This window comes from Sebastes fasciatus, chromosome 1, assembly GCF_043250625.1.
Source record: "Sebastes fasciatus isolate fSebFas1 chromosome 1, fSebFas1.pri, whole genome shotgun sequence".
In the NCBI taxonomy this organism is placed as follows: Eukaryota; Metazoa; Chordata; class Actinopteri; order Perciformes; family Sebastidae; genus Sebastes; species Sebastes fasciatus.
Genome location: NC_133795.1, coordinates 4,771,189 through 4,915,367, shown reverse-complemented (window position 1 = coordinate 4,915,367; position 144,179 = coordinate 4,771,189). Strand labels below are relative to the sequence as shown.

The 144,179-nt window shown below is 41.2% G+C and overlaps 1 protein-coding gene across 1 annotated transcript; it reads right to left on the bottom strand.

Moving 5' to 3' along the window:
- Window positions 1-28,735: 28,735 nt before the first annotated feature.
- On the bottom strand, window positions 28,736-92,661 carry cntn3b (contactin 3b). Its single transcript, XM_074647059.1, has 23 exons — window positions 92,182-92,661; window positions 83,429-83,559; window positions 80,387-80,522; window positions 67,458-67,633; window positions 62,895-62,993; window positions 59,417-59,620; window positions 56,516-56,618; window positions 55,971-56,155; window positions 55,428-55,564; window positions 52,974-53,103; window positions 52,168-52,318; window positions 48,007-48,134; window positions 45,586-45,761; window positions 41,769-41,886; window positions 40,743-40,901; window positions 40,466-40,615; window positions 38,576-38,646; window positions 37,942-38,176; window positions 37,409-37,518; window positions 35,935-36,121; window positions 34,122-34,234; window positions 33,851-34,016; window positions 28,736-33,310 (listed from the first exon to the last, which is right to left on the bottom strand). Exons 2-23 carry the CDS (start codon window positions 83,481-83,483, stop codon window positions 33,219-33,221), a joined length of 3,081 nt encoding a protein of 1,026 aa, XP_074503160.1. The 5' UTR covers window positions 83,484-83,559; window positions 92,182-92,661; the 3' UTR covers window positions 28,736-33,218.
- Between the last annotated feature and the right edge of the window lie 51,518 nt (window positions 92,662-144,179).

The window sequence follows — 144,179 nt, the reverse complement described above, 5'->3', positions numbered from 1 at the left end:
TGAGGCGACGGTGCTCCGAGATCGGGCATGTTCAGGGTGCCGATGAAAGTTCATCTGAGCCTGACAAGCTGAGTCTGAGTTGTGCTAACACGGACACTGTTAAAGGGTATAAGAGTATATCCAATCAGTATTAATGGTAAATATAGCACATACTGAGGAATTTATTGCTTCAATCGACTACGTTTACCATCAACACTGATTGGACGTTCATATAAAAGATGGAAAATGTTCCCTTTAAGCATATATCCCCTTTTGATTGGACCACCTTTAGAGAAATATAGAGTGAAATTGTCTCTTCATTTCTTTTTCACCCCTTCAACAGTTCCCTTTCTTCAGGAGTGTAATGAGCTTTATAGGCTAAGAGAGCAACAGCGTGGATATATAGACTGACAATATTATAATTAATATCATATCCTTTTACATATGAACAGTAACCTGTGTTTAATGAACTGTGTTGTACTGTTCTGCATTGCATCAGATTAAAAAAAATCCACTAATGTTGAACAACAAAAAGCAACAACTCATTTTGATTATAATAATTAATTTGGACGACAGATTTCAGTAAAATGATGATCATATCCTCACAATAAGAAAAATAATAATAAGCAATTAAACATAATTATATGCAACACGGTGTAATAATTGTGGATGCTAATTACAAAATAAAATGAAAAATATTTATAGATGGAATGAAATTTTAGATTTTCTGAACAGTTTCACCTACTGTATGATCTCCCAAACTCTACTAATTAAAAGTTTTGAGACATTCATTAAGATATTTCCTCAGTTTGGCCACAATGCGTTAATTAAGAACACATCCATCTAGCAAATGTAGGTGTAGATGGAGCTTGGATAAGGTGGTTGTTGTGCCAAGATAGAATTACTGATAGTTCAGAACTAAGGCTGTCAATCGATTAAAATATTTAATCGTGATTAATCACAAATTAATGGCACATTGTTTATCTGTTCAAAATGTACCTTAAAGGGAGATTTGTCAAGTATTTAATACTCGTATCAACATGGGAGTAGACAAATATGCTGCTTTATGTAAATGTATGTATATATTTATTATTGGAAATCAATTAACAACACAAAACAATGACAAATATTGTCCAGAAACCCTCACAGGTACTGCATTTAGCATAAAAAACATGCTCAAATCATAACATGGCAAACTGCAGCCCAACAGGCAACAACAGCTGTCAGTGTGTCAGTGTGCTGACTTGACTATGACTTGCCCCAAACTGCATGTGATTATCATAAAGTGGGCATGTCTGTAAAGGGGAGGCTCGTGGGTACCCATAGAACCCATTTACATTCACATATCTGGAGGTCAGAGGTCAAGGGACCCCTTTGAAAATGGCCATGACAGTATTTTCTTGCCAAAATGTAGCGTAAATTTTGATTATTTAGCCTCCTTCAAGACAAGCTAGTATCACATGGTTGGTACCAATGGATTCCTTAGGTTTTCTAGTTTTATATGATACCAGTATTGTCACTTCACCAGCTTTAAAACTGAGCCCGCTACAACCTAAAAATTGCAAGTTATGTGTTAAAAAAATTAGCGGCGTTATTTTGCTACATATTTGCTTCATTATCGCGTTAACTTTGACGGCCCTATTCAGAACCAAACAAATCCACACAGAGGACTGTAGAGAGCTCTAAAATTTAGAAGATTAAGAAACTTAACCAATTTAGTGGCATGTGGTATTTAAAAAGGTAAAACAAAGAATTGCTTTCCCTTTCTCTCTGCTCTTTTACAGGGTTGTCAGGCTCCATTACAGCAAGGAGACAACCTTCCAACCTCACCTCCCGGAGCACTTGTGCAGCTTTTGCAGCACACCAGTCACCAGCCATGCCTCTGCTATCTAATGCATAATTTGGTGCCTAATTTGACAGTCTTCGCTTCAGCCTGTTTTGCCTGTAGGTTCTCAGTCAGCAGAACAAGCTCTGCATGTATTGCATGCTATTTTTATCTGAGTGCACATCTCTTGTTGATATTGAAACCCTCCTTCTCATCACCATCAGAGTCTGGGAGCCTCGCATTCTAACCTATTTCTTTTCACTGAGGAGAGGATTTTTTTTTTAGTCCAATAATGATGTGGTGAAATAAAATAAGGTCGCAACAATGCTTTTATTTACTGTATCATTTTTTTTTAGTTTGAATGCGGTGGAGAATTCAGGAGATGGAGAAAATTGAAAACACATAGAAACGGGGCATCAAGCGTTCACCCCCTCATACTACTGTATTTCTGCATCTCATTTGGGAAGCCAGTCCAATTACTAAACGTGTGCCCTTCACAGAGAACCGCTGCAGAAGTCATGCGATTATCCTTTTATAGTCGTGAACCAAAATCCTCCCCAATCCTATTTGCTGATAACCCCTGCCTGTGCTGGCTTAAGAAACATGAAATGAAACCTGGGAAATAGTATCCGGTAAAGTTGCCATTCACTCCAATAAACACAATGCCATTATGGCGGAGTCTGTAATGAAATCGACCGGCATAGGCTACTCCGTCTCATCTGCAGTCATTGCTGGCACTCTGGAGATGGACTCCCTGTACGCATCCACTGTGCTGAGTGTTTTATCAGCAAACAATGATTCAATGTTTTGTGGTCTACCACAAGCTGTGCTTCTCACACATCAAGTGGAGTGCTATTAGAGAATACTTGGGGGTGAGGAAGGGTGTAGGGGAGGAAGAAGGGGGGGGGTTGGCGCCTCGGGACCGAGTCTCTTTGCACTGCAGGAATTGTGCTGACTGAGCCGGTCTGATAGACAGGCCATGTCTGTATTCAGAGCTCAGCGAGGTTCAGGAGCCCTGTGTGACAGCAGCAGTGTTTGCCATGGGGGGAAAGGCCAGAGCAAAACAAACACGCTGCTTTAGTCCGGTGGAAAAAGTCTGAAAGCTGCTCCTGTTTGCCAAAGTCCTCAGCTCTTTTCTAAAGCAGGAGAGATGAGAGGTGAAATGACATTTTTTTAGGAAAAAGCCACATTGAATAGCTGTATAGCACACATTTCATCTCACTTAGTTTATAATCTGAAATGTCTGCAAGCTCCGAGTTTGACTTCTGACATGCATTTTGGGCATGATCTATGAAATAAATGTGAGTGCAAACAAGTCTTTTGAAGTCACACTCAGACAGCCATACAATACTGTACACAGCAGACTTTTGTGTCTGCAGCTGCGACTTTATTTGACCTCGGGAACTGTTTTGTGAAAGAGACAATTGATCAGATTGATCCGTTTAGTTCCGTTTAGTTTAGACCCACAGGTCAAATGTTTACTTTTTCACCCAAAACGTTCCCACATAATATTCCAATTTTGAATAGTTAAAAAAAAGATAGCACACGCAAGAAAGAAAGTTTCCTCCAGCGTTGTGTCTGCAGTCTGTGAGGTTTATCAACCAGCAGTTAAAAAAAAGGTACGTTTCTCATCCAGCATGAATATTATACACATTACAATATATTCACATTTCCTGTTGAGTTAAGAATAGAAAGTCAGTTTTAGCTCTGCTGCACATAACATTTTACATCATAATGTATGTCGAGGGGGAACGCATCCAATGTAGCAACACAGTCTCACGGTAGTTTGTGAAATAGTCACGAAATTTAATCTATTTGATTACATAGACACGAAATTCCCTTTTTTTTTTTCGAGACGCTCAGCACAACTTTGTTTTTCGTGTGTTTTCCTACAAATGTTCAGCAACACGTGACACACTTTGCTCCAGTCTTTTCAAAATAAAACTACTTAGGTTTAAGTTACGTGACAAATAAATCAACTTTGACTTGTGGTTTCACATGGGACACGAACAGCGGTCTCCTGGGCGAAAGTCCTCTCGTCGCTCTTTATACTTCAAAGTTCACAATTATGTGGATTACATACAAATTGATTTTGTGCTGACCATCACAAAACAAAAATGAGAAATTTATACATACATTAAATTTTGTGACTATTTCACAAACTACTGTGCGACTGAGCTGCATGTAGACAATGAGAAAGTAGCCACAAGTCTGTACCAAAAACAAGTAGAGCAGATTCAAGTCTTTGTTCAAACAAACCATCTCAACCCCAGCATGCAGCTAAAATCAGTTTGACGCACTTACAGGAGAGAAATTGCATGAGACGGTGATGTTTTTCCAGATATTTTGGATGGTTGTTAGGTACGTAGGTATTCACTGCAAGCTTTGCATCACCTCTGTGTATATTATTAATGCTGTTTGACTAGATTTGCCTTCTAGGTGAAAGTGCTCTCACAAAACTATAAAACTAACTCAGAAGGGCAGAAACTGATGTGAGTAAAGGTTTCTTAGGTCAACAACCATCCTCTGCTTTCTGTCAAAACCTGCCACGAACATATTCACACTTTTTAAACCGTAACTCGCTCCTGGCAATTTTTTTAGTTTTTCAACCTTTCTCTTAAAAAGTGAGCTGAACCTTCTTTTTTTAAATTATTCGTTTTATATATAATACTTGACAAATTATAATTTGGTGGATAATTAATGAATAATAATTCGGTCATAATTAAACATTATGAAATACAACTTTAAAACAAGATAACGTCACCAAAAGAAGATAAAATGAATACCTTTTGAAACCCCTATATAGCATTTATATGGATGTGAAATATGTATTATTTATTTATTATTGTTTATTCATTGTATTTACTAATTAAGTATTTATTCTAATTAGATTTATTTATTTATAAGCACTTCTTCCCTCTCAGGACAACTGAGTAACTCCATCTGTTGATGAAGGCAACTACCTGCGACTGAAAGTGCATGTTAATAAACCCTTAAAATGTGCGTACATGTGCTTACAACTGCATTAAAGTGTGTAATATTAAGTGTTTATATTAGGGATGTCAGGGCATGTAAGTTAACATGATAATAACACCGTAACACAAATTTGTTTTAACGCCATAATTGCTGGAATCCTAATCATGGCATCATATGAAACTAAAAAAACAACCATGTCATACTAGCTTGTCGCAAACTGCTATGGCCATTTTCAAAGGGGTCCCTTGACCTCTGACCTCAATATATGTGAATGAAAATGGGTTCTATGGGTACCAACGAGTCTCCCCTTTACAGACATGCCCACTTTATGATAATCACATGCAGTTTGGGGCAAGTCATAGTCAAGTCAGCACACTGACACACTGACAGCTGCTGTTGCCTGTTGGGCTGCAGTTTGCCATGTTATGATTTGAGCATATATTTTATGCTAAATGCAGTACCTGTGAGGGTTCCTGGACAATATGTGTCATTGTTTTGTGTTGTTAATTGATTTCCAGTAGTAAATATATACATACATTTGCATAAAGCAGCATATTTTGCCCACTCCCATGTTGATAGGATTATTAAATTCTTGATAAATCTCCCTTTAAGGTACATTTAGCAATTAATCATGATTAACTATGGACAATCATGTGAATAATCACGATTCAACATTTGAATTGATTGACAGCCCTAGTTAACTACTACTCATAAATGCTAAATAGGGAAGTTTTTAGTGAAGAGTTACCTCTATTCCACTGTCAAACCAGAGCAGCTCACTAGCCAGATGTGTTGTGACTGCATGTCCTTTGTACCTCCTCCCCCCACCTCGGCTACAGTGTCAATAATTCATCGGAGCTATGTTTAAGGCCGGTGGCATCTATGTGACCACTACTGAGCAGATCAGATACAGCCCTGGGCAAGAGAATCCACTGTCAGTGCACCCGGAGCTGCAGCTGGAAGAGAGCTGCTTCATCCCCTACACCGAAACCAACCGGAGACTACCAGGAGCTCTCCCCTTGAATCCGTGACCTGCCTGTGATGGCAGGAAATTTATGAGGCAGCAGACAGATTGACAGCAATCGAATAATCCCCAGTATTTATGAGAGCATCGGAGCATCCTCCGAAGTAGTGGCGTATAATGAAAGATGATGCTGATGTTGTGTGAAAACACTGAGTGGAAGAAATGTGACTGTTATCAAAGTAATCTGATTTTGTGGAAACAAAAATGCATATATGTGCTGTGCAAAGGGAGGAGAAGGAGGAGGAGGAGGATGAGGAGGAGGAGGTTTGGCTCCGTCAATTCAATATGTGTCCTTCCTGGTGCAGAATTGTATTCAATTCAGCAGAGGTTAAAACCCGATGATATGACTAGACGATTCTCCCGCAAAGATCTTATTGCTCCTGACAGTCAGGAAAGACGGCCTCTAACTGACATACAACAAAACAATGAAGGGGAATAAATGCCTACTGCTTTGTCGACTGAGTAGAGATATTCAAAATGTGTTGTATAGCCAGTTTGAATTGAAGGTAAAGACAAGGTATTAGCTTCTCCTTGAACTGTTAAATTACAATCTAAAGAGTCTGCACAAGAGAAAACATATTAATGGAATTCATTTCATTTCATGATGCGATGCACGTCATATACATTCCAGTCAGATAAGGAATTGTGAACACAAATGCATGCATTAGTGCAACAATATACATTTTGATGCTGGAACATCCCGATCCGACGTCTAGGAAAACACTGCATGCCCGGAATGTAAAATCAATCGCAACCTTCATTAGAGTCGAGCAAAGATCTCTATCGACACATACAAATGTACTGAAAGTGAAATGGATATATTCAACAACAACACATTCTGTGTGTGTGTGTGAGAGTGTGTGTGTGTGAGTGAGTGAGGGGGTGTGTTAACCCAAGACAACATGCCAACAGTGGAGACTGCTCTTTCTAAGTAATGAGATTAGCTGACAGCACATGTGCAACAGGATAGTCTCTGTTGCAGTGCACTCTTCACCAACTCTGGTCAGATTTACCGTTGCAAGGTGCCAACGGCTTCCCAGTACTGTAATGTAGTATCCATTAGCTTTGAATACAATGGATTAATTTCACATGAGATAAGAACAAAACTCGATCTCATTGAATCTCAGAATTGATGATCGCTCACCACCTCATTTCAACCGTCTCTAAGTGCAAAATGCTTCATATAAAGTTAGCTTGTTTTATATATATTCTTACCGAAGCCTTCCGGCATATAAATCTGTCATGGTGGTTTGCGGTGGCGGATGGGTTGTGAGGGCCGGGGGCGGGGGGAGGGAGGGATGCAGTTGGCACTAGTGTGTGTGTGAGTGTGTGTGTGTGTGTGTGGGCATGTGAACTTGGCAGAGACATGAGATGAGAAAATACACTCACCAATTCTATTGTCTTGTGGAGATTGTACATCACGGTTCAGCCTGGGTGGTGTGTTTTCTAAGCTCTGCAATGCATTTACCGCTACCCAAAGGGAGGATTAGCGAGGAACACGCAACAGGATTTGTCTTTTTCTCTGGAATGGCTCAGTTTTCATATCTCCTTCAACAGAGGCTCAAGTTTTAGGGTTCAACGAATGTTCGCAATCGCGAGATTTGTTATATCAATGGATTCCTTCCATAAATGAGAACAGAAATGAAATGACGGATGTGATTAAATAATTCAGCTACAGTAGATGGCATCGATTTCTGATGTTAGCTGACAAAACAGTCACTCACTCAGTCCTGGACATTGTGAATTATTAATTTGGAACCGTGAGCTTGCATTTATACCGAGCATCAGTGATTTGTAGGTGGTAACATGGTGCTTTAAAACTAATAAAATTCAAAAGTTATGTAAGTGTTCATTTTAAAATAAAAAAATAACTGTGAAAAAAAATAATCACAGTAACACATTGTGTACATTTAGTTTCATTATCAGTATTTAATTGTAAAAATATTTATTTCATAATGGCATTTTTATTTCAGATATTTTATTATTTTATTATAGATTAAATACAAGTTGTCACAAGCCACGCCCTCTCAGATTTGAGCCAATTACATTTCGCCAGCCTCTCTTAAGCTAGCAAGCAATGCTAACAAATTTAGCATGTTAGCAACAGTTCGCAGACGCAGAAACATCTTATTTTATTTAACTTAAGGGACTGTTTGTAAGATTCAGAATTGTTTGTTAACAGCGACACCTGTGGCCGTTAAGTCAACGAAAGTCAGCGTCCTGTTGCTCGCGCTTGTGCTCGCTCTAAATAGACATGAATGAGCATCGCTTAAAACAGTGAGGAGACACACGTCAGCTAAAACCACAATATCACTCTATATTTCAGCTGCTTGGCAGTAATGTTAGCTGACAAGACAAAGGTCTCTCCATGAATCAATGCTGATCCTAGAGTTGGCTTTTCCTGCTTCAGCCTCCCGACCGCGGCCGGAGGGAGACACCGGCACCCGGTCGGAGACGATAACGTTTCTCGCTGCGGATATGAGATGGTAGCAGTTGTTGAGATTACTTGCGGGGGGGCATGTGATTGACTGACAACTCCACAGTCATGAAGATTGACATAATAAAAAATAGAAAAATGCAGAGGTGGTCTCGGCCACATATGACCACATTCTTTTAGCAGTGTGTACGCGAATGCCTTCCTGGGCCACATTAAGGACCGCCTACTTATCTGATGTCCAGCTGGGATCCGCGGGATCACCGCGCCCCTCAGGTGAATAAACAGGCAGACACGGGCGCTTGTCAGCATGGAAACGGCCTCTGTGCTTTACTGGATCCTGTCGGTACAACTGTATTTCATTATTATCATACTGTCTGTGTTTTTGTTCCGCTGCTTTGCGTGGAGCTGACACCCGACCGACCGTCCTCCCGCCTGTTCTCTGTCCTCCCCGCTCTCTGGAGCGCTGTACCCCGCTGTTGTCTGGCAAAAGCAGTGATGCCGGTGGAGCCGGTACAATAACCTTTTATTTTGATATTAATACAATGTACCAGAATTCATGAATATGTAGGATATTACTACTGACATTCATGTAATATTACGTCACAACGGCTGCTGTATTAGCCGTGTGTTTACTACGTGTTTATATGCATATGGGGCGGGGAAGTGAGATTGGATCACAAGTGGCCACTGAAGACGCATGTGGAGATGCATTCTAATGCCAGGTGTGAACAGATGTACTTAAAGCTGTCCACTTGTGATCCGATCGCTGAGGACGCATGTTAAAACCAGGTCAGGACAGGGCCATCGACTTGGTTAGGTTAAGTACGGAAGTTACGTGACAAATCAACGTTGAATTCTGGTTTCACACAGGACACGAACAGCGGTCTCCTGCGTGAATGTCTGGTGTTTTTTCACCCACCCATCCAACCCGACCTGCTTCTTTGTATGGATATGATTATTTATTTCACAAGGTCTTCTCATATTTTGTCAATATTGAACTCTTAAAGGCTCCACAAAAGGGTTCTTTATAAAAGGGTTCTTTATAAAGTGTACAGAAGCATAAAGAACCATTAAAGTCCTTGACCTGTACACAAAAAAGTCAATTCAATCTCAATCCCAAAGAAAAGATGAATTATGTTTATATGCGAGAGAAACTTAAGATGCTGAAACACAAGTTAACAGAGCACTTGGGTCCATTGACTCCATCATGTTTCAGCCAGTGCTTGAAGTGCGTGCAACCCGCACCGAGGTACGTCGGGGGTCTCTGCGGCGGAACCTTTGAGGGAAGGATTAATAGGAGTGGGGGTCTGCTGATGCATGCTCTTGCTCCTTCGGGTCTCCATAATTCACATTGTCAGCTGAAGAGCCGGTGCCGAGCGCCAACCCGGAGCTGTCTCTCATCATCATACACAGTCAAGAGCCTGTCAGAACAGATGAAGCCACCGGCTCAGCACTGTCGAGGAACATTGAGCCGTAATTCACATTCTCCTGCCCCGACAGGCCTCACTAAATCCAGGTCCTGCCATGAAACGCTGGAGTCTGATCATGGAAGCCCAGTGTCGAAACCACACGAGAGCCACGGTGCTATGAACTAGATTAGTAATGATCGACTCGCCCTGACTCCCCATCGCATGGCATTGGCACCAACACTTCGTATGTTGCCTTCCGCAGCAGTTCAGCATGTGTCCGTGCAAGAATTCTCAAAAAGAAAATTAAGACGTATCTTTTCAGCTCATGGACGATTCAGAATGCAGCAGATGTGTGTGACACATAATAACGTTTTTCTTGTGCAAATTGTATTTCAGCGATATCAGAATTTAACTCCGGGGGGTTGTTGGGGATTAAATTAGTGTAATGATACGCAACATCACGCTGCAGTGTCCTTTTGCCACATCCGAGAGAGGCGTGTGAGATCATCCGACCCAGTGTAGCCGGATCTCACAACAATTATCAGCAGCAGCAGCTTGATATTTGTGCTGATATACACATCTCGGCAGATGCATACAAAAGCTGCAAAGCCCCCATGTTCCTCTTACAGCGGAATAAATCCGGTGAGTATATTTAACTGAGAATTTCAACACCATCAGCATACAGAATCCACATCTGTGTTTGAGTGGCTTAATTAAGCTGTAATTATGAAATGGGGGCGCTACACCCAGCTCAGGGATTTCTGGTGCCCAGTGTCAGACCTCATTTATACCACTATACGCTGCATGATTGGCACCTCAGTCTTCAGGAAACCTCAGGGCAACATGAACACCATGGAACAGACTGGAGAAATGATGTTTCGCGGGACGACAAGCTACAAGCAAGACTGAAGAGCACAAACTGAGAAATTTCAGGAAAGAGATCCGGTTTCTAAAAAACAAGAATAATGCTGTTAATTCTCCCTGGTTAGATATTCATCACTGGACACAGACGATTGTTGAAGAACATATGAATGAAATTACACACACGTTGATTTAACATAACAGTCAGGCAGTTTAGGAATGTTAATCACCACACCATCCGTTGCTTTAGCGTGCCCGCTGATAGAAATGTATAATTCAAATAATTCAAATACATATTTAATTTGCTCCAGGCTTGTGTGCAAGAGAACAAATTACAGAGCAGAAAAAAGAACTGACATATTAACATATGTCATCTGCCAGGCCCTGGTTTTATGCTAGCTGCTCAATTAAATGCCTGTTTAAATGCCCTGTGCACGTCTCTTAAAGCTGTCTCACTGCTACCAGGCTGTGTAAATGGCCTGCTATGATGCATGCAGCTCACAAGGTTATGCTGTATGACTGCATGCATGCACACTGGCTGTGTTGACTAATAATTCATTTTTCAGCCTGTTTACCAAGTTGATCCAGCGCTAGTATAATATGTACATGTGTAGATAACTCTTTAGGAAAAGGTGTATGAATTCTGTATTCTAGGCATTAGGGGGTGTCATTAAAACCTACTTCTGCATTAAGGGTTTATGGATTAGCATTAGAGTCTACATGGAGCTGCTGTAATCCATGCCATAGCTGATGTGCACCTTCTAAAAAATTTAACTGTACATCGGGGCTTACGGATATTCCATGTGCAGATCGTTAAGCTTTGACCTCTTCAGTTTTTGATGCCAGTGAAGAATCTGCCAGTTAGGACAAAATGAAGCAAGTTGAAGAAATGAATTTTTCTCCTTGTCAATGTTATTCAGTAGCTAGCCACCGTTCCATCGTTTCTCTATCTCACAAAATGAGTGAAGGAATATTAAAGCTGCACTAACAATGGGTCAAATATGTAGTGACGAAAAAAAATCGGAAAATTATCACCCAACTTCACAGCTTCTCTCAGCTCTACACGGAGCGTTTTAGCATCTGTCCAGCAGCAAACATCAGACAGATGCAGTTAGTGACAAGCTGGTGAACATAGTGGAACATTTAGCAGCTAAAGAGGCAGATATTTTTTCCCAGGAGTTGGTGGAGAGACCAAAGAAAAAGCTGAACAGAGACTAAATATTGGATTTATATTCACCATCGTTGCTAGTTTCATGCCCAGCGCCCACGTTGTGTAAGTTCTTGCGCCCATCAATACGCCCATGGTTGGTCTTAAAATGAGGTGTGGGCAGGTATTTAAAGGGCGCATTATTCAGATAGTACAGTAAGCGCCTATACACACCTGTTCACAATGGACATTTTCAAACACTTCATTTCCTGCAATTATTATGCACCAATTTATGGTGGATATATTTCCATTTATGTTAAGGAAAACACAAAATCCTGTCACACACGCAGAGGCTTGCCCTCCCCCCCCCCCGCCCACTACACATTTTTGCTAACAAAATGTGTCATGATGAATCCACGAGTGCTGTTTTTACACATCATGTGGACGGTGCACACACGCCTCTATCTGCGCTCAGCGTCTCCTCTCCTCATTCCTCTGTGTGTGTGATTGTAGACGTAGGCTCCCTCAAAGTTTGCGGGCCCTTTCCCCCTAAATGGCGGCGTTTTGAGAATGATAACTGCACATTACACACTGCCTCTAGGGTAGAGCCCGGTCGCAAGCCCGTGCATAATGCAAACGGTAGTGATGCGCGGGTCAGGTTTTTTTTTATAATCAACCCGTTATGAGAGCCAAGCCGCAAAAATATGCGTTAATATAACCATCCAAACCTGACCCGCAAATCGCCAACTTTATGCATTACAGTAGCACACTTGTCATGACTGAGGTCTGAGACAAGGACAGAGACAAGCGGACTCGAGCGCTGTTCCTGTAAATTATTAATAACTTACTCGGAACGCTGCTTTGTCAATTTGTCATCCGCCCGCCCGAACCTGCAATATTTTCTAGTAAGCTCACCTGAACCCGCAGGACCACCATTTAAATATAATGCAGGAGAACCTGGCTTTTAAAGGAAATGGGAGATGAGACTCTGGTTTCATTACTGTTATTCCTAAAACACACCTTTGATTAAATAAGAGACTAAATACAACCCGGTTGCCCTTTGTGCCCAGATTATGAGCCATTTAACTTGCAAAAGTGGAGTTGGACACGCCCTAAATGCACTTGCGCCATGCACTTTAGACCATGCACTATAGATCATTTAAATGGGGCCCTATATAGATACAGCCTGATAATATGTGACATCCTTCTAATGTCTAGTTTTGGTGATGTCAATGGATGAAATCCAACGTTGAACAACAGATCAATTCCTACGCTGGGTGGAACTGTAGCACGCCATGGCACACATAATTCCATTTTAAGTGTTAGCGTCATTATTACTTGAAATTAAAATCAGCTAAATCTGAGGTTGGTTTGTTGCTTGGTTGGTTGGTTGGAGGATGGTATTCTTCAAAACTGTTCAAATTAAAAACACCAGTAATCCCATTAGAACACGTTAAGAAAGTGTGATGGTGTTTATAACTATTACTGCATGTGTTACTAACTTGTGCTCAAATTTGTTCTATTTTATTATTTGTAAAAAGAACCCCTTAAATTCTCACATATTCCACTATGGTTGGCAGAATCCTAAGTAATAGTTACTGGTGAATTAGGAAAAGGAAGGACAACTTAAAACTGGTAAAAATAATGTCACTGACATAAAAATGTGTGATTATTATGTTCAATTAAAGTTGAACATAAGAAGCTGTTTTACATTTGAGAAACGGTGAAACTACCTCTGTAGCCTACTAATGAACTTTTATAAGAAAACAGAGTGGTTGCAAACTTAAAACTCTCCTCTTATCACTAAGAAGTATGCTGAAAAAAAACTATAAAGTGTCTGGTGTGGATCAAGTCTATCTATAATTCAGTTACAGCACCTTATTGCTCGGATCCAGGGGGGAGATTTATCATTAAGGTTTATTATTTGAAACTTCTTCATGGTATAGGAAAAATTATAAAGCATGAAGAGGATCATCTATCACTGTCTCGATCACCAAGGTGCATGTACTGGTATAATCCGCTGCCATGCACTGCTCTGCAATAAAACTGGCCATGGAGATATTAAAGGTCACATATTATACTCCATTTAAACTAGTTATTATAGGTCTCAGACACCTCCAAACCATGTCTCTGAAGTTTTTTTTTCAAAAAAACAATCAGATCATGCATTCCAGCATGTCTCTATAACCTCTGTTTCAGCCCATTTCCAAAAGTGCTGATTTCTGTGTCTGTAGCCTCTGTCTCCTCCCACTCTGCTCTGATTGGTCAGCGTTTTCTGTCAATCAAACGTCCTCAACAACACAGCGTCACCCTCCCCGCCCCCCTCGCGGCCTGAGAGCAGGGAGAGAGAGGAGCTAGAATAGAGCTTATAAACCACTTTAAAGTTTATAAACCAGAAACTTCACCCAGCGCACGTTACCGGAGGAATCTGATCAGAAATCGGCGACACATGATGAACATCTGCGGTCCAGATTCCAGGTTTTCCTGACGGTTTCTCTCAGGTAAATAATACTATTTATATCTCTGTTAGTTAGCTCAGTGTTTACCTCATGCATCAACTCTGTAAACCGTAAACATACACTCTGTTTTACGTCTGTCTTTACAGATCCATCTGTGAGAAATGACCGACAGAGAGCTGAGAGCAGACAGCTGAGAGCAGATGGCTCTGTTTACATGGAGATACAGAGCTAACCCGTTAGCATGTAGCTACATGCTAACGGGTTAGCTCTGTTTACATGGAGATACAGAGCTAACCCGGTAGCATGTAGCTACATGCTAACGGGTTAGCTCTGTTTACATGGAGATACAGAGCTAACCCGGTAGCATGTAGCTAACCCGTTAGCATGTAGCTACATGCTAACGGGTTAGCTACATGCTACCGCTATGACACGGTGTGTAAACACAGCGACCATCAGGGTGGAAAATAGAAGATGTGAAACAGTAGTCAGTTCATTATTTCTGCTAAAAGATAAATGTATGGAAGATCAGAGTAATGGTATATTATTTACAGTAGTAGCTGTCTCTGTGTTACCATGACTACAGACCACCGGAGCTTAGCTTACCATAGTTTACCAGAGCTGAAGACTTTCTCCTGTACCATGTTAACATAACTAACTAACAGGTGAGATGATTACAAATGCTGTGAATAATTAATATTGTCATCTGTCAACTCAAATAAAGTTTGACTGTGAAACAGAAATGTGTTGTGTTGCTTACAAGTCACTATTTACTACCTGTACTCTGCTACATGCATGACATCAAATATATATAATATATAAATATCATCTGTTTAAACAGTGTAATTACATAAAGCCTTTGTGAAAGAACATGTTATATTTAGATGATGGGAGTACATGAAGCCTGTTCTGCTGGTTCTTGCAGACTAACAGTAGGAGCTACTTTGCTCAAGTTCGGTTGAGGAGGAGAGACAGTGACGCGCTGTGGGGCGGGGTCAGCTACTGAAGGTTCTCTCTGGTTCGACCAGGAAACCCTCACGTGGCTTGCATTCTCTAATGACGTCAGAATACAAGGAAAAAAGCGAATTTTTTTTCTGCACCCATTTCCGGACAAACGGAGGAGGAGAAAAAGAGAGAGGATGGTCTTTTATGATACTATGGTGGCCTGTAGACACACTGGGGACAGATATTGATGTTTAAAAGACATGGAAAAGTGCATTTTGCATAATAGGTGACCTTTAATAAAAAAAGATTCACAAAAATGTAATTAGACAGGTTCTGAAAAAAACGACCACGGGGTACATATGTTATAAATATCAGCTGCTTTTTTTTTCTACCTTTGCTCTTTTCAAAAAGGAACATCTAGTGTTACACTCTGACATTACGATCAGATGGTGAATAGGTCTCAAATGGAAATAACATCCAGTCAAACTGGGCGGCTCTCAGTGACATATAATCTACAAGAATCCAAACGGACACCTGTTTGTTTCATATTAGCTACCGTGTTGGATTAAACTATTGGAACAATTGTAAATGACAGCTGCTTCTGTTCATCCGCTGTAGAGTGTCACAAACCCAGACTCAGAGGATTAACACTCACAGTGACTACGGCTGGAGAAACTGAATAATTAATTCAACAAAAACATTTTTCTCAAGTAGATCCTGATGAAAAGTACACTTCCAGAGTGATCAAACTCAACGCTATTTGTTCAACCAGGAAATATATATTGATGTGAGCTTGACAGAGTTGAAGGTTAATTCTGTTTAGAACAACCCGGGTCTTATTTTTGTTGTTAATTTCTATTGGTAATAAGAGTACAATGAGACTGTTCTCACCAGAACATACAGTCGAGTCCTGACAATTGTATTCATATATCCCGAAATCACAAATTGCCTCAAAAGGCTTTACAATCTGTACAACATACTGTATGACACTCTCTGTCCTTAGACTCTTAGCCCTCTGAGACACACATAGACCTGTTTATTGTCTTTTTTAGGGGGGTACAGGAGGTCTTTAGGGTGAAACAGCAGGTCAACAGATGCCACATAGAAGTGGTGTACATCATCTGAAAGCTGGGAACCTGAAGATTAACTCGAGATGCGGCTCAGCATAAAAAATGATCAATAATCCCTCAAGAATACCACATTAAGACACAAAAACCTCGAGGAACAACATAGAAAAAGCTGTGCTTTGATTTGGGATCAAAAACGTTCCACATTTGGAGATTTCTGTAAGAATTGCATTTTTCGGTGTTGGATGGGGAGCACTTCTGTTGTGTAAACTGCTCAGACACCCCCTTATCATCAGTCTACTCAGGAAAGCCATCCATCCTCTGAATGCTCTAGGTCTCTAGTTTGTGGCTGTAAAGTTTCATGAGGCTGTGATTATCCTAAAGGTCACCAAAGGTCATTTTATACAGTGAGGTCAAGTTTAAAAAAAATAGGACTCACTAAAATGAAATGGCAACTATGAGGACTAATATCATCACACATGAATACAGTTGAACTCGTTGGATCCACAAGAGTCTCAGCTTTACTGTGATACTCAATGTGTGCAATTTCAAGACTGTTTAGGGACCCCGGTATGCAGACATTTTTGAACACATAATTTTTCGAATAGGCAAAAAAAGAAAACTACATTTTTTTTTTTGCCTCAAACTGTCCGTTCAAAATATACCTTAAAGTGAGATTTGTCTAATTTTTGGCAATTAATTTTCAATATGCTTTCCAAAACTACCGACAGATTCTTAGAACCATCAGCTTGTCTTGCTTTGTTTGGGGTGGTACCACAAAATTTTACGTTAAACAACAATAAACTAAACCTTCTATCTTTTGCTACGCTGGTGGCCAGACGACAAATTTTGATTAGATGGAAGGATTGCAACCCTCCAACATTTGCACAATGGCTCAGAGACATGTTATATTTTATTAAGTTGGAGAAAATTAGGTATACTATTAAAGGGTCAGCCGAGAAGTTTTCATTGATCTGGCAACCTTTTCTTAGACACGTTGACTCTTTAGACTCAGATAACTTTGTGGCTGATTAAAGTTTGATGTATGTGTGTGTATGTATGTGTATATGTATGTACGTATATGTATGTACATATATGTATGTGTATGTATATGTATGTGTATGTATATGTATATGGATATTTGACCAGGAACATTTCAAAGGAAAAGTGCCCTAAATGACAGGGTGTAACGCCCTAGACCTCTATCAATTTATCATGATTTATGTTTATTTATTATTATTATTATTATTTATTTATTTATTTATTTTTATTTATTTATCTATGTATTTATATTCATTCTTGTACACTTTATATATATATATATATATATTTATTTTATTTTTTTCTGAGTGCCCTCCGGGTATTGTCATGGGTGAGGGGTGGGGGGGTTATATACCAGTCCAAACATGTTTGTGCAATGGATTGTAAGAGTTGTATTAGCAAAATGTATAAATAAACTCTGTTTAAAAAAAAAAAAAGTGAGATTTGTCAAGTATTTAATACTCTTATCAACATGGGAGTGGGCAAATATGCTTGCTTTATGCAAATGTATGTATGTGGATGTAGTGTCTGAGGACAATCATTCCTGCACACACAAGCATTTCAAAATCAACGGCTTCTTCTCATTTCATCCTCTAGGTGGGACATCCAGACATTTTTTTGGAGTAAATACTTCTACAGGCAAGTATTGTTTTATGCTATTTGAGACAGGTACAGCCCAGTTGCCAGGAAAGTGGGTCTATTACACGCTTCGGCTTGATATCGGGCTGATATATAGCAACGTCGTCATGCAGAAACCTACGTCGGGTCAAGTGGGAAAGTCTCTTTAGAAAGGATTGGGAATTGGCGCCAAAACATACGTATTTTGACCAAAATTTGAATACATAAGGTACACCACTAGGAAGCTACAAAATGATATAAAAACCTCAAAAAAAGAATTGACCCACCCGTTAAGCAGAATTTAGGTGTAGGCTTTACAGACGTCTGGTAAACTCACTTCTTTCTAACACTAACTTTTTTTATTTTCAAACAACCAAAGTTGCCTCAAATTATGCCCCAAAAAGCTTTATGTAACTTTTTCACATATGCAGTAGTGCCCCCCAACACCTGTAAACGGATTTTGATGTGTAAAATTGGCACAGTTCCCCTTTAATGTAGTCGTTCTGACTAAACTGTTGGATTTTTTCAATTTCTGATGATTACCGATGACTTCAGAGCCGCTACTGAGTGGATCGCGTGGTGAGTTGTTTTGTAAGCCTCTGTTTTCTTGTCAGGAATAACCTTTCAATCTGAAGAAACTATTAACTTTTAATTAAGCGGAAGCTATCCTCTAAAGTGAAAATTGAGGTCAAATGTTAGTGTCGCCGTCTGATTTTGAATTTTCTTGAAGATGTCTGTAATTCATCGAAGAAGATTACAGAGACTTTCTTTTTAATCCCTTTATGTCCTTGTGTGGCCACATTCTGAGCTCGAAAAACCCAATTTATCTGATCTAGGTCACCCTTTGAAAATAAAAAAAAAGCTGTTAGCATTCAGAGGCACACGCTAACCTTGTTTTTCTAATTTGTTCTCCCTTATCTATGTAGAGATGGTAGATGCCATGCATCCCACTCACTCAGTCACATTTACAGCGAGGCGCTGCCCAGCACAGTCCTCTGCTGTTGGCCACAGAGCAGCGCCACAAGGGCAAATGGGGGTTAAGTGCCTGTAACAAGGGCAGTTTGATGGTAGTTGTTGAGGGACGAAAAAAACAAAAACAGTCTTCATTCACTTTCACTGCTTAGATTTCCCCGCTGGTCCTGGGATTTTAAGTACAAACCTTCTAGTTAGAAACCTGCCCGTCTAGTCTGACCCTCACTGATAGAAAAAGCAGAGACAGACTAGTCTTGAGTATCTTTTTCTGCTGCACTTTAATCAATCTCTAAACCAAATGAAATGTTAAAAGATTTGTTGATTAGTTTTACGGTCAACCCCTTCCCACATCAGTACTGTACAACGTCCAACAGTCGTCTGAAAGCACTGGTTTTTAGGACAATAAGCAATGTCCTGCTTCGCCGAGGTGGCCCCGTCGCCCTGAGGGGACTCGCCAGTGGTTATGAAGTCACCCGCAGAAACCGCCAGCACACAGCCACTGTCTCCTGGCCCTCCACGCCTGACCAGCTGCCTCCGCTGGAAGGAGCCCTGCATTTATCCTCCAAAGCTCAGCGAGATCCGGGAGCCGGTTGAGGTGGTTTGGCCGGAGCCCTCAGTGAGTCACAGCTCCCGTGTGAGGTTCCTTTGACCTCGCTGGAGTGGAAGAGAAGACCTTGTCCCAGTCTGTCCCTCTCATGTCATCATCTCTTTTTATATTTAAGACTTTTTCCACTCATGGTTACGTTCAATTTTGACTCATGAGCCACTTCTCAAATGTAAACTGAATCCCAAATTTGACAGTTTTTACCATATTTATTGAAGATATTTCCAGAGTACTCTCCTCTCTGGTGCAGAAAATATTCAGTAAAGTCGATTTTTCACATGGTGCAACTCCATTCCCTCAACCAAACAAACCACAGCTGACATATCTCCTCGCTCGCCTTGTGCAATGCATCACCACAACTAACACTTTTCCTTTCTTTCATGTAGATTGATTTAATTTTCTATTTTCTTCATATAGTATAAAAACATGTCCATATTTTCCTTGCATTGCACAACACTTTGCTTTAGGCTTTTGTTTTCTGTAAAGCTGATTATTGGCCTACATACAAAAAGATAATGGCAGTTGTTCAACAAAAGCTGTGTTAATTGTCTTTGTCTGGTTTGTCCACTGCTTTGGTTCGGACTTCACAAATATTAGATTCTTATGAAATTTTGTATAGATATTAACTCTTCAGATCGCCATCTAGTGCCACCAGCAGAACTAACTTGCTGCAGCTAAACTAATTTGGTGAACATGATAAATATGATCACAAGCACAGTACCCGTTCAAAGCGCGTGCCCGTTTGGAAAGGGCTGATTGCCTAGCTCCCGGCATTGCGGCCATGGATGTATAAAGAGAAGTAGATACAGCGTTGCAGGCGCACTCCCGAGAGTTGCTCAGTGGCGCATGAAGCAAAAGTGGCTCGACTGCCGAATGGTAGAGAACCCGGATCTTCCGCCGATCTTCTGCATCCATTGGGCCCATAAAGCAGGCGCAGTAGCGTTTCCTTTAACTCCGCCTCCCAGCCCTCACCCTTGGTCTGGGGCTCATTCACATGAATGGAGGAAGGAAAATAACTCTGGATTCAGCTATTAGTGCATTTTACAACTTTTAGGACCTAATGATTTAAATAAGGGCTATAAGTGCTCATACTGGGAAGTTGATTTAGCTCAAAAAACATTATCCACCGAGTTACAGATGTCTCTGTCCCAATGTAAGTCAATGGGAAAGAGTATTTTTGGGGTCAATGGCATCCCGTAATGGACACAGACGTTTTAATTCCACTGTTTGGACACTATGAAAATTTGCTTCAAAACCCAGCGTACTTCCTGGGGGGTGGGTTGCTAGTAGCGTTGTTGGGGGGCGTGCGCCTGTTCGGGATGTGTGCCCATTCGGAGTTGGGCAATTGCTTCGCCCCGGGAAGTGCTCCTTGCAGCTTTGTCGAAAACCGCTCCTTGCTCATGGACTCCAGGGACGTGAAGAAGAGTCTGGTTTTAACGTTAGTATACCCTGCATGCAGCAGCAAAAGTGAACTGCAGTCAATGCCTGTAAAGGCCCGCTGCAGAGGACATGCTCGACTCCGCAAAGTCCTGATTAGCATGCTGATGTTAGCATTTAGCTCAAAGCACAGCTGTGTCATAAGTAGGCCTACAGGCTCACATAGCTGCACAGCTGCAGACTCTTAGTGTAAGAGCCATGTTGTATTATTTACAGGTTTTTTTCTATTTGATTCTCATTGCAAACGTACATTGTGTTATGCCATTGAAAATGTTTAATATGCATTAGAATTAAGATAACTAGTCATGTTGTAGAATGGGCATTGATGCATTTTGACTCTTTGATGTGTTTGACCTACTGTATTAAGACTTGCGCTCCTCTAGTCTGTCCTGCTGTTGGACAATTTAGGTGTCTCTCTTTAAGTGTGACTTCAGGTATTTTCAGCAGAATTGGTCAGTTTTTAATATTATACATCATCGCATACGGATATATTTTGGATTATTTAGATTTCAATAAACTACTTTTCACCCACAATATGAGCCTTGCCATTGGATAGCTGACCAAGGAGAGTGAGTGTCTGCAGAAGGCAAGTGGAAGTTGGATATGGTAGTCTACATGAGTCAGAACCCTTTACATCCTGCAGTAAGGGGCGAGGAAGGTTTATAACAAGCTGCCACTACACTTGGCCTTGTTATAATAGTAAGACTTTCCTACTGAATCTTAAAGCATAACTGAGCTGTGCAATATAACAGAAATACCATATGTGAGTTCTATTTCTACCATCGTCAGGTGTGCTGAATATTAGCTCACACACCGAGCCTGGATTTTTTTTATGTAGTTGCTCAGACCCTTGCTGATCTGTCTGCACACCACATTACATGTAATTCAACCTAATGATTTTGTAGTGATGCAACAGACAGGAGACGCCGGAGTCAACCAGAGTTAATCAAAGATGAATTATTTGGGAAAGATTCTGAAGACTGAACGCTCAGTGGGGGTGGAAATAACACCGGGAGGCTCACAGGATGATATTCAGGAGCTCTTTGAAGAGAAATCCATCCAGGTCCATTCAAACTGGATGTGTACAGTAGATTTGATTTTTAACGATAGCAAATATTTGATCTAAATAATCATATGCTATTTGAGATGATGATTTATGTGTCTTCTCGTGCGCCGGCATTAAAGATTTCCTCTAAAAGCTTTGCTCAGCTGATGTCTCCGCGCAGTTTCCAGAGTGATGGATGGAGCTCGCGTCGGACCGCTCCTTCTCATATTGTTCTCCGGCCACACAGGGCAGATACCCCCTCATTAATAAAACCTCAGTGATTAATCTCCAAACCTCCCTCTTGTGTCCCCTCGCTTGTCGTCTGTAAAAAAAAAAAAGAAGAAAAAAGGCGCCCTCCTAATTAGTGAACACTGATGGAGCGGCTATAATGCCCAGGGACAAAGCTAAGGAGCAGTGTGCTGCTGTTGAAAAGAAACCTATGAATAGCCAACTCACTGAGGCAGAATCCTTCATCTGTACCGCGAGTCTAATGGATGACGCCTGAAGGTATACGTATCATTTATTTTACATTTTAATGACCTTTTGGCTCAACAGTCACCGATTATGAGACACCTTCAAGATGACGTAATGCATTAAAAATATACTTGTCCATATATATTATATATATTCTAATTATATGTTGGAGTGGTTCACACCAACAATGTTGACATTTCCTGCTTTAATTAGCGAAATCGTCATTCACCTCCTTAATGATGCAACATTTGGTGCAGGCATAGCCAATTAGCATAGCAGCTTCCCTGTATGTGAAAATATCACCAACACACCGCTAGCTCTTAATCATTGTTCACATTTTTATGATATATCCTCATTGCTAAATATAGCTGCGAACGTAATTCCTGCGGAGAATTGCAGTATTGGTTCGGTGTCAGCCGACTACTGCAACGACCTTCACGCTGAGCTTATATATTTTCTTCATGCTTGTACTTTATTTGAAATATTATTATGATGATTTTAGATATTAAATTGTGACTTAATGCAGTAGTGGGTAGAATTGGAGTAAATATGATTAAAAATCTGAAATCTGAAAAAAAATCATGTGTCTTCTGTGTCCTCCGGTGCTCCTAACAGCATCTGCAAGATTTCACAGACCGGAGGAAAACAACCAATCAGAGCCGAGCTGGAGCCTGTCGTCTCGGTGCAGCTGTCAATCACTCGCAAACTCTGACCAAACGGTCAAACTAGGCAGCGCTGATCAAATATGAATCAATATTCTGTTACTGTAATGCCTATTTCTCGCCTCAAATGTTTTCAGAAACATCTTGTCGTGTACTGTTTAGCCTTAAGATGAGAACGTTTGTGACCCGGCCGTCATGTCGTGATCAGTTGAGGAAATACCAGGCACCGCCCACCAGCCGGAGCACAGCCAATTTCATTTGAAGTAAACCCACAGGGAGGGATTAGTAGGGTGTTTGTTGTGGTGTGGCACGCAGGACACAGACTAAAGGTTGCAACCTCTAGTTAGTGAAGGGTAAGGAGGTTTATTGCAGTTCAACAGGGAATGGTGGGCAAGTGGAGAGGAGGAGATGGCTGGCTGAGGCTCAGGGCAGAGGGGCGATGGTGAATGGCAGACCGAGCTGGACGAGGGGGGGGGGGCAACACACAGAGAGACAGGGGAGAGCTGGAAACACAGGGAAGGAGACACACTAGGAGATAAGACACAACTGTGACAGTATTAAAGGAATAGTAGGAGATTTTGAGACATTAAGATGCTTATTCACCTTAGAATTAGAAGAGAAGATTGATGCCACTCCACGCTTAGATGGTTCACTGGGAGTCAGTTTCTGTGTCACGTGGGTTTTGCCACGGCCCCGCCCCTTTAGGAGACTAGCAGCATGTCCTGAGTCTATTAACTCCAATGGGGGAAGTGAACATGAACACAGATTATAACTGATTCTTTCACCCCATAGTCACCAAAACAAATATCGGACACATTTTTTCACAAGCCACATATCTTCTGAACATTCTGCCACTAAAATGTCATTTTTCAGACAGAAAAATCAGGAGAAAATTAACTTTAGTCGAGACCTTTCTCTGTCTCAGCAACAAACTCTCGCGAGATCTGGCAACTAACGTTCACTAACGCCCTTGCTAACAAATTTTTGTGATGCAAAATTTTGGCTGTTTGCAAAAGACAATATAAATACATTATGCAAATATAATCCAATCTGCTTTCATCCATCCACACAAAGTTCCCACTTAGGAGACAGGAAGTGTATACAATTTCAAACCATTGGTGGAGCTTATATGCGTTATCTTTGTTATAGAGCATCTTTGGCTTAGCCTAGCATAAAGCCTTTTATTCAACAGGGCGAATAAATGTACTTCCCAAAATATTAATATCATTTTTGAATTAAATGTAACTTTGCTACTCAACTTCTAGCAAATTAGAGGGAGGGTGACAGCTCGTGTCAAAACATGATTGCTTTGATATTCTTCCATTTCATCAGTCTTTCTAATTCTTTTAAATAAAGCAGCGATTGCATGGGAGGAAGGATGAACTCTTGATCTTTATGAAAATGTTACATTTTTTGGGGGAAATAAACTGTTGAAATAACATACAAATTGAAATACCTGTCTTTTTTCTCACTTAAATGCACATTTCTATTGAATGTTGGAATCCCTTTGCAGATCACATCAGAGGTTCTGTGTGAAAATACCAGAAGAGTTCATTTCTAAAACCCCGATGATATCTGTATTGGGAATAAATAAGAAAGCATGAAGTGACCTCAAGATATTCATAAACATCTCAGCTAATGTAGGCTACTCTTCAAACAACTTACAATCTGCTTACACTGCTGCAGAGCAATTACTGCCGCTACATTTTGTAAGAAAAACGTTAAGTGAACTTTCATTTCGAAATCCCTTTATGTGAATATTTTGCGGAACTTCTGAAACAGCCCCCCTGTTGTGCTTGCCACCATATTTTAAAATCAATTTCGCCACACTGAAGGAAATATCACTTTTCAAAACAAGAACAGACCACGAGGGCATGAACAGCGGTGCTCTAAAGAAAGGCTTTCATATATCTCTCATCACAACAGGACATTCAGCGGATCATTTGCATGCATTATAGATTGCATCTCTTCAAAGATACTGTAAAAAAACGAACAAGGAGGCCAACAAGGGGTGAAAGCAAATGAGCAACCTTTTCATACATATAAAACAAGTTCGAATCACATGGCTTGTGTATTACTTAGTGACGACCTCTGGTCAGAAATAAAGAAACATCCATTCTTCACACATACTGTGCCTATGTGGGGCTAATGATGGGTAAAATGCACAGCGGAGAAAGCAATGCAAAGCTGTCCTTTGATGAATCGGGTGATTATATTCTGAAACACTCCTTTGCTCTACAAACTGCTGTGGCATAAAGTAATCCTGATCTCACTGACTAAAAAGGCCTGCTCACCATTGATGTGCGAATCCCACAAGCAGAGGCTTGCTGCCGTTCCTGCCTCAGATTATGGAAGTTGGCACCTTTACTTCAATCAAGCATCGCTACTGTATGATGTCATCGTTAATGTTAAAGTTAATACATCTCATTTACACTCACTTGATGTCTCTAAAACGCTGGCAATTAATTGTTATGAATTATTCAACAGCGGAGTCTATAGATCTGTCGGCCTTTTAATGCACTACGAGCTACTTTAAAATGTAGCAGTGCTTAAAAATGGGTCAATTTATTGATATTAGATGTAATTTATACCCAGAACCACAAACACTGTGTGGCTTTTAGACCTATAGAAACACCTGTATACTGTCATGCTTAAGTTTGTATGCCGGGGCCCACTGGTAGGCCTCAGAGCACCATCTAGTGGGCCGCTGCCAAATGGTTAGATTAAAGGTGCTAAATGCGAGATTGGGAGTATTTCTATTGCCTCCGCACGGCTCTCAACATTGCGACGGCTGAGTCGGCAGCTTGTAGCTCACGGGGCTAACAGCGCTAACGGTGAAAACAACATCAACACTGCTGACAGAGATAACAGTGTTTACCTAAGGGGGAACCGGAGGGTGGGGCTATGCTTCAGCAATAGCGGTCGGGATGGTGTTATCTGCTGTAACCGCCATAATATGAGAGCAGTGAAGAGCGGCGGCTGTGAGCTAGCCAATGGGGCACGCTCACACACAAACATGCACTAAAAGCATGGCAACGGCCGGCCCGGCTATGTAAACAAAGCACAGAGGAGCTCTGATTACAACACACACAGAGGGAGGGAGACTTCATTCTCTGCTCAGGTAAAATGTTTCTATTTTTTGTATCTAAATATGCTCAAGAATTAACATGAAAAAGGCAAATTGCATAATTTCAATGATTCAGTTATGTTTTACATCCCCCGATTGGCTCATTGGAAGTCCATCCTGGCCGCACGGATTTCATATAGTTAATATTAAACATGTTCAATATTTACAATCGGAAATCCTGTTGTGTATGGGGAACAACACAAGTGTTTATTTAACATGTCTCCATGACTTCATCCATTATTTTTCTTTTTTCTTTGTGAATTTTCAGTACAAAGTAGTGCAAAAACTAACATCGCTAATTCTACCTGTCCGTTGTCCGCCATGTTTGTTTACGCTAAAGTCACGTTTGATCGCGAGAGATTTTGCGAGTTTTCTTTAGTGGTGACTCTTATTGTTCATGAAGGGAATCTGTTAGTGTGTAGTTTGCTGTTTTGGCCAAATCGTTGCTCTCCACACACTATAGGAGCAAAACTGATCAATTTAACATAACAAGTTGTTATGTGTGGGGTCTCTCACATTTTGAACATCTGTTAAGGTTTGAAAAGTTCCCTCGGATGTATAGCAGTGACACAAAATACTGTAGATCGGTTTATGAAAGGAAGAAGTGATGGGTGAGTCAACCCTGCGCCAGTAAAAGCCCCAAAGTGTGTGGTGAGGAAAAATGACCCTGAATACATTCAATTTGGGTTCATAATTTATTTTGGTCCTAAAGCTGACGTAACATATTTACAGCCCAGTTTGTTTTATTTTTTTATCCTTTTTTTTATATATATTTGGGACAGTGGTCCTTGGAAATGTTTTAACAATCAGAAGTGGGCCTTAACTTACAAAAGGTTGAGAACATCCGGTGTAGAGGATCCTGAATCAGGGCAAAAAACACACAAGAAGAGACGCACAGAAACTAGAATCATTTGCAGCAGCCTGAAACGTATTAACTATCACTGTAGCTGATGGAACGATCTGGGGATGAGTGGATGAAAGACCAGGCTTGATGTTCTGCAGAGTGATGAGCCTGATGGAAGGCAGGTGTGGGTAATCAGTGGTAACTGGAGGCCAGGAGGGGAGCGCCACGCCCACGGCACAAAGACACAGACACAGACAGGGATACACAGGGGAAGGGGAAAAAACACAGGGAAACACACGGCCGTGACTGTGACAGCTGAAGGGCGCAGATATCCTGCAAATAGATCAATGTTTCCCTTAGTCATTGTTACATTTAATAAGATATGTAATTTAGTCTTGAGTTGGTCTCAGTCTTGATACCCCTAGGACCTGGTCTGGTTTCCAGCTGCATTGGCTCAATCTTGAGGAATGACTTGGACTTTACTTGATTTCAGATTATGGCTGGATGATGCTCAGTATTATCTTTTAGTAATACAATGGTGTTATTATCTTTTGCTAAAATTATCTTATGATTTCATTGTATTACAAATCTCTGTTTGCAAACAGTATGTACGCTGTTGCCTATAAATACAGTGTACAAAGCAAACTGTTATCATTTTCCCAGAGATCCAGAAACTAACCAACCATTCATCCTGATCTCTCTCCCAGGGTGTCAAGGTGTTCGGGTCAAACAAGCACCGGACTCTCACTCATGTCTGTGTCCCTTGTGAAACCAAAAGTTACATCCGTAGCTTAGGTTGTGTAAGAGAAGTAGTTATTTTAACTCAAACCGTGATTTTTTTTCTAACTCTAACCAAATAGTTTTGTTGACTAAACCTAACTGCGTCTGTTTCACATTAACGTGTTACGTTAACCATGCGAAAAACCTTCTGCGTCAAGATACTACGCAAACAACCCTGTCTCACGGGAAGCTGTATAAATACCACAACATTACACGGACATTCCGCGTGTGATGACTACGCATTTTAGACTTTTTGCGTGTCATTTGTACGTCGCTTTTTATGTGTCATTTGCACGCTACGCAACTAAACTATGGTAACGTTTGCAGTAGGTTAAGGAAAAACGTCATGGTCGGGCTAAAAATTTGTAAACTAAGTAAAATATGTACAGGAGCAATGTACCACAACTACGGAAAACACATCACAAACGTCACTAAAAAAACATGACAATCGTCATGTGACAAACAAGCGGCAAAATATGACGAGTAGGGATGGGATCACATTGAGCCCTCCTAGCTGGAATAATACTACTGGCCCACTTGTTTTCTGGGTGTCCGTCAGTTTGTGGCAATTTTGAGAAAACTCAACTTAATTTAGGAATATGCATATATGTGGGAACAATATAAATAAAAATAATAAAACTCAAAACTAGATTTTGACACAGGGTAGTCCGTAGTAGGAATCAGGGTTGCAAACTTTATCACTCCTTTCAACCTTTACAAAGGCAGCGCAGAACAGATCCACTCCTTTCATTATTACCTTTCACAATAAAAGCCCATAGATATATAATATTCACAGGTGAGTATTTCACATTTTTGTGTTGTTTATTTGTCACGCCCCCGGTATGTAAAGGCCTTTAGGTGCAAATTCTGTAACACATTTGCATTAATCACATATCCAAAAACCAACTGAACTTGGGTCTTGGGAGGTCCATGGGGCTTTGGATCTGGAAGAAAGCTGTCTGTGTGTCTATGAGTTAGGCAAACGCAGTCGAACATCCCACTGGCTGGAATAAACATTTTTATTAAGTTATAGTTTTAGAAAAAAATCCAACACAAATTCACAAACAATGATTAACATGCACAATTTTAGTATACAAGACAAAACAGTTACTTTTCAATATGAAAATGCCATTCTACATGTCAGTATCTCACAGAGATCATTGATTAATACACCAGTATTAAGGTCGGAGAACACACTATATAAAAGCAGTAAGGTTGTCTTTGATGGCCATGTTTAAAAAATATATGCAAGCTATTTACACTGCACCAGGTACACTCCTCATTAGCAACAACAACCACAGAAACCAATCTAACCAAACAGACCTTGCGGATATAAATAGATATGTTGTTGTGTCTGTGATCAGTACACTTCAACCATTCCAGCCGACGCCTCTGATCACTTCCTTCACTTCCATTAGATTGTACTTTGTAGTATTTATTAAAGCACAAGGCCAGAAACAATAGTTTTGTTTTCTTATGAGAACATGAGCAGAGGTAAGAAACATCAGGCTGAATTACAACTATGTCAAAAGTTAAGAAAGCTCAGAGAAAACTGCCACACTTTTAAACACTGTAAATGAATAACCTAGGAGTCTGCCATCTTGCGATGAGGTTAAGTTATTTGGATATTAACGGAAATATTAACAACACTTCAAGGATCAAGTATTTGGACACACAAGCTGCTTTGAGGCCCGGTCACACCAGAAAGCGGCACAGCGATATTCATCTCACGTCTTTGTGAAAAGGGCATCGCTAGAGGCTTGGTGACATAGTGAATACTCCCAGGACTAGTTGGTGAACTACTGTAGTTGTCAAGCTAACGGCTAAACGTGATAGAGAGCCAGGAACATGCTAGTGCTAGTCAGTCTTTTAGTTCTTTGTTCTCCATCTTTAAAAAATAAAAAAATAAAAAACTCCCTAAGCTAGCTAGCTTGCTAGCACTGCTGCTCATTAGCTTGGTAAATAACAGGACATTTAGTTCACACAGTTTATTCCATAGACATATTTGTTCCATCAAAACCTCTCATTACTTGTCTAAAAACTTCTTTGTGGAGCAGATTGTACTCCGACAGAGGAGGGTTAACTAAAGGTGGTTAGTGCCAGTCCAGTCTCATTCCCAGGGCGTCAAATACGGACGTTTTCATGGCCCTCAGTGTCTGATACCGACGCACAAATCACCCGTTAGCGTCTGTATGAGACCCACCGGGCTGTAAACCCATCCGCGGCAATATTTGACGCTCAGAGCAACTGCTCCAGCCGTCCATGACGGCGTAGTATAACGAACAACAAACCAGAGAGCGGTGGCGAACGGGGGCGATGGATGGGTCAAACAAACACAGGGCTTTCACCCAGGACACCAAAAGTTAACGTTGACTTATTTTAAGTTGCGTAAGTAGGCTACGTTACGTAACGTTCTTAATTTACGTCTACGTATTAACGTAGGCTATGTAATTTACCAAAATTGCGTAATTTTAACCCAAACCAGGGTCTTTTACTACAGTGGTTCTCAACCTCGGGGTCGGTTAGATAATTTTGGGGGTTGCCAGATGATTGTTGAGAAAAAAATTAAACTAACAAATAAATAAAAAAACATATTTTAGACTGGGTAATGTTTTTTACATGACATCGCCTGTACCAGTGATATAATCTGCCTCAGATTGTATGGAGTGTAGAGTAGTGTAAAATCCACAGTGCCTGGAGCACATTGGACAACGCCTAGGTGCTAGCTGTTCAAACCAAACAAAACTAAACAAAGCATTATTTATAAAGCCTACATTTATTAATCAGAGTATTCACAATAATCACTCAAAATCAGCAGGGGGAGGCGTGTAGGGTCGCGAATGGCAACCTGATTATTCTGGGTGGTCGTGACTCGAAAAGGTTAAGAACCAGTTTAGTTTTACTAAACCTGACTAAGTATTGTGTTGCCTAAACCTAAATGACGCCAAGGGGTCCTGACCAAGCGTCCATATGTGACTAATTGGGAATGAGAACGGGTTAATGCAACACAGCTGATAAGCTAGCTTTCACCAATTTGGATTACCCAGTTTGTCAAGGCGGTTTGATAAAAGTTAACGGCACAAAAAAAGTTCACCAAAGTTTAAATTTACACAGATTTACTTCACCCCATTGAAATGATTTTTGCCACGGAATTTTAGACTACTGTTTTAAATGCTGGTGTGACTGGGCTTTTATGTTGTCAGAAAAAGAAATCCACAGTAGCACTTTGACGTGTAACTCAAAAGAATCAACCAGCCAATCAATTTCAGCTCACTGCTCCAATGCAAAATCACAAAATCTACCACTACACAACGAAATACTCGTAAAATCTGTGAAAAAGAAATTGAGCAAATACAGTGAGATTTCTAGTAAAAACAAAGCAAAACACAACAGAGAAAAGAATGCCTTTGAAGTTGTCTGATGGGGAGTTAAGTAGTTCTGAAGCATCATTGCCTGTAACACAAAAAGTGTGATAAGAACGCGGCCATAAGTCAATCAAGCAGCTGAATTGTGACAGCTGTAATAATGGGGCAGGAAAATCAATATCCCATTGACTGGTCTGCAGCAGTCTAATCAAAGAGCACAGAGCTTTATGAAACCAGTAAAGGAGCAGATAGGACAGCCTGATTATGTCGGCCGTTAGGACTTTTTTTACGAGGCCTCTGGGGACTGCACACCTGTTCAGACGGCTAAGTGAGGACATCCAGTCACCTTGCATCAATTCCTTGTGCTTTCATTCGACTTTGGGGAAGTGGTGGTGGGGGGCAGAAGAGAGTGCAAAATACAGACGACGAAGACGACGACAGCCTCCGAGCTAATGACCGTACACAGCCCCATGTTCGGCAAAGGCACAGTAATGTGTAGCAGTTCAGTTGACTGTATCCTTCCACGTCCACGTGAACATTGTCAAGACCCCGGTAATCGTACCTCGGCTCTTTCTTGGGTGGCTTTTGACAGACTCATCCACATCATAAAAGGGCGTGAAAAGTTGCTCCCTCAGCAGATACTCTTTTGTTGCTGTTCAGTCTGGTGTGTGTCCAATAGGCGGTGATGGGGTTTTGGGGGGTGGGGTGGGGTGGGGTGGGGGAGAAAATGACAGCCGTGCCTTTCGCTCCATTTCCAGTCAGAGCACTTTCACCGCAGTATTGGCATCAATTATTCTGATGCCTTAATAGCCCATAAATTATGCTTCGGATGGAGTCATACATTTATTATACCACGGACCATAAATACTGGGACCAAAATTATACCTCAAATCCATTGCGGCTTTTCCTAAAGCTTCCAACCCTTTTTTGTCTTAGGTAAACCCGGTGTCTCAATGAAAAATTAATCAACACACCCTTTTCCAATAATGGGCTCCCTCTACATTCTGAGTTTCCTGTCCTTCCTAACGAACGTCTTCGGAAAGAAAAGCAAACAAAGCCTCTTCTTCTGCAACATGAATCTTTCCCTTAAGCTATTTGAAAAGGGAAAAAAAAGAAGAAAAATCGGAGTGAGCTCTAGTGAAGGCACTGTTATCCTGCAGTCCATTGTGCACTGGGCCAGCTGGTCATCTGGGGTGTATAGATGGTAACATGTTCCGTGATATGATATACGTATCTAGAACACAGGTCGTCTAAATGTAGCGGAGGAACAGCACGCATGGGATCTGACACCATGCGTCTCTATCTTCTGCAATCCCGGCTTTTTGAGCCAGACTGAGAACGCGGAGTGTGATAGGCATTTATTATTTAGAGGAGCAAGAGATGGCAAAATGCCAAGATCTATCTATGTGAGTATTGTGGAGAGGGGAGGGCTTCAAGCTCAGGAGACTGTTGCTCTCCAACAGAGCTAATATTATTTCAATATGCAGAGATAAGTGGGTTTGAGGCACAGTTGATCAATTTGCTATGCATCTTTCATATATCTGTCAAAGCCTGGTGAAAATTTTAAGCCTGCAATGGATGTTTCTTTTGGCAAAAGCTGCAAAAAATGTGATAAGGATATTAGTTGATGTTCTGTCAATGGGACTGGTTTAGTTTAAGGTTTTTTCAGAGAGTAAAATGTGGATGAAACCAATGAATATCGGTTAATCACCCATTGAGAAGTTATATAGGGGGTTAAAGAAACCATAAAGCAAGCAGCCTGTCACCTACTTTGGTATGGACTGTATGTGTAAAATGGGTTTTAAGGCATTAGTATCTCCAAAGACACTAAGAAGATAAGTCATGTAGACATCATAACTTCTAAAAATGAAACCTAGAGCACGGTGGCACTTATGACGCTGGAAGAAATACTGAAAGATATCATGCACGCAAATCATCTCTATCTGATGGCCCTTTTTTAAAAGAAAGCGGCGTGGTCCCTTTAAGAGTTCGGCGAAGTCCAGTCCTTTCCAGTCTTTCCCAGTCCTGCCACTGAAGCCCGGGCCTTGTGCCAGTCCAGTGGACAGGCCGACTGAAGGGGGTGGAGGGGGAGGGCAGGGCGCTCTGTAGGCTCCGATTAGACATCACCAGGCGGAGCAGAGCAGGCCGCTGATGAGGACTGCAGAGAGGTACGACGGGCCGAGGCGGATCGCTCCGGAGCCCCGCGCTCCCATGCCTGCAACCAAAAAAACAGCAGAGCAGCTCGTGAAGAAACCAGAAATACCCCTCAGATCTAAAGAACAAAAAACCCCGCACTCCGCTGTGCCATCCCCTAAAGATTCTGACAAGTCATCATAAATCAAAAGCCAACTGTGAATTTTTCCCATATCTACATTATTACTGGCTTTCAACAGGAGAGGCTATTTAAGCATTCAGGGAAGATAAAGTTCGTATCATATCAAAGAGGAGAGCGGCAAACTGAGCCGCCTCACAATTTTGCACAGCAGCGGGACGGGAGCACAGAACTGCTTTATATGCTGCAGCGCTGTGCAGCCAGTCAACACGGAATAATAACCCAATGGCAGAGATGGATGACACCGCGCACGCATTTCTAAAAAGGTCGCTTTTCTTGCACTCGAAATAAGTCTATTACACACGGTTGGAAGGGGATGCGATGAAGCCAAATTAAATGTTCTCTCCGAATTATTGAATCCTCAGATTTATCAGCGGCCGAAAAGTAAATGATGTGAAGAAGAAAAGACAACAGTAAACTCACTTAATTTATGGATGTGGATGGGTTCACTGCCCACACCTTCGCCGCCCTCACTCATGGCCTTGATCTGGATGAGATAGTTGTCATTGGCGGATAGGCTGAGCTCCACGGTGGTTTTGTTGGTCGAGATAGCGTTGATGTCATTGTATCGATGTCTCTTCAGCAGCACCTGAGGCAGGAGGGGGAGGTGACACAGAAAAATGAGCTAATGCAGAAACCGTCTCATCCCTGATTCTGAAGATAAATCAGAGCGTTGCAGTAAATTTGGACCTACCAAATACCCAGTGACCTTTGACTCGGTCTCCATAGCTACTACGGGATCCCAGTGCATCGTGAGCGTGGAGCCAATCATGGTCCATTGTATGTTGAGCGGAGCCCGATCGGGAGCTGGAGAAACAAACAGATATACAACAGGATATGCTGCATGACTATTTCCTGTGGTTATTTTTCCAAATCAGTGCATGTATATAGAACAATTTACAGATTCCTCCTTTAGCTCCACTTGGAGAGATTTTCATTTTAAAAAACTCTCAACTTATCGGTCTGAATAATGAATTGAGGCTACAGCAGAGCTCCCCTCACTAATTAAGACAGAGTGAATTCTATGGTGGCCCTGAGAGCTCAACACACCACAACATAGAAAAACACAAATAGACCAAACAAAAGCAAATTGACAACATGTGCAGCATTCAGAAACACGCATGGCAAAGTGAGAAAGCACAACCAAATACAGAAAAACGCAGCATGTTTGCAGTGTTTCGTTATATGGCTGTATGCTGCACATGTTTTTTTCAGAGTGGTGAAGACGTCTTCATTTGCTTGTGTTTTTATTTATTTGCAGGAGTTTTCTTGTGTTGCAGTCCGTTGAGCTTTCACCATAGAATTTGGGGAAGTATGAGTTAAGGCCACCATACAATTCTCACTATTTTCTATCCTTTTTTTCTTTACTATCCTGGTGTCATGAAACACGAGTATGCTATGGTTACTTTTACACTCATATTGCAGAATATCTGAGGGCTTAAATCCCTACATTTCAAGAGTCTAGTTTGCGCAGCAGTTGTGTAGATTAGCTTTAAGGTGCAGTGTGTAAGATTTGGCGGCATCTAGCGGTGAGGTTGCAGATTGTAACCAACTGAAACTTCTCCCGTGTGCCAAGCCAACCTAATATCACACTAAAGAGTGTAATAGACCAGCCTGTCCACCGGAAGAAAGTGTCACGTTTTGCCTCGCAGAGACGTGAACATTACACACCTGTATGAACGTGCAGTACCAGCAGGGGGCAACTGAGCCACTCACTTAGACAACAAAACCAATTAGTCAGGTTAAGGGAAAACGACATTGTTGAGCTTAAAATAACTATGTAAATTAAGTAAAATATGTACGGAAACAATGTAACGTCATGACAAATTTCACTAACGTAACTTGCAAAACAAAATATCGGTCTCTCGCTTGAAAGTCCTGTGTTTGTTGGACCCACGTCTCTTGACAACCGTCACCACAAAACACTTCACCTTCATGCAGGCGTGTAATATTCACGTCTTGGCGACACAAAACGCAACACTGTCGCGCTTTCTTCCGGTGGACAGGCGGGTCTATTGCACTCTTTGCCGCGAGACTGGGCTGGCCAAGCGTGTAGGAGAACTATGGTGGCTGAAACAAAAATGTGAATACGCGAATGGCCCTCTCTAGAGCCAGTGTTTGGTTTCTCCGTTCTGGGCTACTGTAGAAACATGGTGGCTGGCTCAGTGCAGAGGACCTGCTCCCTATGTAGATATAAACGGCTCATTCTATGGTAATGAATCCACCCTAATTGTTACACACTTTTCCTTTAACATCACTTGTCCTCCGTAAATACCTAAATTGTCACTGCAGCTCCACTCAACCCATTGATTACATTTTCTTTTCTCAAGGTAAATGGAAAGTTCCCTTGTCACATCGAATTTTATGAGCGCAACCAGCAAAGCTGAAGAAATGCTACGCCTGTCATGTTGAGGACAGTACGACGTCATCCGAGAACGGCTCACACGGTTCATGAACGAGGGGGCCGTTTGGAAATGGTTACAATGGCCCCTCGGCGACGCACTCACGTGGTTTCTTTGTGGTGGCGTTGATGGGCGCCGACTGTGGCCCGGGGCCAGCCGTGTTGAATGCGGCCACACAGAGGTAGTAGACTGTGTTCGCTTTCAGCCCTGTGATGTTAACCAGCGTGTAGTTCCCAGATATGCGCACTTTGCCAACAGTGTCAGGCTTGGTGTCGTCTTCCCAGTACATGACCTGTTGGGGTGAAAAAAAAAGTCTCAATCATGGGCACAAACAGCCAGAATCTAGTGGTGCATTTCACTGCATTATTGAAATTCATATTCCATCATGAAATCTGAAATGCTGTGTGTATTACAGAGGGGAGGGAGAGATGATGAGTAATACATTTTTCACTAGTGGAGTCTCCATTACTGATGCACATCCTCTCAACCACCCAGACCATATGAACGGTTGGTGGGTCGTATGACCCGGGAACGAATATTCATGATTATTGTATGTTTTTTTCCCCCAAAAAACAGCCTCAGCATTTACTTTAGTCTGAGGAAACTGAATATGAAAAGTGAAGAAGTTATGGATGAATCTGAATAATTATTTAAAATGCTTTACATGTATTAACAAATGACCACTTTCTACAGCAAAGCAGGATTCTGTGTTAAAGATGCACAGTTTGCTCTCCTTCAGGCTATTAGCCTCCAGTTAAAGGTGAAGGTGAAGCGATATTTGATAAAACAAATGGACTAATTGGCCGCTTGCTTTGGGTCATCTTCAATATTTATGTGTTTGGTATTAAGTGACATAAGAGTTAAGTCAATAAATAATTAAATTAAAATGTGAAGTCTGCCCTCGGGGATACTCCGGCTGTTCCATCACGTTGAATTATTGCATCGCAAATTTGTTATCAATTAAAGTTGTGTATGATAAGCACCAGGATTGGGTTTACAGTAATTTAATGTTTTCAGCAGTAATAATGATGATTGCATTAAAACTGAATTGCATTTGCAATCGTCTAATTAAAGGCTGAGTGCAGTCCACAGCTCCTCCGATCTATACTGTTGGTGGCCTATTGAGATTCAGCAGCTGAAATCCACTTCAGGACCGCATTTGGAGAAATGAGCTCTGTTCTGAAAGGACAATGTGGCCACCGCCATGGCAACTGGGGAGCTTTGTGCTGAGGGCCAGAGGTGACAGATATTGAAAGAGCACCGGGAGGGGGGGGGGAACAGCAAAAGCCCTCTTTGCATTCTTGAAAGAATGAGGGATTTTATTTTTCTCTTGTGGGTTTGCTGTTGGTGCACCAAAGTGTTGGGGTCATTTCATGATATTATTACAGTAAAAAAAAAACAAAATCCACACAGAGATACATGAGAAGATATATTACAAGTTAAAAAAAAGAGAGAAAACTAATTTAAAGAACAAAGAAAGGGTGGTTATGATCTGATAAAAAAAAAAAGCCACATGGGAAAGCTCAATTATCGTGTTATTTGAGGAAAAAAAGAAAATTTGCAGTGATTCACAACGTACCTCGTATCCAAGCACTCTCTCAGAGATGGCAGGGAGAGCTTCCCAGATCACTTCAATTTGCACTGCAGACACACTTCTAGTCCTAACCCTCTTTGGAGCCACGCTGGGGACTGCAGAAAATAGAGCGCTGGTGAGAATCCCAAAGACTCATCCGACACCATCACATACACTAATAGCAATAAGAAAGGCACCACATAGACCTGTAGTTTCACTGAAAAGCTATTTCCCCTACTCTCTTTTAATGGGATCTGTGACTGACATAAGGGAAGACTATCTGCCCAGCAAATTCAATTAACAGAATACCTCCCTGACAGCGCGGTGTGGTAAGTGTCTGCTAGGATTTCCTGTAATCTACCAGCACGATAACTAATATCAAGTTGACATTCCCAGTTTGAGAGGGGAGGGGAATAACAGCACTGGAAAAAGAGAGAACTAATTTCATCATTACTATTCAAGGTCATAGTTGTAAGGAGAGAGATTATAGCTTATTTAAGCATCACTCTCCGCCGCCGGGCTGGGAAGTCGGTACGTACCTTCCTCTGCCGAGTACACGGTGCCGATGGAGCTGAAGGGCCCCTCCCCTCTGTTGTTGTACGCCCCAACTTTCACGTCAAACGGCGAGAAGGGTGGGATGGTGTCGTTGCGGAAGACGTAGCGTGCCACGCCAGGTGTGGAGATGACCGCTCGCGTCCACGTGCCCGTGCCCAGGGGCCTGAAGGCGATGATGTAACCGAAGCCCTCTCCGTTCTGCAGTTCCTCGGGAACAGGCTGGGAGCAAAACACAAAACTATAGTGATATTAAAATGCATACAGACAAAGAAACAGACAGGCCCGTCTCTGCGCTGCACCTCCGACAAGGACGTCCGCGATTTAGACACTGCCCCCTTTCTTTGCCGTCACCACCCAGAACGCTCCGCAATCACCTTTCGCCTTATCTTTTTCCTCCTTTTGTGGCTATGTAATTGTGGCTAAAGTGCAAAACTCTTCAGAGCGAGTGCTCTCCGTCCCCTGCTTTTGGAGGGAGAAATGACACTCGGAGGCTGGGGCCCCGAGGAGAGGTGTCTCGCTCTAATGTGGGCCATAAAATTGCTCCGTTCAATTCTGCACAATTAAGCAAAACCATTACTCGGCAATGGATAGAACAGTAAAACGTGACAGATGACTTACCTCCCATGTTATCACTAATTCAGACTTTGTGCCGCCTCCTCCTCCGACATCAGTGGGAGCTGTATCAGGAACTGAGAGGTAAAGCCCAGAGGGGAGCAATTAGAACACAGTTTACAAAGCTCAACGACAAGCCTCAACTCTACTTGTAGCCTTATGACAAGGCTGCCTGCTGCAGACACTGCCTTCCATTTTACAGCCCACAAATCCCTCACTGTGCAAACACAAACATTTCGGAGAATAGTGAATTACTGATATTGCCCAAATGTCACCGTGCATAGACACCAAGCCAAGATCTGCAGTTCTTTGCAAATGGCACTCAACTCAACCCACTCGTTCCTATTCCCACTCAGCTGTTGGAGCACCGCGGTGTGATGGCAGAGCTGATAGTGTAGGTGGAGGAGCACTCGTGCACGTCCTTATAGTATCCTATAGTAAGCGGAGCATCACATTTAATGTGTCATATCAGCAAATGGTTGATGCAGCATTTATATCTGATACAGATGGATGGTTGTCTGTTAGGGTTGAATGTTGGGAACCGAGATCACGATACTTCCTCGGAATTCCAGCCAAACTCTGATCCTGTGTCCTGGAAAAATACCTAAACATTATATTCCTTCCTATGACGGCTTATTAGGGCCATTGTAAGTAAAAAAATAAATAAAAAAAATATGGAACCGGGAGGGGGTAATATTCAGAGTAAAAATTTTAAAAATATATTAGATAGTCTCTGAGATTAAAGCGGTATTTTTAAGAATTTACGAGAAAAAATTCACAAATTTACAAGAAAAAAAGGATCATTCCCTGAGATTGTAAAGTCATGAATTTACGAGAAAAAACTCAGATATTCTCTGAGATTAAACTCACAAATTTGCAGGAAAAAACTCACAGAAATAGTGTTTTTTTTTTTGTCAAGGAAGCACATCGCTTCACTTTGCAAGGTTGGATCAACCTCATCACACCACGGACGCCATCGTTAAACACTGTGTTAGCGTGACCCAACCAGTGCAAAACATATTAATTATATTACAATTTATTTCTATTCATAAAAGAACACAGACAAAACATGAAAGAAAACATGTTTATGTATCTTTCAGGATCTTCACCTCGCTCAGAGGCTATCCTTACCATAAGAACACTAACTAAGGTGCAACGCAAAAGGCGCAAAATTTCAGATTTTTTTCTTGGATATGTATGATTTGTTTCTCGTCAATTTACCACTTTATTCTCAGAGAATATTCTAGTTTTCTTTCTTGTAAATTTACCACTTTATTCTCACAAGTTTAAATTTTTCTTCTCGGATCCGTAATGTTTTTTTTTTACCTACAATGGCCCTAATACGCTGTCATACCATCCAGGGCTGCTAATGCTCATGTTTTCAAACTGTCTTATTCTCTCATGCTAAGGCACGGTTGTGTCTCAGGTGGTCCACTAATAACAGAATTGTTGGTTCGATCCCTAGCTCATGCTGTCCTCGTGTCGAAGTGTCCTCGGGCGAGACACTGAACCCCAAATTGCTCCCGACGGGCAGGCCAGCGCCTTGCATGGCAGCTCCGTCGCCAGCGGTGTGAGAGTGTGTGAATGGGAGAATGAGAGGCCAAGTGTAAAGTGTTTTGTCCGTTAAGGTAGAACAGAGCTATATAAGTGCAGCCCATTCCCCCATTTACCCTGACAAATGTGACGCCAAGTAAGAGGAATCTATTACTGCTTGAAATGTCAATTAATATGCAGTCTTACCAATAATGTTGTTCACTGGGGTTCAAATATAATTTCATTTATGGCGGGAAATCCCAAGAAAAGTGTTCCTGGTAATTAATCCTTTTTAAATCACCGCAAATCCTTCAACACTATTGTCAATGTGTGTGTGTGTGTGCAGTGAAGTGTTTCACATACTGGCATCCTCTGTCCTGGTCTTGGCCGAGGCCGGACTGGGCTCTCCCAGGCCTACAGCATTGCGGGCCACCACCCTGAACTCGTACTCCACCCAGGCGTTCAGACCGACCACCGTAGCTGTCAGCATGTTACCGTTGACCACCTCCGGCACTGCGAAGTGGAAACAAGCTTTTTAGAAAATCAGATTGTCGTATAAATGGGACTCAAATTGAATGATGAATAAATAAAAACCCACATAAGAACTACAAGGGGGGACAGGAGGAGTGTTTGATGGTACCTGTGTCCACAGCCTGCCAGCCCACGGTGAACGGCGTCCGGGCCTGGATGATGTAGCCGGTGATGGGGCTGCCGTTGTCCCTTCCAGGAGTCCAGGAAAGCTGCGCCGTGCTGTCTGTGATCTCCTCCACCGCCACCTTGTCCGGAGGACCTGGCGGACCTGAATCAATCAGACAATGAGGAGGGTGAATCCGAGGTGATCACCCATTCCAAGAAGCCTCCCCTCATCAAACCCATTAAGACTTCTGCACCTTGTTACATATCAAAGCCATCGTGCTCCCCTTCAATTAAAGGGCTACGTCCTTGGTGTGAACATGCGGGGGACTTTTCATTCACGGCGTGTTTGATGTGCAGGGCTACGAAGCGATTACTGAACTGGATGGGATCACTTATGAGGAAAGGAAAGAGGGGCTAGATGGGAGCAGACATTAGAGGGGAGAATAAAAGAAGAGATAATACAGAGGGAGGAAGACAGCAGCGAGTGTCTGTGACTGTTACGCACTCTGGCTTTACCATGTTGCTGTTGTTTGCTCAACTGCTCAATTATTTAAATGCTTGCCATGATATTTCACCGATGTGTAAATGAGCCAATTATAGTCATTTTCTGTGATAAACATTGCCTTCTCAAAGCACCTGGGACCGCTATTACAGTTTGTTAAGGGCATGAATACCAATGTAAATCACCAGAGATAAGCCCGCACAGCGAGCCAGATACACTGAGCACATAGCAACAAAGCAATGCCAGTGTGAGTGTGTGTGTGCCATTTTTACAATTTCAGCAACACATACAGTATAATGTAAACAGAAGCTGATACAACTCTGACTGGAGGTAGCATCCATCCATTTGCAGCACTCTATATTTACAGGAAGCCTCGAGCGTTTTTCACATCTTTCTCTTGTCAAACTTCTTTCTCTTTGAATACTTGTACGGATGCTTCAATGCCACATTATTTTACAATAAATACAGAAGAGTATTTGTGCATTAGCATATGAAAACAAGCTCTTGAAATCACTTTGATACGCTTACCTTTGACAACCAAGATGGCAGAGGTGGACAGGCTCTCGACATCGGTGTCAATAACGCAGACGTATTTCCCTCCGTGGTTCAGCTGGATGTTACGAATCATCAGATCCCCCGATATAGTCTAGAGGGGAATGTGATTGTTGAAAAAAATATGGTTAAGTAAGAGATGCAGCGTTATTTCATCACTCAGCTTTTGGCTCCAGGATGTTTGAAACATTTATAATGCTTTGCACAATCACATCGTCTCCAGGCCACAGATTTTTGCATCTCTTCAAACACCAACAGCAGACATGGCAGATGTACTCTGCACAAATAATGCTTTTGGCTGTCCTTCAGGCGCTACCCGACCACCCCAAACCCCCCTCAACCCCCGACAAACAGCTACCAGCTATACACAGGACACACTAAACAAACATAGTCTAGTTAATTGGCAAGACAATCCCAATTATTCTGTAATTACATAAACTCAAGCAAGATATGAGTATAACTCCCAGTGTAAAGAGCAAATATTATCTTACATAAGCTGGATGCATGTGGCGGCCATGAGGGGAACACAACAAAACATCACAACCAATATTGTAATCTTTCTCATCTGTATAAGGACAGTTGAATTATTTGTGGCTGCATGAAAGACATCCTTTAAGGAGAAGGCGGGTGTTTTTTCCTATATTTTTCTTATTGTCAACAAATCTCATTAAAAGACCAAAACCAACAATACCCTCGTCCGTCTCTCAACATCCTCCATACCCTGTTTGTGACACTCAGCCCCAAGCCCATTTGTTCCCACTAAAGACGTAAATATACATTTAAGAAAAAACAAATAAAAACAAACTGTCATTTTTTAAAGACTGAATAATGTCCTTTAACAGCTGGGTATTGTAGTTTTTTTAGCATACACATTTTGGTGCTCTCATGTCTACTCCAGTATCTACAGCAGCAGGACGCTGTGCGTGGGACTGATTCAGAATAAACTACACTGCCCGTGTTCATTGTAACGAAGGAACAGGTCATCCAGTGTGACATATTTTGGACAACAATGGAGCTCAACAGCACAGACGAATAAGCTATATCAGGCTTTAGATACAAAAACAATACTTGTTATGAGCCCTCTACACTGTGCAATTTTGGGTTCATGTCCCAGACTGAAGTTGACAATTGTGAGAAATGTGGCAAAATCTTTGGTCCTCAATCCAAAACGGTGGTCCTAAATCATGGTCTCCTAAAAATTACGTTCTCATACAACGAAACTGCATTGTGAATTACATTTCGAGGTCGGGTGGTGAATGGGTCAACAAACACCGGAGAACCCAGGAGACCGGTGTTTGCGTCCCGTGAGAAACTAAAAGTCAACATTAACTTATTTTAATCATGATTGTTTTTTTGTTTTTTTATTAAACCTAACCAAGTAGTTTTGTTGCATTTTTTGTTTTGTTTTGTTTTGTTTCAATTTACAACATTAACCACGTGTTTAAAACGGTTTAAAACGGTTTAAAACAGTTTAAAACTGCGACCGTGAACCGGGAGACAATATGTTTCCTTCAAAACGTAATTGAGAATACAGTTTAGCTGTAAGGGAATGTAATTTTGTAGGAGACAGGGTTGGAGACGCGTCCACTAACGTGAAATTTTGTCATCCAAACATAGCTTTCGGAAAATTCAAACGGTGTCCGAAAATTAAGGACCCAGTGCTCACAATAGCATTGTTACTACGACCCACTTCTAGAAATAAAATGATCAGTATGCAGCATTAAATGAAACAGAATACACTGACCATAACAACATTGTATGTGCCCATGGACACATACTGTATACTGTACATTCTGTCACTGTTCATACTGTCACTTTTAAATGGAGCACTACAGCTTGTATTTGACTATATTTTAAAAGCATGAGATATTATAGAGTTACATTTTATCAGACATTTATCACACTGGCATGTCTAAAAATGTGATACTAATCTCATCTTGCATTGTGTGACATGGACTGAACCTGTAAGATCACTGTTAAAGGGGCGTTCGGTAGGATCAATTCATTATTGATTTTGGTCTTCTGGTGGTATTTGTTGACATCAACAAAAAATATATAATAGCATTCAGCCTTAAGGCCTTTACACACCGGGGGTGTGACAAATAAACGACTCAAAAATCCTCATAATTATGGGCGCAACTCAACCCGTTCTGCACAACCTGATTGGTTGAAGCCTTTAACTGCGGTGCGACAACTCTGTGAAAATCTGTGTGAAGGTATTCATGACAAAAACAACAGTTGGAAAAAATATATTGACGTGCAAATTAATCCCATGAAAGAAAAAAAGAAAAAACGCAGCGGGTGTGTAAAGGCCTACATCCTTTAAACTGACATAATGTATGCAAAGGTAAAAAGTACATTGTAATGTTGTAATAAGACGTTTCATCCAGACATTGTTCTGTTCTCATTTTGACTGCGCGTGGGAGTCCACCTCCTGAAAGTTACCTCTTGAAGAGGTCTGTAACAAAGCACGGCAGCTTGTGAAAAGCGGTGTGTTGCTTTAGAAACGAGTCACCTGGGGAGAGCCAGGTAAGACTCGCTGCAGTCGGAGCAGATTTCATCACCCCCGGCCGCTAGTGATCAGAGCTCCCTCCTCTGCAGCAACTGGGCAGGAACACCCGTGGATCTCCACCTCTCTGAAGCGCCTGACAAAGTAGAGCCGAGCAGAATGGCACTTCTATGCGGCCACGGGCTAAAGAGACTACCTCTCCTGCTCTCTTTTCTCTTTTACCTCTTCCTTTCATCTCCTCTCCTTTCACCTGACAGTTTTCTTTTTTTTCTTTTAACACTGCCACGTCTGATTCTCTCTCTAATGTCAACCGCCACCTGGCCAACCTGGGAGCTCGTGCTCCCGAGCAAGGCGTCCTGCCTTGGCAGGAAGGAAGTGATGAGGCAGATTTGCTTTAATTATGTTAATTAATTCATCAGAAGCTGTTGAGCAGGGGGCTGGTAATCTCTCTGGACAGGGGAAACAGATTCTCTGAAAACTATATCTCATTATATTCTTATGCACAGTTCAATGTCATTAGTAATTGCCATTTGCATTCATGAAGATATGAATTTGGCATGTCCACAGCACTGCCAGGGCACTCGGATATAACGTCAACCTTTAACACGTGAATGGCAGTAATTTCATACCGACAAGCTCTGAACAATCGACTTTGCCCTTCATCAGAAGGAACAGATATTCGACAAAGCGTCGTCTTATTATTATCATATCCAAGAATAAGGATTTCAAACGGACATTTACTGGTGCCGTGCCTGCCCTTGGTGAATGCCAGCTAGCTCATTACTTAATTATTTCAGGGCTCAAGATTCACAAATAGGTATGCAAATTCAATTATGGCAGAGGAAGATGATAAGAACATGTTCTCCCTTGAGGTAAGAGAAGTAGAAGTTGAAGGGATGGAGCGTATAAAGACTTTATTAATGAAGACCCTCTGCATGGCTGAAATGGCATTTCACCAATATATCTTTAGAAGTGTAACACACGGCAGCTCGCACAGACAATTCAAAAAGGTAAGGGTCCCGATTACTGACCTGCCGGTGCCATTCATTGAGCTTTAACGGCACACCAAATGATAGAATAGAACTGATATATTTCTATATCTTCTTCATCCACCACTGACCACTGTGAAACTTTCAAATGGACGAGCCTTGGCATAAATTCCTCTGCTTGGTGTCTGAGAAGACCTCGGCAGGGCAGCGGAGCATACCCTTGCACATCACACAGTATGTCCCAATTAATCCGAGAATAGCCAGAATGTAGTGTGTAATGCTTGAGATGACTCACCCCGCCCACTCTTTCGAAATGATCGCTGTCTCGCTGGAAGTCGATGAGCTGGCCGTTGAATGCCCACGAGAAAGAAACATCCAGAGCTGGATCGCAGGCAATCTGGCAGGGTAACACGATGCTCTCGCCAACAATAATCTCCATGTTAGTAGGCCTCATGGTGATCCTGGTGGGCTCTGGCCAGACAACAGACGACGGCGCACGCATGTTAATATTGCCATCACGGGAACCTTTAACACCAACCGCGATCCCCGCAACAGCCATCTCACTCCAATTCAAGTCGCCATCATTAAATTACTCACGGATGTGTGCTTTTTCCTGATTTTAATAAGCACTCAAATTCCATGCCTGTCCATTAGCAACATTTAATGACATATCAGGTTGGCACTTTATGTTCTGGGATCAATTTGGAGGGAAATGTTTGAAGCAGGATTACAGAGATGGGAGCACATTCCCACTGGTGGCTGTGGTGGATTGGAGGCCTCGGAGTATGTTGGGGGAAAGGTCACAGTAATTAAATTCTATGACATTAAATGGTTCAGCTGTCAGCGTACGCGAAGAATAGAAGCTAATGAGAAAAATAGGTCAGGTGGCTACGCACACAACAGATTAAACCGGAGGAATACATGTACGTGTTATGTCACTGCATTCATAAATAATGACCTTTAACGTTTTAATGTTTTGTTGCTTTTTTAACTACTGTTTTGCATTACATATTCCAGCCATATTAATTTGATAATAACCTTTGTTGTCAATGTTACACATGCAATAAAACTTCAATATACATTTATAGAAATGAGGGTATTCTCAAGGCATAGATTAACGAGAAGTGGTTGACCTTTACTTTGAAAGAATGGGAAGGAAGTTGACAATTTGCGAAACCCCTCACTCGAAAAGAAATGTCCAATTGCAGCTTTCCAACGAGCTTGTTAAAGCTTTGGATTTCTCCACATCCTGAAACTAAAGAGATCGGAAACATCTGAACTGCATTGTGTATTTGTTTTGTATTACATTTGTCCTAATGATACTGTACTTTACTATTAGGGCTGACTATCTCTTCCCTGCATTACAAAAACAATGCTGCTCTTTTATTTCCATGTCATCTAAATGTCACCTGCTGAGGATGCCAACTCTGCATTATTAGAGGACTGAATTATCATTTATGTAGCCAACCAATGCTTACTTGAAGGAAAAGTTCAGGGAAGTTTTGGAAATACGCTTATTTTTTTTTCTTGCCAAGAGTTAGATGAGAAGATCGACACCACTCTCATGTCTGTAGGTAACGTTTAAAAATACCAGCAGCAGCCGGTTAACTTAGATTGGAAACAGGGGAAACAGCTAGCCTAGGAGAGCTTCATGGGTTGATTGTTTTGTTACTGTTGGATAGAGACAGACTAGCTGTTCCCCCATTTCCACCATGGATGTATAAAGAGAACTGGATACAGCGTCAGAGGCGGGGCCCCGTTCATTCCTATGAAAGCTGCTCAGTGGTGCTTGAAGCCAAAATGGATCGACTGCCGAGTGATAAAGTACTCGGATCATCCGGCGATCTTCCGCATCTATTGGGCCCATAGAGCAGGCGCAGTATGCGTTTACTTTAGCCCCACCTCCCAGGCTTCGGCCCAGCTCTCGGGCTCATTTCACATGAACGGAGGAAGGAAAATCACTCTGGATTCGGCTATTAGTGCATTTTACATCTTTTAGGACCTAATGATTTAAATAAGGGCTATTCAAGTGTTCGTACTGGGAAGTTGATTCACCTCAAAAAGAATTATCCGCTGAGTTACAGATGTCTCTTTCCTAATGTAAGTCTATGGGCAAAAGTATTTTTGGACCCAATGGCATCATGTGACGGACATGGAAGTTGTAATTCCACTGTTTGGCCACTATATAAAATTTGCTTCAAAGCTCGGCGCTCTTCCTGGAGGCCTTGGTTAACAGTCAAAGTTAGCCGACTGCAGAGCGCAGATTCATATTTAGTGTACAGAGATGCAAGTGGTGTCGATCCTCTCGTCTAACTCTCAGCATGAAAGCACTTTTGGCAAGATATCAAACTCTTCCTTGAAGACCCTCGTGCAAGTTTCTTATTTTCCTATGAGTCAGCTGGAACCATTGAGAAGTCAGCCAGAGAAGGAGTTCTAAAACCAATGTTAGTTAACAGGCTACCTACAGACTGGAGAGTTGATGTTTGCCTGTTAGAAACAAGAAGCTGCTTTTGTCTTCTTCTGTTTGAAATCAAGAACCCATTGTTTCAAAAGCCACCACGAATCTTGAGAGGCAAATCTGCCAGTTATCAGTGTAAACTTGCTCGAATGGAAAGCATAACATAAGCTTAGCACAATAACATTGACAAAGGAGGGCAGGGTGTATAGTGAAGCATCAATAAAGGCTGAGTTGTTGATGGAGAAGTGCCGGACTCACCGGTGATGAGCAGCCTCCCGGTTGTGCTCGATGTCCCAAACTGGTTCTTAGCAACGCACGTGTAGCTGCCTGCATCCCGCCTGGTCACATTGGCGATCTTTAATGTTCCGTTGGGAAGCAAAGTAATCCTGCAGGAAGCAGAGCAGATTTTTACTATATTGGCTGAGGTGGAGAGTGTACAGTTAGACTGAAAAGCTGATCTTTGTATTGCATCTGTCTAAAGTCATTATTTTGTGCTGATATTCATCATCTTCCCATCTGACAGTTTTTTAAATGTATTTTAGTCTTCATGTTAGTCTACCGTACGGTGTTTCTAACTGTATTCTTGTCACAATGGAAACCCCTCTGAAGCACTTTGACCCTCGTGGTACTTTAAAGCTCTCCACTGAAGCCCAGAAAAATGAAATTCTTTGAGGCGGTCAAAGAAGAAGCAGCAGTCAGGGTGACCCATCACCCCGACTCAGTGGGAGGCTAAACTCTGGGACACATTACTAAATGAAGAAATATTCTACAAACAGCAACACTGAATAACTCAATGAATAAATAAAAATGTGCTTCACAGGCTTTATGTTGCTAAGGTCAGCGAGGAAACTATCACGCTGGGAAAATATCTCTCTATGATATGATATAATAGAACATGCATACATATTAACCAACAAAATAGTGCAACACACTGTTTATAATAACCAGCAAAAAGTGCTCAGGATAATTCATCAAAAAGTCAAAAGAAAAAACAAACAAAGAGTTGAATTAAGTTAAATTGAATTATATCAAATACCATGTATTGTATAGTCACTATTTATAATATCAATAATTATAATAGCAATGTAATGTTTTGCTTGAAAATGGCCACCTTCTGAAAACAGTTTCAGATTCCAACTCGTCACATACCGCCGCTTTGTCACTTTAGGATTAGGCAACACAACCACTATAGTTAGGTTTAGGTAAGAACTTAGAAGAAGTTTGGCTTTAAACTACTACGTTTGTACAGTGAAAATGACACCGAATGTTGTGAACACGGGACACGAACGAACAGCTGATTGTAACGTGATGCACGGGACACGAACAGCGGTCTCCTGGATGAAAACCTTGTGTACTACGTTACCACACTCCCGGCACACATTCTCGGAGCATTTACTGTTGCCGTGGATGAGTTTCCAACGGGCGTGACAAAGGCTGGCATAATGAAGGGGTTGGTTCACCTAAAGCGAGACTATGTAACTTTTGCCAGGCAAGTGACAATTATATGGTGATGCTAAAGGCTAAAAACGAGTCATAAAGTCATTGAACTGACTCAGTCATGTCAGTTATACAGTAGGTTTAGCCAGTGGGGGATTTTTTCATTTTTAATAGGGCGGGACGGACGTTTGTTTCGTTCACCTGCAACTAGCGAACCGCCTATAGCGATATAGTTTAGAGAATATTATAGATCCAAGACGAAACTGACAGAAGGGCGGGACTCAGAGAAAAAGGCGCAATTACAAATACGTCAGCTACTTCAGCGCCACAGACAGCGAGTCCGACAATGAGTCAGGCAGACTAGACTATTCTGCCTGACTGCACTCTCTGTGCTACTATAGTGAACAGCAGGTTAACAGGAGGAATGCATTTTGGTCATTTTGCTAACAAAATCGTCTACTGAGTTCAGCAACATCTACCTAAACTTTGCTAAGCCACCATAAGCTACTGGCCATACCAGACCAAGTAAGGCTGTAGCAGGGAAACTGTGTATTACATTTAGCAAGGTGGTGTGTTTTATTACTAACGAAGCAAGCTTTTTCTTTTGTAAGAAAGGTTTTATAGTCTTGCTTTAAATTACAAAACAACAACTACTACTTTTTTTCACAGTTACTTCATGTGGTATGTATTGTTTTTATGTTATTTGCCCAGGTTTTGGACTAAGATATCTGCTTCTGGGACGTCTGCCTCCATCCCAAATGCAATGAAGGCGAATAGAAATGTGTTTGTGGTGCTCGAAGAATCGGAAAAAAAAGACATAGAAAAATACCTCGACAGCAATGTGTCTTTCTGGAAACAGTGCCTGGATGAATCCCAGACCTCAACCTGAACAGTTGTTAGTGGAGTTATACTTTCTACCAAAGAAACAGTCCTGGGGAAAACTGTGGACGGTGTGTTCTCTGTAGATTGTCCAGAGTAACAGAAACCCTTTCAGAGATGGATAAAACCTGAAGCTAAAGCTGTCTGCATGGCCAGACAGCACAAGGAAAATATGTATTTTGAAAGTGTGTTTTTCATAATCTGGGTGAAACTGCCTTTAACTGGTATTTAGTGACAAAAAATGTGTACACAAGTTCTCCAAACAGTGCTGCAATTTACAGCATGACTGCATATATGAGAAAACACATCCAATCTCTGCGCACATCCAGCGTTGTGCACCTTGAAAGACTACGTGGGCTTCACGCACAGTGTGCTAAATGTCAGTCAGCTTGGGAATTTTTCCAATTTTCTGCAGCTATAGACGCAGCTCCCCATCTGGAGCCAACTAAGGAGCCTCAGTGCTGTTTTGACAAGATGCTCTGCTCGCATTGTTCGCTTACAGACCTCCTTTTGCATAAGCAGCATGGGCGCGATTCAAACAGCACAAAGTTAAGCATTTTTTTCAGTGTGCTGTGTTTCAGTTGTTTTTGCATGCACGTTCGTGTGTGTGTGTGTGCTACAAATTCTCGTGCGTGCGCTGGCTTGCAGCGGGGTTTAGTCACCGCTTTTCTTCTCCCTCCGATGATGAAAAGTCTGCAGATGGATTGCTCAAATGTGTCATTTCTTGCCTCTGATTTGCTTCTGGATTCCTCCACCTTTTAATTGGTCTTTTAGTATTTGTGCGGTATCTTTGCAGTAGCTCAAATTCGGCTTTTTGGTGAGACAGAGGAGGGCAACAGACTAAATGAAGCACCACTTCATGCCGCTTTAAGTGGTGCCTGAAGTTCGCTCATTGTCTGCATCATGTCTGTGTGTGTGTTTCTAATCTAGTGAGATTTCTCCGCTCTCAAATCTGCGACGAGGCTTTTGTCTTTGCGGCTTCGGTGATTGCATGAGTCAAACACTGTTTGTATGTCATGATAAAGTAGATAATTAGAGGTGCAACAACAGCTTCAGTTTGACTTCCTCTGTTTATCTAAAAGCCTTTATCTTCAGCAGCGACTCCATTTGCTAATCTTCTTCGCATCCAAACTAGTCAGATACTGCCCCTTGGCGTCACATCCCTTGACATCAAAACCACTATAGTTAGTAGTTTTAAGCCCAACCATGCAGTTCTTTCCTAAACCTAAGTTTGTACAGTGAAAATGACATCAAACAGACAACAAAAAGCTGATTGTAAGGTGACTCATGGGACACGAATAGCGGTCTCCTCGATGAAAGCCTTGTGTAGTACGTCACCACACTCCCGGCGCACTTTCTTAGAGCGTCTACTGTTCCCACAGATGGTTTTATATTATAATTAATGGAATGCCCGGTGCTTTTCATACCGACGCTAAAGGGTGCCGTGTGCGGTGATACCAAACGCCGATGGCTGTGACAAAGCCTTCGGAATGAGAACGGTCTGTAGATTGTGGTATACTGAGGGGTTGGTTCACCTAAAGCCAAACAATGTAACTTTTGCTAAGCAGCAGCTACTGCAGCAACAAGTGACAATTATGTGGTGATGCTAAAAGCTAAAAACTACAGCTCAAATCTGTGTGTGTTTTTAATCTAGTGAGATGTCTCCGCTCTCAAATCTGCGACGAGGCTTTTGTCTTTGCGGCGTCGGAGATTGCCTGAGTCGAACACTGTTTGTATGTCATGATAAAGTAGATAATTGCAGGTGCAACAACAGCTTCAGTTTGACTTCCTCTATCTCAAAAGCTTTATCTTCAGCAGCGACTCCATTTGCGAATCTTTGATGGTCTTAAACATTTCACGCGTGCAGTGTCGATACCACCCAGCTGGCATCTTCATCCCTCACACCGAGCTATTTTTCACATGCAAACAGTATATTAGCCATGTGCCATTTTTCCTAGTGGGTGGGTTTCCTGCCCTCATTCTCCTCATTAGCCTTTCCTCCTATGCATCTGCACACATCGCAAATACACAATTCAAACAAGTCGGCTCTCAGTGAGTGTGAATAAAAGCTGTTAGGAATATGCACTTGGACTTTTATCCTACCTTTCAGTTCTCTGCAGGATCTCATTCCCTTTCTTCCACAGGCTAATTGCTGGGGGCGAGGCCTGGGGCTTGCATTCAAGAGTAACTTCGCTGCCTGAGCGAGCTTTTAGCAAGGCCCTTAATGGACTTTTGGAGAAACTGGGAGGTGAAGCTGCATGTTGAGGAGCAGAGAAAAAAGGTATGAGATTAAAAGAAATATAGGCAACCTGTATTTTTGCAGATCAGCCGCGTCGTATCGAGATTGACTCTCCCTCAGCTTTCAGCGAGTTCGGCTCAAAATCTCAGCGTGAACTCATCAGAAATGCCTATTGGGCTCAAGGCGATATGGACCCACCCCTTCAACGCTACACACATCATCCACCACCTCACAAAGCTTCCAACCGGCGCAGCTTTCAGCGGTTGTCCACACTCATCATCACATTTTTGTCAGCCCATCATTTGGACCCCCAAGTGTCATCACATGCATCAAGACGGAATTGAATTTCTCACCGAGCCAATCAGATGGAAGTCATCAAAGCTTTGCAAATAAATCAATACCCCATCTACATGAGAAAGCATGCACAATGCCACAAAGCAATGCGTTTGTAGTATCCAAATCAATATGATGAAACGACCAAAAGTAAAATGAGACACTCCATCAGATTCATATTTTTTTTTGCTGGCAGAGCCCATAGTGACATCAAATGAGTCTGCAGACTGATTGCTGAGGAGAGCTATAGCAGGCTGCTGGTTTTTTATCTTAGGAGATGATCAAACGCACAGACAGATAAGCAGGATAAAAGCAGAGGGAGGGGATGCAATCTTACCTAACACCATTAGTTGGGCACCGGAATAAATAATGCCATGTTTGTTTTCAGCCACACACTGATACATCCCGGAATCTGACAGGTTTACAGCGGCTATGGAGAGGGCCCCGTTTTCGATTTGTACCCGGCCCTGAGGAGGAAAGAGAAACAGTTCTGCATATCCATTGCAAGGCCAGCCTATTATGTCCAAAAGCGCAGCAGCAATTACTGGTGCACCATGAAGGGAGGAGGACAGCAGGAGAGAGGGGGAAAGAGAGAGGAAAAAGCTTAAAGAGCCTTGTGGCATTCTACGTATGTTCTGCTTGGAATGGGGGAACGAGATGAGGGGGCAGTGGTGGAAGCTGCTAACCTGCATCTTAGATACACCGAAGAGAAGCAATGTTAACAACAGCCTCGGCAGCGTATTAAAAAGTCATTTATTTTCTGTGGTTGTTCGGCTGGAAAAACTATGAAGACAGCTCGGATGATGACTGAGATTGATTTTTAACCCGATGAGTGAGTCAGAGATCCTCAAGGCTGCGGGGGGAGTGGCTTCTCGCAGTGCTATCTTAATTATAGATGCAATTTATAAAGCTGGAGCTTAGTGAAATAGAACATATTAGTGAGAAACAAAGTCACCTTAGCGCGTAAACACTGCTAACCTTCACAGTGAATCAAATCTATTTACATCTGTGTTTCTACAGATAATTAAAAAAAATGTTCATTCTTTGCTTCACTTGCTGATTTAAAGTGGCACTCCAACTATTGTCTTTTACACATATTGGTATATTTGGTATCACATAATGTTTTCTATGGGTCCGATTGGGAGTTTCGGAAAAACCTGAGTATATCATCTTGGTCTCGGAGACTTAATTTTTTTTTTTACAAAGAACTTGGGTCAAAAAGACTGGGGGTGTGGAGTTCGACGGGTGTGTTCAGACCAAAGACTATATATAAGACGTGTACGTAGTCACCATGAAGTCACCCATTGGTTTGTGGACTACGGTGTTGGAGCCTCAAGTTTGGCATTTTTTGAACCAGAAGTGACATGAAAGGGTGGAGCTAAGTACAACCGTATGCTGAATAAAACATTTTTAGGAGACCAAAATGCTAAAATGAATGTTCATGAACTTGAACTTAAAGTTCTAAGATGAAAAAACAAGGACAACTCCCAGACCGGACAACCCCGTGGTAGCGACCTGTCAATCACAAGGTAGCCCCGCCCTAAAGCATCCCCTGCTTTATGGTCTATTTGACTCTAAATGGGACCATAATTTACTAAATGAACATCATGCTACATTGAAGAAGACTTGAAACTAGCGATTGAGATCATAAACTCATGTTTACAATGTTTACTGAGGTAATAAATCAAGTGAGAAGTAGGCTCATTTTCTCATAGACTTCTATACAATCAGACTTCTTTTTGCAACCAGAGGAGTCGCCCCCTGCTGGCTGTTAGAAACAATGCAAGTTTAAACGCACTTCAGCATTGGCTTCACTTTTCAGACCCGGATGTTGCTGCCTGGTTCAGACAGAAAGCAAATTATCACCTCACGTCATTTGTGCAACTTTGACCGCTGTTTATTTGCACCAAACAACTATACTGTAGTTTGCTCTAAGCTAACCGACTGTGTGTGTTGGAGTTCAGCTCAGCCGCTGACCGAACTCACAACTCTGAAATTTCCCTCCAGTCTCTCTCTTTTTGAGCGCAATCTGTGCAATCTCACAGGATTTGCCTCACGTTCTGTCTGAACACACCCTCATTAACACCACGCCTTAACTTGTAATTTGTACCTGGATATCTTAGATAAGTAGAAATGTTAGGGATCAAAATGCATTGTTATCAGAAGATAGTCCAGACCACATGTGGAGGTCATCTGGTTTATATTGTCATCAGATCTCAGCCATGTGTCGATTCAATCCTTAAGGCGTGACCATTCTGAAGAAAGAAATCTACCCCGGAAGTTGAAAGGTCACCAAACTCCACCACTTCCTGTTAGCTCAAGCAAGCCAAACACAAGCTACAAATAGTAGCAGTAGCTAGCAAGTCTTTCCACACAAAAGGTGATGTGAAAATGAATGCATATTGAGATCAGATCACAATGCAATCAGCTGTCCTTGTCTACATAATACATACAGAGACAGATACCAGGTGTGAATGGGCCCTAATAGTCACGATTTTCAAAATCTGCCTGCATCATTATGGAAGCACAGTTCTAAATCACTGGAGTACCCCTTGAATTTCATGATCAGTAGTTCTACCTAGCAAGTGGAAAATGGATGAGAGGTTGATTCTAGCCATCAAAAGTCAGTTCTGATACAGAGCATGCATTCATCCGGAACAGTCTCCGTTCAAAGTTCATCTTTTAAACTGTACATTTTACACGATTCGGTGTAACTAATTGGAATGGAAACATCTGCATTCATTACGTCACCCATCTGTGTTACATTGAGAAGTCAGACATATCTCCGTACCTCAGCCGACACTTGCTCCCCATTCTTCAGCCAGCTGTAGGACGGTTTGGGCTTTCCGTTGGCCTTACACTCCCACAAGAGGTTCTCCTCGATGGACAGAGCTGTGTCCGTCATTGTCTGGAGCCAGTGAGGTTTAGCTTGGAATAAATGAGAGGATTACCTTCAAACGTGTGTTTTTAATTATAGAGGCAGTGGATTAGCAAAGAGTGGTATCGGAAATCATGAAGCCGTTAAAGCAGCCTTGCATTAAATCATCAAAGTTTAAAGTGGATTATCATTCATTATAATACAGGGTTGGTAAACTGATTTGAATATTGACTGGAAATTTGGGGCCTCTGAAATAATATTCACTTTTTTTCTGGAGCCTGTGCTGTAATTTCATGGTAACATTATGCCCCCGCATGTTGTAGACAAATAGGTTTCCTGTCAAACGAATGAGATTAAAGCTGCTGGTCACATGCATGTTTCCAGTACAAATACAAGACACACATTTGTTCCCCACATCTCACTGCGTTTTCTGTCAATTTGAGACGGTTCACTAACCATGGAATGAAATACGACCCCGTGCAACATTTTTGCCTCGCCGATTCTCCGCCACGCATTCGTACGTCCCGGCGTCTTCCTGCTGTAAATTAGGGATTTCAAGGACGGCGTTTGAATTCTTCATTTTCACTTTGCTGGGGAAAGGGACGCCGCTGGTTCTCCTCCAGGTTATTTCTGGGACGGGGCTGCAAGAGAGGCGAAACAGAAAAAAAAAAAAAAAGTTCCCCATGATGGCAACTGTCAGTCGCGCTGATCAAAGTGTGATTAAGCGCAGAAGAAAAAGTAGTTGAAGCAAAAGCCTTGTGAGTTATTGTTCCCTACAAATCAAACTGTGATTGCCCTGATTTCAGAAAGCTCTTAAAAGAACTTTGATTTCCACTCCCTTGTCTTGTCATGCTGTGACCCCTTGCTCTCCTCTCTGGATTGATGAATCTGAGAATGAGTAATGTTACGCTTGTGCATCCCTAAATCATCTTGAGTAGCACTAATTCAAGCACGAATGAGCCTACAGATTATGTCACACACACACGACGAGGCTGACTTACTTTCCCAGAGCGAAGCATTCCAGTTTCACCACCGATTCCTTCGCAGCTGGAACTGAATCAGGGAAATGAACTTCTATTTTTGGTTCATATTCACCCATTACTCCTACGAAAGGGAGACAACAGAAGACAAGCTCTTTACATCAATGATTAACGGCGCACATTATACACGTGTCAGATCAAAGAGAGAGAGAGCAGTGACACAGCAAGTCTTTATGCATACAAAGCGAGAAGAGTGACCACTGAAGGGCTGGTAAAGAGGTGGCTTATAAAAGATTCAGAGAACACATCAGGGGAAAAGACTTGCTTAGTAGCGATTTATCACCTGTGGCAATGTGACTTCACTTATGACTTTATTTATATTCACATCACTGGAACGGGTCACAGACTCCTTCACAGTGATAGTAGCGTGCCCTTTACTATTACCAAGTACAACCCCGCAGTCTGGCTGGAAGAGCTGATTTGGGGACCTGTGCATGTTTTCAGATTAAAGGTCACTAAAGACTTTGAAAAGTAAGTGTTAGCGTCTTTTACACCCAGCGTAGGGAACATGAAGAATACAGAAGTGCATCTCCTTCAACAAACAATGTATTCAATATTCATGTCAGTGTTTAGTTAGTAATGATTTGTGACATTGTCCTGTATAGAAACGTCAACAGTAATTCAAACTATAACTCAGCTCATGAAAGATTTGACAGCTTTGCATTTTGTGCTCCAAACCAAAGGTCGGATAATTCTGACTAATGGCTGAAAAGAGACGCTCACATCTGAAGGACTAACGTGAACGCTGTACCACGTTCTAATCAATGGCTTTATTAATAGTTAACACATTCTTTAAGGCTTTATTGATTAGTTATAAGCCACTAATAACAACAACGTCTGGGTCGCCTGACTGTGAAGAATCCATTTGGTTGGTGTACTCTGTAATAATGCAGTGATAATTTTTGCAAATCCACTGATGCTGTAAATGTTTATGGGGTTTTCATTTTCTTATAAATTATAAATGTTAATCATGAATACAGATTGTGGTCCAGAAAGTGCTGGAGGAGGATACACACCAGCCAACCTGGTCACCCAAAACTTGTTCTTATGAATGGTTTATAAGCTTTTCTAAGTGTTTAAAACCAGGGTTGGTAATGTTGAGAAACTTGAAAGAGTGCACTGGATTTTACAAATTATCCAACCGAAAAGCCCAGTCCAGTGTTTTCAACTCTTTTCCAGTGATAGTAGCTAGCAGCACTAGCTCCAACAGTCGCTAAATCTAGCGAGAAAGTCACCAACCCGGCAACACTAACAGCCCGTCCCTTCAGGCCTCCCTCCAAAGACACTCCTCCGAAATTACCATTATGTTCATATAATGAACAACAGACATGGCTATTATTAGTACTCACAGCTGTCAAGTTAGCAGCTTGTGGAACAGTGATGGTTTTAGACTCTTTTAGGGATGCTCAAGCACACCTAAATTTCATCTCAGCACCCCTAGAAAGTAATTATCAAACCCTCTGAGGCCCGCGCCATTGCCGGCAATCCCGGCCAACAGTTCTGTATTTAAGAGGTTGTAGCGGGCTCAGTCTTAAAGCTAGAGTGATGATACTGGTATCATATGAAACTAGAAAACCTAAAAAGCAAACCATTGGTATCAACCATGTCATGCTAGCATGTCAGGAAGGAGGCTAAATAAGGCTAAATTCTGGTGAGGGAAAACTGGCATGGCCATATTCACAGGGGTCCCTTGACCTCTGACCTCAAGATATGTGAATGAGAATGGGTTCTATCCCCTTTACAGACATGAACACTTTATGATAATCCCATGCAGGTTTTTGAATGCAGTATAAATGTGTTATTTTTGCCTATTCTAAAACGGTGAGTTTGAATATTTCTGCATCCTGGGGTCCCTAGACAGTCTTGGAATTGCATAAATTGGGTATGACTGGAAAGCTGAGACTCTTGTGGATCCAATAAATTGAAATGTCACCTGGTGTCTGAATTTGGTCTTTTCCTTCACATAAAGACATTTCTGCCATAGCGGTGCAGAAAAAGTGGTGAAATTGGTGCATATTTAATTCACCAAAATGCAGGAAATGAAGTGTTTGACGCTCAAAATGTCCTTTCTTTCTTTTAGTCAGAGCATTTGATTTATTGACGGCTGTCAGGATGTAAAGAGAATTACAACAAATATAACAAATGTTTAGAATTTAAATGAGCGAATGTGAAGCAAGTCCTACCATCTTGTTGAAACATATTCTCTGAAATGAATTTGCTGTGGCTCAAATTGACACGTCCAATATTCCGAGCTGGGAAGCTGTCTGCACTGTCAGCATGTTAAGCTAACGTTAACATTAGCTCAAGCAGCTTAAGTGTAGAGCTGTCGACAGTATCATTAGGTGTCATCAGTCCCATATCAAAACATTGTCAGGTGTGACTTCATATATTATGCCTATAATATATTTGAATAGTGTTAAATAATGTCAAGTAAACCACTAAAAAGAGGGATAAATAGCTAAATGTTTCTACATAGTATCAGGTAGGTTTACTAAGGTGATGCATTTGCTTTTGACTGACTGGTTTGAACAAAAAGCAGTTGCATTTAATCTGATTCATGCAGAAACAAAATACGTTTGTGATTATGCTTAGCCCAATCATATCTTGTTTAATAGATATTAATTTATGGAAAATAACAACAATTTAAATCATCATAGCAATACTGGAAAACTGCAATTATGTTATCATAATAATAAGTAACCTATAGGTCTGAAATACTGATCTCTTTTAGCCCAGTTTTAATCTAAACGTAACATAAAATCGGGCGATGACCACTCGCAACCACAGATGTAAATATGCTGAAATAAAGATGTAACATGTATGGATTATTTCCAATGTCAGTTAAATTGTCAAGTTATTTACCGTCACTTCTGAGGACCAGCGGTGTGGGAGAGCTGAGCACCTTCTCTCTCGTCACAGTGTTGTTAACCACGCAGGTGTAGTTGCCAACATCTGAGGGCTCCACTTTTGCGATGTACAGACTCCCGGTCTCCTGAGAGATGAATCGACGACTGTCTTGTTGGACAAAGTTTGGGTATTCATTGAAGATCCACGCAAACGTCAGCTCTGGAATGGAAAGGAAAACAATAAAAGAACAGCGTTGGTCTTCTGACACCACTCTTTCAAGACTTATTCCACACATACAGTATTAGATGAATCGACCTCTGTAGCTGGGACGGATGAACTGATAGGAGATACCCCACTGTGGCCTAAAAATTTTAGCATATCACGTCATTTTCCTTCTCTTATCTCAGTTTCCTTGGGAAGATGTACCAGGACAGGGCAAATGTAATAGCTATCAGTGCAGAAGCAATGGGAGACCCGAGGAAAGGGAGCGAAACAAAATGGATTACAGCGCGTCAGTGGCCCTCCCCTGACACATGGCCTCCATTCTCCGGGTCCCTGAGTGACTTGGTCGGTTCATGGGAGGCACGAACGAATGGATGGGTGGGTTGAGGGATGGATGGATTGACTTATGGAAGTGGGAACATGTTGTGATGCCCCGTTCACAAGCTGCAGGTCTACCATAAGAAAAGAGAAGCCTGCCATGATGAATTACTGTGTCATTTTGAGAAGCGCGCGCTGCACAGATTTGCAAGGAGCGAGGAGAAGCTCTGTGTAATCTACCGCTTCTGAGGTGAGGGGCTCCGAGTCAAAAGGTGTATGCAATGACTGTCAATCATATCCGATGAACAACCCCCATCCCTCCCGAGGGAGAAGACACGCCGCTCTGGATGGGATCGAGCGTCCGAGCTGGGAGCAGCGATGCAGATACAAACCTCCATCTGATTAGGCAAGCAGGAGCCACAAAGTTCAGAGTCAGCATAACCTCCATCTGAACTACGTGGCTGTAATGAGCAGTGGGAGTCAAGTGAGCAGTGGAAATACAACATAAGGGCTTTTATGCAACAGAAAAAAGTGACTTATGCACTAAAGAAAAGCCCTTTGAGTAAACAAATGTCGACGACGGAGCACAAATGTGACACATTAACAATTGCTTGTGACAAGATTGTATTTAATTGGTCGTGTCTGGGTGATGTGATGATGAATGTGGCAGCGGAGGAAAAAGCTTTTTGCAGAATTCAGAGTCAACAAAGTGAAATGAGAAGGTGCTTTTTTTTGCAGCAGGTGTTAGATAAAGTTCAGCGGAGTTCAAGGTTACGAAGAAAATTGATGCTTTCAGAATTCAAGAGGGGGAGGAAAGGAGTGAAAGAGGGAGAGCCAGAGAGGGAGCAACAGGGCGAGAAGGGAAGAAAAGGGACAGCAAGCTCGATCTGCTTTACTTTCATTCACTTCTGAATATGTGAAGAAGAAAAAAAACACAATAGTGTTACGGTTACAGCAGCCAACCGCATATAAGCCTGGGCCTATGTCAGAGGAAAGCTGTCAAACTGTATTTCACACAGAGTACTCTGACCCATTATCCCATAGACCAGCTGTACAATGCACTGCGCTACAAACTCTTCTCTTGTGAAGGGAATTGGTTGTTCCAATGTGCAAGCTACTGTATCAAGAGGGAGACAAGATAGGCAGCAGCCATTGTCCGTGTCCTCAGAGAGGTGGGGCTGAGCGGGCTGCGTCTTTATCTCCTATTTGTGGCCTCTTATTTAAAGAATACATTTCTGGGCTTCTCAGTTGAACAATTAAACCATCTTTCTTTGGATGTTTAGTGCATGATTATAAGGCTACAGCCAGCTGCTGGTTAGCTTTGCATAAAGACTGGGAATGAAAATCCTCCTATTAGCACCTCTAAAACTCACTAATTGAAACGTCTCTTTTGTTTAACCCGTAAGAAAAAAGTGATAAAGAACAACTACTACTTTAAGGGTCGTTGAGAGGACCACCTCTGTATACCTCGTGTTTTTACCGGAGCGTCCTCAATGCCTCGACTTGAAAAAGTGCGGAACAGCGCGCCTGATGTCTTTAGCGTTTTTTCTCATTGTGGTGACTTTTGCTGGATACCCGGAGCTTTATATGTCTTTACCAACCATAGTTACCATGGTCTGTACAGAAACGAGCAAATTAGTGCAGTTCTTTAGATTTCGGGTAAGTTGTTGTCATTCATTTAAACTGTTCTATTACCACATTTGGGTCGCGTACAGTTCATGGTTTGTAATAAGGTAAAGTATTTGGTGGTTGCCTAGCAACATATAAAATACAATGATGCAGCAAACTGTAAAAAACGCTCTGTCTGATCGGGCAACAAAAAGGCGGTGAGGTGCGCCTCGCGTTTTGCACCTGCAGGTGCCTTGTTTACAGTCTTTGTGCAATGCTAAGCTAAGCTAGCTCACTACAGGCTTTAGCTTCGTTTAACGGACTATCATGAGAGAGGTATCTTCTCATCTAACTCTCAGCAACAAACCAAATAAGCGTCTATACCAAAATGTCAAACTAGTCCTTTCACAGTAATTTGAGAAACACACAGCTGTAACTAGAAAAATGCACTCAGTAGAGTGCAGATCTCCGCCAGGTGTGTCTCCCTCTCTCCTTCTAAACAAAGAAGAGTTGAATCTCACTCAATTGTCCCTCATGGCTTTCCTTACAGTCAAGATGGCAGTGAAGATAACAAAAACGGGGATTAATTCATCTCCTATCGTGCCTTACTTTAGTGGATCATAACATATCGGGGGTATGGAATTAATCTGAAGATGCTGCGGTTCAAAATGAGAACAAACTTTTCAATAGATGTCAGTTTTAGAGCCACGACAAAGGCCAAAATGTGGCCTGCAACAGAATAGGTGAGGCTTGTTTTTAGCCTATAGTCAATTGCCGGAAACGCCTTTTGAAGCAGTTGAAGCAGTTGTTGATCATTTGCGGACGGTTAAAAGGGGTGAAGAGTGAGCTGTCAATGACCGTATGAAACAGTCAATAAAATCAAACCAAAACACAAAAGGTCCTTGTGCATACAGTCATAAATGTGCACAAACAAGATTAGGCTGTTGGGTCCCGTAGTATGCCAGATTAGCTGTGGACAGACAGACAGACACACACACACACAACCGAACGCATGATCTCCCCACAGGCTTAGGCATGGCGGAGATAATTTGAAAAATAGACAGAATAAGGAAAGAAACACACAAGTAGGGATTTACTTAGTAGTACAGTATGAAATACACAAGGAGATGATTATTAAGAGCATATTTACTGTACAAATAAATGGGTGTAAAAACAGATTAAGTTAAGAGTAAGGGAGTAATCCTTTATCAAAGGTTGCCATGTGAAACGAGGGGAGGGATTTATACCACTCGTTATGAGTCATGTTCAAATAAGAGGTGCGAAAGCGGCATACCCGGAGAGAGAGAGAGAGAGAGAGAGAGAGAGAGAGAGAGAGCAAACTTACCTCCAGAATATGCAGGTGGTCCACATAACAGAACTACTCCCTGGCCCTCGCGGACGTTGACAGCGCTCCTCACCGTCTGAGTTTTGAAGTTATCAAGATCTGATGAGTCAAATAAGATCGACATTAAATTAGACTGCAGCCGAAAAAGAGCTGAATATCAGACAGAGAGTGTGTTTTTAATGTAGTCTATATTCTCAATTTTCTTTGAAAAGGATAGTTCTGAAAGTAGTAGACATACGTTTTCCCAAACTCCCTTCAGTGATTTACTGAGGCATGTTTTTGATGTTACATTTTGAGCACTGGGACATTAATAGGGCATCATTGATTGCCCTGGGACACCTCCTGACAGCCTCCGACACTTTCAAAGGCATCCGGGGGTGCTGATGAAATAGATGGACCTGACTTGGTGATGTTTACACTGCAACACCACACTTTAGCACTGGGAAGAGATTAGGCTGAAATGGGATAAAATGAGCAGGGCGGGGGGGAACGTTGCGCGCGGACTGAGCAAACACGGGGGTGTGTGCATGACAAATGACAGTTTGCGGTGCCAGCAGCAGCAATAAGTAACATCGTTATTAAATGTGGTGTAATCTTGCACTTAAAAGCATTAGCTTCCCCATCAATACTCTCAGCACAATCTATCCCTTTGCAAATGAACGAGCAGTCGCTGGCAGACAAAACCTAAACCTGGGATGATAAACCACCCCTGGCTTCATGACTGATGGAGGGAAGCTGCCGCAGTCCGCTCTGTACTCTGTCTGCACCCTCTGGCTAACAGCCTAGAGTAAGCCTTCCAAACACAAACAAAAGAAAGTCAGTGTGACCGATAAGGGAAATTAGGAGGAGGAAGATTATGGAGAGAAGTGGGACAGAGTGTTGGTAAGATTAATGAGCAGCTCTCTGATGACCGCAGTGGAATCAAACAGAGCCAAGTCACGGTAGGACACCGAGGAGGCCACAGGAGGAGATGGCTGACTTCAAAATACAGACAGAGACGACGTCCTTCTGATCTCATCAGGCTGCGTTAGTAAATACAGAGTGGAGATTCAGAGGAGGAGCGAGCGAGATATATATCCGGGGGATTGAAAAAGCACCGGCATAACAGGAGTTAATAATTATTAATACGGTGAATCGAAGAGCTAATAATGACTTGTGGACGAGTAAAGGATGACTTCTTCGCCAAGATCGTGCAAAATGGCAAATAAGAGGGCACAGTGCTGGAGGGGATACACTTCTGTCTTCTCTGGCCTCTGAGCAGAAGAATAATGGGCTTCACTGGAGTGAACTGACCACACACTGTAACTCTGAGAGCTGGAGGCCAAACTCACTGTAGCTGCAGTGATTCTTTTGTAAGCAGAATCCGTCTCTTCCCTAAAAGAATGGCTGGCCTAGAGATTACAGAGAGCAACCATTACGGCTCAAAGATGATTGGTCTGGGCAATGGCGCCGCCGTATAGACATTCCCCGTTATATATTGTGACCAGCAGTGTTCTTGAGCAAAGCTGCAGCAGCCCCACAATGCAGCAGTCTCAATTTATGTTTGCTATCTTAAAAAAAAAAAAAAGTTTATTACAACCCGGGTCTTATTTTCTTACTTGGATATTGTTTCCATCCCTTATGATGGCACAATAAAGCAATTACTGAGAATTGGGAACTGGATGACATCATTGAGCAAAATTGAGCATTCAAACAAGACAGGTTGTAAACAAGCCAACAGCCTATTTAAAGCAGTATTCATTTATTTTTTGGCCTCTAAAGAGCTGCTGTTAGCACAACAGTGACACATTATCACCTTGAAAAAGCTGATATGGCGTTTATTATGGTGTTACGGTGAGATGGTGTTTGCAAACAGTTGCTTATTTAAACATTCAGCAGAACATGCAGCAACACTATCATTTATTTTTGGAGCTGTGTTTCTTGCAACAAATATAAATCCAATAAGTACTCTCTTTTAGCTCTGTTTTTGGTCTCCACCGATTCTCCAAGGAACTATCTGGCTCTTTTTCCTCCTAAATGTTCCACTATGTTCACCAGCTAGTGACTAACTGTGTCTCTCTGTTGTTTGGTGCTGATGCAGGTGGTGTTCATTGGGTTTATCATCACTAACACAGCTGCCAGCTGCTGGCGATGACACTGATGAGAGCGCTGAGACTGAAGCAAACAGGACAGTTGAGGGCCGTACGACAAAACCAAACAGCGAGCTGAAAGATGCTGAAGGGCTCCACAGAGCAGAGGTGAACTGCACAGTCAGGTGGATTTTTTTTTGCGGGGTTTGTCACCATAAGGGACACATTTCACACCACACACAGTCATTTGAGCTATTGTTAATATACAAACATGATTAATGCAGCTTTCAGCCCATTTATTTGGAGGTAAAGCTAAAAGTGAATGTACATAAAATGCTGATTCCTCACTACACCGGCAAACTGTTCGTAGTAGATCAAAGTTGAACGAGGAAGTTGGTCTGTAAACTGCATGGATGTATTACTAAGAGAGCTAGATACTGCGTGGCAACGTATGCTGCATTTCCACTGCATGGTACAACACGGTTCAACTCAACTCGACTTGTTCTTTTTTGATTTTCCATTAGCAACAGTTGTGGATAGTACCTGGTACCACCTCGTTCCAAGCGAACGAGGTAGTCAATACTAAAAGGTGGAGTTACAACACTGCAGACCACTGATTGGTCAGAGAGAATCGTCACCAGCGTGACACGGGACATCCTGCAAAAGCCAACCATTTTTCAAATAGCCAAGCTGCCGTCAATGGCGACCGCAATTTTTTTATTGACTCGACCCAGAATTTTAAAAAAATGACAGCCTGCGAAACTATACTGCACACTACGCCATACTATTGACGAAGTGTAGACGATCGTCTGTTTGGCTGCCGATGAAAGCATTCAGTGTGGCATTGAAGATGATGTCACGTCAGTTTCATGCGGCGTCGCTATGGCGATCAGCTGAAAATCCAACCGACACTGAGGGGCTACTATCCGCAGTGGAAAACGAAATAGAGAAAAAGGCCTGGTACCAAACGTGAGTTGAGTCCAGTCGAACCATGCAATAGAATTACAGAAACAAGACGTTAGTCTTGCTGTTAACTTCCCCCAGTGGTTACTCGTGGTACTACATGAAAACATCCTGTCGCCTAAAAAGCATTTATCCGCATAAACTGCCATTATGAACGATGTTGACAGGACACCTCCAACCACAAACAAGGTCAACTTTTACTCTTTCTATCACAAGTTGTTTTTAAATGATTAAAGTTTATATAAATAATAATAATAGTAATAATGAGTGACGTTATCTCAATGTAGTCTGAGCCAAGCGGGACTGAGAGGACAGGGCCAGTAGAGAAACATTAATGTGCACTAGCAGAAGGCCAATGTTGCCACGTTACCGGATCTCAGCAATCATCTTGATGAGTACAATGCTAACATAACCAATGACGATCGCCAAAACTATGAAAATAAGACCCAGATTGTATGAAACTAGATTTCTCTTCAAGGCAGTATGAAAGAGATGAACTCATCAGTGATACAGCGTATTTATATATTGATGCTGTCGATTGCAGTTTTGCGTTTCATTCTATGCATCATTTCAGCTGTTTTTATTGTGAGCTGTGGGAGGACAAGTGAGCTTATAGTTGTTGCAGCTGAATTTTGAAGGCAAGCAAAGCAGCAAGGAAGGCATGACATTTCTATCTTAGGGCAGTGGCCTCATTACACGGGAAAGCAGAGTATCAGCCATGCTGATCTCCGAGACCTCCCTCACTGCGCATTAGGCAAGACAATAAATGTCAAGCAGCTCGGCTCTTCACCCGGTCCCCACAAGTAAGATTCATTACTGGCTATAGGGATAATGGCAGTCCATCTCCTGAGAGGAAGTGAAATGCTCTCTATCCTTGGGACATGATCAATAGTCAGCATGCTTGATCAAGAGAGGAGAGGTGCCTCTACAGTGCCATGTCTGGAAGGTACTGTATAGGATCCCACTCTCCGCAGCATCACTTTCCAGCTTGGCCTTTTGTCTTCTGAGCGGTAGGCTGACAGAGCAGCACACACAGCCCGTCACTGTCTGATCCACTCACAATCTGCTGCATATATTATGCATAAAGAAGTGGCGGGTGATTACAAAGATGCAAACACTTCTTACGCATTATTTCTGTTCGCCTCCTTTTAGAGTGTGAATCACAGGGGCTGGCGGATCACTTGGCAAAATATGAGTCAATTCGGACTGAGCATAGATGCTGTCAGAGCTGGAACCGCTAATGAGAATCAATGGAGTTCAGAGGAAGTCAGAAGCCGCCTCACCCACTGTGAGTGTTTGTTGCATTTGACATTTCATTCGATTACCATCTCCCTCTCGAAAATCTATTCTCAGGCAATCTAAATGAGAAATCGGAATAGTGAATGAAAAAAAAGAAAAAGAAGAAGACCTTGGCCACAACCGTGTTACACACTCGTCAGACTGATATACAGCAGATACAAAGACGTGCCAGGATGTCATAACTGTGCCAGAGTGGTGCCAGGAACGTGTTAGCGGTTGCGGGATCACTTACATGCAAATTGCAGGCTGGCTCTGCGGCTGACGATGGACCCCCACGCGTTGAAGGCCGTGCACTGGTACGCCCCGGTGTCTTGGTCCTTGTCCAGGTTGCTAATGATCAGGCTGCCCCCAGACATGTGACGCCGGTAGTCATTCCCCAGATCAATGAGTGTTCCGTTTAGTGACCATCTGGAGAAATGCAAACACAATCAGTGGCTGAGCCCCCTGGAGATGCACGCTCACAGTGTTTATCACAGAGATCGATTTGATCGGTCGCATCATGCTGAGGAGATAAAAGGTGAGTAATAAGAGAAGCATTCGGTATTGTTAACAGAGGAATCTGAATGTTGCAAATATCCCTTATAGTGAGTTAGGAGGAAAGAAAACATTTCATGATAGTGAGGACAGCGATGGCTCCACAGTTTTCACCAGTTTCACCACTTCATTCATGTGTATGTATGTTTTCTACTAATCTAGGCAAAATTCCAAAACTGAGCAAATCTGCTGTGGTGAGTATTGATTTTTCTCCCACTTGCATGGCGAAGTGGGTTTTATTTCATCTCAGTTTTAATTACTTCCACTAAGAAGGATTTTGTTTCTGGTCCAGTTTGTAAGTCTGCTAGCAGAAAATGTGAAAACTGTTAACAGATTCCAATGACACTTGTTAGGCAATGGGCTAAGGAACAAGTGGTTTGTGCAAGTAAGAATACACAAAATTACATACGGAGAGCAGCAGCTTTTTTCCACGCTAGAGGAATCGCAATATCGATCTGTCGGTCGGTCCACCACTTTGTACAGAATTTTGATGGTAATCCATCCAATAGTTGTTGAGATATTTCAGCCAGACATTTCAGAGGATGTATCCTAATGCCTTTGGTAATCTCCTGACTTCTTTTTTAGCTCCACTATGAGGTTGATTTTTGTGGTTTGGAGTGAAATATCGTGATTCATCGACCTGCAGGGCCGGAGAGAGTGGCTCCGGCCCCGCAGACCAACAGTTCCAGACGTACGTATGCGCCAGTTTAAACGGCAACAGATGAAATTGGCGGTACAGTGAACGGTGTCAAGTATAAAATTAACAAAACATTGAAATGCAGCACTGACTAAAATTCTATTTTAACGTTGTCTACTATATGTCGATGACGTCATACCTAACCGGGCGTCATTTTTGTGTATATAGGTATTATGTCTGCTAAACATCCAAATTTTAGCATTGACATTATGAGCATGCTGACGTTAGCATTTAGCTCCAAGCACCACTGTGGCAAAATCCAGCCTCACAGAGCTGCTAGCATGGCTGTAGACTCGTATTGAATTGCTGCACTTATTGAATAAAAAAATGAAAAAAATTCACATTTCGATGCAGACTTTGATCCAGATTAGAAACGCTTTAACATTTTGTGCTATTACAATTACAAATGTAAAGGACTGTGCCGCCTTGCCAGAGTTATGCGCTCTCTGAGTGCTTTCTAATTAGTTCATGTTTGTGCCTTTGTGTTTCTGACTTATTGCTTTCTGACACCTTCATATTGCATTGTCTACAGACCATTTCCTTCAAAGAAAGGTCACGAGATACTTTGTCATGCGAGCGCGGTTCCGGAAGTGACAGCTATTAATCACAGCTACCAACAGAGACAAAACACTGAATAATGTTCTCGCTGAACGATGAAAACACTTTATGCGTTATTCACTGAAATCTACAGCCGGTCGGCCTGACAGACGCGTCTTTTGGAGGAGATGCAAACTGAGTGATACCTGTGAGAGCGCGGAGGGTAACAGGACTTTATCTCAGAACATTAACACAGATGAAAAATTACTTTTCCGGGTCCTTATAGAATTTGAGAAACAAAGAATTATTACAAGTCTGCCTTTGTGACAGGACTGTGAAATGACAATTCCAATGATAAAGAGAAAAAAAAATCAATATCATTCTTTTCTCCCCTCCCAGGCAAACTAACAGGCTGTTAGAATGATGCTTCATGCAGACTTAAAGCCAGTCATGGCTCTCCCCAGTCTCCTGCCTGACAGACTACAAAAGACGAAGCCGTCTTTCATCTTGTAGCTTGCATTATTCATCTAACAGTCTGTGCCAGTCACTTAATCTGACTGATTTTGTCACTGTTCCAACAATGATATTACTTATGCACAATACTTGTCATGACATAGCTTATGTTTCTAAGAATATACTGTATACGAAAACACAACATCTGATTGAACGCAGAACGAACATTTTGAATAAAACACACTTTATGATGACATTTTAAGTGTTTTTTGATGAAGTCCATTTGAATTCTGCATTGTCCTTTCCCTGTTTGTGCCAAAAAAAGGGAGGATTATTGTGTGTGCGATAGAGGAGGAGGTTAAATGGAAAAGGATGGGAAGCTAGTTAAACTTGCAGCCACCCAGCATGATTGAACGTAATGGGAGAGGAAGGTGGGCAGCCTGGACAGATCACACACCCCTGGAGCCGACAGCTGGTCGGGCGTGATGGTGTGTCTCCGCATCACAGACACAATCAGTAAGCCACCTACCTACTCCTGCTGCAGAAAGACATGAGACAGGCTCTGATATTACAGTAGAAGACATGGGGAACCTTGTTAGGCTTTTTCATGTGCGCCCAGCGAAGGTGGATGTGAAGATCAAAAGGAGTAATAAGCAAAGGGGCTTCTTAGTTAACTGAACTATTTAAAGGGTGATTTAATCGCAGCCATGTCACTCGTCGTCATTATTAGCCAGGTGTGAACAAAATAACAAACCCGCGCTAGCAAAATTTCCCACATGGTAACAGCGATAGGCAAGTGAAAAAATGTAAGCCTTCACACTCAGAAAACGTGAAGAAACATCAGCACGACACGCCGTACACAGCATCTGGGCTGTAATCTCTTCATACCAAAAGGGCAAAACAGAAAACACTATAGCGAGAAATGCAGCCTTCTCGTAATGTAATCTTGTGCATATGTTCAAATTTGCCGTGTGTGTTTTCCCACCAGTTATAACACACAGCACCATGATTCTGTGATTGATTTCCTAATTAAAAAGCCAAACGCAAAAGTTGGTAAGTCAACTGTAATTGTTTATAAGTCGCAATAACAAATTTGTCTGCTACTTCAGCACCACGGACTTAAACAATACGCAGCACAGAGAGAGCCATGGTCGGGGCCATGGATTCTATCTTACTGATATTTCAGAGCCATGGTCGGGGCCATACACTGATCAGCCATAACATTCAGACCACTGACAGGTGAAGAGAATAATTCTCGGGGGGGGATATATTAGGAAGCAAGTAAACATTTTGTCCTTGAAGTTGATGTGTTGGAAGCAGAAAAAATGGGCCAGCGTAACGATGTGAGCGACTTTGACAAGGGCCAAATAGTGATGGCTAGATGACTGGGTCAGAGCATCTCCAGAACAGCAGCTCTTGTGGGATGTTCCCAGTCTGCAGTGGTCAGGACCTACCAAAAGTGGTTCAAGGAAGGAAAACCGGTGAACCGGCGACGGGGTCAGACCCGAGGCTCATTGATGCACGTGGGGAGCAAAGGCTGGCCCGTGTGGTCCGATCCAATAGAAGAGCTACTGGAGCTCAAATTCCTGAAAAAGTTAATGCTGGTTCCGATAGAAAGGTGTCAGAACACACAGTGCATCGCAGTTTGTTAGCGCCTACAATGGGCACGTGAGCATCAGAACTGGACCACAGAGCAATGGAAGAAGGTGGCCCGGTCTGATGAATCATGTTTTCTTTTACATCATGTGGATGGCAACGAGTTGGAGGTGTTGACTCGGCCTCCAAATTCTCCAGATCTCAATCCAATTGAGCAGCTGTGGGATTTGCTGGACAAACAAGTCCGATCCACGGAGGCCCCACCTCGCAACTTACAGGACTTAAAGGATCTGCTACTGACGGCTCGGTGCCAGATACCACAGCAGACCTTCAGAGGTCTGGTGGAGTCCATGCCTCGACGGGTCAGGGCTGTTTTGGTGGCAAAAGGGGGACCTACTCAATATCAGGCAGGTGATCATAATGTTATGGCTGATCGATGTAGATTTTAAATTGCACAAACAGGCAGGCAGACTGGACTAACATATTCAACTAAACAACCCCTCTGGCCCTGCACTCTCTCTCTGCTGCTGGGGGATGGAGAGAGGGAGGACAGGTATGGCAGGCTAACAAGGGGAATGGCATCCCCGCTCACATCGCTTACTGATTCACTACACTTCTTGAATGATTTGAGTCCACTATGACGGGTTAAATAATTATCATTCAAACAACAAAAAAACTGTAATGAAAGGTGAACGATTTCACAGGGTATGAGTCTTTTTACCAACTGTATGATATTTCTCTAATTTTGCTTATGCTTTTTTCTTCTGAAATACTGGATATGTTCCAGCCCAGTCTCACGGCAAAGCCTATAGCAGACCCGCCTCTCCATCGGAAGAAAGAGTGAGAAAGACCTTTATGGTGGATGGGTCAAACAAACACAGGACTTTCAAGCAGTAGACACATGTTCGAGACCGGTGTTTTGTTTTGCAAGATACATCAGTGACATTTGTCACGTGTTTCCTGTACTGATGTTACGTTGTTTCCGGATGTGTTTTACTTAGTTGACGTACTTATTTTAACCCTAACCATGACGTTTTCCCTTAAACTAACTAAGTGGTTTTCTTGCCTACACCTAAGTCAGTGGCTTTGTTGCCCCCTGCTGGTAATGCATGTTGATACAGGCGTGTAATATTCACGTCTCTTTGAGGTAAAGCGTGACACTGACTCTGGTGGACAGGCGGGTTTATTACACGCTTTGGCAGGATATCGGGTTGATATTTTCACCTCTTCAGTCCTCTTAAAATTATTTAAATTACACAATCTGAGAGGAAAATATCTTGTTAGTAGAACTGCTCACAACATACTAAAGCCATAACCTGTGATGGGGGGGGTCACAAGTAGACATTGCTTTGTTTTAAGCGGTCATAAACCACAAAACCACAATCCATACCTACTCATTTGGATAGAGGAAATTCAACTATAGCATTAATTGATACATAGTTTTCTACTTGTGGCTACTGCTAATGAGCACAAGCCATCATAGCAATATTTCTTCTTTGTGTGTGTGTGTGTGAATCCTCCATTATAATTCGCTCTCACACTGCATCAGTAAAACAGAGAGGTGACGCAGCAGGCAGAGCAGAGGTCTTAGTGTTAGCGCAGCCCAAAGTGAATCATACTGAATCTAACTCCACATCAGGTGGAGGGGGAGCTTTACAGTATAAGTCCGACAGACTCCGGGAGTACAGTGCTATTTGCCGCGGTGTGCTGCAGGCGCGGGCTGATCTGAGCATGCTCTGAATGAACTCCCCGTGACCTTGAGGTTCACATCAATTTTGCATGAGGTCTCCTCATCAAATAGACTGGGGATTATACTGCAGCACTGGCTCACCTGCCTTTCCTTCAGGCCAGACACCCACAGAGACGGCAGTGACCACACAGACCGCATACTGTTCGCGCACACACACACACACACACACACACACACACACACACACACACACACACACACACACACAGGAGCACACGCACAGGAGCACACACACGCAGAGCTTAGAGCTGATAATGGAAATCCAACTGCTGACCAGGGTACTCTCTACAATTATGTTTAGTAGGTTATTGCTGCTGCTTTTTAATAAATTGATGTTCATTTGGCTTCCAAGCCAAATGTAACACGATAAATATTCCTACAACCAGCCTGTATCAGTGTGAGTGTTTGTGTGTGTATGTGTGTGTGAATGAGCTTAAAAAGACCTATAGAGTTACTGAAATATTAACAGTAATATAGTACATGTGCACACAAATATACACACGCAGTAATAAACCATTAGCAGCAGATATAATACCATTTACAATTGCGATTTATAGTCTGGATGTATGATGATGTTATTCAAAGTAAAAGTCAAATATATAAATAAAAGCAAATTCATCAAGCGCCAACAGAGTAAATAATTAAAAGTCTATATTACTGCTGTTATTTAAAGGACCAGTGTGTAGCATTTGGGGGATCTACTGGCAGAAATAGAATATAATCAGGGCTGCATAATTAATAAAAATGTTATTGAAATCGCAATATGACCTACTGCAATTTTCAAATTGCAGGATGAGGAGGAAATATTTGTTAAAGGCAACATTTGTGTGAAAATATATAATTTTAAATTAAATATTGTGGTGCTGAAGAGATGTCCTGGCCTACACATCATATTCTACCAACTTAAAAAAAAACATCTTAGTCTGGTACAGATCCCTGCAAAAATCACACCCTAATCATTTTAATATGTTTTTCAATAAAATGAGAATAATAATGTTAAAATTATCATAATTTCAAACTCGCAAATCATATCCTAATTGCAACATCAGCCAAAATAATCGCAATTAGATATTTTTTCAAAATCGTGCAGCCCCAAATATAATATTAATATATGTTTTCTTTAGTATATAATCACCTGAAAATAATAATCATTGTGTTTTTGTTACGTTAGAGCCATTTATATCTACATAGAAGCGGGTCCTCTCTTTACATGCATGTTTCTACAGTAGCCCAGAATGGTCAAAACACTGTGTTAACTTTTCCTGCTTAACGTTACTAACTCCGATGTAAACCCACCCGCGGCATTATTCAACGGTCGGAGCAAGTGACGGAGTAGTAATAGCCTGCGAGTCCGCTAAGGGCGGGCGGGAGGTTTGGTGGATGGGTCAAACAAATTTTCAACCGGTGTTTGTGTCCAGTGTGAAACTAAAAGTAACGTCGTCAGTGAAGTTTACGTCAACCGTGACTGTTTCCTAACCCTAACTAAGTGGTTGTGTTGCCTAAACCTAGAACTTCCTGTGAAAACAGAAGTTTATTTTGAAAGGACACTATGCATGTAACAAGTATACATATTGTGTCGTCTCCGATGCCGAGGGACACTGATCAAGCAGCGGTAATTGACGAGTTGGGAGTGAGAATGTGTTATCCACTCACTTCCCATGTACACACACTCTACACTCTGACTCTGCTCTTACAACAGCTCTAGGGCCATTCACATTTTCACATCGGCAACCGTAGTTCTCTACACGCCTGGCACACCGCTAGATGCAGCCAGATGTCACATACTGCTCCTTTAAGACCACATGCTGGCCCTTCTTCCAGTTTATCCCATTGGCTCAAGGGTTATAAGATTTTCTCACCCTGTAAGAGGTCATGTAACCCTCCAAAAGATAAAAATCGATTCCATTTGAAACAATTTCCAGATCCCGCCCTGTTATCTGGCTCTATGCCGCAACTGGGAAAAAAACAACATCTTCTAATCACGCCCTCCCAGTTCTATTTATGTTCCTGTTACCCTGAACCGACCCGTAAACAAAGGTAGAGTCATACATCTGCCCGAAGTCACATTACATGATAGCAGACACCAGCCAGAGCACTTTTTTATTCCCCCTTTCCAATCACTGCTGTGCCCTTGATCCTGTGTTACAGCAGATTCATAGTAAACACAGTGACAGGTGTATTCATAAAGCACCGCTCGGAGCCCTGGAGTGTGCTCTGGCGCTACACTGGACTATTTGTCAACTGAACAACTGTCAGGGTCCCCGCTCATATATTCATGGTGTCTGCGAGTGGGCGAGGTGGAGGGGAGCATCGAGGTGATGGAAACAAAATCAGACGATACGAAGCTAACTAGCAAAGGGTTGTGAGCTTAAACACAAACGGCAACCTGGTATTCTCTACTCTCATATTTAATATCAATGTTAAATGTCACTATATTTCAGTATTAGAGGAGAAATTATGTGGGGAAGTTTCTATTTAACATTTTAGATGTTTCCACTCTCCTTCGTCCTTTTACAGTTCGCTGTTCCCTGCCTTTTCCTGAATGCCAGTCTGCATCACATTCTGGTCTGCTGGGTCTTTTTTTATGATGGATAGTGATGCGTCTGTAAAGCCTATAAAGCACTTGACAGTCTCTGACACAGTTCCTGGTAATGATTTATGGGATAAGGTTGGCAATGTTATTTATTCTTTTCACTGTCAATCAATCCCATTAAAAGACCAAAAACCAACACACGTATGTTTTGTGCAGCCAAATCCTGATGTATCCGAATTCTCCTGTGCTCGAGCTATATTGTTAAAAATACATGAGTGAGTCACTGTGTCACGCTGAGTGACATGTTCCTTTATTGCTTTGAACATGAGCGCTGCAGTTTATTTTGACTCAATCCCACATACACCGTCTTGCAACTTTAAATATACTCACTATAGCATTAAATGTGTATTAATCCGCTGCTGAAAATAGTCCCTGAAAAATGTGCTATTTACTCCTGTATGCTAAAAACTACATTGTCCGGCTGTTTTAGGGAATTACTGAGCCTTTTTTCATACAAACTAAACTATATATATATATATGAGCTATTTTTTTTAATATTCACATCTTCAGTAGGAACCAGTGGGCATGGAAGAGAGAGTCACACAAGAAATGGAAATCAGCTAGCATTCACAGACGGACTGACGTTCTGATAATCTAATGTGTTGTTTTTTTCACGGGATTTGACAGTGAGAAAAATCTAGAATAACACCAGCCTCATCCTTTAAGCTTTTTTTCTTCTTTTTGCTAACAAAATAGTACTTTAAAGACACACTATAAAACGTATCCTCATACAACGGTTCATATGCTTTATACGTACGAAACGTTATTCTATTTTCCTGCAAATGTCCAGCAACAAGTGACGCATGTGTCAATTTCCGCTCCAGTCTTTTTAAAATGAAAGTTACATTTTGGAAAAGATCGACTTGGTTAGGATTAGGCAACAAAACTACTTAGTTATGTTTTGGAAAAGATTGGGTTAAAATAACCCCAGAAGTGGCGTTACTAAAGTACTGAAGTTACGTGACAAATAAATCAAAGTTGGCTTCTTGTTTCACACGGGATACGAACAGCTCCTGGCAAAAGTCTGGTGTTTTTTGACCCACCCATCCTCTCCGACCTCCTCTCTATGCGGCGTTTGTCGCTCTTTATATTTCCTGGTTCACAATAACGTGGATTACATACAAATTACGAATTACAGTGCATTACTTTTCACCGTTGGTATAGCTACAAACGATGTATGAGAACAGCCTGCACTATACCGTGTATAAAGATCTTTAATTGGGATTTTAGACATGGACATCCCCAGACTACTGAGGAAAAATCATCGTTTTGTATAAAAATTAAAAATACATATTTTAGTATAGTGTAATATTCAATGACATTTCCTCTTTACATATAAAGAAAGGCGATGTTAATGTATGCTAACCTACATTATCACTACTTCACCATACTATATTGTACCTGGTATTACTACTATTCATTGCAGCTGTGCTGAAAATCCAATACACATTTGGCCACTGTCCACTGGATTCACATAATATGTGACGAATAATTTCAATATGTTATTTACATGTCATCACTGTAGGATATGCAGGAAAGCTGAATCCCCCCCTACTGCAGGAGAACTGATATCCTCGATGCTACAGTGGCTCCCTGACAAGGGTTAACATCATCTTCTCTGACAAATTCAATATTGTCTGACCTAATTTTTTCCATGGATATTAAACCAAATGGATGAATTTTTCTTAATAGCTGCGGTAACTGAGGAAATTAAGTGTGGAGCTCTGAATGTAATACCCTCTCTCGCTTGGCACATCTAATTATACAAATACTGTTCATTTGCCGGGTCTGGGCCCGTAGTTTGCAGACTGGTGAAAGTCACAGCGTGACCATTTCCTAAAGGCAGGTTTTTTTTTTTCCAGTCTGCTCGGGACATTGTGAGGTTCTAATTTCAGTGTTGGGGAAATAAATTGCCAAGAATTTATGCTTTCTATTTTATCATCAGGAAGAAAAAAAAAAAGGTCCTCTCCTCGCCCGAAGGGAAACACGCCAAGGACGATCAGCGTCAGAAAAACTGATGCAACCCAAATGACGCTGATACAAAAATTGAGTCCTTCCTCAAAGTAAGATTAAGGTTAGAAATCTAGTGTCTTTAAAAGCATTACCAGAAATGTCAATCCACAGTGGTGAGTTTGCTCACTGAAACATCCTTTTAAACCTGCTTTCAGATTTTTTTTTTACGCATAAGTGAGGGCTCTGACTCCCAACAGTGGATCTACTGACCTAGATGAATAACGCCAGAGTGGGATATATGTGTTTTTTTGCACTCCGAGCAGAAGCTGAGTGTTCGGAAATGGTGGAAAGTTAGTGAACTCCAGGTACTACAGCTCTGAGGATACATTAAAAATGGACAAAATAAGAGAGGAGCCACAAAAGGTTCACGAGAGAAGCAGGATGAAGTTAAACAATAGCTTTACATAAAATCAGAGCAATAGAAAGGGCAATAAAAACGGATTTTATCACCACATTTACTTGAGAGTGGATGGTGCGTATTTTACAGTGTGTTTTAATTAAAAATCATACAAAAACAAATGTTATGTTTGTAGCCTAATAAAAAGTTTTATACTGGACTGCATCACATTTTGAAATTTAAAATCAAAGAGCTTAAAGCTGCATCAGTTTGTTTGTTTTTGGCCCCTTGGGGTCAACTCCATAACAAGTTGAAATTAAATTATTACCTTGATAAGTTGATATGGCTAATGTATTCTCAAACTTTTGCTTATTTACCCGCCATGGATGAACATTAGCATTCATTGGGAGCTGTGTTCCTGTGACCTGACCAACGGAAGTAAAATATTAACCCTCCTTTTAGCTTTGTTTTGGTCTCCACCATAGACTCAAGATATAGAAATATAAAATATGGATGTAGTCTCTGTGACATCACCCGTGGGTTTCTGAAGAGCCGTTGTGACGACTCTGCCTAACGCCCGGCTAATCCAAAAATGGGCACAGAGGTAGATCGTTGGTGAAGCTGAGGCGGTGCAGGGTGATGCAGCAGAGCAGACAGCTAGTAGCTAGTGACCTGTTACAACACCCACCCGTCATGCAAAGCGGCCACGGCCTCAATTATGCAGAACATTAAGCCTTGATATAATTTAAACGGATGAGTTATATAAAAATTCAGCCCGTCATACAGTTGTCATGAACAGATTATCAGCTATAGAGATCAAAACCGTTTTTTGTACCAGGCTGTAGACATGTTTATTTCTGCTGTAAAATTGGGCATTTTAACATGGGGGGGGGGAGGGGCCTATGGAGATTGACTCGCTTTTGGAGCCAACCTCAAGTGGCCATTTGAAAAACTGCAGTTTTTGGCACTTCCACATTGGCTTAAGTTTTCAGCGCCGGCAACGCGTTCTCATCCCAACTCCTCATATACTGACGCTTTGTCAGAGCCCTCGGCGTCGCTCCTTTTGGTCGCAGTAAACACGTGCTTAATGTTGTGAAGTAAACAAAAACACTTGCTGAGGTTCAGGCAATAAAACCACTATAGTTAGGTTTAGGAAAAAAACAACATGGTTGGGCTCAAAACTACTACGTTTGTACAGTGAAAATGACACAGAACGTTGTGAACACGGGACACAAACAAACAGCTGAAAGAACAGCCGTCTCCTGGATGAAAGCCTTGTGTTTGTTGGACCCATCCACCTCCCCTCCCACCTGCCCGATGTGTCTGTTTTCACTCTTAAAGCTACGTCACCACACTCCCCGAATCGGTAACGCCAACGGCCATGACGAAGCATCAGTATTTGACGCCCTGGGAATGAGAACGGACTGGCACTGCTTGGTCTCCACCTACTCCTGATAATATCTGGCAGTTTAGCTGCTAAATGCTCCACTAGTTAATTCAAGTCAAATTCATTTTATTCGATATCACAAATCACAAAGCCTTAGGTCTTTGATTCAGATAAGGAAAAACACTTAAAAAAAAAAAATCTTTAACAGGGAATAAAATGGGACAAAAATATGAAGAGCAACAGAGGAGAGGATGGAAGAGGGATCACTATGTCTGCTGTTTGGTGCTGGGCAAATAGCCTAAAGTCCGTTTATCAGAGCTCTTCTTTTGCTTAAAAACATCTGCCTTCTGCCGCACAAAGAATCTGAAAGAGAAACCTTCTTCCACAACACAAGTGAACGTCAGAAATGCTTTAAGTTGCGGGTGAAATAACGCAAGTGTCGGTTTCGACTTCAATTTCGACTGACTTTCCCCGAGATAGCTCGGGTTGCACAACAAGTATAATGATACCCCGCCGCTGCTGTGCCTGGACCATGTTTTCAGCGCAGACACATTATAGGAAATGTAAGCATTTAACAGAATGTCACTCACAAGGTTATTGCCTCTCTCGCCTGCTTGCTGTGCATCTACATGGTGCTGACCAAGCTCCGAAACACAATCTACCACAGAAAAACACCGCCAGCTGCCATTTTCAGGCAGGCTCCCTGCGCCGCCGGGGAATAGCCGGGGAGATATCAAAGGATCTGTGGTGCAAATGAGTCGCTGGAATCTCCCTTTTTCTCTCCTAATGATTTCTTAAGCCGTGTACCATATCATAAATCATCGGCTTTAGCCGCACCGTGGCTTAAATCTTATCATTAATAAAGTTAACCTCACTCGTATCTGAGGTGTTGGCATATTCATCAACCACAGTGGCCTTGACTCTAACTCTACATCATAGCCCAGGCCGAGATAGATAAGCTTTTTTTCAATTAGAAATGGATGCTCAATTAAGCAGTCGCTCTTTGAAGCCTGTCTTTTTGTTGGATGGTGCATAATCTCTCTCCAGCATTTATGTCCAGAAAACGTTGTTCTTTAACGAATCAATAGCAATCAACGCTATCAGTGCCGTCTTTGATTTCCGTGGAAGCGAGCAATGAAGATTCACAAGCACTTAAGCAGCAATGGATTTTCACCATGTGATGAGGATGCGGGAGCCGAAGCGCGTATAGACGGTCGAGCCGAGGAGGCTCGCGGGGAGATGTAACTTTGATGTGCTAATTTACCTGTACTGCGGAGGAGGGCTCCCTTCCGCCTCGCACGTGATGGTAGCCTGCTGGTCTGGGGAGTTGATCGGTAAAATGAGGTCACTCGGCTCCGTCCTCCATCTTGGCCCTTGAAACATGACATCCTCTGTACAGGCTGGGGAAAGGGGAGAAAAGTCTAGTGGTAGTACAAGCCAGAGAAATTGTCTCTTTGACCTTAAGAGAAAATACGGGGAGAATACAGCAAAAGCACAGACGCTGTGAGGACAAATAGTTCATCCGGCTGAAATACTGAAACTTTCAGACACTCAGTGTATATTCATTTTTTCAATATCTCTTTCCGAAGAAATGCATTACGAAAATCCCCGAGATGTGTTGTGTACACCCGTTGCATATCTTACATTAAGAGGAGTAAATCCCTCTTACCCTTGTTAGGCATTAACTGCTAATGCTGACATATTTGGTATCCGTCTTTTTAGCTGAACCTGACACTGGAATAGTGAAGACAAAAACACTGACCAAGGCGCTTATGCGTATTAACTAAGGCTGTCAATTGATTAAAATAGTTAATCACGATTAATCACAAATTAATCCCACATTTTTTATCTGTTTAAAATGTACCGTAAAGAGACATTTATCCAGTATTTAATACTCTTATCAACATGGAAGTGGGCAAATATGCTTGCTTTATGCAAATGTATGTATATATCTATTATTGGAAATCAATTAACAACACAAAACAATAACAGATATTGTCTAGAAACCCTCACAGGTACTGCATTTAGCATCAAACAATATGCTCAAATCATAACATGGCAAACTGAAGCCCAACAGGCAACAACAGCTGTCAGTGTGTCAGTGTGCTGACTTGACTATGACTTGCCCCAAACTGCATGTGATTATCATAAAGTGGGCATGTCTGTAAAGGGGAGACTAGTGGGTACCCATACAACCCATTTACATTCACTGATCTGGAGGTCAGAGGTCAAGGGACCCCTTTGAAAATGGCCATGCCAGTTTTTCCTCGCCAACATTTAGCGTTTGTTTGGAGCGTTATTTAACCTCCTTTGCGTCACACTAGTATGACATGGTTGGTACCGATGGACTCATTAAGTTTTTTAGTTTCATATCATGAAGTATCTTCACTGTAGCTTCAAAACTGAGCCCGCTATAACCTAAAAATCGCAAGTTGTGTTAATGCGTTAAAGAAATTACTGTCATTATTATCACGTTAACTTTGACAGCCCTAGTATTTACTCAAATTGTGCATGCTGGGTTTTCCATAGTGCCAGGTCTCAGTGAGTTACTATATCATCATGATGAATCATCATATTGTTGCTACTGTCCAATATAATGAATGTCCCTGCTTCAAAACTCCCATGTAAAAATGCAACTAAATAAAAATACTGCAAACATGTCATACAGTATAATGATTTGATTGCTGTGTAAATATTTGGCCGGCTGAGAGGTTTAAGAGAGTTTAATGCAGTTGAGCTCACATATACTGATTGATACAACTGAGGTGTTCAGTGTTAATTACTTGCTGTAAACAACATCATAATAATACTAGATGAGGACTAAAGTTGAGGGCTAAAGTCTACAATAGTTGACCCCTGACGTGGAAAGCCACATATTTCCTCAATAATTAATGATTTCCTGCAAGTGACAGGGTTGATAAATAAAGCAGAGTGATCTATTTTCAGAACGTCGATGTCATACGACGCATGCACCGGTTAATTGAGGCCATAAGGATGCACTCATCTGCCAGCAGCTTAAAAGGAGAGGATGTGGAACACAATCTGGTACTAAATGAAAGCAGAGCCAACAGACGGCCGGAGTAGGTCTAATTAATATCCTACTGCTAACAGATTGCAGCATGCGGCTAGCAGTTCTACACGTGGTTTTAACCGGTAGTAATATGTTTAGGAATCAACACATATTTCACTGTGATAGATTAGAAAAACAAGACATGACAACGAATCGCTGCAATAACGAATTAGCTTCAAACCAAACTACAGCAAAAAAAACAAATGTTAAGTTTGAGATAAATCTGAAACTGTCACATTTCAAAACGTTGTTGTGGAACGATCTATTCATAAATGATCAAACAGCTAGCGTCACATTGAATTCATTCACCTCACAGTTTGGTTTAACAAGCTCTCCCTAATTTGAATTTGAATGAAATGCCATGCAGGCTATCTCTAAGGTGTCTTTTGTGAGGATCCAGACAACATGTCACTTCAGATGTCATAATGATTGTTATCAGCCGTAGTGATTTTCAAGGGTTTCCATCACAACAATGAATAAGAAATAGCACCTATAGTCAGCAGCCGAGGTCTTGTTAAAAAACACTTGTCCGCTAGGAAGGTGAGACTGCTTGGATCTGGCTCCCTCGAGCACTGGGGCGTGAATTACCCATGAGCCAATTTGAATAACATTCATTGGGATTTACAATGTCATTTGAACAAGGGTTGACATTCTGGTGGAGTGTCTGTGCTTCTCCTGCTTAAATCCCAGGCGGCCGCACACAAGGGCAGAATGAGGCGCGTAGGCAAGTAGATTGTGCTAAAATGCGGGGCTGGATTCATTGCATGGATCCTGATAATGATCTGGACAGGCCATAAACAGGGACGGGGATCGGACTCCCTCGCCTGACAGTGTACAGTAGATGTGCAGCGGGACACCGCTCTAGGGAGCGGTGAAGGACACCATGCTAGAACGCTGTACATGTAATGACTGCAACTTAATCAGTGTAACCTTTTTGTTCGAGAAGAAGAAGGTATTTTTTTTCTGAGGTTATTTACAACTGTTCTGATTCTGTCTCTTCCTCACTAATGGATGAAACTCCATATTTTATATAAACACTGCTTCCTAAAAATGAAATGCTATTTATAACCTCCAACCTTACGGATATGCATTTAGTCTGCTGTGAGATAAAGAGCACAACGGTAACATTATCCTGTAATGAATATGCATTAGAAAACAAATTTATTAGAAGAGATGTTGTCGTGACATAAACAAGTGCAGCGAGACTCAAATATAATAAGTGTTAAAATAGCTTACCTGCAAGGCATCCAGTGATCGATAGCAGAACAATTTGTTTCCATGGTAACATCATCTTTAGTTGCCGAGGGCTAATAAGACTCTCATCCAGTTGCTTGTGAACGCTCTCCCTTGAATACAAGAATTTTAATCTGAGGGGAAAGTAATTATGCATGTGATTAAAATATGACATTTTGATCCAAATACGACAAGCATTCATCAGCAAAAAACATGATTATAGCACTGCTACGTTACATAATCGCTCCTTATTATTTGGGAGGTACTGAAAGTGAATGTTGAGGAAGTGAGAAGTGATGGTGGGAGGGGGGGGGAGAAACAGCAGCAGACAGAAAACTTGAGGATACAGCCCGGCGGAGCGATTTTTCAGGTGGCACAGAAGAAGAAACAGCTGCTAAATGGGGATGTTTTCATCCCGCCTAACAAGCTCAATTCTGCAGCTTTAAAGAGAAATGAGGAAGGAAATGATTGACCTCAAAAGATACTTCTCTCTTGACTATTAATAGGCGCTGGCAGACTGTGTACCAGCAATCCACAAAACGCCACTTCACACTTTAACAATGGTTCATGTGGCCGACGGAATGTAAGCAAACTGACTGTTTTCATTTTCATATGCATGCATCATTTCTTTAGAGCAACGGAAAATACAAGAAGGCCACATACTAAAACAATACAAATGGCACATTTCATTGTCAGCTGCTGACGTAACGATATGTTCTGTAATTTGTCAGCCTATACCTTTTCTAGAAAAGACTGTGAAAACAGTTGCATGTCTTCTGTCTGAGACATTGGGCCTCATGCAGCAACATTCTCTTACATTTTGCACCAAACGTTCTTAACCACCCAAATCTGCTCTTACCCAGGTGTGCTGAACGATGAGTCCCACTTGATCATAAATTGGAGGCGTGTGGCCGATTCTTTATTATTAGCATATGTAACACCCCCTTAACAATATATATAAGCGCTGGTGTAAGCATAGGTAACGCCCCCAAACACTATAAAGGCAGATAATTGCAAAGGCAATGCCTCAAACACTATATCAGGGCAGGTAATTGCATAGGTAATGCCCCCTAAACACTATACAAGGGCAGGTAATTGCAAAGGTAACGTCCCCAAACACTATATTGGGGTGGGTTATAGCGTAGGCAACACCCCGAAACACTATATAAGTGCAGGTAATTACATAGGTAACACCCCCCAAAACAAGGTTCAAGGTTCTTTATTTGTCATATTACAGTTCCAACAAAGCATCTTTGGTCTCAGGTTCCTTCAACAATGCTCATAAAATATATCTATAAAAGGGGAAATCACACAAGTAAATGTGATAATGATAATCTAAGGCTTAAAATAGTGCAGATAAAATAAATATAAACATAACTAAGTATAAAATAGTAATGTAAATATAAATTTGTAAATTTGTAATTTTGTTTCATGACAGTAATTAACACTATATAAGGGCATGTATTAGAATAGGTAACGCCCCCTAAACACTAATGGCAGGAAATTGCAAAGGTAACGCCCCCCTAAACACTATATAAGAGCAGGTAATTGCATAGGTAACACCCCCTAAACACTATATAAGAGCAGGTAATTGCATAGGTAACACCCCCTGAACACTATATAAGAGCAGGTAATTGCATAGGTAACACCCCCTAAACACTATATAAGAGCAGGTAATTGCATAGGTAACACCCCCTGAACACTATATAAGAGCAGGTAATTGCATAGGTAACACCCCCTAAACACTATATAAGAGCAGGTAATTGCATAGGTAACACCCCCTAAACACTATATAAGAGCAGGTAATTGCATAGGTAACACCCCCTAAACACTATATAAGAGCAGGTAATTGCATAGGTAACACCCCCTGAACACTATATAAGAGCAGGTAATTGCATAGGTAACACCCCCTAAACACTATATAAGAGCAGGTAATTGCATAGGTAACACCCCCTGAACACTATATAAGAGCAGGTAATTGCATAGGTAACACCCCCTAAACACTATATAAGAGCAGGTAATTGCATAGGTAACACCCCCTAAACACTATATAAGAGCAGGTAATTGCATAGGTAACACCCCCCAAAGAAGGTTCAAGGTTCTTTATTTGTCATATGTCAATTCCAGCAAAGCAGTTATTGGCAATGACAATCTTTGGTCTCAGGTTCCTTCAACAATGCTCATAAAATATGTTTATATAAAAGGGGAAATCACACAAGTACATGTAAAAGCAAAATGATAATCTAAGGCATAAAATAAATATGAACATAAGTAAGTATAAAATAGTGAAGCAAATGTAAATTTGTAATTTTGTGGATGACACTATGTCAGATGGGAAAACTGAATGTAAACAGGATGTAGTATGTATATTCATGATGAGAAGTAATATATGTACACATAAGTGTAGACAGGAATGTATGAGAAGTACTAGAAACACACCATATAAGGGCATGTATTAGCATAGGTAACGCCCCCTAAACACTACAGGGCAGGTGTTGTGCCATGTGAAAATAATTTGGCACATGCTCAAGAATTGGAGATAACAGAAGAAGAACTTAGCGGAGATAATAATAGACAGAGCAGCATGTACGCCATTCAGAAGCTGAACATACGCAATATCATCCAAGGGTTTTTATTGTCTTAATTGGGAACAGAGGTCCAATAGTATTTATTTATCCAACAAATTTAATAATCCAATCATTTTAATTACTCTAATCCATGTGTTTTTTATTCTCCTTAAATTTAAAACTCATATTTCCTTGTGTAGGACAAACGATTTGTGGACTGAGAAAACAAGATGCTTTTTTTCTTATCTTGGTAAGAGTGCTCTCGACACACTAGTGCACTCGTACATTTTCTCTTCTCTAAAGAGAAGAGCAAAAATAGGAAAATTGGTGAATCCTAAAACTCAATGGGTACTAACCAAATACTAACAAATCTTGGATATGAACAAATAAAATAAGAGAACATGTGTTTGTATATTTAGTCCCATTGACTCTGACTATGTCATTGGCATTATAGTCATCAGGAGAATACAATGTTGGGCTGTAATGCTTTCCTGAGTAATGCATTACAGCACTGTGTTTGTGAGTAACACGTAGTGTAAAGGGCTACATTTTGTAATTCAGTAATTACATTGCAGTTACTAATCTCTGTAATTCTGTTACTTTGACATTTTGAGGGTGGGCTTGTTTGCTGTTTAACAAGAAGCATTTTGAATTCAACATTGCAAACGGAAAAAAAATCATGGATAAAGTGGTAAGGCTGTTTGTTGATTCTGTAAAGTGCAGCTGCCTTACATCCACCTTAGCTTGTCACTCACAGTGAGGCAGCAGAGGCACGGCAAATAATTGGAACAAAATAAATTCTAAAACATGTGATATTAAGATACTTTGGTTGCGTTCAGATTAGTAAAAAAATAAAATAAAATGTCAGTTCCAATTTATTGTCCCAGTAAGACCAAACTGCTAAATATACCTGTGCATGTGGTGGCTTTGGAGAAGTTGAAGGAGATGTGTAGTAAGTAATGTACTTACTTTGTCAATGAGTAACAAGTAATTAATTAGGAGAGTAACTTCCCAAACACTGTTTAAAACAAAAAAGCCTGTGTTACTCACTGCGGGTGCGCCCATTTAGAATGTTATCAACCGATTAAATGGGCGTTATCAGCGGTTGTTACTACAATTCAAATGCTTCAGATGGGCCAAACTGCACCTACCCGCACGTTGTGAAAGTCAAACTTAATGTTGTGGATTGAAACAAAACAACTTTAGGGTTTAGGGAACAAAACTACTTGGTTAGGTTTAGGAAAAGATTGTGGCTAGGGTTATAATATATGTACTAAATAAGTACGACCAAAGAACGTACGGTATATTGCAATGAAATGAGAGTCAATTGTTTGTTCCATTGCAACATCAGCGCCCAGCAGCAGAGCTACGCTTCCGCCATTTTGGACTGAAGGCGACTACCGGACGCCAGTAAAACGTCCGCATACAAAGTGCCGTACAAAAGTAAAAAAACATTATTTCTAATCTATATATGTAATGTATCTACCGAAATGGCCTGTGTTGAACAATTAAATATTATAAATAAATAAATAAATACGTAATAAGCCACTGCCGTCCAAAATGGCATTTTGGAGTTTCCACCAGAACACGGGAGCTTCGTCTCTTTGCTTCTGTACTCTTTGGTACGACTATGTCGCTCTTTATACTCTTGTCACTTTATACAACTTCCTCTTTTGCTCCCGTCATAATTACTACAGCCACTAGAGGTTGGTGTCGTCTTCTTGTACTCGTATTGGTGATCAACCATGTGAATAGATGATGGCCTTCTGAACCTACAAGTAGGTGTAGCAGGCCCCTTTCTAACCCATATCTATGAGACTGATAACCACTGATAATGCCCATTCAATCGGCTGATGACGGCTAACATCCTATCCGGTGATTTTGGAGCTTGACCCATACAAGTATGATAAAAGTCAGTATATCTCGGGCTCTGACGCACTGATTTTGACCATTCTTTTTTTTAAATCTGACTCTTCCGAGTTCCCTAATATTGTGGAAATAAGATGTGTAATTGCCGGAGAGTGCCCCTTTAATATTTTTGGTTGCATTAAGCCATTGCTGGCAATATTGCATAAATTAACAGAACTGCTTTGTATAAGACTTCTACATCAATATATGATGGCAGGTATTTAATTCCCTGGACTAACTAAAAACAGACATTCCTATCTTTATACTGCAATATCAAATTATCTTGATATAAAATGATATTGTGATAAAATATTTTATCCTTACAGGTATCTACCACCCACATCACCTATTCATGGTCCTACACTCAGAGGCTGATCATCTACAAATTGCTGCATCAGACACCCCGTCTAATCAGTGATCGATTACCTAAATGTGCGTTAAACTTTTCTTATGAGGAGGTGGAACGAAGAGTCTTAAGACTGTAATTGTAGTATCGATGGCACAAGAGGGGCTTTGCTCGAGCCCTGACCTACATCACAGCGAGTGGAAACTGATACGCCTCTCAGGATTAAGAATTCAACCCAACCCCTCATCCTTACAACACAACCCTGTTATGGGGATTAACCCAGGGCTATCTTTGGGATTCTTTGTACATACTAACCACTCACTTGTTTCACCAACTTGTAACTGTAGGATTGTGGCTGGGGTTTGACATGAGGAACACATAATCTTATGGAGGAGGATGAAGCAGCATCATGGTGCTGAGCAGACACAGTGGAATCAACAGGGGGGTGGGGAATTATCCCATTTGCCTGATCACAACTTAATGGCCAGCGTTGGCTTAACTGGCCTGCCCTGGTGCCAGTAATTGTTCCTCATCTGGTGTAATTGCAGGCACAGTGAGATCAGAGTGGATTTCCTGGTGTCTTTCAAAATTTAGGGGGTGTTTTGCCACTCTAAAATCCCATCACATTGGATTATATGGTTTGAGATTCTGCTGGAGCAAAAAAAAAAAAAGGGAAAATGTGTGCTGCATTTTTCAGTTTGAGCTCAGTATTAACTGCCATTCGCTTTCTGGAGGATCCAAACCTCGTCATCCCAGCCCATCAGTCCAAAAAGCCTCCACATCCTGAGAAGAAAATCTCCTGGAAAAGACTTTCTTTGCAAGTTGGGTGTTACACAGCTCAAGGCACAGTGTCTCTGCTGATATGATGGATGTTTGCCCCTGAGCACAGCTTCATTCTGCAGTCTGTAAAACCTGCAGTGACATTTTCATTTTTGGAACGTTATTCTTCGTAGTTGATTTGTGTCGGAATTAATGGTTCATTAAAAGGCTCAAAGTATGCCAGGATTTCTTTTTTTTCCCAGCCACTGTGTTAGAAGGGTGTGTCACCCTGCCTTGAAGAATTTCATTTTCAGCGGACAGCTTTGCAGTGGCTCTCGGCGGAGAGCTTAAGTGCCTCATGATGCTCCAAAAGCCATTTCAGAGCTTGAAGAAAGAATTGTATCACTTTTGACCTTCAAAAAGCTGCACCAGTGTCAAACCTTGAGGAGCTGCATATAGGCTGGAGAAAATCCAAAAGAAACAGAAGAAAATAAACTGGACACTAGGAAAACTACAAACAACTTCTTGGCGATGGAGGTGAGATGGCATTTTTCTTTCTCGGCTGAAATGATGAGCAAAAGATTGCTCTGCCAAATGTAATGAGGCATCACACTTTCACCTCCACAGAAGCTAAACCTAATGGAAGTCATTGGCTAAACGCATTCCAGAGTAAATGAGATGACTTCTTGGTTAGTGGGGCTGTTGTTTGGCACATAATTGATAGGAAAGGTGGTTAAAGGCATCCATTCCCCCCCTCACTCCCCCCCCTGAGGGCAGCATAATTGCAAAAGAATCCAATAAGGGAGGGAGGGAAGGAGAGAGTTTCTCTATCACCGGGGTGTGCTCGTTCAAGGTCTGTATTCGAATCACAGGCGGTACACAGAGCCGGGAGACCGAGATATATCAGATCATGCAAAGAATAAAAAATAAAAGCCTCACTCTGTCAAAATGAAACACCAGTGGCACAATGGGTATGAATTCACTACAGTATATGATGCATTCATTTCCACTTATTGTCTTTATGACTATCTAGCTGCCATCTCCATTAAATCACTCAGCAAGAGAACCTGGGAGACGAGGATCCGCCACCGGGGACGGACTCAATCTGAATACACAGCTGCTCTGTGCTTTCGCCAATGAATGAAGAATTCACAATCAACTGTGCACTGAAGCCTCCTAATTTACTCTGAAGACCTGCACAAGTCTATTTCACATGAGCCAGGGAGGATGAAAATAAATAAATAAATAAAAATAAGTGAAGTGATTAACAAATAAAAGCAGAGCTTAATGTCTGTATCTCAAGGCTTATAGGATGCAGCAGAAGAAGCAAAAGTATGGGGTAATTGTTCGGCATTGATTGCGTCATAACTGCACGTTATCTAAGGTGAGCGAGTGAGTAATGATTCCCGTGGCAAATTAAGTATTAAGGGTTTCAAACAAACCCAATCTCAACAGCTGTTACATTAACATTCATGAAAGAATTGGTCGAACGCATATTCTCTCCTGAGATGCTTCCATTTCATTTCAAGTAAAGCCTTGCAGGCTAAAGGAAAGAAAAAAAAAGAAAGAAAAGTAGCCACTTCACACATGTGAGTGTGTTTGCATGTATGACTAAGACAGCATGATTAGAACTGTGGCTAAGGGCACCATTGAATGCTGGGGGACAGTATATAGAAATGAATAGATATTAGAGCTCCAAGGGAATATGTGAAATGTCACTCAAGTGAAAAGCATAATCAACGTTTTCACACACACAATGCATAAAAACTGTAATTTTACATTAACTTGTAACCTCTTCTGAAATATTATTTTACATAATAAGTATCTGTTTACCACAGTAGAAGTACACATCTGGGCAGGAGGCTGTGCAGACCTTACAGCTGTGTATTTTCATGCAAAAAAAATCAGTGAATCCCTGGAAGGACAGCAGGACGCCCCCAGTGACTCCCTCCTATGTTAAACACGGCTGCATCCCTCAGCTGCTGCCTAACGCAGGGGCAGGAGAGTAAGTGCACTTAAAAGAGAAGGGAGCAGCGATCCATTTCTCAACCCCATCATCAGCCAGGCACATCATCTCCACCAGATCCTCATCCTAGATACAGCCACAAACACATGGCTGGAGGTCAAGGATGAGGAGCAGGAGACACTCAGGCAGGCTCTTTACATTTTGCTATTCAATCCATTTCACAGCCTTTCCGGAAAAGCTGGCTGTACAGTAATTGCCACTCTGGTTCAATCAAAAAAGGGGGTTTTCGAGGCAAATGGTGCTACAAATGGTGCGTTATGGAATAACTCGCTGCATGGCTTCAAAGACATGTTTCACCTCTCATTTGGCTACGGCTCAAAATATGTGCAAAAGGATCTATAAATAAACATGAATAGAGGGGAGAACGATTACAATCCCTGCTGAATAGTAGGATACTTTGAAGATGGAGCAGGCAGAGCATCTCTCTCTCTCTCTCTCTCTCTCTCTCTGTTGGGTCTGTCCTTTTGCAGTCTGGGTGGAGGAAAAAAATAATAATGTGCAGACCACTGGTGGCCAAATATTTGCTTTTCCAGAAGAAAAGAATATTGAAGCTGAGCTGTTGCATTCATTTCTCCAATAACACTCCCCTGTAGGCTGCAACATAATCCTGGGAGGATTTTTTTTTTAAATGCTATACAAATATAGAATATTATGCTGTTATATGACATTTAAAATCACAATTTTTACAAAAGCCACAGACTATTTTCCTCTGCAGAGACTGAAATAATTGCCTTAAACAAGTTGGAGCGAGAGAGAGAGCTTTTCCTCCAGTCCTGATGCTGTTTCTCTGTGTGACTGAGCAGAGCAGCACCATATGGACTTTGTCCTAGATGAGGGAAATGAGCCCCAACAGTAGAAATCCCAGCAGGACCATTCAAACCATTCGAGACTCGTCTAGAAACGCAATCATCAGCATCACGCATGTGTGCCCACGATCGGCAATGAACACACACACAGTGCTCCTCTTTTCTCCGATTTTACAACATTAGATAGAGACATCTCTGCACAGGGATGTGGTTTTATTCTGCTCTGATTCAAACTTACATTTTGCTGCAAAGAAAAGAACTTAGCATCACACATGTACAATGTAAAAAAGGCAGGAAAATAACATGCAAACGTGCACAGAGATGATCTCTGATCAGATACTTACTTCTTCTAGGATGCAATCTTTTTCCTCTTCATTAAACTGCTGTGATTGTAATTCCAGTGTCCTGTTAGATGTGTTTCTCCGCTGCTCTAGTGAGCGGATAACATTTCTCACAGCAACTCTTGTCCTCTCACAAAGCCAAAAGAAGAAGAAGAGGTTGCTCTGTGTCTCCAGCAGTGGATTTTTGCGCTCTGCACTTAATTTGTGCGTCTCTCAGTCCTTTCTGGATGGATGGGACTGCTAAGAGCAAAAGAAGCCTCGGTTTATTCCACAATCAGTGAGTTTTGCTGGCTGTTCTGCTGGTAGTGTAGGCTATACGCTCCTCGGATTACACTCCACGAGATGTTGCCAAGAAGCAGAGAGAGAGAGAGAGAGATGGAGAGAGAGAGAGGACAGCGGTGCCTCTGAGCTGAGAGGAGAGACTCACATTGTGCGCATCCCCGGGCTCCCATCTCTTTGTACGCAGGAAGAAGAAGCGCCCACTGGTGACGCGTGAAAAACACCCATCGCAGCACAGTAATGCGCCACCAGCCTGTAGGCACCTGCCAGTCCTCTGCTGGAGTCACAGCACATTTTGATCTCGGGATATTTTGTCGTTATAGAAGAGGATGAGATCAAGAGGGAATCTATAGGATATGTTGGGAATCATGAGGTTAAAAAAGGACATTCTGAAATGAAAAAAAAAACAAAAAACTGCTTAATGTCTCATCTTTGTAAACGTTTTGTAGTGTTTTGGTGTTAAACTGATGCAGATAGTTTGCAGTAGGCTTAGATGTAGTGGATTGCAGCTCAGGCTGATCAATGAAAGAAGGGGGGAGAGGTTGAAAAAAGTGAAACTGACCCACAAGACTTTTTTTTATACTTTGAATAAAAACACCAAGAACCATCTTTATTAGATGTGGAATGAGCCCATATATTGTATTCTTCAGCCAGAGTCTTCATAGAGTGTAAAATAGGGGTTAATCTTGAAGCACTGCTGCACTGAAAATTACAGTAGATGTGCAGTAAAGGACCACACAGATACAGGAGATGTTTGGCCTACAAATATGGTGTCACCCTAAATTAAATCTGAATTGAGTTCATGATGCATCTATACTAAAACATACAGTTATTTCTTTTACAGATTTTGTAAAGTGTAGTTCTTCAAAGGTAATCAGTCACATGGAGGACATTCTGAAATGAACCAAAAAATAAATAAAATTAAAAAAATAACCAAACCGCCTAATGTATCATCTTAGTAAACGTTTTATAGTGTTTTGATGCAGATATTTTGCAGTATAGGCTTAGATGTAGTGAGTTGCAGCTCATGCTGATCAATGAAAGAAGAGGGAGATGATGAGAAAAACTGAACCACAAGAGTTTTTTTAATACATTGAATAAAAACATCAAGAGTCTTCTTTAGTAGATGTGGAATGAGCCCATATATTGTATTCTTCAGCCAGAGCCTTCATAGAGTGTAAAAGGGGGGTTAATCCTGAAGCACTGCTGCACTGACAAGTACAGCAGATGTGCAGCAGAGGACCACACAGATACAGACACAGGAGACTTATGGCCTACAAATATGGTGTCACCTTAATTAAATCTGAATTGATTTCATGATGCATCTATACTAAAATATACAGTTATTTCTTTTTACAGACTTTGTAAAGAGTAGTTCTGCTATGGTAATCAGTCACATGCTCAGTATAAACATGCTAATAATATGGGATTCTTGTTACACATCTGGGCTACAAAAGGTCCTCTGCCTTTGAAACTGTTATCAGGTCTTCTTTGTTTAAAACTGCACTTTTCAAAATTTTCATATGAACAGTGGATCAAACTACTATGTGTAATGTGAAAGGAGTTTGCTGATGAACCTTAAGAGAATTGTCACCTGAGTTTCCCTCAGCTCGATTGAGTGTTTTAGCATCTTTCAGCTCTTTGTTTTAGTTGGTTTGGTTCACTCACCAGCAGTAGTGAGGGGGATTAAAAGTCTGTTTTTATCTGCAATTTTGAAAATTTCTGTTATTAACATTATGAGTAAATGATTGCTATTGGCTGAATGAATAGCTTGACTATCTATACAGCCTGGTCACCTAAAAATGACGTTTCCATGCAGAGAAACTGCATTGTCAATTAGCCTACGTTTCGAGGGAACTTTTTTTTTCTCCCGTTGACGTATCACAAATATTTTTAATCAAAGTCTGCGGAAGTCCGTGTAGGGACGAGGTCGGGGTGAATGGATGTGTCAAACAAACACAGGACTTTGAGGAAGCTGGTGTTTGTGTTCCGTGTGAAACCAAAAGTATAGCGTACTTATTGTAACCCAAATATGATCTTTTACTAAACCTAACCAAGTAGTTTTGTTGCCTAGACCTAAACGTTGTTGCACTTTTGAAATTGCAAAAAGCGCCACAAGTGGTTAAAACATTATAATAATGATATACACATATCTAAAAGACTTGATATAAAATGTAGAGATTTAACATATCACATATGGTTTGCAGAACTTTACAATGCCAACATTTTATTCTGGTGACTGGGTTGATATATAGGGATTGTGCCTTTAAATATCCAAGCAACACAAATAAGATTCCCTCATTTGGATGTCTTTTATTATGAAATATAGCAATACAGTAACCCTTTTCTCAGTGTAGAGTAGGTGGCAGAGTAGGAGGGCTTTCCATCATTGTCTTATGAATAATAAAGACCTGACTGCTACTGATGCATGTTTACTTGCTGATTCTGTTATTTGTACTGCATGGCGTGACAATGAATTATTAAAAGGGAAAGGGGGCCCACTGTGGCTGCATATACGGGGCCCAGATTGTTGTGCTACGCCACTGCTCACCAGTCTCATCAGTGTTGTTTCCAGCAGCAACAATACTGATATGAGAACATATCAATGTTGTGTTGCGCTGCCCCAAGTGGCCAAAAAGTGTCCAAAAACTATCATTGCTTTAAGTATGTACAGTAGGTTCCTTATTTAATCCGCCATATGTCATGTATATCCTTGATTTATAACCCTAAGGAAGTGAACCAGACTTTTCACCATCAATACAGATGCTGAAATACATCTGATACTGACAACCAATATCATCCATCATTATACTGAATAATTGATTGAGGCCATTCTTTTCGGGGTCAATTGACAAAATTGACCAAGATTTCCTCCCAGCGGAGATATCTTACATCCTCTCACAGGAGAAGAAGCAAAGACAATCGGAATATCTGGCTTTGATTTATGAAATGTGAAGAAATTCAGTGGTAATGCAACATTACAGCCTTTTTTCCCCCCTGTATGTTATAGTGCGGTATGTATACAAGTAGCCCAAACAATAGTGGAACAGTGAAGCTCATTGTCATTAAATCTCAATGAAAATAGATCCACCACTTTAGCTCTTATAACCATTTTATCCACAACAATCTCCTGGATGGCACTTCAGTTTGTAATTCTTACGCTGTCAGCCAGTGTGAAAGGGGTCCGTGTCACTTTTTGTTAAAAGCGGATATCTCTTTTTCAAAACTGTTGAGCTGCGCCAGCGATTCTCTTTTAAGTTAAGGGAAGCCTTGAAAGACGTCGTCGTCAAAAAAAAAAGAAAAGAAAGAAAAATAGGCAAAGAAGAGGGAGAGCGGCAGACATTCAGCCTCATGCTTCACCAACTGTCACTCATCACACTAAATAAATCTCCCTATCGCTGCATAGATAATTGCTGTTAGTTTTATCTGCTGCGATCCATTTGATTGACTTAAATATTAAAATGATGGAGGTATGAATATTTAATGTTTCTGGGCACAGGAGAACTCCAGGGGGGTTTTCAGAGAGACTGATGGAAAATAACAGAGGAGGTGAAAAACCATTAATTAAGGTCATTTGGTGTCTTATTGGTTGTGGAGAGGTTTGTGTGGGAGCGGGAGGGTTTGTGTTAGAAAAAAAAAATGACAGTTCAAGGTCAGCAGAGATACGACGCTGTCACATGCACTGCCACTGCCGATAATCCACCTTCACCCACGGGTAACGAGTAATGAGACCATTTTTGCACGTACAAGCATCCGTTTCAGAGAGTCCTGCTGAAGTGTCCTGGAGAAAGACACTGTGGGTCAACCAGGTCTACAGCTTCTATATAGCTGAATCTGAACTCTGACCTCCCGGTGGGAGAAGACAAGCAAATTAATGCTTTCTTCCAATTAATCGTTGAGGTGACACTGGACATTTCAAAGCAGTTCAGTTACATCCAAAGTTTGTAAACCAGCTTTGAAAGTTAATAGACCTTAAAAATGAATATTTAGTCACAGAATATTGCCAGTTTTTGTTCACAGTATGTCATTGTTTTGGCTTGATTCAAGTGTCAGATTTCACCTTTTGATGAAGGCAGGAAAGAGTGTGGCTTGTTATTAACCCTTTGAACCCTACGTTGGTTTTTCCCCGTTCACTCTCTTTGTTTACAGGCTCATGGCGTAGTCATTACTGGATGTGTCGTAGGCACGTCACATATTGCTATTTTCAGAATAAATTAACAATCTGCCATGTCAGTGTTACTATACATATTCTAAATTTTTTTAATAAAAAAAAAAACTTTTACACAAAACACATTTACAGAATGTGAAATAAATATTTTTTTTTGCCTGCATGAGCACAGGGTTTCAAACCCAGCAGATATCTGTATATGAATGGATAGAAGAGAATATCAGTTTTTCAGGGGAAAACTATGCAGATAAGACATCGCATGACTAAGTACTGTTAAAAATGTTTGCTAGTGTAAAACCAGTGGGCGACTCTGGGGTCTGAAAAGTGAAGACAATGCGGAGGTGCATTTGTAAACTTGCATTCTTGCGCCGGGATTTGAAGCCAATTTTCGTAGTGGTCAAACCGTGGAATTTCAATTCCAATTCCTAGGTCGGCGAACACTTCAATAGCTCTTATTTAAATCATTAGGTCTTAAAAGTTTTAAAATACACTAATAGCCGGATCCAGAGTTATTTCCCTAGGCATAATAATCTGCTGAGACCGAGGCTGGACCGAGGGCTGGGAATCGGGGTTAAAGAAAACGCTTGTGCGCCTGCTTTATGGGCGCCGTAAGATCACTGGAGTCTGGGTAATTTTATACTCGGAAGTCAAACTTATTTGGCTTCATGCGCCACTGAGCAACTTTCATAGGAATGATCGTGTCCCCGCCTCCAACGCTGTATCCAGTTCTCTTTATACATCCATGGATTCACCAAGTTGAATTTAAGACCTTTTTAATACCACATAGAATCAATTTTCTTCAATACATGTTTCATGATCACTACATCCAAAGAATGATGGAGCTCAGTAGAGAAAATAGGACCTACGATTATTCATTATTATCACTTTTTTTAGTACTTCCCAGTACAATAATTTCTATACAATATAATTAAGTTAATTTAAGAGCTAAATTGAGACTCGCCCATTATGAGACAATGAACTTCCTATCTACTGTAGCTAGCAGTGGTGACAGTGTTTGCTGTAGGTCTGATGATGCTGAGTGAAAGTCCACAAAAAAGGATTAAACAGCTCCTGCAGCACGACCCACTGTCACAACGGTCCCTGTTTTAGTTTATAGGTGTGTAGCCCACAATCACATACAGAAACATGTTCTACATTAGCAGACAGGAGATTTTTTACTACACTCCAAGGCATTTTAAAGAAACTGAATTCAATGCTTTTCAAGGCCTGCGGATCGGATACCCTGGCCTGTGTGGGATGGAGCGTCTGTCCTAATACCCACACTTCCATCTTAACAGCACAAGTTCAGATTCACGCACCCCCCCGGGGTAGTAGGCAAGGGTGTCCATGCACGTCTGAAAAATGGCAAGGCACAGTACACTTTAGCTCACACTTGATGCACCGGTATAGCTAATACCACAATATTTAGAGCTATTTAAATCCCACAATTCATCACCAGTCCAGCTGTTGGTTTAGGACTGAGAATCAATAGACATCAAGGAGTTAAAGTTCTAGAAACCATTCAACATAATATCATGTAATGTTATTTTTATGCAGACCTATGTGCCTCTCAATGTAATTGCTTTATTAACTTCTTTTATTTCTGTGGAAATACACAAAACCAACACATCATCCGAGCTCAAGTGAACCATATATCTGTGTTTGCGTGAGTGACGGGATGTCCTCATTAACCAAGGTGCTCTTGGGCACTGCTGGCAGGGACCTGAAATACGTCACACACTTGACCACTGGCAAATACTGTGTGTGGGTTTTGGCAACACATTCTCACTCCGCTCAAAATACGGCAGCTTGGTGAGTGGCCCTATGATTCAAACTATGACACACTAGGTACCCCTCTAGCGGCAGTTTTGGACGTGTCAGGGACGACGTGTCATGACATGCAAAGTGTTGTTATGAGTGGTGCAGACGGACCCAAATGCAGACAAGGACAGGATGTGGAATGATAACGGAAGATTTATTGACTGGGTTCCAGGGAATGAGGATGGGTGAGGGGGGAGAATCTGGCTGGTGGAGGCCAGAGGATGAAGAGGGGAGCCAGAGGATGAAGAGGGGATCTGCTGGCTGGAGAAGCGTGGCAGAGCAAGGAGAAAGGGCTGGCCGGGAGCGTGGCGAGACAACAAGCAAACGGGCAGAAATCCTGTGGCACAGAGAGACAGGCTAGATTCAAATCAGAGCAAACACTAGAGAATAAACTTGAATACACAATTCAAGCATCCAAGACCAGGAGACACTCCACTGTAGCTGAATGAACGATCTAGTGATGAGTGACTGAAGAACCGGGCTTGATGTACTGCAGTGATGAGCCTGATGAAAGGCAGGTGTGGGTAATCAGTGGTAACTGGAAGCCAGGAGGGAGCCAGCAGAGGAGCGCCACACCCACGGCACACAGACACAGACAGGGATACACGGGGGAAGTGGTGAAACACAGGGAAACAGGAAAAACCGGGAGTCACGGCCGAGACTGTGACAAGCGTCTTTTTAAAATTTACTTCCAACGTAGGTTTACTTAGTTTTTAGGTTTACTTAAGCAACAAAACTACATGGTTATGGTTAGGACAGTGAAGTGAAAACACACTTAAAGTTAAAGTTTTAAGACAAAAATACAGACAACACTCAGACCGGACAACGCCGTGGTAGCGACCTGTCAATCACAAGGTAGCCACGCCCTAAAGCATCCCCTGCTTTATGGTCTATTTCACTCTAAATGGGACCATAATTTACTAAATGAACATCATGCTGTATTGAAGAAGACTTGTAACTAGAGATTGAGACCATAAGCTCATGTTTACAATTTTTACTGAGGTAATAATGCAAATTGCATCACTTGGGTTCCTCTGCTGTGCATTGCCAAGACCTTCTCTATGTGTTTCTAACTCCTTTACAAAATGTTGCGTTGATCGGAGCTGTAGCACCAAATTGAAGGATTATTTAAGAAGCTATATGTGGGCATGAACATATGCAAATCAGATAAAAAAAAAACTTTTAAAAAGAGGTCATGAGGCTGGGAAGCTTTAAGCTTGCTACTCTTCAACACAACACTCTGTAGCTGACTGGCTCCTCTGACCCCCCTGAGAAGAGAGAGCACAAAAACATTACATGTCTAATTATTATTAGTTGTCTCTCTTTTCATACTAAGGATTGAACTTGTTTCTCTGAAAGGACACGACATGAGGAGAGAAGTTAGAAAAAGAAAACAAGTGGAAAGTGATCAGAAAGATGAAATTCACCTGAAGGTGTACAGTGCTTCCCAGTGAGATATACAGCTTTGACTGAGTTTCTGGTGAGTTTTTTAAGCTGCGGGCTTGGCAGCCTACAGTACTGCTTTCATTGTTGTTACTGCCAGTTCTCTAAAGTTGGAGGTATAACAACATCCACTGGCGAGAATAACACTTTATGTTTTATTGGTGCACTTTGGGTCTGTGCTGCAAAGAAAAGCCAAGAGATGTGGGTAACACCTCACCGTGAACTTGTCAAAGGTGGAACAAGTGGAAAAAGTAGGGAAAAAAGAAAAACACTAAGAAAAAGAAACCAACATTGTTACATGCTGGATGTTGGTTCCTGTGCAATGCAACGGGTGCTAAGGAAGAAAATCCCTTCAAAATGAGGAGACGTGCAATACTTGAGGTAAATATAATCACACTATATACATGTAAATATATATAATAATTGTACATGGAATACAAACAAAGAAGACCTACTTGGCTAATGACACATTGGCTATAGCTAATATTGGTTTTGTTATATGTTTTGATCTTTTATAGTCAGAAAAAAGCTTCAATATCAGATACACTTGAATTTTAGGACAAACCGGTGAGAAAAAGGAACAAAATTACACTTACACTGCCCAATGCCCATTCAGTGAAGGAGGTGTTGAACAGCTTTGATATTAGCATCAGCTGTGACATGATTATGTAAATGAAAATGTAAATGAATTATGTATGGTATGAAAATTGGGTACTTTTGGGGTTTATCTCAGGTGACATGATGACATGTTCAAAGTTTGGGTTCCACACAGCGAACACACAACAAAAGACATCGACACTTAATTAAAAATCAACTAAAAAAACATCTTAGATCAAAATGTATAGACCAAAAGTCACACTGGGAGGAAGTCGGGCCAGAGTGTCAAGGAAGGTGATAGAAGGCAGATTTAGAGACGCTGTGAGAGACAAAAAAAAAGGTGATTTATTACAGTGTAACCATGATACGTGTGTAACTCTGAAGAAAAACAACTAAATTGTAAACTTGGCTTAAGTGGGGAAAACTTGAATTTTCAAGGACAGCGATTAAATGAACCCCCCCCCCAATCTACAGCACATATATACAATATCAGTTTAGACAGAATCATATTTTGTTCCGAGTTGTGTCAGTCCCTCACACCGGAACAGACTGTTCTCAGACACTGTTCATAGCTATATCTTTGAAAAGTAAATGCAGTTTAATTCATATATATCCCACAAAATCAATTTGTATGTAATCCACGTAATCATGAACAAGGAAGTATCAAGAGTGGTGAATGCTGTGTAGGGAGGAGGATGGGTGGGTCAAAAAACACCAGGCTTTCACCAGGAGACCAGCGTTTGTGTCCCGTGTGAAAACAGAAGTCAACATTGATTTATTTGTCACGTAACTTCCGTACTGAAGTAACGCCACTTATGGAGTAATTTCAACCAAAACCACGATCTTTTCCTAAACCTAACTAAGGAGTTTTGTTATCTAAACCTTACCAAGATGTTTCCTGTGAAGACGGAAGTTAATTTTGGAAAGACTGGAGCGGAAATTGACGCTGCACATTTGTAGGAAAACGCACGAAAAATGAGTAATAACTTTTCATAAGATATCATATAAACTGTTGTATGAGAATACGTTTACCTGAAACAGGTAAATAACAAATGTTACTTGTATCAGTAAACATTATCTAAACAAACAAGTCTTTAACATTCTTTGCGATTTTGCAAGGAATACTCTATTACCATTACAAAATAAACAAATACTAATTGTAACGCATAAGATAGATAAATAGCTAGGACGGGCAGAGTAACGTTACTTGTGTACTTGCGTACTCGAGTTGTCGGGATCACTCCACCGGCTGTGTATCTCAAATACTTGAGTACTCTATACTAATTTAATTTGAATACTCAAATGTTGTACAAATCTGTACAAGTAGCCATGATGAATTAGTTTAAGGTTAGCACAACACTGAAGCTCAATGCTTACCTGCTCAGGAGAAAATTAGCCAACTCGTCATCCTTCTCAAAATCCTTCTGGGCTCTAAACTCTCTCCATCTATCAGATGCAGAAAGATGCCAAGGCTTTTTAGGTTCTGTTGATCCAGTTAGTTTGCTTGCTTCCATGGCTGCAGCACGCTGTGTTTGGTGTTTCACATCTGGCAACATGGGGTGTCAGAAATGGGCATTGGCGGGATCACACAGGCCGAGACAAAAACAGTCATTCTGTACAGGAATGGCAATTGCAAAGGAGAATATAGCCTACTGGCTGTAGCATTGTTGTTCGGAGAAGCCAGTATTTCAATTTAGCTTGGTTCCTTAATCTTTGATGACCAATTATGGCCATTTTATGATTTAATACAGTAAATTTATCACATATTGTTCCTTTAATATACTGAGTTAGAATATACTGTAGCGTTGTTTAGTAGAAAATCCAGTGTTTGGCGTTGCAATAGCCTGAATGCTCACATTGTGTTTCCACATATTCACTGACCAATTCTGTCAGTTGGAGTATGTGGTTCTGAGAATGTATGAATATGTGTTTTGTATTACATAAACAGAGGCAGGTTAGTGCTCGAGATATTGTGCCACTTTCTGTTAGACCCTGTTGGGCATTGTTAGTTCTCCGTGAACTATTGCATATGTATTGTTCCACGAGTACAGCTGAACATTATCATATGTGGACGTGATGCTGTGAGTCGCCTCCGCTTCTCTGTAAGTTGTTATATTTTTTTGTTTTCATTTCCTCAAAGTGAATGAATGGAAAGCTTTATTTTGGGCTGAGTGGTCGGATGCACCAGATAACTATTTAGGTGGAAGCCTGATTAGATTTGTTATTTCAAAAGCAAGCAGGTATAGAAGATCCGCAACCTCTAATGCTTCGGAACACACCATTTTGAGCTTATTTGCTTTCTTCCTGAGAGTTTGATGGGAATGATACCACACTAATTTCCATACGCAGCATACCAATATCTCAAAAACTCACTAATCCACACACTGTATCTTGTTTGTCCAATCCACAAAAGAAAAAAACTAAGTGTAAAAACAATTTGAGGTTTTACAAAGTTACTTGCTCAACCATTTTTCTCTGGGCCCTGTGACTTCCTGTAGTGTTGTTGTTACCTTGCGGTCGCCAGGCAACCAGTGCAGAAGTAAATACCCGCTGTAAAACAAACTGAAATTTTCTTTGTTGCATGACATAAAAGTGCCTTGATAGAGGCGTATGACCTACCAGCCTTTTAAAATAGAAACAACTGGGATATATCTGGGACACCACGGTCCCTAGAGCAGATCATGTGATTATTGCCAGTTCATTTTACTACTCATTATGACCTCTGTTAAAAATATGGCCAAGTCAAAGCAACATAAGGAACCGTGTGACAGGCAACCTTATCCTCATCATTTTGAAAAAACAGGCTATGCCAATGTGAAAGATAACACTATACCGTACAAACAGCTTAATTGTGATTAATTATTCATCACTACTAAGCCAACAATTGCCCACAATAGATGCTGGAACACGTCCTAGTCATGCAAATTTAATTTTGTTACATGTACAATACATTAGTTGACTTTAGGCCTTTGGAACATCTACATACTATAGATGAATGAATTAAAATCTACATGGCCACAGAATCACAATTTCTGATTTATCGACTGAACGTCATTTGCCAGTTTGAAGATTGTTAATTTGTTGCCCTTGGGCAGGAACACAGTCTCATTATTTTGTATTACTGTACATAATGCTTTTAATTATGCCAATCATATAATGTTGCAGCTTCACCAATGGTTTGATAAATCATGCTTTACATACCGCACTGAAAAGAAGGCAATGACAACCACTGACGTTGTGACACACAACTACATTTCATGGCCTTTTAGATAAATAAATAAATAGATAAATAATTGTCATAGTTCTCCATAATACTTGAAAATGAAGTATCTACTAAGAAAATGTGTTCTTTCAGCTTTACTTCACTAGATTATTTAAAGTAAAGTTTATTATTTAAAGTTCAAAGGAATTAAATGTAGGCTATCTATTTTTCTAGATATGTCTGTCCACCCACTGGACTACCAATGGCGTAAATGTAGCGTAGCACATTCACCGTTTTGTTGCAGTCTTCTTGAGGAGTGTTGTTAATGACTTTGCATGAACTTCTAATGGGTGAGTGCAGTGAGTGATTATTATCTATGTTTGGAAAATGTGCACCTATGGTAATCTGTGTTTGTGATAACATTTGACCGCTGAGTCCAGGGCACGCTGTTAAATTAGCGTTGTTAAATGTGGCGCTCCGGCTGCTGTCCGTGATGCTGATCTAAGGCTGGTTTGCAGAGTGGGAGTTGCATGGTGATCCTCTCCATGGTGACACAGCATTGGTCTGATTTGCAATTGTCTGGATTGGTTGTGTGTGCGCTTATGTTTGGAGCCAGAGCCCAAGAAAAAAATGTGCACTGGGGCCAATCACAATTATGTAATGCTGCTGTATATTACATACTATATAATGTAAAACAGACTTCAGTTTCTAGTGTTAACTTAATTTGATCAAATGTGTTAGTGAACCTTTCCTTTGTAGGGAAGCACACTCATATTTCACATTTCTGTCAAAAGTTGTTCCAACTATAGTACTGCACAGCCAGTACTGCAGAGACAATAAGTGAATCTAAACCTCAAGGCTACAATATATTCAACTCTGATTCAGTAATATTGCTGCATTCACTGACCTGACATTTTATGACCAGTCAACTAATGAAGTGCTGCAGAGTCATGCCGATCAAACGTTGCATCCTATTAAGTGCAAAAAGAGAAAAGGTAAAAAGAAAGGGGGCTGGCAGGTTATGCAGGGAGGTTAGGGAGGCATAAAGACAGAGATAAAATGTGAACAAATTAGACTGTCTGCAAAACATTAGCCATTATAGCCTACACCTCTGAGCAGCCTTCAACGATTCACCGCAGGCAGACACCGGAATTAGAGGGAGCTTGTAAAGATGGAATGCAGAGTGAAAATAGTTTGTAAAAGAGCTTTTTACTCGGAGAGATGGAGATTTACAAGAGTATTTGCAGAGCTGAAAAATCTGAGAGGCAAATAAAAAGTGTTTCAAGTAATAGTATATAAGAACTCGGATGTCTGCCGTGTTATTTCAAATAAGAAATCAGGAAGGCTACATGTGAAGTTTGATGAGATCATTAAGTGTAGGATATTGGGGTTCTGTACAGACAGATTTCACTGCATCTGGGTCAGTGGCATCCTCTCATAGTGACTTGTTTCATCTACTGCCTCTCCCCTGGGTTATGCTCTTTCAACATGCTTGCATATTTTAATATTTAGATAGACATGTTTTCACATTTGAGGGTAATGTTGACATTCCTACACCCTTGCAGGAGAGGGACAGTGATATATAAGTTTAATCTGTATTTGCAGCCGATTAGACTGTTGTCAGGCTATTAAATAGGCATTATCAGTCACCATAAGCCCCATATATGAGGGTCAATAGGGGACTACTACACCCACTATCAGGTTTTATCATTTATTCACACGGTAGATCACCAAAAGCAGGTATAAAAGAACAGGACAACTATCTCTAGCGACCGTAGTAATTATCACAGGAGCAGAAGTGGAAGTCAGGCGCTGTAGTATAGACAGTGTGAAACTCTGTAAGGGGTGGAGGTTGGGGACGATGGGACACAAAACACAGGGTTTTCACCCAGGAGACCAGAGTTTGCATCCCGTGTGGAACTAACAATGTGTAGTTGTCTTTGTGTTTGTAGTTATTTTAACCCGAAACACAAGTTTTCCCCCAAACTTAACTAATTGTTTGTTTTTGCCTGAACCTAAAGAAGCTGTAGTATTGTTGCCTAAACCTAAATAAGTTGTAGTGTTGGTCCCTAAAACTAAAGAAGTTGTAGTTTTGCTGCCTAAACCTAAAGAAGTTGTAGTTTTATTGCCTAAACCGAAATAAGTTGAAGTTTTGTTGCCTAAACCTAAAGAAGTTGTAGTTTGGTTGCCTAAACCTAAAGAAGTTATAGTTGTGTTGCCTAAATCTAAAGACGTTGTAGTATTGTTTCCTAAACCTAAATAAGTTGTCGTTTTGTTGCCTAAACCTAAAGAAGTTGTAGTTTTGCTGCCCAAACCTAAAGAAGCCTTTTTGTTTGTGTTCAAAATGTGACATTTCATTCAGTTTTACGGCATGTAAGAATGTGTTGCTTTTAAGTTTCACTTACACTTTTACGACGTAGTAGGCGTAGTAGGGCCCTAATGACACACGTCTATGGTGCTTATAGCGACTGATAACGCCTATTTAATTGCCTGATAACAGTCGAATCGGGTGCTATTTGTTTCTGTTTTGGCTGCTTTCTCTTAGAGGCACTAATAAACAGATTGGGAAAGTTGGATGAAAACAGCCAGTTATGTCTACTGGTGTGAGTAAGTCTTGGAGGAGCGCGGTGGTGGAGAGGAAAGCTAATGTTATTCTCTCCTGCCTCCACAGCCCCTGGGTGCCAATTTAGGTGTTAATACAAGACTAAAAGAATCTTGTAGACTGCTTCGTTTTAACATGCAGGGACGTGGTTTCCCGTACATGTTTATTTTTAAGTATGTGGCATTTCACATCAATGAGTGATGAACAACTATTTCTGTTTAATGTTGCTGACTCACATTTGGTCCATGTTTTCTATTATTTATGTTTTTTTTCCGCTCGTGTGTGCCGTAAGTCTCGTCTGCAAACTAGATTTCTTTTGCAGGCACTTTGAAATGAACTGAGTTGAATAGAAGTCTTATCACATGTTTATGAAACTTTCTTGTGCAGGCAATGATAGTCAAATCATGACTACGGCACAGTATGAATTGGATGTGTTTTTCAATGAGTGGTAAGGAAAAGCAGAGACCTCTTAGGGAGAAATCTAAATAGTGCATGAAGCTGAGAGCCTCTCAGTGATCACACATGGCCTTTTCTGCTGATGTTGATACACTGATATTCGGAGATCTACTGTAAGTGATTCAGAGAGAGAGAAGCGATGGCGGCTTTCATCCAAATTAGCCAGGAAGGAAGACGAGGGCATTAATTGGTATGATTCTCTCCAGCGCCGAGCACAATGAGCAGCTGTGCTGAGCGCTGAGCCGAGTGAGACCGCGATCCTCGGCGGCTGCGAGGCGTGCACAGCTGCTTTTTTCTTTACCTGTGCGATTTTTGAAAGTTGAGCCGGGGCTATGAAGATGTTCCTGTTGTTCCGTCACATGGCCCTGCCAAGCTGGGGCCTTTGTTCCTTGGCAGCATGCCACCCCACAAACCACTGCCAGAGGAACTGTGTCATGCCCCGCTCAGTTTGGTTTGTAGACAGCGAACGCGGGGAATAATCCATTCCATTTGATAGCTCTCTGGCATGGATTTGAGTGGCTGTCACGGCAACTTAAGAACAGATTTGCTGTCAAAACTGAAATATTATGTATATCACTAACCATCTATTAAGGCACACGCTCGCCCCCCGGGCCTCACGGCTCTCTGTAAACTGAGAATAGCGATTTATCCGCAATCTCTGCTCGGCTCGGTATGTGTAGCTTCAGCAAGAAAGTTTGAAAAGGAAGAATCTAAAGAGTAACTTGCAAGAATCTAATACATCAATCTCCTGTATAGAGAAGCAGTCTTCTAACGTAGTGGCAATTAAATGATCTCGTTTCTAATCAGTCACCGAAAAAAATTCTAATTAGAAGTACAATTTGGGTGTCTGACTGTAGTCATTACACCGACTCTCGAACATTTTCCTGTAGCAAAGCTGACTGATCTAGCCTAAAGCCAGCCAAGACAATATTGCACAGCTGGACACAAAAGAGCAATCTAACTAATTATTCCTTCTGCCACTGTGAAATGTAGAAAACCTGGCTTGAACGTTTGAAGACGCAGGCTGGGTGTCAGGGTCAGCAATCGGGGGTTAACAAGTGAACAGCCCCTGTCTCACAACGCCGCCCGCAGAGTTAGCAGTAAATTGTAGCATTGCTTTCCTGACTGCCCCCTCCACCCCGGTCCACTCTCAGCCCGTAACACAGGTAATCACAACAACATTAATCTCAATAAGGCTACGGGAACGTGCTGGAAACAGCACATTTTTCAGTTAAGAAACCACATGGATCCAAACACGGACCAAAGGCAGAGCTCAACCGCTAAATGGTTTGGGCTCAGCAGTAATTACTGAAATAAGAGCGTCCAATTATACAATTTATCAAAAGATAACAAACGGGTGTTTGACAGAGGACAGTGTAACAATGCCAAAAAAAGTAAGTCCACCAACAACATTAATACAGTACTGTGTAGTCTACCAAAACATCAATACAATTATCTAGTGTGTGCAGACCTCTGTAGCTTTACGGATGAGTGAGCGCCTGTCTTCCATGACTTCTCACTCAGAGGCCTTTGGAGGTCCACTGGTATTAATTAAAACCAGACGGAGCTCCTCAACACAACTCTGGCACAAGCTCACAGCTCCTCAATTAGCTGCCAAACAACTTGTCTTCTTGTTGGCTTCCGAGGTTACTCAATTCCTGAGAAACAAAGTGACTCAGGAGACAATTGTCACAATATCAACATGCTCTCATTGTTCACACTTCTCATGAGGCAGCATGTTTTTTTTTTACTTCTTTGTCCTTGTTTTTGCCTTTTACCACGTGCCACCACTTCTGCCTATCGGTGCCGTACTAATTATTTCTCATTCTCGTACTTAACCAGTTTGCTACGATCACAACATTGTCAGACTAAATAAACAAAAGTACAGGTTAATGACAGCAGCTGTGCCGTGAGATCGGCTATTGACGTTTAAGATGATGGCAGACAAGGTTAAAAGCAACAAAGCATCTGTTACCAAATCTGTTACCGCATCAAAATGACCTGCAAATGTGTATTTATGCTTATAAAATACGAAAAAAAAGTTGGCAAAACAACTCTAAAATGGGGCTGCCGAAGAACAGATGCTCCGCTTGTGAAATGTTTACCAGTGGACATTGAAACTGCAACAGAGTCGTGACTGGGCCAGAGCGCTGCCAGAACATTCAGCGTTATAGCCCTGATGCACCCAATTAGTTTTTTGGTTGTATCAGATGCTGCCTCAATGGAACAATAGTGTCCCATATCAAGGCTGGTCAGGTGTTTGATGCTTAAAAAAGCTCCTAGCTCCAATCTAGTAGTTCTTTGAAAGCAGTAGTACCAGCTGAGATACAATAAAATCAAATCACCAATAATAGTTCCCTTCTACACATTTCTTACAAGTGTTTCCTCTGGCATGGCATATTGAAGTAGAACAACATCCTCGAAATAAAACTGAATCCACTTTTTACCAAGAAGTCCAACAAAATAGATCAATCAATGTCACACTGTGTAAAAAGAGACTGGCTGTCCAAGAAAAAGGACAGCATCAGTCGTTTCAAAGAGTGCCCCAAGACGTTATCTGTTTACATTCAAGTGATAGCGCTAGCTGCCGTAGTTATTGTGACAAGTGCACAGGAGGAAGTCAGGTGATGTTATTATAGAGCGACAAAGTCCGTGTAGGAAGGAGGTTGGGGCGGATGGACAGGTCAACAAAACCATAGAAGTGGACGTAGTACGTCACCCATTGGTTTGTTGACGGCCGTTTTGAAGCTGTCAACAACTAAATGAACATCATTCTGTATTGAAGAAGACTTGAAACTAGTGATTGAGACCATAAACTCATGTTTACAATGTTTACTGAGGTAATAAATCAAGTGAGAAGTAGGCTCATTTTCTCATAGACTTCTATACAATCAGACTTGTTTTTGCAACCAGAGGTGTCGCCCCCTGCTGGCTGTTATAAAGAATGCAAGTTTAAGGCACTTCTGCATTTTCAGACCTGGAGGTAGCCCACTGAACAAAACATTGGACTATAACACACTGTTCCTTTCCTGTTTCCAACTGACAGCCAGCATTGTTTTTAAAAAGCATGACCACTATTGTACCGTGCCCACTCATTGCCATTTTTGGAGTGCCCTTTAACTACCCTGAGTTTTCTAAAACGAAATTGAATGACCTGCCTCTCTTATCGCAGCAGATGCATCCTTCTACACTGGGAATCACCTAAGCCCCCAGCAGAATGCTCTTGGCAAACTGATCTAATGTCATTCCTTGAACTGGAAAAAATCAAGTTCCCTCAGAGGGTCGACTATAAAATTGTACATTACATGGAAACCTATCCTCTCCTCATAGAAATACACTTTCCCATCATTTTGTATCCAACTGTACTTCTGTAGCAGTGCCATGAATTCTTTAAGATGCTGAACATGTCTAATTATTAGGGCTGTCAATCGATTCAAATATTGAATCGCGATTCTCAAATTTTTTTTTACGTTCGAAATGTACCTTAAAGGGAGATTTATCAAGTATTTAACACTCTTACCATCATGGTTGTGGACAAATATGCTGCTTTATGCAAACGTATGTATATATATTATTGGAAATCAATTAACAACACAAATGACATGGTTTGTACCAATGGATTCCTTCTTGTTTCACTTGATACCAGTATCTTCACTCTAGCTTGCTCCATCCTAAAACGCTCAAGTTGCGTTAATGAGTTAAAGAAATTAGTGCCGTTAAAACAAATTTGCATTAACGTGTTATTATCGTGTTAACCCTCCTGTTGTCTTCCCGTCGACCATGCAACTTTTGTCTTCCCGGGTCAAAATTGACCTGGTCTCGTTTGACTGTTTTTAAAGCATACATTATAAATTATCACCCAATTCTGTATTACACCTTTTTAGCCAACTTGTTTTACACTTTTTTTTTTTACTTCATGGTCACTAAACCTAATTTGTATAAAATTAAAAAAGATCTGAAAAATAGATCTGAAAAAAGTCTGAAAAAAAAATCTGAAAAAAAAGATCTGAAAAAAGTCTGAAAAAAAGATCTGAAAAAATAGATCTGAAAAAAGTCTGAAAAAAAGATCTGAAAAAGGTCTGAAAAAAAAGATTTGAAAAATGTCGGACAAAAAACGTCTGAAAAAAAAGATCTGAAAAAAGTCTGAAAAAAAAGATCTGAAAAATGTCTGAAAAAAAAGATCTGAAAAAAAAGATTTAAAAAAATTCGGACAAAAAAAGTCTGAAAAAAAAGATCTGAAAAATGTTGGACAAAAAACGTCTGAAAAAAAAGATCTGAAAAAAGTCTGAAAAAAAAGATCTGAAAAATTAGGTGAAAGACATCCATATTTATGATATAATGAAGTTTGAAAACGTGTCAAATTTGACCCGAAGACAACAGGAGGGTTAACTTTGAAAGCCTTACTAATTATGTATAGTAGCTATACACTATATATGTTACAAAACATGAATTAATTTTGTAAAAGTGGACAAACTGGAGGGTGGGTGGATGGGCGGTTTCCATTTAAATTTTTACGTTATATTGGTCTTACTTTGTTCATCTGTATGTAAATCAGTGTTTCTGTTTGATGAAATATAAAATTAGACATCTTTCTACTTTTGGATGCTGTGTAAGATGTGATGTCCCAGTAAAACTAATTTGTATAGGAAAAAAATACAAAACATGACCACAATCTTTCCATAAATATAATTTCCCAACAGTGGTTTATAACTGAAGGCACAGACAGGTGATGTCGGTAGCAGCCTCACATCAGAAAAGACTTCGATGTGTCGCTTTAGAGGATAAACAGCATATTTTGAAATTTAATTTGGAGGACTTGTGTAAAAATTATGGGAACTTGTCTTTGTTATGCTGGAGATGCCCACTTTATGCAACTTGTTACTACTCATTTTGTTATTTCTTATACCTTTGTAACAAGTATGAAAAAAAAAACGTCTATTTTTGCAAAGGTGCACCATGTTTTTCTCACATGCCAATCAGAGCTGGATTTTTTCAGGAGGGGGTTTTAAAGAGACGGGCGCTAAAACGAAACGTTTCAGACAGACAGTATGAGAAAAACATTGTTTTTTGAACATTAAAGCATGTAAATATGTTTGAGTAGAAAACAAAAAATACAAGAATGAACCTGACATTGAGCATGTTGTGTCCCCTTTAAAGACATCAGCCCATGGTGGGTTTGAAGTTCACAACATTTGAACCTTCGGTACAGCAAACTGCGTGCAGCTTGCCAAAAATACACACACACTGAGAAAAAAAAAACTGGCTCCGTGGATGTGTAAAAAACAGTGTAGAATAGATTCAAGTGTGAGAAGCATTCGAGTCGGATATGATGTGTGCCATAAGTACGCTATTTAAAGGAGCAGTCACAATGAGGCACAGTGCACATGATATCACACATATCATTCAATGATAATACAAAGGTGACTGCAATAACGACTGGAAGATAGTTTTTGCGGGGGTGTGAAACCAGTTTGAAGGTAACCTGGCATACACAGTGGTAGTTGTGGTTTAGGTATTAATTGGAGCTCTGAGATTCTGAGATGGGAAGTGAACCCTGTGTTACCTCCACATCCTTCCTTTTCTCCATGCTGCGCAACAGATATTGGGCCAGGAAGGAATATACAAACAAATTCTCTCTTTTTGTTCATATCCACGATTTGTTCTTTTTTTTGTTAGTACCCATTGATTTCTGGGAATCAGCAATGCTTTCTTATTTTAGCTCTTCTCTTAGGGAAGAGAAACTTTGAGTGGTTTAGAGCACTCTTACCAAGATAAGAAAAAACATCTTATTTTCACAGTCCACTTATTTTTTGTCCAACACAAGAAAAACCTGAGATTTAAATTTGAGAAACGTAAAAAAAACAACGCATGAATATCATATAATCAAATTAATATAAGTAATTATAATGATTGTATTATTAAAGAAATACCATTGGTTCTCTGATCCCAATTAAGACTATAAAAACCCTCGGATGATATTGCGTGGCTTTGATGCCTTTCGAATCTCTCTCTCTCTCTACGTTCTTCTTCTTACAGACTTTTTTTTGGTGGCATCTCTTCAATTCTTGGGCATGTGCCAGAGTTTTTGCACACGACTCAACAGCTGCCAGTATGTAGTGTTTAGGGGGCGTTACCTATGCTAATAATAAACAATCAGCCACACACCTCCAATGTATGATCAAGTGGGATTCATCATTCAGCACACCTGGGTAAGAGCAGATTTGGATGGTTAAGCATGTTCGGCGCATCTGGGTTTGACTTGTTGACAGAAAATCAAGAGAAAATATTAAATTAATTTAAGAAAATGTTGCTGCATGAGGCCCAATTTCTCCTTTAGTCTGTTGATGGTTTGCGGATAAACTATTCTGTAATGCAGATGCAAGAGGGAAGAAGTTGTTAGTGAGCCTAAATGTTTTGGTTCTGCCCAGAAGTGCCGGAGGACCTGGAGGAGTTCATGGACAGGGTTTGACGAGTCAAAGATGATTTTGCCCCATGGCCAAAGAAATAAAAGTTTGTAGATGAGCAGGAAGTTGTAGGCAATAGTTCTCCGCTGACAGGTTTATGTGCGGCCCGGTGGCTGAGCTGAACCAGACTGGAATGGACAGGGTAAGGACAGATGTACAGGGAGCTGGACCACTGTAATCTGCCACAGGATGAATATGAAACATTTTAAACCACTGAGGGGCTTCTGAAATGTGGGGGTGCACTAGCAGAAGTTACACTGCAGACCGCATGGGCAGGCAACAGCAATCTAAAATAGCATTCTGCTGATACCGACTGAGGCCTGCAGTATGTTACAAAAAGAAAATAGGCATAGGCAGCACCACTGCAGCAAAACATACACAACCTGTTTCTCCGTAAATATCTAACACATCATTTTAATATAGTGTAATTAATACCATCTTAATAATTTGTTCACGAAACAATAATAGCCACCAACGCACACATTAGCAGTGAAATTAGCAGCTGCCACATTGCAAGCGAGGCCATTGGCAGGTTGGGCGGGGACCAGTCAGGCTATTTTGAGCCGGCAGTGTTGCTTCAGCACTTAAATTCACGTCAGGATAACTTCCCCCACCTCCAATAAAGAGCAGCACACTGCAGCTTCCTTAAGTTTTTCTATGGAACTATCCGAGGTTGTTTCTCACGGACTGGATGAGACACTCCCAAATGAGGCTAGGTGTTTCTATATGATGCTCAACACACCCTCAAGCACAGGTCAAAGCTAAAAAGAGAATGCCGAAAGCCTCCCCAGAGGGGCTTGGGAGAGTTGAAGGAGAAAAATCATACTGTTTCTTTGAGTCATATCTCAGTCAAATCTTAAAACACATACTTGAAACACATATTGATATCATTCAATGTGACCTACCCTTCCCAAGGGATATCATTATCTCAGATGTCCAGAGTGAATTCATAGTTCATGAATCCACTTAGAAATTGTAGAAAGAAGCTTCAGAACTTGCCTAAGAATCAACCCAATTAAACCCATTTCTTCAATATCAAAATCATCCAGTGATAGTTGTTTGTACATCCATGGCTATATTGAAAAAAGGAACTGCAAATAGCTAATTCGGTATACTTTTAATGGTGCCAATTTGCCAAAATGTAAAGGAATATAGGCAAAAAATGGGTAGTAGTGTCGACTTTTTGTGATTTCTTAGCCTGGTTCCAGACCTGTGAATCTCTGCATATCTCTGATTTGCTCGGCAATTCAAATAGGTCTGATGTTGCAACCCAGTCGTCAGAAAAAAGAAAAAAAAGTTGGCATTGTACGTTTCTACAAACCCCGGATACATTGAATGTCGACATCTCTGATCCAGAAATACATTTCATGAATACGTTTCATATCAGCCTTGTATCAAGATTGCAGAAAAAGCACAATACCACGTGGTTAATGTTGTGAAATCGTTAGATTTAGGTAACAAAACTATTTGGTTATGGTTTGAAAAAAGACCATGGTATGTGTTCAAACTAGCATAAATAAATAACAACCACCCTTAGTGGACTTTCTTACTTAACGTTAACTCAACGCTGACTTTTGGTTTCACATGACCAGCGGCCTTCTGGGTGAAAGTCCTATGTTTGTTTGACATTTTTGGAGCAAATAGCCTTCAGAAGTATGGGGGTTGTTTTCGGGATAATGGCTGTTGGACAAATGGGCTTTCGGTCCGGTGGGACTTTTTTTGCACCATTGAGGATTCGGAATAATGGGCCATCAGAACAATGGGCAGTCCCGCCCTTTCGTAGACTTTCTTGCTTGTTACTCGTTATTATACCTCATAAAGTTCAATAATGGTCGCTCAATATACTACGTCACTTGCTCTGACCGAATACAAAAACATCGACAATCAGCGTATCCGTGGTTTGCAGAAACGTCCAATTCAAACATTCTTTTCTGGGCGTCTGGGCTGGGTGTCGTGCTCTCTTGATGGCTGTTGACTCAACCAAAAATAAAAACTTTATAAGGTAGGTTCAATAATGGAGACATCTTTCTACATAGCTTGCTAGCCACATCGTTAAAAAATAGTGACAGAAAATGGGAACAATGGTGTATGAGATTGACACGGCCGGGGCATGTTTTTGCAAGTCAAGTTGCAGAAATAACAGTTCTTGTTGTAAAGTGACATATTGCTTTAATTGGTGACTTCAGCTTTCATGTCAACAGAAAATAATGTCAGAGGAACAGATATGTCACACACTACTGATTGGTTAGGGCAAAACAAAACAACAAAAACTACTCTTTCACCCATTGATACAAGTATTTAAAAGCCACCAAGAGACAAAGATACTACTTTTGTGCAATCCACGTATTGTCAACTATGCAGAAATGAAATGAAAAACAATAATGTTATTTGAGCAGGAAGTAGGATAAACTATTTACGTGCGGTATACTTTCAGTGGCTGCCACATCTTAACAGAGCACCTATTGTTTAATATGGCTGGAGTTAATATCTTTGCTATTTCTACCCTATATAAAAAAAATCCCAGCTCTCCCTTTATAAAGAAGTTAGATCACACTGGCCGGTGGCCAGGACTGTTAACTGCAGTCACTTCCCTCCGGAGCTAATATATAAGCACTATAAACTCCTATCTCTCACCACTTTCCATTTTAAAACGCTTGAAAATAAATGGTGCAGTGGCCCCAACTACTTCCAGATAACATAATGCCTCCATGCGTTATACATTACAAAGCCATCTAAGTTCTTACAATTTTTGCTTTGTAATCATTGCCAATGCAGTTGTTGAGATATGACAGTACGTCCTCCCACCACATAGTGCCCAGTGGGAAAGCTAACTTCTAAGTTGATAATCTTGCATTTTTTAGACATATGTCTCACATCAAGAATGTCTGAGCCTCAGTATTGCAACATTATGACACCCAGTGCTGGTGCCTAGAGCAAGCTGAGACATTGGGTTATAAACATATCATGGTGTCTTAGATTTATCCTTGCAATACAAGACGATTTACTGACATGTCTGGTGAGACGAGAGTACAGGTGCCTTGAGTTGTAAATCCTGTCTCGGAGAACTTTTGGCATTTTCCCCGCAAACAACTGTAGCTATTGCTGCATTGGCCACCAGCAAACCCTTCGCACCTCATCCAAAGACTCAAACATCCAATCCTATCTGAAAAATGTCAACATGCGAGCAGAGCACCATTAGTCCGGAAGAGAGGAGGTGGATAAAACTTATCACCAATGCACCATTAACCTTTAATGAACTGGTGCTACATTTCCAAGACAAAGCTGTTCTGAAACTCCCCTTTCCCAGGAGGTGAATCTCTTCTCGCTAGGCTGTCCTTGTCAACAATAATTTTTGTCTAACGCTTCATCGGTAATGGAGCTAAAGAGCTGCTTTTGGATATGGAAAGAAAATGTACCTGAGTTTACACTGTGTATTAAATTGTATTCATAACCATGCAGTATTTTCAGAAAAAGAAAAGGCCAATTTAAGCCTCAGAGGGATCATACGGTGATTTACGGTGCGCTCCGTGCTGGGCCGCGCTCATCAATAGAGGCCTTCCGTCATCTTGTAATAGCTGTTGTTGATGTTGATGAGGTATTATTTTGCACATAAAACACCCCCACACGCTGACTATTTCAATGCTAATTATGTTTGGCTCATTTTTGATGTCTCTGTCACAGTGGGTCGGCTCCGCTCACGGTGCCATTGTTAAAGCAGAACCGGGGCCTTTCCTATCCAGCTGGTCTCCTAACAGCACGGGCTGACCCATACTTCAAGTTCACAACGGGAACGGTGAAAAGCCATATTCACGCTTGTTATGCTTTGCAGGTAACTTCAGGGGCCTGACTTGAATGTGCATATGTTTGAAAACTAAATAACATATCTGCCACAGTAGAGAGACTGTGATCTGAACATGCTGTGATTAAAATGTCCCCGCTGCTGTTGGACTTTTGAATGTGTTTTAAAGCGATAAAACGGATTCCTGGTTGTGTCATTAACGAGGAGGTAGCACACTGACATTTAGCCTTTGGAAATTAGCAGCAAGCTGGGGACAACCAGCTCAGTATGCACTAACCTTATTTACCTACAGGACTGTGGATTCTCATTGGCTCTAAAACAGGATTTGGGAATCCAATATTTATTTCGCTCATTATTTTTACAGCGTCTGCCCACTAACCGTGGCAATTACGGCATAATGGCCCATTGAATTTCCCCTAATGTCTCAAGATTCTTTTGACTCAGTTGCTGAGGGTTGTGTTATAGATGGAGGCATCCAGAGGCATAATAGGCTATTGTTACAGTAACAAGGTAAATATGAAGAAGCTTGCGACGACTATTGCTAGCTTGGTTATCTCCATCCCAGGCTCTTATCTTGCACATCATATTGGTCCGTTGAGAGTCCCCTCCAGTGGATTATTGTCACAAGCAGGAAACGGTATGTTTTCTGGTTAGGTACAGTGTTCTTATTTTTCTGTAAGTTTATCTGAGACATGCTCAAGCATAATGTAACAATGGCACAACTAGAGAAGAGGTATAAAGTCAGTGAACTGACACTAACATTTGTTAAAATTACCTTTTGCTAACTGGGATAGACTTGGGACTGATTAGCTTTAGGCCTACTATGTGTCTCAAGGCAAAAGCATTTTAGCTGTTCCAAACACTTGAGGGTGGGGAGAGACACGTTAATGCACAATTTCAGTCTCTCCCAGTGGGCAACGGTGAGAGAAGTGAAGCCAATGCTGAAGTACCTTAAACTTGCATTCTTTCTAACAGCCAGCAGGGGGCGACTCCTCTGGTTGCAAAAAGAAGTCTGATTGTATAGAAGACTATGAGAAAATGAGCCTACTTCTCACTTGATGTATTACCTCAGTAAACATTGTAAACATAAGTTGATGGTCTCAATTGCTAGATTCAAGTCTTCTTTAATACAGCATGATGTTCATTTAGTAAATTATGGTCCCATTTAGAGTCAAATAGACCATGGATATTTGCATGCACGGAACAGGTTGCATGCATGTGTGTAATAATTTTTGTTATAAACAACTGACAGGTGTTATGTACTACATTTTTCTATAGTTAAATCTGAAACTTGCATGGAAATAATATACAGCATAGTGGCTCTATGTCGTTCAGCATCATTGCAACAACCGATCACTAGACCGGCTGCACTAAGCCACACATGAAGCAGTACTAACAAACTTTACTACCAAGTTTTATGCACACAAACTCATTGCAGGATAATCTGTATGTGGTGTACATTTGAAGCTCCATTAACAGCCTATTACTAACCATACCGCGGTAACAGCGTCAGTACTGTCCTTGGTGCTGAAGATTGTCCCTCACTCATTCAAAAAACAGTTCAAACCACAACAAAAACACAGTATCTAAGCTTCAGAACCGAGAGCAGAGGGGATCTTTCCACACATGACGCACAAAGCAGTACCAACTAGGGCTGTACCGAAAGTCTTTTTTATTTTTATTTTACTTTCAAAGCTCCTATTGAGGTTTTTAAATGAAGCTTTGAATGTCTGTCCTCATATTTTATGACAACCTGACCCTACAATCAAAAAAAAAGTAACAAAATCCTCAATTTGAATGAAGTGATTCATCGCATAATGGAGTTAGTATTTTTCTATTAAATCAAATTGCGTTAATTAACAGAACTCAGTGAGTGCCTGTTTGTGTGCGGCGAACGTGAGAGAAAACAGTTTTTTGACCGCAGAGAAAATATTTTTGAAAGGCCAAACACCAACAAATATGGATTGAAGCAGAATATTTCATCAGATAAGAACATGTTGTGAATTTTGGAATTTATTACATCTATCTTTTTTCAATAAATTTTGACTTTTGGACTTGGACAACACTCTGAAGTTATTGGACATTTTTGGATCACAATCCTATGCAGGAATCCTACAAATAATATTAGTGTTGCCTGATCTTTATCTGCAACTGTGCAGAGATACCGGGTTGAAAGATTTCGAATTTGATTGTCAACATTATGAATTAAGCTTTGAACTTTTCGGTCCAGCCTTAGATGCAAACTGTATTACCATGTTTTATACACACAACCTAGTTGCAGGATAATGCTGGTGTACACTTGAAGTTCCGTCAACAGCCAGTTACAAACCATGTCATGTCGGTACTGTTCTTGGTGTACAACCATAGCCCTATGTTTAACACATTCTGCCCATAACAGGGCATGTTTTTTAATTCTTCTTTTTTTAATTTTGAAGGTTATTGCAGAGTGAAAGATGCAGGTGCTGCAGCACCCTTCTCACGCTGATGCTCATATGGACAACATGCGGAAATGCAGCACTCATCCTGGCATTCCCAAAATGTCATTCATTATTTACAATTATCAATTATCCGAGAGACAGAGACCTGATCTGTCAGGATGTAACGGTAAATTACATTATGTACTTTTCTACACTTCAGACAGGAAAGATGTCACACAGATTCCAAGTAAAAATCATGTGTTACATCGCAGCCATCCTCAGGTTGAGTTTTGAGCTCCATCAGAGCTGGCGGGATATTTTTGTTTCTGGCTTATTGTAATTACAAGTCAGACTTTTTGTTTATTTTTTTACTGGGATTTTTCAGTTTTGCTCCTTTTGCTCCAAATTCTCAGCATTTGCAGTATAGTGGCATTATTGTATGCATGTATGTATTCCCATATGCAGGATGGGACCTCTCCAGTCATTAGAGTAAATAACAAAATATGGCAAAAGGTATGAAAACACATGTTATTGTACCATCAATGTTGTTAGATAAATTATCATTACACATGGACAGGATTTCAGTCTTTAGAAAATCAGAAATTTAACTAGTAAAAAGATTTATTCAACAGCACAGACAGCATATTTGGGATGATGTATATTAATTATTTGTGGTATTATTGTGTTGTGGGACTTCATGCTTCACAGAGATGAGCTTTCTCCCCAAATACACCGCAGCCTTCAAAGGGTCAGTTCACCCAAAGCACTACTAAAAACACTCAATAAGTGGTATCAATCCATGATAGTTTTGTGGATAGTTTCAGAGTTTTTATGACCAGGTTTGTAGATGAACGGAATATCATTTCTGTTAAAAAACATCTCTTTTCAGAATCAGTACCCGATACAATGGAGCTGAATTTATAATCCAGTGAATTAACCATCTACCGTTTCCATGGGAATATTTCCTACTGAACAGTCCGTATGAGGTCTGTTGAAATTTGCATCTCCATTGTATTTGGAGACATTTCTGAGATTCCCCCCCACCCATCACCACCAGCAGAAACAAAAAATCTAAATCTCACTCCAGTTAGTACAGTTGAAAGTTGGCAAACCTGAGTTAACGTGACTCACATCCCAGTGAGGAATGACGGCTCGCAGCAGTGAGAACTCCAACACCGACCACACTAAGTTTGCTGTAGGGGTAGTGAGGAATGAACAGCGAGTGCCCCCAAGACATCAACTGGCAGGCAGCTCAGGTTAAAAGCAAAGGAGCCCCTCACACATGTGATGTTAGTATAACAAATTTAAAGAGAAACCTCAGCAGGAAATTCCTGCTTTCTGACTGCTGAATCTGAGTAATGCATTCACCTGGGAGAAAAAAAGTTACCCTGACTTTAAGAATTACCCAAACTTTCTGAAAATTGAAAAAAAAAAAAAAATCTCAGGAAAAATTCTGCTCTGTTTATTATTATTATTATCTTATAAATATGATAAAAATGTTCATGAAAAAAAAAAACATTCTGCTCTGTTTTTCTGAATTAACGAGATTATCTCGGAATTATGAGAAAAGTTTTCATGGAAGAAAAATCTGCTTGTTTTTCTGAATTTAGCAGCTGTAGCAACTCAAATTCAGCCAACGCAAACCCCAGTGCCGGGGGTCACAGCGGGTTGGTGGCCAGTGGGTCTAACCTGTGTAACAGCAGCAACATACAGTTCGCTGATCCGGTGGGGAGTCCGGGTGGTCCGGGATCAGAGCCCAGGCGCTGGGTGAACGAATTCAAGTTAGTAAAGCTGCTAAATGAGGTCCGTCTCTGGGAAATTGTGTTACTGGGCACTGAATTTGATAAATTTACTATTTATCAGACCTTAAATGAGGTAAGAATTAGCTAGCTAGCGCATCCCGCGGTCTCTCCGTGTCATCCCCCGCCACTAGGAGACGACTTCGTCAAGAGGAGAGCGAACGGTAGCGCTGGAGAAGTACCTTCAGTTAGCAACTGGAGCAAATTGAAGCCAGCGCAAACCCCAGAGCTGGAGGTCACAGCGGGCTGGTGGTCATGAGAACGCTTCGCATGATTCAGAAAAATGAGCCAACTTTTTTTTTCTCAAGTGAACGCATTACGCTTCAGTATATTATGCCAGATGTATGTGTGTGCAAATTCATATTAGATGACTGCAGTGTAAACAAGCAGAGCTTCACTCATAAGAAATTGTGTCAACAGGATCTAATAAATATTTTTTTTATTCATGACGCAGGGTCATGAAAAGAAACCCTGCTCACTTTTTTTCTCTGTAAAAAATTGAAGTATAACAACATGATGCGTTTCCCATCTAAAGCCATCAGTCTGCACTTCTATCAGCTGTCACCGAGCCCCACTCTGAAACTCGGAACACACATCACACTGATCAGCAAAACATTGATCACACAGCCTGACAAGAGTTGGCTCTCTTCATAAAACACAGAGTAACAGTGTGAGATGTTTTATCTCGGGCATTTATTCCTGCAGTTTTATTGCAATACCGTCCTCCGCCTTCATAAAATCCAGGATTCGGACCAGATTGCTGGAGCTAATAATTATCCCAATAAAGAAACATATAGCTATTAACTAACATATTCAAGCCATTCCTTTTTTTTTATTTGTGCAGTTTAAGGCACAAGAATGACCCCACGCGTTGATCTCTCAGACATGCCCGTTAGTTTTCTTTTCTACCCCCCACGTATGCACACATCTCATTGATGACGTTGCTCGGAAACCGTCTGTTTTGGAAAGTCACAAAATAAGTCATATGAAAAAATTGTCTCCTGCAAAATTATGTTCTCATACAACTAAACTGCATTTTCAATTACGTTTCAAGGGAAATATATTTTCTCCCAGATTACAGTCACACTTTTAAACATTTTTAAACACATGTTTAACATGTAAATTGAAAAACACCCTTTAGTGCCGGTATGAAAGGCACCGGGCGTTCAACTACAACATAAACCCATCCGCGGCAATAACTAACGCTCAGAGAAAGTCATCCAGGAGTGTGGTGACGTAGTTTAAAGAGAGAAAAGACACACAGGGTGGGCGGGAGTGGATGTGGATGGGTCCAACAAACACAGGGCTTTCATCCAGGAGACGACCGATTGTGTCCCATGCGTTACGTTTCACTTTCACGTTATAATTAGGTCTTCGTTCGTGTTTCTTGTTCACAACGTTCAGTTTAATTTTCACTTTACAAACATAGTAGGCCCAACCATGTAGTGTTTTTATAAAGTGACGTCAAGGGGCGTGACAAAGCGCCAGTATGTGACGAGTTGGGATGAGAACGTGTCGGAAAAAGTCCGGTGTTTGTTTGACCCATACTGTACACCACCCCAACCGCCTCCCTTTTTTGATACGTCAAAAACAAACATAGTCCACGACAAAATATGTTTCCCCTAAAACATGATTCACAATGCAGTTTCATTGTGCACAAACATAATTTTTAGGAGACCAGGCTGTGGAAAGAATCCAGATGTGTAAGAGATGTGTATGAAGGTGTCCAATCAGCTGATCTGAGAATCAGAAATTACAAAAGTCAACAAAAATGGGATGGCGTATATGTGTTTTGCTGTTGGGAAGCCACATATACTGTAGCTGTGTATGTAGAGGCATACTGCAGCATCAGGTCAGACACTGCTCTTTCTGTCTGCTGCAGCTCCCTCAGTAGCCACAGCGCACTGGTTAAGCTGAAGCTGATTCCAGTCTCTGTGAATGAGTAGATAGGGAGGTGAGTCTCATATCTCCATCCTGACAGGCTCAACACACCCCCGCCTCCCGGGACTCCACACCAATCATCCCTGATAGCACACGACTCGCTTCTCCCCTCACGCACACACGCACACACACACGGACCTACACACAACCATTGGGCGAGACCCGGCACTCGCCTTTTTATTTAAATGCGATAAATATTTAATTTGTGAACGTGTTGTGAAAGATCACACGAGCACGCACAAAGGACCCTCAGCTGAATATGCAACGCTCTGATAAATATTTCAGTTCTCCATTTCCCCAACCCCCAGTTGACTCACCAGGAACCTGGAGCTGATCCTGGCGAGAATTAAACATGTTTTCCTTGCAATATTTATTCTCTAAAAACAGCCAGCACCTTGCTGATTCGCTGATTCCGAGAGGTTACTGTGGCGGAGGCTTGATCTGGTGTCCATTTAAAGACGCTCCCTTTAATGGCATAATATATCTTCCCAGCTCTCTCTCATATAGGTTAGTAGCCCAAGACTAATAACACCAATAATCCTCCCACTAACATAATATCCCCCCACTGCCTTTCTGCACCTATAAATAGTATCACAGCGTAAACTGTGCCTCTCTCTCTCTTTCTCACTCACATACAACACCTACATCACAGTAATGCTGCTCCCTCTAATTCATTTATGCTTCCTGCAGAGCGATGTAAAAGTCTAAGGCTACTTTTATAATGAACAATCTTGAGCCTCTAATGCTAATTCCAAAGGCTCTCTTTGTTTATTGGTACAGTTTTGCATTTATTCCTCCACGGGGAAGGTAATGAAACAACTTAGACCTGGCAAAAAAACATAAACCATGATTTTGCCTCTCCATCTTACAGATACATTTAATTTTAGAGACCAGAAAAAAAAGGCAGTAAATAAAGAACACCAGTAAAACATTTTCAAGGGCAATCCTCACCCACAGCACACAATCGCCCCACACTTATCCGATTTGAATAATACAAGAAAAAACACCAGCAGTGTTCATTTTGGTATGTTGAAAGGTCCCATGCCAGCCTGGTGTGGTGCTCTTCCTTGTATGAGAGGAATTCATCAATAAAGCAATTGTTTAAGCTCCCAGTAGGTTCCAGCACGGGCTGTAAAATTTATGAGCAGCAGTACAAACAGACAGTGGATGGATCGAAAAGGGTCCCGGAGGCAGCCGGAAGAGAGTCCTTAGCAATAACAACACAATCAATCACATCCAGCGCACGTCAAATCCAACCTCGGGCTCCCCAGCAGTGCATTCAAAACATATTCCCACGTTCGCATGATTGCAGGTCTGTCATCATATCTGACTGTGAGAGCGGCTGGTTTATTATATGTGTGAGGGTATACGCAGCCCTGCAATCTCTATATGTTAATACAGCAGTGAATACCTATCTGGGGGTTATTCAATAACAAGCTGTGATGTAATTACATTTTGTGTGACAGACAGAAAATGTAAAATACACAGCATTGATTGTCTATTTATTCAAATGCTCAATAAAGGATTTTTTAAAAGTAGTTGGTCTTACTATGCTGAGGTGGGGTGTGTCACCATAATGTATCTTAAAGCTAGGGTTGGTAATGTTCGTCAAAGACATGTTGTGTTATATTTTTTTTTAATTCTCTTTACATCGCGACAGAAATGAATAAATCAAATGCTCTGACAAAAAAGAAAAATATCCGGTATCTGTGGCCGTTGCAGGACTCTGGGAAACAATTCTACAATTTCATTTAGCAGATGCTTTTTTCCAAAGCGAAAGAAGTGGACGTAGTCACCGTGACGTCACTCATTGGTTTGTGGACTGCCGTTTTAAAGCCTCGGGTTCGGCTTTTTGGCCGATGTTGGATTTTTGCAACCAGAAGTGACAAGCGGGGTGGAGCTAAGCCCAACCAAATGCTGAATAAGACATTTTTAGGCGACCAAAAATGTTATAATTAACTTTGAGGAACTGAAAACACACTGTGAAAGGGTTAAAGTTCTAAGATGAAACATGACAACTCCCAGACTGGACAACGCCGTGGTAGCGACCTGTCAATCACAAGGTAGCCCCGCCCTAAAGCATCCCCTGCTTTATGGTCTATTTGACTCTAAATTGGACCATAATTTACTAAATGAACATCATGCTGTATTGAAGAAGACTTGAAACTAGCAATTGAGACCATGAACTCATGTTTACACTACCTTCAGCTTAAAACGGCACATTCATGTACTGTAAGTTACTCCAATAGAGTGCTGCAGGAATGAGTCCTAAAACACGGAAATGAGTTAGCATTTTAGCACTTCCGGTCCCCTCGACTCAAAATCAATGTTTTTTTGAATGTCTTTTTGGTTAGATGCCTGAAATAAGGTCTGGTTTACACAAGCGTAAGAGATTTTAAAGTTTTGTTCTACGGCATAAAACATACGTCTGTAAATACCTCTCTCGTTTGAAGCTTTTATATGTCTTAAAAAGAAAGTTTCTAATAAGCAGCTAAATGAGACAGAAGTGTTCGGAGATGCGATATTACCATGATGTTTCAATCAGGAGAGACTTCATTTTGAGTGAAATAAATATATATATTTAACTGACACGAACACGACAGGATGAGAGCTGTGAATAGTCTTTGGTGATTGGACCCCATCGAAACATCCTATACTTTTGAAGGAGTGATGAAGTCGTAAGTAGATTAGGAAACTCGCCCGCCCTCCCCCGCCGGGGTCTAGTCACCCCGGGGTGGTGGTGATGAGATAGAGAGAATGCTGAAGATATGGATGTCATGAGGAGTGGACTTCTGATGGCATTGGATATGATGACTGGAGGTGAGCGGGGTGGGAGGATGGTGCAATGATTTCATCTAGAATGACAGCTGAAGGCAACAGAGAGGAGAACAGTTTTAAAGTTTGACAGCAGCGACATGATGACATGATTGAGATCGTGGCAGCATCTGGTGGGTTTAACTTAAAGAGTGAACACCGATAATCAGCTGATTAAGAAGAAGTGGGAGAAGTGAGAGAGAGAGAGAGAATTGTGAATGAATGCAGTATAAAGATAGTCTTCCTAATTGAGCTTCATTCTTACCCATCTCACTCCCAGGCTGACCAGGTGTCTTTACGAGGGACCGCACAGCATTTTAAACCCAGTTGTTGTTGTTGTTGTTGTTGTTGTCTCAGATATTGAGACGATGTCCCACCTTTTCATTGGTTCTAGTTTTCAAAAGTCAAACTACTGCAGGACAGACACTTTTCTAAGATCTGGCTTTTATTTAATGGCTGTGAAGGAAGCAGTGAAGGCTGTCATCATGGGGCTGTGTTTGTTGTCAATCAAACTGCGCACCCGTGGGTGCTGGTTAACATTTCACCGTCTTTGCTATACCCAACGGAGAAATTGCCACACGCCGCAAACTCACAAACTACACAGATTTAGGCTCAATATGATGGAAACAACCACAAAGAAAAAGTATTGCAGCTACAACAAAGACTACTTATTAGTGGGTGAAACCGGTGGAAGGCGATTCTCAGAGGTGTTTTTTGCGAAATTTGCCAGTTATTTTTCAATTTCACACGGGGGGAATATGACATGAAGCGACAGTTCATGTGAGTCTCACAAGAAACTTGCTGCTCAAAAAGATATGCGCCGATCAATGGATGCATTCGGGCAAATCATAGAGATCTTACGAGGTAAGGGGCGAAATAGAAATGTTGATTATTTAAGTTAGAGAGACATTATATCAAAGTTGTAGACTACCTCTCAGCCTTGTCCAACATTGTCCCACACAAACATACTCTTTGTCCCACAGTTGATTTGCTGGAATCTGGTCACCCTACTCACTCCTCATGCCTAAACCTAACCAGTCCAACCAACGAGAGCAGTGTGTACTAGCCAATCAGAGGCAGAGTAGGGCGGCTCATGCCTTCACTATAACAGGATTCCTAATTAAGCGTCAGGGACATTAAACGCCTTCACGCCGAACACGGAAACTCATCCTCTCACTAGTCCGCCTTTACAGACTCGTTGTGTTTATAGTCGTGCTCTTGCAAACTATTCTAACTAAAACTTTTCAACTTGTAGATTTACATTAGATGTCACTCTAAGAGGAAAGGCTTTTGTTGAAGAGGTAAGTGCACAAAATGAACTCGGTGGTACAGTTTGTTTATAGCCTAGCATTTTACTTATGACAATTGCATTTACGCTTCAAAAAAACATAAAAGTGGTGTTCATTTGTGAAGATTACCTCGCTGAACAAAACATTTAAGTATCATAAACGTTTGTTTCCCACAGCGCTTATTTGCTGCAATAAAAATCCCAAACCCAATGGAACAATCCCATTGGCTTTCTGTCGAGGGAACCCAGTGCGATGCTAACTTCCTGTTTGGCCTTCAGAAATACGTCATCCCTGCAGCCCTCTATGTTTAATGTATGTTTTTAAATGTCCCGGGACGGCTATCTGTGCTCCACTGCACGCTATGGGGATCCTACAATAAACTAAACTAATAAACTAAACTCCTCTGTATGTTTTATAGTCACCCCAAGAGAATCTCATGATGCAGCTTTACACCAGTTACAGCCTCTTACTGTACTCAAGAAATGTCTCAAACTGCATTTAATCATATTCCCTTACATCCACGACCCCTCGGCTTACTTGGGAAACTTCTGGGATCTCCCTGTTCTCAGTGTTCATGCTTGGAGAGACACATGGAGGGCAGATTTGCCTCTGGCATGCTCACAGCATCAGCCACGAATCTGCTCATTACTCTTCCCATACAACAAGCAGTGTGGCCTGGATTAGATCGGCAGGCTTGGACAACAATCTTAGCCTACAGAACCGGGGCCAGATAGCCTTCAGAATCTGATCTATGCACATGAATTTACAGCGAAAGCCGAAATAGAGAAAAACAGCAGCTCTGCAATTTCAACTGGGTGGCAGGAAAATAAGCATCGGGGGTAGCACACACTGGTTTACTGCGTCTGCTGCAGAGCTGTACTCATTTTCACAGCAAACAAGAGGAGGAGATGGAGGGATGAGAGAATAGAATGATACATCTATACAAGCAGTTGAAAGCAAATGAAACCACATAACATGCCCACTTACAACACATCACTGTCATTATTCTATTGAAGTATACAGACTGAGAACAAGACAAATCTGAGCGCTGCTCTGCAAGTCAACCTTTGAAAGCGCATACAGGCGCAGATTAGTAAGAGCAGAATTAGATTTTGTGCGCGAGGGAGGAAAGAATCATGAGCGTAACAGATGTTTCGAAAGAGGAATTGTGTCACTACATTTGAGCCAGTAACAATAATTCTCAACGCTTGTAATGATCAAAGCTGCTCACGCTCACTTCAATCCGAATCCTCTGAACGCAAACTCAAACTGAGCAGAGCGTCACCTGTTCAATTTGACCTGGAAGTGAAGGGTCATCCTGTAGTATGGAGGACGGAACCTGGCAAAATGAAAAAATGAATCAATAAATAAATGAATCGATAAAAAATAAATCAATAAATAAAAAATAATTGCAAAAATAAATGCTAAATAAATAACAAAAAAATATATATAAAAATAAATTCATAAATAAATAAAAGGGAAAATTAAACGGAAGAGTAAATAAATAAATAAAGATGCAAATTAAATGTATGTCACATGTTATCAATTACTTAATGGCTACATTTTATGATGTTTATTTATTTATTGAGTCATTTATTTTTGATTTTGGCAGGTTCCATTCTCCATGTAGATAGACCCTTTCTTCTACTTTGAAAATAAAAGCTGGGACAGTAGCATTTTTTTAACCACTGATTGGAGAGAAAGAGCAGTATTTAGTGTCTGTTACCATAAAAATCTAAACATGTTGATGCTAATTGAATTAAATCACATTCAACTTGTTGGCAAATTATCTTTTTTTAAGTCATTACAGCAGAGTAATTGTGAGAGTCAAATTAACAGCAATATCATGGTGACTCTGATAGCTAGGTGTTAATTGCTATTGCTAGTGTTTTTTTTTTAACTAGATGTAGGGTTTTCTTATTTCTTCTTTTTCTATTATTATGAATAATTTTAACAGAGAAAATCATTAGAAGCATAATAAGAAAAACATTTATGAAGGAGGCTCATTGGCACTTCTGAGCTGAATGCTGCGCTCAGAAATCTAATGAGGCTGATACAGGCGACGGTAAGGGGGTCAGTCGGACCAAATGAATTTGTCTGAACTTCAATCTACAATGCAGATTCACACGCCCACAATAAGTGCAACTGGAGGCTGAACGATAATGTATATAGACATAAAATATGTAAATGTTGTCTTAAATAGTCATATGGTTGCCAGTATTTCCTCTCAGAAGAGCAATATGTTCAAAAGCTGACTTTTTCTGTAGTGCGGACGTCCGGTTGGAAAGTGACTTCTTGTGATCGGGAGTGCTCAGAAGCTAAAACAGCCGGAGGAAGTAGAGAGAGCAGACTCAGCCGCCCGTTCTCTCTCCAAACCTCATCAAATCTCGACAGTTGGTCAGTGGCACTCAGTGACTGATACCGACGCGCAAAGGCATCCTTTAGCGTCTGTATGGAACACACCGGGCTTATTTAGAGCGAAACACTCTGCGTAGGGTGTGCGGGACGGGAGGTTGGATGGGTCAAACAAACACAGGACTTTCACCCACCGCTGTTGGTATCCCGTGTGAAGTCAACATTGACTTATTTTATCATAGTTTTATTACGTAACTTCCTTTATGCCAGTTACGTTAAAGGTACTGTTTGTAACCTCTTACACGTATAAATCGGGTCGGTGTCCCATGCGCGCTCGCGTGTGGCTACGCTGTTCCAAACAAACTACATGGAAGCACCAAAACCATAAAGTTCTATCTAGTGAAGCCCGTCTTGCAAAACAGTGTCAACTCTTCCTGCTCCAGCCCCTCGACTGTGACCAGATGACACAGGAGAGACCGTAGCTTTGGTCTCCAGGGCCGGAGTTGATGCTGCTCTACTCCTCTGCCTGCCTGCCTTCACTCACACACCGCGCTCCACCTCTCACGTGCATGCGCGCACGCAGAAGACGGGAGTCTGAAGCAGGACAACACAGTATCAGCAGGGATTCATGGAGAAACCGTCGTCTAGTCAGCTAACATAACTGGCAAGCAGCTGAAATATAGAGTGATATTGTGGTTTTAGCTGTTATGTGTTGCCTCACTGTTTTGACCGATGCTTGTCTATGTAGAGAGAGCACAAGTGCGAGCAACAGGATGCTGACTTCCGTTGACTTAACGGCCGCAGGTGTAGCTGTTAACAAGCAATTTCTGATTCTTAGAGTCCCTTTAACAAACAAACATAGTTGTTCTTTTCCTAAACTTAGTTTTGTTAAGTAAGTCAACCTAAAAATGAATAAACCTACTTTGGAAGTTTATGCACGTAATGAGTGGAAACTGACACCTCGTCCTTGCCACGTCCAAAACTGACTCTAGAGGGGTACCTAGAGCGTCATAGTTTGAATCATTGGCATTTGATGATGATGATTTGATGAGTTTGAAGTGAGAATATGTTGAAAGGAGCACGTGCATTGAGATTGCACGCTCAAATCTAATTCACTCTTACAAATCCATCCCTGTGCGCTCTCAAAGGTTGACTCGCAGGCTGAATAGCACTCAAAATTGGTTTTGTGCTCTCTCAAATCTTTTTTCCTCAATATTCTTCCGTATTATTCATATCTCCTTTTGAAAGATTAGCGTGGGACCATTCCTCTGCATCTTTCATAATGGACACAAATCACAAGTGACTCTGCTGTATTAATCATTTGACAGCGTTCTACAGATATGAATTTTTATTATCAGGCTCAGCCCATGCAATAAACATACCCCAGACCTGACACCGTTCCTGAAAAATTAAGCACCTGTGAATCTTTTTTCCTGAGGCCAAATCTCCTTCACTGGCGTGTTCATGACGGTTACATGCTGTGTTGTGTTATCAAGGATGATTTATTTTGGCATTTGAATATGCCTCAATAGGCATATTTGAATAAAAAATGCCTGCCTGGAATGATTCACAAGCACGACACAAAACTCATTTTTGCAGTGGGATTTTCAAATATCACACCCACACGAAACTCCAAATAAACATTTCAGAGCCTCCACACTACTGATCAAATGTTGGTATCTCACAATGCAGTGTGGTCGGTGTTACCGCCGCTTTCATCGCAAGATGTTTCTGTGATATAAATCACAGGCTGCTATGGTGCTGTTGCCATTTTTAAAGTGATACAAATCATAGCCCACACAAAGTGGGTCACAGTACAAATTAGAAACCTGCATTAAGCAACAAGTCAAAGAAACATTTGGTCAAAGAGAAACTTGTAAGTAGAATTTCTTATTGAATTCATACATTATACATGTTGCAAATTATGCTTTGAAAAGGAAATAATGAGTTAATATGTTTTACAAGCTATAAAGACAAAAAGCAGGTGGTTTGAGGAATGCACCGAACAATTAGCTACACAAATTCCAGCCTGTCAGGACATCGAATCCACCGTTTTCCTAACAGGAAAAGGAACTCTGGTGTCTGGGTGCATTTTGTGCAGGTCAAGAAACAGAACTTTTACTGCTTCACCTGTAAATTGGTCATGTGCACTTTTCAAGAAACTCCCTCTGTATCATTTATCTCTCCGCCAGTCAGTCTCTCTTTCCCCCTGCAGTACAACGCTGTAATTGGAGTGTGGTCTTTTGTCTGGCAGTGTGAAATGTGACTGATCCTCACACATTAGTTCCCTTTGTGAAAAAGCTTCATTACTCCTGCAAGTTCAACCCTGTCTCCTAGAAGTTACATTTATATACAGTAGAATGATGCGGCGGCCCTGAGAGCTCAAAGCACTGCAGGTTAAGAAATTATTTCAGCTCGTTTTTCAACACCGCTGACAGATAGCCGACTTGAACAACTTCATCAGACAAAAACCGTGGCAACAACAATCGTGTTCCAGCCATGTGCATCACTTTTGGTTGTGTTTTCTCTATTTGCAGAGATTTTTTTCTAAATGCTGTGTATGTGTTGTCAAACTGGTGAAGATGTTTGCTTAATCTGAAGTGTGTTGAGCTCTCAGGGCCACCCTGCAATGAATGTCCCTCAGCAAATCTGGAATAATAATGAAACGTTTGTACTTAACGCACCTGACAAGTTGCTAAATGTTTATACCGAACGTATCTGAAAAATGTTCACCGACAACGTGTTTCATTTGTTTTCCACTAAAATATCAGATTGCAATACAATACATGGTTATGTTTAAACACTCAGAGCACTTGGTTAAATTGTCGAAACCAGCATTAGTTTTTCCGTTTTGAGGCAGACAAACTACCTTACAAAAATGAGCCCAGATGTCGCTGTAGTATTTATATTGCTATTTTGAAAATCCAGTCTCTGCAAATTGTATTTTTCTGATGTCCAAGTAGGTACGCCAACTTATATCTTTTCCATCTAAGAGGAGAAATCAATGGTAAAACCACCTTTATACATTGATTTATAACATAAATTGTTATGTTACTGCCAGCCCTTTCTCATTCCCAGGGCGTCAAATACCGACGCTTTGTCACAGCCGTCGGCGTTTGATACGATATGAGACGCACCGGGCGGTCCATTAACTGGCAACAGTAAACACTCAGAGAAAGTGTTGTGGTGATGTATTATAAAGAGTGAAAGAGACACACAGTGCAGGTGGGAGGGGAAGTTGATGGGTCCAACAAACCCAGGGCTTTCATCCAGGAGGCTGCTTTTCGTGTCCGGTGCGTTACGTTTCACTTTCATTTTGCAATCAGCTGTTCGTTCGTGTCCCGTGTTCACAATGTCAAGTCAAATTTGCACTGCACAAACATAAGTAATTTTAAGCGCAACCACATAAAGATTTCTTCCCCTAACCCTAACTAAGTGGTTTTGTTGCCTAATACTATGCAAGTGTTTTTGTTTAATTCACAACATTAAGCATGTGTTTACTGCGACCAAAAAACGACGCCGAGGAGTCCGACAACCGTCAGTATATGACCAGTTGGAATGAGAACGTGTTAGTTACTACACATGGGCGCTACCATATCTAAAGAGCAATTCCAGTTTTTTACATCTTGGGTCTAAATTTCAAACGTTAAGTCTTCATTTCTATTGATAAATATTTAATTTTCTTAAGATCTAAATGATCCAGAGGGATATTTAGTTTATGGGAAATTTAGAGGCCATTTTATCTCCCTTAGAAGAAATCTTGTTTTTCTAACTCAGTGGCAGCATTCTTCGAGTTGGCTCGTGTACAGAGCACCTGTCTGTCAACCTTGCAGGCACAAGGCCCAAGGCTTCCAGGCTGGGAATGGGCTCACCTCGACAGTGGTTCTTTTCTAACATGACTGACACCTTGGAGACACCGGCACAGCGCTGTGTGTCTCATCATTAGACAAACCAACACCTGCAGGCGAAGGCCTTGGCTGATATCTACAGAAAGTGTGGGCTTTGAAATCACTCGGCTTCAGTTTGACATGAAGGATACACCTGTATTTTTTCTGTGGCAGGAAAATCTGAAAATAAAATGATTGCATGACGATCTTCAAGAGATGGACACAAATGACAAAACTACTGTGTTGCACTGAGGAGACAATGGAGCTTTGTAAATTTCGCTGATTAGGAATGATGAAAGATTAGGGCTGTCAAAGTATTTAATCGTGATTAATCGCATGATTGTCCAAAGTTAATCACGAGAATTAATCACACATTTTTTATCTGTTCAAAATGTACCTTAAAGTGAGATTTGTCAAGTGTTTAATACTCTTATCAACATGGGAGTGGACAAATATGCTGCTTTATGCAAATGTATGTATATATTTATTACTGAAAATCAATTAACAACACAAAACAATGACAAATATTGTCCAGAAATCCTCACAGGTACTGCATTTAGCATAAAACAATATGCTCAAATCATAACATGGCAAACTGCAGCCCAACAGGCAACAACAGCTGTCAGTGTGTCAGTGTGCTGACTTGACTATGACTTGCCCCAAACTGCATGTGATTCTCATAAAGTGCATGTCTGTAAAGGGGAGACTCGTGGGTACCCATAGAACCCATTTACATTCACATATCTTGAGGTCAGAGGTCGAGAGACCCCTTTGAAAATGGCCATGCCAGTTTTTCCTCACCAAAATTTAACGTAAGTTTGGAGCGTTATTTAACCTCCTTTGCGACAAGCTAGTATGACATGGTTGGTACCAATGGATTCCTTTTGTTTTTTCTAGTTTCATATGATACCAGTATCTTCACTTCTAGCTTTAACACTAAGCCCGCTACAACCTAAAAATCACGAGTTGCGTTAATGCTTTATTACCGTGTTGGCAGCCCTGAAATAGATAAAGGTTTTTTATGCCAGTGGTTTTTACATTTCACTGCCAACACTTCTCACCATTTTAAATATTTGTTCTGCAAGCAGTCAGCACATTTCCCTCTTTAAGATTAAATTTTAAATAAACAAAAGCAATCTGCGAGAAAGCTTTTTGTACCTCAATGCTTTCAAAGGCATTAAGAGCGGCAACCAAAAGCTGTCATGGAAACAATCGCCCGTGGGGAATAACAACACTTTAAACACAGGAAAAGCTGAAAAGTAGCCATGTTTGCTCGGTTTATAAATAGCCTTTTCACCGTAACAGAAGGCCGATGGAAAATTACACCTGAATTCAAACTCTCACTGGTCCCCCTTCCCTCCAACGTCACACAATAGAGCCTTTTGGGGAAGAGATAACCTGCTACTACACAGAATGTGTTGGGGAGGCTGTTTCTTAGAGAAGAAGCAAAATACATTTCAATCAATTCTTTTCTCTGAGTAATTGTTTAGCTGAAATAAATAATGAGACGTGGGAATTGGAGCTCTCTGTTGCAATTAGTCATTTCAATTCTAAATATAATTTGGCTTAGTTGAAATGCCATGGCTTTGATTTCACAGTGTCTGTCTCCAAAGGTCAATCTAAGGTTCTTCTCTTCTCCCTTCCTTCCTTTCTTTTCCCAGAAAGACAGAGAGCGAGAGAAATGCCACCATATTGCTTGAGATCCTGGCGCTCTATCGGCAGCGGTAGTACCGTTGTATCTTTAAGGCAGCCCACACAGGACAACACTGTCTTGGTTGAGTAGAACATGCATACAGAAATTCCCATACGGCACAGAGCGGACATGACAGAGGCAGAGAGCTGACAGGTAATATAGTAATGATGAATGCCGAGGGGACTCTCGGTGTACGATTGCAAATGTGCATGATGCAAAAAAAAAAAATAGTAAGCAGATTTTGGGTACTGAATAAAAAATTAGGCTTTTCATCTGTTTCAAGCCACTAGCAACAACACAAGCTGACAGATAAAATCCCTCTCCTCCACAGAAACATCAGGATCGAAAGAAAGTGCAACCTTTGGAAAAAAACATCTTGTCTTTGTGAAAGTTCACTATGAATTAAGTATTTGTGGTTCCTACCTTAACCTAAGCAATTCTGAAAAGTGCTGCTTCTCAAGCTCACAATGAGACCCTTTAGAGTTTCTAGCAGCCTCCTGCTATTGTAGCGCCATCAGAGCAGCTCTGGGGATTACATGGTTTTGCAGTCTCAAATGGTTGCTCTGAGAAACAATTATCTGATTGCGACTTGAGGCGAAGGGTGTTCAATCTCCACAGAGGCCTTTTGCAAAGCAATACCGAGAGCAAACTTCCCCGCTGCGGAGGCAATGCACAATGCAAACCAGTCATATTGTTGCAGAATAGGACCGATAAACACTGTGAGAACGACCAGTAATTTGTTATAAACAGCTAATGGCTGCTCGATGCCGGCTACAAAACAGACTTTTGCTATAAGGAGGTCAATAGGAAAAGGCTCCAAATGCTTTGTCAAAGTACACAGCCAATGATTTGTCCTCTGCAGGAAGAGAAAGTGTTTTTGCCTCTTAATGTCCGTATTGTTGGCGACTTTGAAATTATTGTTCCTTCAAAAGGACATTAAAGTGGCACTCAAATGAAGGTCAGTGGCTGTATTCATAAAGGATCTTATCTGAGAGTCCAGCTCTTAACGTTCCTAGCTAAGAGTTTCCTCTTCAAATCCATTCACAAAGCTGCTGAGAGCAACTTTTAGTACGGAACAAAGAATTCCTCAGCTAACTCAAAACGCAGGGTTGACCCCGTCGCTATGGACGACCTACTCGCTATGGCCACAGTGATAGGTGAGCGGTCTAGATGCATAGGTGTTTTGGTAGTTAGAATAAAAGAACAAAAGTATTTTAGATAATCTATAAATTGTGTCGCATGCATATGTGATATTTTTTCCAGTTGGCAAAACATATCATCAGACTTTGATGTGAGCACCGTTTTTACTGGATGATCTTATCTATTGCAGTCGGTGATAATTAAATGTGCACTTAATGAGCTCTCAAACTAATTGGGATCTGAAGAGAGCATTGTTGTTGTGATGAATACATCTGACAGACGGCTGAGATCATCAGCGCTGCATATTGTACTGTTCTTTTTTGTATTTTTAGCATAGAGTTGTACAAACCGTCATCTCCAGGGTCACTGGATTGGCTCAGTATGTTGGTGTGTCGACTGAAACCTTATTATTTAAAAGGGTACCATCAAAATATGCTTTTAAAAGTTATTTTAACGTTGTATTATTACGAAACATTGGCTCGACATGGCGCATTACCTGCTGATTGTAAATAGGTCTCTGTTGCTTAGGAGTCATCTGGACTCCCTCTAAGTTCTCTCAGACTGAAGAGCTTCTTCTAGAGCTTGAATGCTTTGTGGATTACTCTTGGACCAAAAACTTGGGAGTCCTAAAGGTAAGACTGACATTTATGTTTAGCAGTTTCTCTAAACTCAGCCAAGGAGTATAATCTCTATAAACAGATATCTACATATATGAGTGCAGAATTTGTAGGCAACGGGACAAGATTTTGGTATTGGAAGGGTTCTGGTGTCCGTTTGTAGTCTTATTGTAGTCTGAGTAGTATTGACATCGGCTATCCTCTGATGACGATTTAGCTTTTTATTAATCTCTATAAACAGTTATCTGCATATGAATACAAATATACGATCCAGTCGTAGACGTCGTCTCTCAACTCCAACTATGAAGCTGCTAATCGGACCGTAAACAATGACCAGCGCACAGAAGAGGAAGTCTTGGCCTGGACATTGTCCATTGCCCCCAGAGGCTAAACCGTCTGTGAAAACTCTGGATAAGCTTTCTAAAGTCTGATGATGTCATGGGGGTAACTTGGCTTCGGCTTGGAGACTACCAATTTAGAACAAATAGCCTGTGTTACAAACTGAGGGTGTGGAGATTTAGAGATGTGGGGGTTTACTAGTCAGGGAGGGTCTAATAAATTATGTATTGAGTTGCATTATGGGAAACGTAGTCCAGTGCTTTTGGAGGTTGACCCACAAAAGGGACTAAAAGTCAACATCTCAGCCTCTTCGGCACCTATTTTGATCATTCGTTTTATATCTATCTTCCAATAACCCCGACTTAATGGAAGTTTAAAGGCCCTGCAAACTTATAAGTGATAGGGTACAACAAGAACACACATTTTCCTGCCAAATTTCAGACAATTTGGGTTATTTCATGTGAAAATTCTCTGTGTTTGTGCTGTTATTACTGGTTTGAGGTGGGCGGTCCTTAGTTTGGAAAAGTGATGATCTGTATTTCCATGCACCAATCAGGATTTAGCCACATTTGAGGAGGGATTGTTTACGTATGTTGCCAGCTGGCGTCAATCAAACCTGATCAAACCAAACCTGATCAAACCACACCCACACAGCCTTGATGAAGCAATTTACTGAGTTTTTGCGTTTAACTCGAAACAAATAATAATACCTAGGATGTTTTCTTCATTGGAACTTTAACTTGTTTATTTAATCATCAATATTTCATGTTACAGAGAAATACTAAAGTTTTGAAAGCAAGTTTTCAGGTGCTTTAAGGTTTGATATTTTAAAGTTTCTCTGCCTAAACTGAAGTCTGTGGGATATCAAATTCATCTGTGGTAGTTGCACTTGCCCCCTGCCTGTTTTGGTTTGAAGAACTGACAAGATCGCAGCAAGTTTAAATCCAACTCCAGACTTCAAAGAGTCCCCACTGCCTGATAACCAATATTTTTGGTTTGCATGGTATAGACTAGAGGTTCAACATAAACTCAAACATTTCTGTAGTCCCAATATTTTACAGTATTATGGTATGGTAAAAATGCATCTAACAAATCTGTTATCAGAAACATATGCCGGCTCTTATTTAAAACGAGGCATGCACCAGCTCTGTTTAACAAAGCATGTTGTTTCATTTTGGCATTTGGCTTTACATGTGTTGTTGCAGGTTGTTGTATTAAAATTTAATCAAGGTTCAGTGTTTTGCTGGGAAACGTGGCTACAGGTTCCCGCATGTCATTTGCACATTGGCAGAGAACTGATGCAAATGTGCAAAATTGAGTTCTTAATGTGCCAATGAACTGAGGTGCATGAACACAGAGCCAGACTTATTGACTTCACAGTATTGTCCTCCACAGCCTTCTGTCCAAAAAAACAGATCAAGTCTCGCTCATTACTGGGGCAGCGTATCAGGACTCCATATCTTTAAAAGGTATCCACCGAATTAGCCCAGTACCAAGTAGTATAGAAACTTCTCCAGTCAAATGGTACCTGCATTCAATCCTTTTTGTCCTCTACAAAAAATTACTATTCGTATGGTTTTGCTCGCAGCCAATCACCGCAGCGCTCTTCAATTTAATGAGACGTGATTGGCCGGTCCGTTCTTATTCCCAGGGTGTTGAATACCGAGGCTTTGTCACAGCACCTTTAGCGCCGGTATGAAATGCACCGGGTGTTCCATTATCTACAATGCAAACCCACACAGTAAGAGTGTGGTGACGTAGTTTAAAGAACGAAAACACACAACGGGCTGGTTTTATGGACTAATCCTATAGTGATATCAAGGGTAACTATAGTGGATGTGATCGTGGCGCCAAGGGCCGTTGCAAAGTGGCGGAATGTGAAAAGTTGGGATGAGAACGTGTTGGATTGGCCCACAGCAGCTTGTAAACCAAAAAACGCCGGCATTGCCTGCACATGGCTCTGAACATAGGCTAGCAGCTAACAGTGTGAACTGTGCTAACAGAGCCAACAGTGTGAATCTGAGGGGGAACCGGAGGGTAGGTGTTATATTGCCGTCCTACCACCGTGGGTTGGGACGGTAATATGTAAGGGATAATGTACAGCTAGCGGGTCATTGTTGTGAAAGAATCTCCTTCAGGGCGATGAGAGACCCTGACGCACAGCGGACGAGTCTCTCATCGCCCTGAAGGGGATTCTTTCACAACAATGACCCGCTAGCTGTACATTATCCCGCTTATTACACAGCTACTTACTGACGAAATCATTAATTTGACACAAAAACGGTCCGCCAGAGCTCGACATCAGAGCTGCGCCCATAGCAACGGTCTGCTATACAGAAATTACAGACTACAGAACGCCGGGATTCACCAAACAGAATAGAGTATTCAACACAGCCGTGTAATAAATCAGCGATAACCAATGTATGAACGCAGTGCAGAGCGGCGGCAATTAGCTAGCCAGTGGGACACACACAGCTTCAATTCACATTATGGGTATCAAATGAAATACTATATTGATATCGGTATCACTTTAAGGTTTCTGGTATTGTTACAGGTAGGCTATCTTAATTTTTTAACGATACCCAGCCCTACTCATTATGGTAAGACATGACAACTGATAAGATACTTTATTTATTTCATTGGCTGTTTTGTTATCAGATCACTCTCTAGTCTACTGTAATGTTAACCGCAGCGACTAGCAAGACACGTGCTGCAAATAAATACACAAATAAATAATTAAGAAAGCATACATGGCACACGGCAAAATGCTAAAATCTAGCACAAGGGACAGTGCAGGGATTATGTGTGTAAATGAGCCATCTGGGATAACAGTGTGTAGGAGGTGCTGTGATCTTGTCTTGAGTCATCTCATCTTTGGGACACAATTTTCCTGCTACCTGCTATTCTTCACTCATTCCAATAATCTTTTTCAATTAGGATCTCATTCGGAGCCGTACACGTGTTTGGTTATAAACAGCTGATTACTAAAAAAAATCAATTGCAACAGTCCAGGGCTTCCAAAGGTGTATGGCTTGAAAACAGTTTGATACCCGGCATGAGAGAGTACAAATAGCAATTACCAGGCTCACTGATTTGTGACAGACTTTAACAAGATTTAGGGCGAAAAAAGACGGATCCAGCACTATTGTGATTTTCGAGTCTTTGCAAAGGCCAAGTAACATAAAAAAGACAGACGGCTTCACCTGTCGATACACAGTTAAAGTTATACACAAAAAAAGAGTGAATTTTGCATAATCTTTAATGAACTTTATTTTACCCTGCGGCTGTCAGTCCAAGTCATGTTGATATGTGGAAGCAACCAAACACTATAACCTTATCCTATAATTAATTAATGACTATCTTGTAATTAATTAACATCTACATTTTTATTCATTGGACCCCCCTCCCATTTTATAGGCACATTAATCATGGAAGTCAGTGTACCAATCACTCTCCTGGCAGTGTTAATTGTTGAACAGTAATGAAGCTACAGTGGTCTTATGAGAATAGCAGTGAGTTGTGATTGATTAACAGTTAAAGGATCATTGATTTACTGGTCTCTGGGTGCTGAATAAGCACCGTCGACTGTCAGACGGCACCGGGGTGTCCTGGATCCAGTTCTGAGCCCCTCAGCACAGAGGCAACTGTCCTACGAGAATTTAGACTCCTCCTAGAAGTTAGAGTGGGATTTGGTAGACGCATTTCAATGCCATGATGTCCTCTTGCATTGGAGCCAATGGCTGTTTTTGCCTAAATCCTGACCGGTCGCTCTACATTGGGATTCATGCCGTTACAAATCTCCATTTACCTCCGCCAAGGCCGAAGGTCTAGGAAGGAGGTTATGTTTTCACCGGCGTTGGTTTGTTGGTTTGTCTGTTTGGAGGATAACTACAAAAGTCCGTGATGGATTTGAATGACAGTTTTTGGAGGGGTGGGGTGTGGCACAATGAACAATCCATTAGATTTTGGTTGCGATCCGGATCATGATCCGGCTACAGGATTGTTTTTTTAATAACTCCGCTCAGCCTGTGCATTAACATCACAGGCTTTAAGACATGCGCAGTGTAACTGATGATGCGTTCATGACGGGGCAGCAAAGTACATGAAACCAGTCTTGGCGGAGGTCTGCGCTCACAGGGTGCACTTTCTAGTTTTTTATGGCGCTAAAGTGTTTAAATCAGAGAGGCACCACAGATTGATCTTATCGCCAAACAGAACATTTATATCAGCCCGGTCGCACAAAAACGAAAAGGTGTGTGAATGACACGATAATTTGATAATTTAAACCTGAGGAGACACAGGAGAGGGCACAAAAACACACGCAACACAACACGGCATGTAACACCGCACCTGCAGTATATTACGTTGTTTCCGTACATATTTTACTTAGTTTATGTACTTAAGTGAGTGGTTTTGTTGCCTAAACCTAACTTTCGAAGTTTAGTTGCGTGGCATACAAATGACACACAAAATGCGGCGTACAAATGACATGTGAAAAGCCTAAAATGCCAAACGGAAAATCCTTGTAATGTAGTGCTACTTCTATGCCTTCCCATGCGATCGGGTTGTTTATACCGGACATCTTAAAATACAGATTTCTTTCATTAACAATTTTATATGTCCAATGCCTTACATTTAAAAAATATTTCTATAATATCTGCGTATGGCATCTAATACTGGATTGAATGACTAGGTGTATGTGAAAGGGGTCCCTCATAGTGATGAACCCACTGAGTATTCATCAAGTATAAAAAAAACATAACTCTGAATTAATGCTAATATTGGTCCATTGCTCACAGACCACATTAGCAAAACAGTTTGATGAAAGAATTTCATCAACAAAGTCTAAATATCAGAAAAGCTGAGTATCCAGGGTGGAGCCTTATACAAACACACAACATCAGGAGAGACATAACAGGTTTCAGGAAAAGAAACCGAACACTCCTGACTCCAACTGGGTTGCTAAGGAGGAGCCCTCGAGGGATAAACATGATATCTCAATAAACATATTAATGGTTAAAAATAAAACAAAACAAAATATGAAATTACATTAAACTTGCTGTATAAAGGACACACTATTTCATGCATTGGCACTGTTTATAAATCACGCCCTATGGAATCATCCAATATGAAAATAATTCCTCTGTAGTAGAGCTGCGGAAATTCATGAAGGAGCAGTAGATTGTGATAAAGTAAACCAATCTAATCATAATATTGCTTCTGCTTTGTTGGCTTGAGAACAAGGAATGTTAGCCTTGTTTGCAGTGCCACAGTGTAGTGCCTCCATCATTGAGCAAATGCCAGGGTGGTGGGCGGTGGTGGATTGGGATGTTGTAACTCCATTGGGAGGAAAAAGTTTGATCTAAAGCACGAAGTGCAATTTTAAAACCAGAAGTCTCAGCGACTGACAAAGTAATCATTTAGTCACTCGGATTGATCGGCAGGCCTGCGGAGTCAATTTTGAAACAAATACTGCGTATCCTGGTCAGTTTGTGCGGTGGAGCAGCATGAATGTAATTGTTTTAAAAGAAATTAGCTTTGACTGTCGCTTACAACATGAGTTTTAATTTAATTTTGGAGCATTAATAGAAAAACAGCTACTTTTTGGGAGGATATTATGTGGTGAACTACTGTATTTCGTGGCACAGTGCATCTTCAGAATTATGGTAAGTAGGCCACAGCGTGCCAAAACACGGATGAAGAAAAGCTAATTAACAAAATCAAAAAATGTCCAGAGGTAGCACAGTGTGGCTCAGTGGTTTGCACTGTTGCCTCCCAGCAGAAAGGGCTTGCATGGGCTCAACTCCCAGCCCAGTGGCCCTCTCTCTCTCTCTCTCTCTCTGTGTGTTGCTTAAGTTTCCTCTCGATTCTCCCGATTCCACCCATAAGGCATGCTTGGAGAGGCTCCAGCCTCAGATAACCCAGAAGAGGAATATGAAAATAGCTGATAATAGCCATCTGCAATAGACTGCATATTGGTGCTATACATAGTGTCGTGGCCTGAGAACACAGCAAGTAAGGGAAGCACACGCGAGGGATTCGCTAATAGAAAGGAGTTTTATTTTACAGAAGTTGAATTAGTTCAAACAAATGTAACAAAATATGAATTCTAACAGACGATACTGGCAGGAAAACATGCTGCCAGGTTAACTAAGGCAATGATAAATAAATTATGCAGCAACTCAAAAGTCCAACATAGCACGAGTTGGTGCCAGGGGAGACTACCAGGACGGGGCGGGTTTTAAGCAACCAGGAGAGAGAGTGGCCAGCTGCCTCCAATTCTTTAACTTAACGACCTGCAGCTCCAATCAACCAGGAACACTGAAAAACACACACAGGAACACATACAAGCCCTGGCAGAGGTCCTGGGCCCGCCACAATGTCTGATGCATAGATAAAATAGTAATCAGAGGTTATTCTCAAACCAGAATCTCCCGACTCCCACTCTGTGACGGAGTGAACTCTGTTTGTATAGTCACAGCTGAATGAAGCACCCTTCTATAAGGTGGAGGGTATAAATTCCCTATAGAGTCTAGACCTGCTCTATATGAAAAGTGTCTTGAGATAACTTCTGTTATGATTTGACGCTATATAGAAAATGTAATGGAATTGAAAATACAGCGGCAAGCTTTGGGACGAACTTCCCTCCCTCCGACGGAAACTGTCCTAATATGGTTTTCTATCAAGCGGAGGAGATGTACAAAGATAGATTCTAGCGGATGTGCAAAGGTTCACAGTATTAGGAATAAAAATAATATGCAATATACAGAGAAAGTAAAAATAAAAAATAAACTCCCATGCGTCTGTGGTGGAGCTGCTTGATTTTTGCAACAGTCACTGTAAATATACAACACTTTATAATCAAATAAACACGTTTTC

Excerpts from the sequence above, each read along its gene's own strand:
- cntn3b (XM_074647059.1), bottom strand. The coding sequence starts at position 83,483 with ATGATGTTACCATGGAAACAAATTGTTCTGCTATCGATCACTGGATGC. Across the intron at positions 45,762-48,006 it reads CGGGAGGCTGCTCATCACCG|AGCCCACCAGGATCACCATG; the intron begins GTGAGTCCGGCA and ends TTGTCTGGCCAG. Across the intron at positions 40,902-41,768 it reads TGCCATCTTGGTTGTCAAAG|GTCCGCCAGGTCCTCCGGAC; the intron begins GTAAGCGTATCA and ends TGATTGATTCAG.